The following is a 121,896-nucleotide window of genomic DNA, read 5'->3' on the forward strand; positions in this document are numbered from 1 at the left end:
ATTGCAATCATATATCCTTTTGCTTGCTGATACATTAGGTATGTAGGGATTGCTTCCACTCAAGCTTTACAGAGTGTCCAATGCACAGACATCACAGGGCTGGAAAGTTAAAAAAGTCTGGACAATATGTTTTGAAGAGCACAGAGATTTCTATATGGGAGATTTCTAAATCCATTCAAGAAATTCAGGCTCTCTGCTTTCAGAAAATATTTTGGAAATACCTGCCATTTAGTGCATTCTAAAGGCAAAGCAATCACTCTTTATGAGCTAAGAATAAAAGTCAGCTCTGTCAGGGTTGGTTTAGCAATTTACTGAGAGGGGTATAAACACCGGAGGCAATAATATCTTTACCACTCCATTCCCCCCCCCCCCCCTTCAAACTGAACATTGGTATAGAAATCTAAATAGTAATACAGTCTTGAGACTGCATGCTTTTCTGGCAGGAACTTGTTTTGTTTTGTTTTGTTTTGTTTTGGCATAATTTGCAATAATTATTGTGAAGTCTGTATACACTTTTTGTAGTGCTATATCTATTTATTTGTTATAAGTCAGTCATATTAATGTTATTGTAATATTTTGACACTCAGCTTTCTAGTAAATTATTTTTTGTAAATGTAATTTACTGTGTCTCCTTTGATTTTGTTTGTCTTTCTTCATCTCCTTAACTGTACTTATTATCTGGAGTTATTATACTTCGGTCATCTGAAGAAGTGGGTTTTGCCCATGAAAGTTCATGATACTATCTACATGTTTTTGTTAGTCTTTAACATGCTACTAGACTGTTGTTTTTTAAGTTTCTCCTGTTACAGACTAATTCGGCTACCCCTCTGAAGCTTAACTGTACTGTTTCTGTATATCTTGAGCATCTTTTCATTTTTTTTTGGTTTTCAGTGTTTTTCTTTCATTTCTTGCATCTTATTATCAAGCTTTTCTTCCCTGTTCCCTTTTTCATTCCTTGCGCCATGTCCGCTCCTCGCTTTTTAGTGTTTTCAGTCTCTTTTCCAATGTTTCTCATTCCTATTCCCTCTTACTTCAATAATCTTATTTTCCTTCCTAAACACTTTACACTTCCTGCTCCTGCTGCTCATACTGCTCATTTCTAGAATATTCCCTCATTCTTTCCCTCCTTTGTTACATCAAACCTATTAATTCCCCACTCCTTCATCTATCCAGTCCGATCACTCACTCACAGTCACTCTTAATCACCCTTTCCAATGCCTCCCCTCATAAACTTACCCTTTATATTGTCACACTGTCCCATGGTCTTGCTGAGTCAATATAACCTATTTGTTCTTCTATTCATTCATCTGCTCACCAACATTCATTGACCCACTGTCATTCACCCCCCTCATTTACGCTCTGGTATACTCAGCACTGAGGGTATGTCTACACTACAAAGTTAGTTCGAACTAACGAACGTTAGTTCGAACTAACTTTCATAGGCGCTACACTAGCACTCCGTTAGTTCGAATTTAATTCGAACTAGCGGAGCGCTTAGTTCCAACTAGGAAAACCTCATTTTACGAGGATTAAGCCTAGTTCAAACTAGCTAGTTCGAATTAAGGGGTGTGTAGCCCCTTAATTCGAACTAGTGGGAGGCTAGCCCTCCCCAGGTTTCCCTGGTGGCCATTCTGGCCAACACCAGGGAAACTCTTCTGCCCCCCTCTTGGCCCCGGACCCCTTAAAGGGGCACGGGCTGGCTATGGTGCCCATGCCAGGTGCAAGCCTGCCAGCACCCAGCCAGCAGACCCTGCACCTGGCACGGATCGAGCCACCCACCCGATGCCCCCCAGCCCTCCCCCTCTTCCCGGGACCAGACTGGCGGCTCCCGGGAGCTTGCCTGGGACCGCAAGAGGTGGGCACCCGCCTGGGCTAGTGCAGACATTGTGGACCTCGTCCACGATCTCCGCACTAGGCACAGGAAAGTGGCCGGCTAGGGCAGGAGAGCTGCCAGCCTGGCCACCCAGGAGCAGGTGTGCAAGAGAATCAAGGGGGTCCACTGAGACCCCCGACCCTGAGCCCTGAGCTTACAATGGCCATCCTGAGTCAGACCAAAGGTCCATCTAGTCCAGTAGCCTGTCTGCCGACAGTGGCCAACCCTAGGGACCCTGGAGGGGATGGACCAAAGACAGTGACCAAGCCATTTGTCTTGTGCCATCCCTCTCCAGCCTTCCACAAACTTTGGGCAAGGACACCACTCCTACCCCCTGGCTAATACCACTCCATGGACCCAACTTCCATCACTTTATCTCACTTCCCTTTAAACTCTGTTCTAGTTCTAGCCTTCACAGCCTCCTGCAGCAAGGAGTTCCACAGGTTGACTCTTTGCTTTGTGAAGAACAACTTTCTGTTACTAGTTTGAAGCCTGCTACCCATTCCTTTCCTTTGGTGTCCTCTAGTCCTTCTTTATGGGAACCAATGAAGAACTTTTCTGTATGCACCCTCTCCACCCCACTCATGCTTTTAGAGACCTCTATCCTGTCCCCCCTCCGTCTCCTCTTTTCTAAGCTGAAAAGTCCCAGTCTCTTTAGCCTCTCTTTAGCCCTGATCATTTTAGTTGCCCTCCCCTCTCCCAGCCTCTCTCTTCCCCTCTCCCACCTCCTTTTCCCAGTCTCCTCCAGTTTTGTTCAATAAAGACAGATTCCATTTTGGAAGACACGTTATCTTTATTTTGTACATCAAGAAGAGGGGCTAGGGAAGGGTAAGTGGAAATAGGTGAGGGAGGAATGGGGCACAAGCCCCCAACATACCCTGAGAGACTTAATAAGCTATCTGTTGGGTACTGGTGTTGTCCTGGGGACTCAAAGGTCTTATTAGTATCGACTGGAGAGGCCTGTTATTGGATAGGTCACATAGACTCAAGTTGCTGCTCTCTTTGTTGGGGATGAAATTACAGGTGTGGCAGCTACCGCAGGCCCCAGGGCAAGCTGGGAGGGCAGAAGAGGCATGACCTAGGGTAGACAACCCTTAATGCTTCCTGGACTGCCACACTGCCCTTCAGCCCTCAAAGCCATGCAAAGAAGTAGAATGGTGCTCCTGTGGCATTTCAAAGGGGCCCTGGGCTCCAGTCACTGTCGCCTACGCCAACGTAGCAATGGTGGCAGCCAGGAGCTCTGGACCCCTCTGAAACATCAGAGGCCCGTGCAGTTGCCCCCTTTGACATCTCCTTTTAGTGGGCTTTGGTGGAGAACACTCTCGTGTGCTGCTTTGATGCCAAGTGGGAGGACTTCCTATCAGCAGTACAGGATAAGAAACCCAAATGGGCCAGCTTGTATTCCATCCTGGTCCCATGGCTATTAGTTGGTGGTTCCTTCATGGAACTGTGAGCAAGGGTATTTATCTATGTGATTCATTCCCCTCACTAACACCTGTCCCATCTGTGATGTGTGGAAGACTCTGGTGCACATCAGTCTTATCCCTTTTCTAGCTCCTTCAGAACATTCTTCTTGAGTTGTGGCTGCACTTTTCTCACACCTGCTGATTAATGCAAACCTTGTCTGTGGCCTGCTTGTCAATTTCCTCCTTGTGGGCATCTGCCAGGAATAGCATATTGGTGCAAGTGCGCTGTGCCTGTGAGGCCTAATTCCTCTCCTCCCTTTGATCATGTATCTGGGCAAAGTTCCTCTGGACCACATATGCTGGCTCCCTAGACACCTTCAAGGAGCAATGGATGCTGTCTTGGGTTCTCTACTTGGTGTCCCCTTGTGAATTCTTGATTTTGGGCCTATGACATCACTCATGTCCCCGATTTTCATTTGTTGTGTCGTCGTCCCCCAACTTAATGAGGCCTAGGCTAGGTAGATGGGGAAGAGGCCATGATATGTGGGTGGGCATCCCTGGAATTCTATAGATTGGAAGGGCGTGCAGAAGTGGGCCCTAAGAAAAGCTATTGCTCCCTGTGCAAACTTCCTGCATCACCAGGGTACTTCTACACAGCAGGTCTAAAGCTGAAATAAGCTACACAACTTGAGCTATATCAATTGTGTAGTGTAAGTCAAAATAGCTTATTTCGGGTTTGGGCGCTGTCTACACAGCAGGAAGTTTGAGGCAGAGCACTCTTTCTCCGACTTCCCTTACTCCTCGTAAAATGAGGGTTACAGGCATTGGAGTAAGAAGTCCTCCAGCTCGACATTATTTTGACATTATGTTGAAATAACTGCTTGTAGTTAGACGTGGACTATGTTATTTCGGAATAACATTAGTTATTCCGAAATAAAACTGCTGTGAGACATAGCCCCAGATTTGAGATAACAGATGGCACTGCTGTACAACAGAACAGCTTATGCCTAGTAGCACCCAAATCCCATGAGAGTTGCAGATTGAGAGGAGAAATGTTCAACTTTCAAGTCTAGGTGTTCACAAAGCTGAATGAGGGTTTGTACTTGAGTGTTGAATTTTCTCCCACATGCTTATTTTCAAAATATGATTAACTATGTATTTTCTATTGTAACTCTAAGATCTTTTTTTCACATTATGAACAATTAAAACATTATGAGGCACATTTTTCTCAGCCTATCTTGTGAAGCCCTAACGATTTCCTGGGAAGGAGCGATTCTGAAAAAGATTTGTGATCACGATGGATAATCTGCTGAACATGAGCTTTTTAGCCATGGTATAAAAAGACTAATGCAGTCCTGAGATCTGCAAAGGAATCTTGAGTAAATGTAGAGAGGTTATTTTATTTCTGTATTTGGCACTGGTGCAAGTGCTGCTGCCATACCGTGGTTAGTGAAGAAGGAAATTGACACATGGAAGAGGATTCAGGAGAAAAGTCATGAAATAAAGGTTGAAAAGCACTGTTCTAAAATATATTTTGTAGAAATTATGGGGGGGGAGGAGTTATAGGTACTGTTTAATACAGGAGGTGAGACTAGTGGTTCGTCTACACAGCAGTGTTATTTTGGAATAACTAATGTAATTCTGAAAAAACATAGTCTGCGTCTACACTACAAACAGTTATTTCCACCTAATACCAAAATAATGTTGGGCTGGAGGACTTTTTACTCTGACTCCTGTAACCCTCATTTTATGAGGAGTAGGGGAAGTTGGAGGGAGAGTGTTCTTTCTCAGATTTCCTGCTGCGTAGACAGCACCAAAAGCTGAAATAAGTTATTTCGAAGTAAGCTACGCAATTGATGTAGCTCAAATTGCGTAGCTTATTTCAGCTTTAGCCCTGCTGCGTACACACGCCCTAGATATCCACAATAGTCCTTTCTGGCCAAATTCTGCCCTGATAGGCACCAGTAGGCCAAATTATATGGAAGCCCTGTGCAAGGCTGTCTGTGTCACAGAAGTCACACTGAACTCTTGAATAGTTCACAAAGCAAGATTTCTGAGCTTCATATGCAAAGAGGTGCTCTTCAGACTGCTTTTCATGTGAACATGCATGGAGGGATAGTTCTTCCATGTTATGTGGAACCAGTGTCCAGAATACCTAGCATATGGGGGAGTGGTGGGAAAGCAGCTCATAATCTGAAATAGAAACCCCTGAGGGACTGGTATATTCTGTCTTCACCAACCTCCATTCGATTTCCACTACTATTTATCTGGGTTTTCTGCTAAGAGATCAGTGATTTTCATCCTGTTACATGTGTGCAATTGTATTCTTTGGTGTTCATAATAACAGTGAAATATTTTGCACCTTTATATGGGTTAGCTAGCTAAACGTGTTATATAAGTGCATGAAAAATGCTCCTTTGCTATTTTATGGAGGCTGGTATATTTTCAGACATGACCACCTACATTTATGTTAAATCAAATCTGCTGACTGTATGTAGGCTAACGAAAATGACTAATATAGCTGTAGGCACTGTAGTGACCTGTTAACCTGAATTTCATTTCTAAATCTTTCAGCACTTAAAATTTAATTTAGTCACCCAGGTGTGTTTTGGCAATTAATTCTCATTTTATTTATTCATTTTTCTATTTATTTTTGCAAGCTTCTACCCAGAATAAAAATAAATTACACATTTTAATGAAAGAGATTATCACTGCTGTGTGTAAATTCCACAAGTGAAAATGTATAATTCAGAAAGATTTCTTACATAAGGAGACTACTAATGTGTGTACATTTTTGCAGATTTGGGCCCTAGGAATGAATGAGACTACTTTCATGGGTAGAGTTACTGATGTAAGTATTTGTTTGAAGGACTGGGCCCAGATACAGTATAGCAGTTTGCAGACATATTGCTTCAGGATGAATGCAGGTATTTTCAAAAAAGTCATTTTGCTCACTAGTATTCATTAAATGTATGTCATAATTACATACTGTATGTTTCAACTATCAATATAAATATTTTAAACAAACTTTAGACATTGTATTTTTGGAATAAACATCATTCACACAAACTTCAGTTATTCAGAACAAAAGGAAGCAGTGCTAACTTGCAACCATTATGCATGTGAAAGCACTATTGACTTCAGTTAAGACTACTCATGTGATTAAAATTTCTTATGTTCTTAAGAATTTGTAAATTGTATTTTAATAATGTCATCTCTCTATTACAAAAAAAAAATCCTGGCTTTCTCAAAAAAGATAAAGATTATGAAAAGGTGATAAATGATGTCATCACTCACCAAGATTGTGCTAAAATGCCAATTTATGTGAATCTGCAAAATTGTTAATGAGCGGACACATGAGTATGTTAGAAAAACAAACACTCATGCTAATTCAGTGCTCTTCTTTTAGGGCTAGAGCAGGAGTTTCAAACTCCCCATCCTTGGGCCATCTACAGGCCAGAGCGTATTTGCAATCTAGCCCAGGAGACCTGGTATCCCAGGGCAGACGTGTGTGTCCAAACCTGTCACCCAAACTCCACCCCTTCTTGCCACCACCTTGCCTTCTTTCCCCCATGCCACCTCCCAGACTTGGGGATTGCTGAGTGAGGGGGGAAGGGAGAAGAGAGCTTACTACAGGGCGGCAGCTGTGCTTGGGCCCCTCTACACAAACCGTGGTGGTGGGAGCTATGGGAAAGTGGAGTGAATGCACCCAGGCTCCCCCAGTAATCAATGTTCCCTCTAATCTTTTCCATCCATTAGTGGAATAAAATTTGTTATGTGCATGGAGGCATTTGTGAATGTGCACCACCAGTAGAAACAAAACCTAGCTGTGGGCCCTTTGCTAATCAACTGGGCAGCATTTGAATCTCTTCTGAATGGCCACATAAGTGCACAGCTTACAGGGAACATTGCTGGTAATCCCCAAGGCCAGATCCCTCAGGGGACAAGGTCTCATGGGGGAAGAGGGCAGGACAGTGGCAGAAAAAGGTAAAGCTTGGGTGCCAAGATTGAACATGCACCCCCAGCCTGCCAGGACTCCTGGGCTGCATTGCAAATATACTCCAGCCCGTAGAAGATCTACAGATTAGGAGTTTGAAACACCTGGGCCAGATAGTGTTTATATAACCAGCTCTGACAGTAGGGATGTCACTATGTAAGTCTATACTATGGGGAAAAGCCAACCTAAGTTATGCCACTACATAGCTCCAGGTACATGGGATCAATGTAACTTAAGTCCACCTATTGCGGTGTCTACACTACATTGGGTTGATAGGAGAAACTCTCCCATTGACTTACCTTACGCCTCTTGTGCTGGTGGAGTACCAGCGCCAACGGGACCATTTTCGGTGGTTGATTTAGCCCCTGGTGGATTGATTGCTGTAGCATCGATTCCCCCAGTAATGGAGACATACCCTATGTCTTCTTTTTCTTCCTATGTGCAGTAATCTCCATCTTCTCTGTCAAAAGGGACTACCCCCTGCCACAGCTCAGCTGTGAGTTGTGGGCATAGCGACAAGACTCTGTTCATTCTCCAGAACTTTCTGCCCACTTCATGTCCAACATGCAAATATTAAAGATATTGGACCAGATAGTCCATTAACAAACAAACAAACAAACAAACAAACAAACAAACAAACAAACAACACCTTTGGGAGAGGAAAACTCAGTGGAAATGCCATAGGGTTCTTCTCATAGTTTCATATGAATTCTCCAGTTCAAGAGAAGGAATCTGCAGCCTAGTGGAATAGGGATGAAATGAGACTTTGAAACTTAACAGATCCCAAAGGGAACTATGAAGGCAAGAAGTAAATGCAAGAACATAGGAAATCTCAGGCTCGCAGTAGGGCTCTCTACACGAGTGGCAGTCTGATGCCTTTAACCAGGCTGTTATTGGTAAAACCTCAACTGAATGTGCACTACTCCATTTGGAAAAAGATGAAGAAGCAATGAAAGAGCATCAGTGCTGATGGAAGGAAATTTCCCAGCTGCAACTACCAAAGGAAGCATGCCATAATCTGCTCATTAGCTTTGAACCATTTCTGCTTCCATTTTGCAGAGCCAGTTGATACAGATTTATGGCAAAGAGATTCCTCAGGTATTCCTTTCTCCTTTATAAAGCTTTTCTTTCCCTGGTTTTGATCCTCCTTACATAAAGGGAAGGGAGCATCAGGCTGATTTCTCTTACCTGATGCTTTTAGAGACTTTTGCAGATTGTTGGGTTTTATATTTTGGTCTTTTTTGTGACTAAGATATTTTGTCCTCTAGACCTCTCTGAAGTTTACAGTTGTTTACAGCAAAACTTCTAGCTAATGTGTTATAAATAGAAAAACAAAACAAAAAACCTTACACCTTCCCCAAAGATTTTTACCAATGAGTAAAAGCTTTTACCAAACATGGTCTCCTAAAAAGAGAAGATGTTTCAGTATTTGGTTCCTCAATCAAAAAACACCAAAAATATGTAAATTTTTGAAAAATATAAAAAATAGTTGAAATCTCCATCAAAAAATAATGGGCATTTATCAACCATTTCAAAATATTCATCTCTTCCTCTTTCTCTAACAAGTGGTGCTAGAATAACTTGTGTAGTGGGACTAAGTTATGAAAGCTATTGTACCAGACTGTAAACCCTGTATATGATGGAAGTCAATTCAAGCCTAGGGGAGCAGCAGTACTCTCATGATCCCTACTTCCAGCACCCTTGTGTCTAACTGCTAACACTTCCTGTTTTCTACTTGGAAGTAATTTTTGCCCACTGGGTCCTTTTCCCTCCTCTTTTCTCTGGTTCTAATGGTACTATGGCCCAGTGGGACTTGAGTTTTTCTCTATACCCTTCGGATCTGGTCCCAATTAAAGTTCCTCAACTAACCCTTTGTCTGTGGAAGATGGTTATGATCTACGATGGATGTCAAACCATATTCTTCTGTCCCACCTTTCTCAACATAACCTGGCCTCGCTTTCTCACAATCCCATGCAGGGAGTTGGGACTAGGCTACAGTCACGATAAACCACCATTAGTAAAATGAATTAAATAAATATACCCGGCCTGCTTGATTTACTTTAAATTACAGTGACACAAGCATGCTGCTTGTCTGGCCAGCTGGCTTGGCTGAATCTACCGGCTGCTTTCCCTCCCCCCCAAAAACCCCCCACAAACATGTGGCACTCTGTAACCAGGAAATATTCTTTTCTGACATCAAGTTGGCATACAACTAAGATTCAATGCAAACCAGGGATGCCAGTACATTAAACCTACTCTCCCCTCCCCAGTTAAATGTAATGCTGCCATGTCATTCACATAAACATAACCAAATGAGGAGAGTGGTGAAGATCAGGAGCAGAATGACCCTTGCGTAATCAGAACACTTGCATCCCTTTTGCCCTAGAGGGAAAGTGAGGACTAGAGCCAGTGAGGAACCAGTGGCATACAAATGCACTGGCTGTCATGGGGGTGGGAGAGTATCTTCCAAACTCATTTCTTCTCTGAAGACCTCCTGTTAAATGTAGAGCGAATGTTGGGGTTTGGAGTTTGGGAATTAGCCCAATAGTCTCCTCTGACAACTGTGCCAAAGTCTTTCCGGCACATCGAAATTCCTATTGTTCCTGAATTTCAACATATAGCATTTCAGCCCTCTTCTGTGTACACCTGGATGAAAGTCTGCTACCAATCGATGGTCCTTCTTTCTTGATTCTTCACTGCATGTGACAGCGTACATGTTCTGTGTGATCAGTCTCCTTGGGTTGCTGTAACCTTGCTCAGCTCGAGCATTAGCAAAGGGATTCCATTACTTGCATGTATTAATGATGCTTTGCCACAAAAGGCTTTGTAGTGCTCTGCTGCACATTGAGCCTATCTTAATAATAACACACATTAATGCTAAAGGCATATTTAATCTACAAAACGTAACCTTTAGGAGAATTTTTGTTTTTCATTAAAGAGACACTGCATTCCAAATTCAAATTAATCTTCCCTACTGTATGTTAAATAATCACATGTTATTTATAGCAATAAAAAGTACATGGTACATTCAAATAAAGAAAAACATTGCTTCATAACAACGTGGCTTGTGCCTTCTTTGGCTGCATATGCTTATATGAAGTATTTGATCAGTGGTGACTGGCTTTGTTTTGCTCTGTACTTTGTTTTGTAAATGCCAATGCAAGCCTGATTAGAATGCTGAACATATCGTTAGCACCATCACTAATAAGTGAACGTTCCCTGATGCTTATTAGCGGGCTCTAGCCATGTGGTGAAATTGTCAGTTAAATGCTTGTAGTCTGAACAGAGGAAATGACAAGCAATGCTGAAGGTCCAGCTGCAGTGAATGTCTCCACTGTAGCTGAAATCACTGGAATGGTGAAACCAGTTTAGGTTCAAGGTCGCTGCTGACATTCAGCTGTCATGGCCTTATTGTCTGCATGCCTTCTCTCCATTGACACATTCAAGGGTACTTTATAGCAACCACAAAGAACCAGTCAATTGATACCATTACACTTCATGCACACACAAACCACAAGCTTGTTCAGGACTGTTGATACAGTTGAACATTTATTCATTAATGGAGCCATTGAAATTGCAACATGCCCAACCCCACTTCTAACAACGTACACTTAGTTGTTTAGTCCAAACATTTAGCTATGTCTTTTTCAAGTTTTGCACAGCACTCTCTAATTGAGGTAACATTATCTGCATTTTAATGCTAGGTCATTTGTGTCCAATGAAAGATTACCTGAAGAACACTGCCATTTACAACACCAGTTTAAATACAAGCAGTTGCAAAGAAAAAAATATACACAAGAGAGTAAAAGGGAAAGGGAGATATTTATTTGTTCTCAAAGTGCCATGGAAATCCAATTGCTCAGAAATGAAATAAGAGTTGATTGTGAAAAAGGGGAAAACATAAGGTTGGATCAGGGAAGAGATGATTGGATCTATTGTTCAGGACTCTTTGAGCTTCAATAGTTCTGCAGAAAAACTTACTAATGAATTTACTGAAGCTTACCAGAACTTTGTGTGGAAGATAATTTAAGTTATGGTGATTATTTAAGGCCTGGTAATAAAACAAAGGGTTATAGAAAGAGCACATATGTGTCTTTATTAACTACATACCTATAAATGCCAATACATGTTTTAAATATGTTTATTTCACAAATATACTTCTAAATGCTGTTTTTTTATTTAACATGTAAATGTTTTGAGAAATAATCAGATTAAAGTCATGTACAATGGAGCAAAAAAAGATGTAAATACAAGCTAAATCCAAAAATGCAGGCCTACTGGTAGGTATTAAAAGGGAAATACTCTGAAATTCCTGAGTACTGCTATTGATATTTGCAGAAACAGGGCATTACTGAATGAAAGTTTGGGTTTATTTCCTTTACCTTCTTTACACTATATTAAATTTAGTTTATTTAAAAGTTTGGCTTGGTAGCTGATCAAAGCCTTGAACTATATGTAGAACTCTTAACTTTGCAACCACACTTACTTTTGCATACACCACTCAGTTTTTCATTTGAAAAAATAACACACACACTCATATATAATTCCTTAAAATGTTTTTGTATGGTTTTATTGCTTATGAAACATACTGGCTGGACAGCTCTGGAAATTGACATCCTTTTATTTTTATCAGACAGATAGAAACAAATAAACTTTCTTTTCATTGCAAAGCCACTGGGCCTTGACTCTGATCTGTTGAGACCACCTCTAGAGTTGCCTAGTTGCTGAGACAGCAACAAGGATACCATTGTTGTGGTAGATTTTGTGATAGGGACACCAATCCACTGGGAACCAGGCTGAGACCACCAGACTAATTTCACAGATGCCAATGAACACAGACATTGATAGTAACTACCTCTAGTCACATAGCAGCCCAAATACATTTGTGGATCTGGGCCTAACTTCCATTGATTTCAGTGAATTCAATTAAATCAATGGAAGTTAGGAGCCTAAATACCTTTGTGGATCTAGGCCATGGTGACTATTTAAACTAGCCATCTTGGTACAAGTCGACACAGGAAATGAAGACATGAATGCAGCACTGGTAGACCAGTGACCCAGGTATGTACTCAGGTTCCTAGTATATGCTGAAGACTGTGCTACCACATCTTCACTACTATTGTTACAAGTATTAGCTAGATTAAAGCTAGAGTAGGTATCCATGCCTGTTCTACAGTCACATCTTAATTTTCTGTGTAGATCAGCAATAGGCAATAACTGGCCCACAGGGTGCATGCAGTTCTCCAGGGTTAGCCCCTGGCAGGCTGCAACTGCTGTATTTACCTATGCCTCCACAGGTACGTCACATGTAGCCCCCATGGCCACAGATTGGGAGCTGCAGGAAGAAACTTGGACTGGGACACTGCTTCCCACAGCTCCCATTGACTGGGCATAAATGGCGAGCCACAGCCAATGGGAGTGGCAAATACCTGTACCTGTAGAGGCACAAGTAAATAAAATGGTGGCAGCCTACCAGGATTTAACCTTAGTGAACTGCCTCTTTCTTATTATCCACCCTTGCTGTAGATGAAATGGAAGAGAGAAAAGGATATGCCCCATTGCCAATACCGTCTCCAGCGACAGAAAAATATATATTGTAATGTTAAACACAGTATGTAAAAAATGTAATAGTTTTCATTACCATTTCATCAAAGGCCACAAAATCCACATCACCTTTTCACAGTTACAAAAGTCCTTGTCCATGCAGAAAGTTACACTAGTTTAAATAAAAAAAATCCACTTATTTAATCCAGTGAAACTTTATATGTAGACAAGGCCATAGATTCCATTTAGCTTGAAAAGAATTTAAAGTTTGAAAATGAATATTTCCATTCCATTTCTTTTGCTGCTGTTTCCTGAACAGAGTTTGGGCAATACTCTGTAAGGAAGCTTGTGCATCCATTCCCCATTCTTTATTGTCTTTGTGAGTAAAAGAAGAAAAATCAAAAGAGAAAAGTGCAACACCTTTATGCTACAAGATTATCTGCATAACAGATTTTTACTTTGTATACAGATGTAAATATGAAGAAAATTCTCTCTACATGCATCTGACGAAGTGGGTCTTTGCCCACGAAAGCTTATACTCCAATAAATCTGTTAGTCTATAAGGTGCCACAGGACTTCTCGTTGTTTATGCAGATTCAGACTAATACGGTTACCCCTCTGATACTTCTCTCTTTTGTGTGTGTTTATAGCATGGTCATGTTAGATTTATAGATGAATCCCTGGGTCAGGATTTTCAAGAAGCAAGAACATAAATTTAGGTCCCCAAATTAAATATATAAACTCCTGCCTGATTTTCCAAAGTACTTGTTAACCAGCATCTATTAGTGTTAATAGGAATTGCTGAGCTCAGTGCTTTGGAAAATCAGGTTACTTACTAAGTCATAAAACTTGAAAAAGTACCTGAGTGACTCAGGTGCCTAAATCACCTAGCACATGTAAAAACTGTATGCATAATGACCTAATTTTAGGCTTCTGTTCTTGATGCTCTTGACCCTGGTCTGTTTCTTTCTTATGACATTCGTGATTTACATAACAAGTGAACTGCCTCTGAAAATGTTATGGAGTTTAGACGGGTGTGGTTTGTCATTGCCACCTTATTCTCCTGACCTCTCTATTTTTTTTACCCTTCTTATTTTTCCCTCTATCCTGGATCACTTTTGATTTTAATTGATTTTTCCCCTTTGTAGACCTAGTTCTATCTGCTCTGAAATCATTTAGAGCTGAGTCACTGACTTCAGAGGGAACAAGATAAAGTCCCTATCTTTGAAAAAGTGTTCCCAGAGAAGTCCTTCATGGGACCTATTTTTAAGGTCTGTTTAAATTTGCTTTTTTTTCCCATGTAAACTTGGCTTCTGACAGATATTGTGAATGGTGAGGCAAAGCTCATCTGCATGCCTCAACTTTTCAAAGAAAGAGCAAGCTCCCGTTGTCCAGCTCTATTGAAATGATGACAGGAGACACTTTATATGGATTTTAATCAATCCACAATTTGATTATATAGCTATCTGAGACTATCCAGCAGATAAAGTGTACAGTGCAGGCCACTTCATGTTGATGTCAGTCATTACCCAGAGCTTCCACCAGCCTCCCTTCCTTTTCCAGCCAGGTCCCCCAGCCTACCTATGGCTTGGACCTTACTATGAACCCCTTCCTCATAGAAGGGTTAAGGTAGGTTATAAGAATGGGGAGGGGTTGTCTCCCTGCCATACCAATCATAGACCCCCACAACTCCCATCCCACATTCTCTCCCTTTTAAGTTCTTTACCAGGCCATTTATCTGGTCCCTGGAACCCTTCTATACGGAGTACCTGCACTGGACACCCACCCCACACTTATATAATAAATTGCAACATATGGCCTACTCTTTTTCTTCTTAACAGAAAATGTCCTCCCTGAGATTTGCTGAGGGGAAGGCAAACAAACCTCACACTGCCTAAGCCAGTCTGGGGGGAAGGAAACATTCCTTCCTGGACCCCCTTAAAAAAGGGCAGCTAGCACAATGTCCACAGCAGGTCCTAACCCATCTTGATACTTGCCTCTCCCCCCCAGGAATGAGGCTATGTGATGCCTTACTGTGTGGAAAAAAGATTTCCAGTGTGCAAGGCTTGCACCTTTATAGCATTCCAATGTCATGTTCCCAGAGGGTGAGTCAGCACTTTTGCAGCAGTTTCTGGCCTCTTCCCCAAATATCATAAAGTACTGCAGCCTTCCTGTGATAATCCCACCAAACATTCTCTCCACATTAGGTGCAGCATGGTCATTATCTCTACCACACCTCTTTCCTGCGCAGGTAAAGCAATTATCAATAAAGTGACTGTTTAAATGTTTCAGTATCACCTTAAAAATGTGATCACCATTGTGTGCATGGAGTTTTTTCCCTTTGCAAGTCTGAAGGCAGAATTGTAAGTAGGCTTGGTAGGATTCATTTTATTTTATTGTTTCATCTGATCATATTGAATATTTTAAGCCTTTTTCCCAATTTTTGTCTATTTACATGTTCATATTTGTGGAAAATTATGGAGCTAGAGTGAGGGCAGATAATAATTATTTAATGACTGTAGATGTTGAGACCCCAAAAGATAAAGCTGTTATATTACAAACTGTCAACATATGCCAACGTATGAAAAAGTAAATATCCTTAAATCAAACTGTAATAAGTTCTCAAGCAACATTTTTCTTTCTTTGCCTATCAATAAATTTCAGTTATTATCAATGGAAACATTTTTAATTTGTTTGTATGTATATGGTAAAATCGATATTTAGCAACATTTACTGATAACAATCAAATCCTTCCAAACCTACAGTGCTTAAGAATCAGAATAGCTGTGTTGGGCTTGTCAAACTGACCTAAATTATACTATAACCAAGCACTCAAACTCCCTTTTTTCTAAGGGGTCTTTATATTTTAAATGGATTACTGAATATTTTTCTTTCTCCTATGGCCTACTAATATACCAAGTCTTACTCAGAATTGTTGGGGGGAGGTTAATTAACAGTGGTAAAACCCAACCTTTAGAAACTCAAACTGCAATTAGATCAGATTGTAACAGAATTTCAATTGTAATAATAGCATTTTGTGTTGATCAAACCTAGACATTTTAATTACATTATCTGGTTCTTTAGAAAAATAGAAATCATTTAAAAAAAGATAAAAGACTCACTGGTGTAATTTGCTTTTACCTCTCAAAAACACACAACCAAACCAAGCAATTTACAAAGCAGGCCTTCAGATGATATTTCTCTTTTCCAGATTGCCCTTCTCTCCCCCCTACCCTCACCCAACCACCCCTAGCTCCCAGGAGAAAATTGTGAGGGGAGGGGGGGAAAGGATTGTCATGATATAAACTATTTTATGGAGGGATTGTTGGGAAAATCTTTGATTTAGTTTTTAATTCTAAAGGAGACTTATTTGGTAGGCTTACATGGTCAATAGCAAGATTTGTAATCAAGGCAACTTTATTTTATTGAGAGATCTAAGAGACTGAATACATGAGTCACAGGATAGATTCAAAGTAGTTCACAGCTTGCATTGTTATATGAATACTAGTAGTGATTGGTAGAAATAAAGAAAACTAGCACTATCTTAGTATCTAACGTAAAAATAAAATCATATTTACCCTTTAGGAATAATCTGTCTGGTCCTATTGAATACATGGAGCCAGACTGTGCTAGCAATAAATTATAGACTATTCTGTTCTATTGGTAGTGTATTTAATTGGTTTATACTCTCTTAAACAGTTTAAAAATTAATTTTTATGTGTAAATGTAGCCAATTTTAGGTTAAAATAGGGTTTACATAATTTTTTTTACTTTGCTGACAATGTTAGTGTTATGGGGTTGTTTGTTATTTGGCTTGTTGGTGATGCTTAGCAAAGGAGACACTTCCTTTCAGATTCTGTTCTAAAAACCTCAGGGCTCTCTTTTAGGCAGTTCAGCCTAATGGAATTAAGCCTGACATGTTTCAAGTCTATTTCTTTATAAAATAAACATAAAACAATGGTTTAGATTTCTAATAAAACTCTTGAACCATGCGAGACTCAAACTTTCCCTGTCCTTTACACATCTGTAAATAAAGACCATAAAAGAGGAATACAACAGGATAAACCAACATGAATCTGAAATCCACTGCAGCATATTAAATGGCGCAGGCTCACTGAAAGAGAGGGTGACCCCACGGCTTCTTGCAGTTTGAAGCTAATTGTCTTTGTCAGGATGGGAACGTCTGGAAGTCCACTGCAGTGTCCCACCAGCAAGGCTTCAGTAACTGAGCTGGCCTGCAGAGAATGAACCCACTTTGTAGCGACACAGCGGGCTCAGACACCACCTATTCTGCTCTCCAAACTGTCATGCATAACAACTTTATTGTGCTAAATTGAACTTGAAAGCAACCAAAGGCTATGAGAAGGAGAGGCTATGAGAAAAGCGTGCTGTCAGCGCTGGCAAAGTCTGACCTGGAAAGTAGGCTCAGAGACAGGAGAATAAAAGACCAGGGCCCATGAACACAGCATATTGTTTCATTTTAAAGTATGATTCCCATACTAGAGAAAGTACCAAATGTGATGTAAATTTATTTAAATAGATTCCACTGCTTAAAAGTTTGCCAGCCGCTCATATCCAACTTTCCCAGCTCTCTGATTCGTTACTTACAGTGGGAATATAATGACATATAGTCATCATTGTAACAGCTTCTTTGCAGGGACACAATGATGATTAATAGCTAGCAGCAAATTTTCACATGGGCTCTGAAGCACTATAGCATTAAGCAGCCAAACACTCCCAAATCCCCCTTTTCTGTTCCACTGAAAAGTCCTCTCCTTGTACCTTGCAGATATGAACAAAGCCTATCTTAATTCCAATCAGCTTTTCCTTATTCAAAGAGACCTTCTCTTTTTCATAATTGATTCATGTGCATTTTTTAGTCTTTCACTGAGCCTGAGCCATTTTTTCCTTTTCTTCTTCTTCTTTTTTTTTCCCTGGGGAGATTCATTTAGGCAATAATTTGTTTTGGGTTTTTTTCTTCCAAAATATCTGTTAAATAGATTTCTCAATTAGTTCCATTTTTTAAAGAGAAAATAAACTCTTAACTTTGTATGTCTTTTGCAATTGTCAACCAGTAGCACTGATGTATGTGCTCACAGAAACACAGAAAAAATTCTGGCAAACATAAGTCAAAGACTAGAGAGCAACAACAATAAGCTGGTTCTATTTATTGTATCAGCTCTCATTCCCATGAGAGACATGCTGCTGAAACTGTAGACTAGATCCATTTTTCTTGACAGAATTATTTTTATAGACAGATTGTATTAAAACTATTTCCAACATTTTCATTTTTTAAAACTATTCATGAATGTTTCAGGATCATTGGCTTTTCTGCAAATATTCTGTTCACATGTTAAAGGAAAAATATATATACAGTTAAGGCATGCTGCCACTCTTGCTTTCATCTGTTTATTACTGGTAAAAATTCGTTCAATTGAGTTATTTCTGATTTACACCAGGATGAGATCAAAATTAGGCCCTCAGGATTTAAATTTTTATTTGTATTTGGAAAAAACAACATCATCTTCAAAACAAGGTGAAAATTGTATAAATTAGTCTTTAAATTATACATTTGCATTGGTTTTCTTCTTATGCACAACTGTCTACTGCATTCTCTCTTTCCAATCCAGGATGATATTCCCTAGCTATTTCTTTATTGCATATAATGAAGGCCAAAATAGTTTCTGAAATTAGCATAATATTAAGGAACATACAATCTCTGCTGAAGTCACAGCTTCCAAACGTTCAACATGTGTGACAATGAAACTATATAATACTCTCTGTCATTATTTCTTAAATTCTATTGGTTGTGCTTCAGTCAAATATTAATATATAAGTTCATTGAGACTTTTTGCTAAAGCTGACTGATTTTTTTTCATCCAAATACTTTTCTACTAAACATGTCTTTTTGTCCAAAATTGTCATGGACAATTTTCATTTTGGTCAAAAAATTCAGTAAAAAGATATGGTAATTCATTTTTAAATCCAAAACTTTGTACTGGACAATAAATATTTTGAAGGGTTTCGTTCCAGTTTTTCATCAAAAGTCCCGCAAAATGATATTTTTTTAATTCCCAAAATAAAACATTTTAAAACCAATTCTGCTCTCAATTTCAACATGCTTTGCAACATTTTGAAGTTATGTTTTTAATGCTGAATTTGTTTCTCACACAGATTTTGCACTGATTTCAGAGGAGTAACTCCTAATTAACACTGATGTATCCAAAATTAGAATGAGGTCCATAGAATTTTTGTCAGGTGGTATAACTCTTGGTGCAATAACATTTTTATTACAAGTCTAGCTTTTTGACACCAGTATGCCCCGTGAAAAACTGGAGTGTGACATGCCTTTCACTTCACTGAAAGACATGTTATGCCCTATCATGTTTTCTACAAGCAATTTCTGTTCTATATGTTATTTGTAGTATGGGATGGGGGGAGGTACCCCCAGCCAGTTCCTTTCACCAGTCTGGTGAGTCTGTCTCTTTTCTGTATGATTTTCTGAGAAGCAATCCCATTCCAGTCACATCATTCTATTTCCTGGCACAGCCAAACCCTGACCTTGGTTTAAGTTATAATAAAAGGAAGCTGTGTACCAAATTTAGTGGTTCTAGCTTTTACCGTTTAGGAGGAGTTCTTGAACAAACAGACACATAGACAGACAAATGCTCAAATATATAGTAAATATGGTAACTTGTATTGAATAATGCCTGCATTAGTTATTAAACGTGGATTTTCACTCATAGTATATCTGGTAGAAGTGGAAACCTAAAAATACAAATAGATTAGGTCATCCATTCATTGGTTTATGGATCCACAAGTTTTTCAAATAGTGTCAGAAATCTAAATGATATCCCTTAGTGCTGATTATATAATTTGGAATGCTAAGTTAACTGCTAACTATATAAAATCTATATAAAAACTATATAAGATCTCTATTGACTACACAGCTGAGAAGGCTTGTGTGTGTTGTTAATTGGACTACAGGAACTCTTGATACTGTTAGATAGCAGTATGCAAATAATTGGCATGAGGGGCTAAAAACCCACCACATATCCTTTTCAGGGTACATCAGCACCAACACATTCAGCATGTTTTGGCATCCTAATGTACCTTTAGAGGACAACAGAATGCCAGCACAATTAAAATTTTGGGTAGAGACTGCTATTATCACTGTCAATGCATACTTCATTCCACTTTCTGCTGCTATGTATGATGAGTACATCAGAGAGCAGCCCTCTGTATTTGAAATGAAAGATGTGAACACCACCTGAAACCCCTTTCACCAATTGTCTCATGTGATTTCCGGTGTTTGATCATATTGCATCATTTATTGTAAAAACATTAGATGGTTCTGAACCAAAAGCATAGTCCAACATTCCTGATCCTTAGAAAAGTCTGTCTTGGCATCTACATCTGAATACTTCAAGTCAAGCTCATTCTGCCAGTCTATATTGTCCTGTCTCTTGTGATATTGTGAAGGGGCTCACCGTCTTGTAGCTCCCCTTTCTGGCTGAGAGCATGTCTGCAACTTCCCTGCCTGGCTGTTCTCTGGGAGTAGAGGGTGTCCCAGAAGGTTTTCTGGTCAGATGCCTGGCACCAGACTCCTTTTTAACCCCTTGTTGTGGCTGCTGGAGGTTCGTGCAGGTACTCAGACCACTCACTCCCCTTTAGTCTATTGGTCTTGTTCCTGGGCCACTTTCCGAGGAAGCTGTTCTGTCCAGACCTTTCTCTCAGTGCTTGCAGTCAAGTTCTCCCTGCACCTTGTTCAGGGTTCTGCAAGGTGTTATAGTCTGTTAGTGGCTAGTCTTCAGCCCCTGGACATGGGTTCTGACCAGGTATGAAGTCCAGCTCCCACTCAGAACTGTCCAAAGTGCTGCTGTTCTCCCCCTTTAAGATTGGTAGGTTACATGAGATATTTTGTCCAAAGCATCTACGAATTATGCATATTTGTGCCCCATAAGTCCATTTCATAAAGCATGGAGGGGATCCCTCACACCATGTCAGAACTGGCCTAAGCTATGGGCTGACCAGGCTACCACCTGGGGCACCCCATTGTAGCGGGCACCGCGCAGGGTTGCCAGACCGGGCAGGGGCGAGGCCGCACATGCACCGGGTTCCCGGGGCAGGGCCGCGCATGTACTGGACGGCCGGGGGCAGGGTTGTGCATGAGCCACACTCCCGGGGGCGGCACTGCGCTCCTGGGGCCTGGGGCGCACGAATGGCTTGGGTCGGCCCTGCACCATGTATCTTAAGTGCCTTCTGTTCCATTATCTACTTCCTGCCTTTCTGTATAAGTGTCTCTACTACCTTGTCTTGTCTCCCTACAAATGTCTCTGTGCTGTTCAGTACCTTTCTTTTCTTCTCCCTTTTATGTTCTTCCCAGTCACCTTGTTTCCTTCTGTCTCACTCCCTGCACAATGCTGTCTGGAGGCCAGGTTCCTTTGTTTAATGCTTCTTGGGACTTTTCTCTCACACTGGTGGGTCCCATTCCCAGCCCTTTGGTGGCTGAGGGCTCTGATCCTTTGGATTCCTTTGGTTCTTGAGAGAGGCTCCCAATTAATGTCCTTCTGTGTAGCTGTGTTTCTGGTGGAGGAAAATAGGTTGGCTCCTCCTCATTTCTATTTCTAGCAATTTTTACCATCCTTGTAAAGGACATGACATGGTGCAGCTGTAGTATACTTTTTATGGCATACTCTTTGAGCTCTGACCTAGTGCTCCTGCTTGAGGCATGAGTTCTGCACTACGGCCAGTGAAGGTTAATACTTATAAGGCACAATTGTGAATTTAATTAAGTGAAGTAAGAACTGGGGCATTACGACATTTCAGAAAAGTTGTGGTTCATACTATTTCATATTTCTGAAGTAATCTATCTCTCTACATAACAAAGTTTTTCCTGCCACCCGATGTCAGCCGACGGTCAGGGCAGAGAGTCCCTTATGACCAGCTGAAGTTCTTTTAAATTGTGCTTGGTTCTGTTACAGCAACTGAAGGAGTCAGGTTAAAGCTTAAACAGTTACTATTTTATTGTTACAGGGTAAACTTAGTTGTTAAATGCTACTACTGTGTTACAGATAACAGACACTACAAAGGACAGGACAGAAATTACACTAAGAAGTCACTTACAGGTACCATGAAACCTTTTTGGTTCTCTGAGCTCTTATTAAATGCATGCAAAATAGACACATAGCAGGTATATATTCTCACCCCTGCGTTCCAGACTTGGCGTGGCCAGCGTCTTTCTCTCAATCCCTCGGGAAGAAGTAGGGCGAGGTTGGGCGTCCCACAGACCTCGGGAGACAATCAATACCTGCCAGCAGGTATAGATGATTGGAGCTCAAATGGGGTGGGCTGCTGAACCTCTTTTTATACCCCTTGGGTCATGTAGGCTTCTTCCTGGTTTCAAGTGGCCAATTAGGAAAAATGGATTTGAATGCCAAGTTTCCCACCAAGGGTGCAAAGCATAATTTACACCTGGGAAAATGCAGACAATGGGCACCTCTGGTATGTGATGGGCGAAGATTCCTCTCCTGGGACAGTGCAGGCATGTCAATTACTGGTACTAGCCATCAGGGCGACGGGAGGCCCCGGGTCATCAGCTAGCCCATTTACTGTCTGGTTTCTGTTTATGGTAGAGTCAGGGACAGGCAGCAAACCTGTGTTCCCAGGGCATCAAAGGCTGACTGCCTTTCTCTTGCTCTCGGGGGGGGGGGGGGGGGGAAACAAGATGGGGCTCGTGGAAAAACAAGATGGGGTTTTGTGTCTGGCTACACCCGACAGAATGACATCATCAGGCTCTCTGACTGCAACAGTGGCCAGAGAGAGGGTGTTCGGAGAGCATAGCAAGCAGGGTTTTTTTGCGCCTCAGAGTGGGGGGTTGGCAAGTGTAGCAAGCAGGGCACAACCCCCTAGTCTCTTTTATCCTCCAGTTCCAGAAAAGTGCTTATTTACTTTGTTGTCCTTCATCTTTGTGATGAACTTAGATAAAGAATGTGGGTTTAAATTGTGCAATAAACTGATGGAGAAACACACTTTGTTGCCTCAGAAAAGGTCAGTCCCTGAAGTTTGCATTGGCATTGCCCTCTGTGCCTTACTTCCTCAGCAAGAGCAGCTTAATAACTTGTGGAGCGAAGAAGTGCAAAATGCTCAGTAAGTTTACAAAAAATATCTAAGAAACAGACTCTTAGTTCTGAAGCTCTGTTAGATTAAAGATGTTTGATAGACATAAATGATCTCCTGAGACCATTTTGTAAGAAGTCCTCAGGTTTGCCCTTCTTTGAACTAAGGAACTGCCTGAGCATTCACCCTAAATCAACGGTTGGTCCTAAATACTATTAAGCTCATGGAACTAGCTGCCCGTGACAGCTGACTGATCCTAGGCTCAAGAGGTGTCAAAACCAAGACAAGAGTTTCACTGCTGACAACCTTTCCCAGTTGTTCTGGAGGCATTCACAGTCTTTCCCCTTGACTTTCTATATTGTGTTCATGTTCTTTTATTGTGATACCTTTGAAACTTTACTCTTAGGCTACGTTTGGCATGATCTTGCACAAATACTCTTTAATGCAAGAGTTCTTGTGTAATAGTATTTGCGCAAGAGAGCATCTACACTGGCATGTGCCTTTGTGTAAGAGATGTACTTTTGCGCAAGAGCATCCGTGCCAGTGTAGAAGCTCTCTTGCGCAAGAAATTCATGTTTCCTGTCTACACTGGCCTCTTGTGCAAGAACAGTTGTACAAGAGGGCTTATTCCTGAGCGGGAGCATCATAGTTCTTGTGCAAGAAACACTGATTTTACACATTAGAATGTCAGTGTTCTTGTGCAAAAATTCCCCGCCAGTGTAGACAGGCAGCATGTTTTTGCGCAAAAGCGGCTGCTTTGGCGCAAGATCGCGCCAATGTAGACACAGCCTTATTTTTTGGGAATGATGTAACTATGGAGCACCAGCCATCATATGCCTCTCCAATAAGGCTATTATACAAAGAGGTTTCTACATAAATATAAAATGCCTCTTTCTTCTTCTCTGGAATCTTTGGGGATAACAGTTATTCAGAAAAAAGAGGAGAAATTTGAGGAAGTGAAACACTCTCAGATCAATACGCAGGCCTAATTTTCTTTCATTGTGGCAATCTATTTCATTTTGTGACTAAATTTCCAGATTGTTATGAACTGTTTCAATAGCTATATTTGCTCATCTGAAGAAGATCTTGTCATTCCAGAACTACCAACTGGAGAGAAACCTGACAGGATATTTAAAATGCTGGTAATGAAGGAGAACGGACAGTTAGTTTTCCATTAATAATTGAAAACTAAACAAAGCAGCTATAGATTATATCAGATTGAATAACTGACACAGCAAAAGATTTGATTATATCAAATGACATAGCAGAAATACTCCATAAGCTACCTCCCACTCAGGTCCCTGTTCATCTCAGTTCCCTCAGAGAGGGATTCATCAGGTCTCTGGATCTCTCCAGGTTTTCCTTCAGAAAAAAGGATTGATCCTTTTGATTCCAAAGCTAGTTTTCATCAGAACAGGCTTCTAAGAAATTGCATTTTTTTAGGTATTTCCTTCATAAGGAACTCTTAAGACATGCTGTTGCTTCATTTATCACACGAGATGCAATAATAGAAAGAATTTAAGAAAGAATATTTAAGAAAGAATTTCTGTGTTTTGTACTTCATACTTCCAAAGGAGGATTATGAAACAAAGTCTTCATTGCATATAAGGTTCAAATCTAACTGGAGATTTTAGCATAAACCTAATTTTTTAGTAAGAGTTTATACATGTAAATTTTTAAATCAAAGTTTTGAAAAAGTGATATATTTTCAAATTGTATGCATTGTATCACACTGAGACATATGAGCAATAGGACACCCACTGAAAGAGAGCTGTATTAGTGGTCTGAGCATAGATCTAGAAGCTACAAACTTTTGAACTGCAATCTAAACACTTTCACTAAATATCTCTGTGGTAAGGTCATTTAACTTATCTGTTTTATTTTCTTATCTGTTGAGCAGGAACAATAATACTTCAAAGAGGTTTTCTGAGGATTAGTTAATGTTTGTAAAAGGCTTTGAAGATAACTACTTCTACAATTACACATCTAGGCAAATGTGTGAGGTGAAATATTTAAAGCTAATTATACAGATGTATAGGGTTTGACAATATTTATAGTAATAGCTAAGCTATCAGTGCAATATGCTTATGGCATTTGCATTTTAGTTTATAGCATTCTATATCAAAAATCGTTATTTCGAAATAGTGGCACTGGAGTGTCCACACTACTCTTATTTCGAAATAACTATTTTGAAATTAGCATTAATCCGTGGGAAAGCAGGAGTGGAGATTTCAAAAGAAGCAGCCCATTATTTCAAAATAACAGGCGTGGTAGTGTGGATGCTCTGTTTATTAATTCGACCTAAACGGGATTAGTTCAAAATACAGCCCTAGTTTAGACTAGGGCTAAGGTGCCACAGGACCAGTCTCTTTTTAAGTTACCAACTAACAAAGCTGCACCTCTGACATTCAATGAAGAAGGAAAGGCCTCAATAATTAAAAAGGGCCACATGCTCAGTGGCTGTTGGCTTACTTTCTTTTTCCCTTCTTGCATCAGCTTTATTAGCCTCCCACTCCCATTCTTCCATTTTACCATATGCCGGACCAGATGAGGCACAATGGACACCTTCCTCCATGGTCCACTTTGGAACCACATCTCCTATTTTAACTTTCCCTTTGAAAGAAATATTCAAGGCAGGCCTGGCCAAAGAGTTTGCAGAGCACTAGCAGCACACTGAAAGAGGGGCCCAGCCAGTGGATGGTCTAGTTTAAGTCAAACTCAGTCGAGGGGTTACAGAGTCCAACCTGGGCAGCACAAGTTGCTCGCTGAATATATTCCACAACACCTCTATTTTTAAGAAAAATGTAAACTGTCATCTATCTCAGTGTCACCTGCCATGCTTTTACTGTTCATTATGACATCTAGTAGAAGCCCCCACCATCTATTCTTACAAACTGGCTGAGACTCCCCGACTTGTATTAGAGATCCGGCATTTATTTGACAGACCTGGCATCTATTAAAACATCTGGTCAGTACTCCTGGCAACTAACAGAGTAAAAGACTCATATGGAAGGTAAATGTTTTCGTATTGGAGGTTATTGTACAATTTTATGCTACTTAAGACCATTTTCAATACAGTTGAAGATGATTGCATCAACTCCATGTTTCAGTAAGCTGGTGTAACAATGTGTTGCTGACATCCAGGGCTTTATAGAAACATAGAATTATAGAACAGTAGAACTGAAAGGGACCTTGAGAGGTCATCAAGTCTAGTCTCCTGCCCTCATGGCAGGACCAAGCACCATCTAGATTATCCCCGAGAGATGTCTATCTAACCTGCTCTTAAATATCTCCAGTGATGGAGATTCCACAACCTTCTTAAGCAATTTATTCCAGTGTTTAATCACCCTGTCAGGAAGCTTTTCCAAATGTCCAAGATAAACTTCCCTTACTGCAATTTAAGCCAACTGCTTCTTGTCCTATCATCAGAGGCCTAGGAGAACAACTTTTCTCCCTCTTCCTTGTGACACCCTTTTAGATACTTGTTAAGTGCTACTATGTCCCCTTTCAGTCTTCTCTTTCTAAACTAAACAAGTCCAATTCTTTCTTTCTTCCCCATAGGTCATGTTTTCTAGACCTTTAATCATTTTTATTGCTCTTCTCTGGACCTTCTCCAACTTCTTCATATCTTTCTTTAAATGTGGTACCCAGAACTGGACACAATACTCCAACTGAAGCCCAATCAGTGGAGGGTAATGTGGAAGAATGACTTTTCCTGTCTTGCTCACAACACTCTTGTTAATGCATCCCGGAATCATGTTTGCTTGTTTTTGTGACAATGTCACACTGTTGACTCATATTTAGCTAGTGGTCCACTATGATCCCTAGATTCATTTCTGCAGTACTCTTTCGTAGACTGTCGCTTCCCATTCTGTTTGTGTGAAACTGATTGTTGCTTCCTAAATGGAGTACTTCGCATTTCTCCTTATTAAACTTCATCCTATTTACCTCAGACCATTTCTCCAGTTTGTCCAGATCATTTTGAATTATGACCCTATCCTCCAAAGCACTTACAACCCCTTCCAGGTTGGTATCACCTGCAAGCTTAGTAAGCGTACTCTCTATGCCAATATTTAAATTGTTGATGAAGATATTGAACAGAACCTGTCCCAAAACAGACCCTTGCAGAACCTCACTTGTTATGTCCTTCCAGCATGATTGTGAACAATTAATAACTACTCTCTGAGAGTGGTTATCCAGCCAGTAAAGCACCCACCTTATAGTTGACCCATCTAGGTTGTATTTCCCTAGTTTTATTGATAAAAAGCTTATGAGAAACCATATCAAATACTTTACTAAAGTCTAGGTAGACCACATCCACAGCTTCCCCCTTATCCACAAGGCTTGTTATCCTATCAAAGAAAGCTATCAAACTCGTTTGACATGATTTGCTCATTACAATTCCATGCTGGCTGTTACCTGTCACCCTATTATCTTCCAGATGTTTGCAGATTAATTCCTTAATTAATAGCTCCATTATCTTTCCTAGCAGAGAAGTTAAGTTTCCTGGGTTGATCATATTTCCCTTTTGATAGATGGGCACTATATTTCTATTTTCCAGAGAGATCTGGCTTGTATTAGGGACCCAGCACCTATTAGTACAAACCACTTGAGGCTCCTGGCTTGTATTAGAGATCCGGCATTTATTTAAGACCTGACTAATGGACATTTTACAGTATATAGAGTCAGGTGGTGGCAAAATAAAATATCCAAATAACCGAAAAAATTAAGTTTTCATATCTGTGCTAAATTATGGAGTTTGTGAAGTAGGAAATAATAAGAAATAATCTCATCAAGCCTTTTTTATACAATGAAGATACTTGTAGCTATATAGTTTAACCACTGAACAACTCTAAAACAACTGTTAGTACAACTCGAGACCTGCACAGCACAAGTGCAGTTAGTACCCCAATTATTTTGTCAATTGCAGGGTGGGACCCTGAAAGCGCAGGGTCCAAGGCAACTGCCTTACACAAAGGCTGGGCCTGGTTCAAGATCTGGTTCTCATCTGCACCAAATATAAACTTAACACAGCTAATGAGAGCTGAGGGATAGAGGGCTCGAAGCAGCGTTTCCGCTGGGCCATCTGGGAACCAAAACAGCAGTTGGAAGCTAATCAGAATGATGCTGATTGCACTGGTCTCAGAGGGTACATCTACACAGTAGCATAATGGCCATTATTCCGAAATAATAACGCGCGCATCTACACAGCAATTCCGTCATTTCAAAATAATTTTGAAATAATGGGCACCTTATTCTGACTCCTGTAAACCTCATTCCATGAGGAATAATACCTGTTCCAATATAGCTATTTCAGAATATTAGTAGTGTGGATGCTACACTTCAGCTATTTTGAAATAGTTCCTCCTCAGGACCATTCAAACTAATTACTCCCCAGTACCTCCTGGAGCTCTAAATAGAGGTGGCACAAACACATTAGGGAAGACTGCCTTGGATTAATTTTGAGGCTTCCTTGTAGTATAGACGTGCTATTTTGCAATAAGCTATTTCTGAGTATTTCTTCTGAAATAGCTTATTTTTAAATAAGCATGCATTATAGACATACCCAGAGAGACCATTGGACTGCCTGAGTATCAGGCAGAACAGTATATGTTATGTCCCACACTGAGAACCTTTTCCTATCCTTGACATGAGTCATATGTGCAGGAAAAAGCTAGCAAGTTGAGTACAACAGCAAAGCCGCTGAAGTTAGGGCTCTCAATTTAACACTTTTTTTAACATTCTTCTAGGACAAGAACATCATAACACTCCACAAAAGTAAAGACTACTAATGAAAGTAGTATTTCTTTCTACCATGGCGTTTCATGCACACAAATGTAGGCATGGAACTACGTATACATCTTTGGTTTTGCATGTTGGTCTCAAGTTTTTAAAAGTTTTCATTAGTGTCTCTCTACCCATCTGGGTCTTGAGAAGTGACTGTGTCAGCAAGGTGTCAGATTCCACCTTGGGAAGGCAAGGATTAACCATTAGGGTCAAGAAGCATTTTGAATCTGTTAGCATTTATAAGGCAACTGCCATGAGTGGTTGCCCAGCTGATGTGCTGGACTAACAGCTGATCTGCATTATAGACAAAGTCAATAAAACGTGCATTGCTCAGTGGTGTGAAAAAGCACCCCTCTGAACATCACAATTTTTGCACTGTGCACATCTCCTGCCAGATTAGCTTCTGTTTCTCACTGAGGTGGTGTAATTATGCTAATGGCAGAGTGCTTTCCCATCAGCATAGAGTGTCTTCACCAGATGTACAACAGTGTTGCTGCTGCATTGGTGCAGCTGCCTCTGATGTAGTGCTGTAGTGTAAACACTGTTGAACTGTTGGTAAGCATTCTGTGAATTTCACTTTTTTTTTTTTTTCAGCCTGGCTACAGACTGGGTTGTGCTTTCCTTCTTTTATGGGGCTGTCAGGAAAAAAGAGCAAAAATGTGTTAACTGCTGTTCAGACTGTAGTTTACCACATTTTAGCTTTGAAAAGGGAAAATGAAGTAGTCTCAGGAAGGCATGAAAGTTTGGGTGAACAAATTGTAATAGCTGTCCAGCCATCAAGATCCACAATCAAGACTTCAGAGAGCTGATGGGAGTAGTGTATTCCCTTCATCCTACATTTCTCCCTTAGCACCTGTAGATCTCAGTCACAAAAATGAAACATATGTATAAATGTTCCCTTATAAAATTCAGGGACAGTTGTGAGGCTAAATGTAAAATACAGGTATGCTGGTTCCCAGAGTTCTTACAGAAAATAATAAATATAGTAAGTCACTGTGTGCCAGATTCCAAACTAATACAATAGGGTAATTTCACAAGTTGCACCAAAGATGGATCAGGCCTAGGGGCTAGAAATAGAAGGAAATTCATTTTTCTGGATTTTCTATGGATTGTTTAGTGTTAGAAATGTATTCAATGCCATATTGCACACAAAAATAAAGACAGTCCTTTTTCCAAATTGCTTACAATTATATAAATATAGCAGATGTCATTGTTAAGCTAAAAGACACAGAAAATATTCCAAAGATGAGAACTTGGTTTGGAAAAAAGGAATTGTTTTTCTCTCTTCTTGTGACTATTGCAAAAGGTTTGTGTAAAGATGGACTTGAATGAAAGGAGATTTTTTTTTTATAGGGGGGACAGAAAATTCTCTCTCTGTCTCACTCTCAGAAAGCAACTGATGGATAGGTTCTATCGAGCCAACCTGGCTCACCCAGTCAGAGAGACAACAGTAATACCACATGATTTCTATCATGTGATTCGCTCTATGTGATTTGTCTCAATGTACCCACAATGAACTTGAACTTACTGTGAACAGCAGGAGGAGGGGGGAATACTCAAAGAGCTCAAAAAGCATTTAAAGACAGTTTGTGATGACTAAGAAAACTTGAGCAAGTATGTTCGCTGCAACTTCATGGATGCAGTTCAGGAAACACAATTTACACAGCATCTGTTTTAAAGCCTTCATCTGATGTAAGATGAGGCAGATTTAATTGGGCTGTGATCTGGCAAAGAGCTGTGAGGGTGGGTGGTTGTTTAAAAAGGCTGTTTACATATTATTTCTCATTTTCCACTTTAGACTTATAAATAAAACTTGAAATCATATTTGACCCACTCTAGTTTTGCATAATGAAAACCTGTGCTCCCTGTTGCAAAGATAATAGTTGTTCTATTTTGGCATCTATAGGAGACAACAACTTTTATGAAACACCTGAAATAATATAAAATGTAATATCATTGTCAAGCTGTCAAAACAGAAATCAAAGAACTTGCAGAATACTATAATCTGCAAAGGTGTCTTAATATATTATACCAAAGATTTAAAAAACAATTAATGGTCCTACAGCCCCTTAGGGTATGTCTACACTACAGTGTTATTTCGAAATATTTTATTTCAAAATAACTATTTTGGAATAGCTTATTTTGAAATAACGCACCTGCATACAAAATGCATTTTGAAATAGCATTTTGCTATTTTGAAATAGTGCATCCACACTGAGTAGACTCTGAATCGCATTTAAGGCTGGCCAGAACCAGTTCCAGCAGGACACCAGGTCAGAACTTACTGTGTGGGGCAGCTGCCTGAAGCTATCTGAGTTCTGAGCTTAAAGGGACCCCCCGCCCCTGGACAGCCAGTTCTCAGGTTTCCCTGCTTGATTGTCTACCTCGATGATTGACAGCAAAGAATTTTGTCCCTGTATGCTCTGGTTGCCCTCACTTGGGACACCACAGCACTCTGAAACATGGAGCCAGAGCTGCCCCTAGGCACTCTGGTGCTTCTTTTGGACGCGTTGCTGTGAATCTGGCTGCACTTTCTGCAGGCTGCCATCTGGGAGGTCCATCGGGGGGCTGGCAGTATCCAGGAGGCCCTGCGGGAGAGCTTCCACCCTGAGGAGCACTAAGCGCCTCCCTGGTCTGCCCCACTGGGGGCTTGTGTCTCATTCCTCATTCAAATCCTTCCACTTACCCTTCCCTAACCCCCCTTCCTGATGTCAAATAAAATACACGTATTTTATGAACACAAACTCTCTTTATTTAACAAAACCGGGGGAGGGGGGGAGGAGGAAGAGAATGAAACTGTGGTGAGACTAGGGAAAGGAGGCAGTAGAGGGGAGGGGGAAACCTAGGAGGAGGGAGCTGGAAGGGGGAAGCAAGGGGAAGAAGGGGGAAGGGAAGCTCAGGGTTGTGGGGGGGGGGGGTCTCTCTGGACCAACTTGATTTTTCAAGTGAACCTACTCCTCGGTTCACATGTGACCTTTGGTGGCCAGGCTGGCAGCTATCCTGTCATAGACGGCCACATTCCTCAATCTAGTGCAGAGATCATGGATGTTGGGGGCATCCCCCCAAATATGAAAAAGGTCCATGATCTCCACCCTGGTCCAGGAAGGTGCCCGACTTCTCCAGGCCCTAGCAGGCTCCTGGGAGCTGGCAGACTGCTTCTGGGGAGCGGTGGAGGGTTGTCTGCCAGTGGCTTGCTGGCTCATGTTGGGGCCACTGGGTCAGGGACAGTGACTACTGGCTCTGGGCTGGTAGGCTTGGAGCTGGCACAGGCACTGTGGCCAGAGTCTACCCCTTTAAGGGCTCCGGGGAAGGGGGGGGAGGGAAAGGAGTGATCTTGGTTGAGGCTGGAGTGGCCACCAGGGTACCCTGGGAAGGCTGGAGGCCCCCATTTCGAAATAAGTGTCTACACAGCACTTATTTTGAAATAGCTATTTCGAATTTGGCATTATTCCTCGTAGAATGAGGTTTACCAAATTCGAAATAAACGCTCCACTATTTCAAATTTATTTCAAAAGAGCGGTTTGGCTGTGTAGACGCTAGGAAAGCTATTTTGAAATAACGACTGTTATTTCAAAATAACTTTGCTGTATAGACATACCCTAAGAGACTAACAAAACATGTAGATAGCTAAGAGTACGTCTACACTGCAACCCAAGTTCAGACTAGGGATGCAAATGGAGACGACCGAAGTAGTTAATGAAGCAGGGATTTAAATATCCCACGCTTCATTAACATGATCTCGCCGGTGCGCTAGTTCAAATCACAGCTTATTTGAACCAGGAAGTGCGCGCCGGGACACATTAGTTTGGACTAAAGCCCTTAGTCCGAACTAACGTTACTCCTTATTTTTTGAGGAGTAATGTTAGTTCGGATTAAGGGCTTTAGTTCGAACTAACGCATCCCGGCACGCACTTCCTGGTTCAAATCAGCTGTGATTCGAACAAGCGCGCCGGCGAGATCGTGTTAATGAAGCGTGGGATATTTAAATCCCTGCTTCATTAACTACTTCGCTCGTCTCCATTTGCATCACTAGTCCAAACTAGGGATGCAGGGTAGATGTACCCTAAGATTGTACGTTATAAACCCACTATTTTATCTGAACAAAATAATCTTTTAAAAATACCTTTCAACAGAAGTGTTAGTAAACTTATACCAATGAACTTAGTAAAATTGGAATAAACTCTATTCTTAAATCATAAAATTTCCTACATTTTTATGTTTCCTGTACTGGTTCATGTTTCCCTATGGAAATATATCAAAGACAGAATTAGAAAAGAATTAAAACCTTTTCTATGCTTTTGATAAGATACTTTCTTCAAATAAAATTTAACTTGAAATAACTCTCCAAGCCATGTAGAACAGTTCCAGAGCATTTCTTAACTTTTTTCTTCCTTCCCCTCCCCCGCTATCCCAACAGTTGTTAAAAGAAACAGAAAACAACTGAAATTTCACCTAGATGGTAGACAATTCAATTTGTGTTTTGCTGCAAGATAATCTACACTTGTCAGGGCATGCACTGGGGTCTCTTGCGCTTGTTATGATAACTGAATTACTTCAATTAAGTTTTTAATTGCAGAATTTAAAGTTTCATTTCCTTTTGGATGGATTATTATAATTTCTTTAATAAAATTAAATGTTAATTTTTGTTGAAATGATAAAGACATTTCTCTATTCTGTAAAATCCATAGAAGTGAGTATTGACTTTTCTGTTCTAACCTGTGATTCAAGTAAAGTTCATGTGAATACGCTGTTGAGTTATCTTGTAAATTCTATCACTGTATTTTCTATTTATGACATTTATAGTTGCAAAAAGTATTTAATATAGAAATATTTCTACTAATGATATGCACCAGAAAGTAACTTTTAAAACATTGGATAATATTTCCAATCTGCCGAGACTGACCGAGACTTTTTATTAGACAGAAAGAGAAGACCTATACCCTGAAAAATAAAATTACATTACTTATTTGAGAGAGAAGCATTTAATCCTCAGGTAAGAAAAAATACTATAAATACTACCTGTCCCCACAGAAGGAAAACCATAAAAACCAGATTACTTTCATTGTTGTCTTCTTTTTCCCTAGTTTTTGTCTGTTATTTTTTATATTCAAAACATTAATTTTTCTTTAGATTTTTTTTACAAAGAAGAAAAAAAAAGGGCTAGGCCACGTCTATGCTGAGAATTAGCTTCAATTCTTTATTGTTCAGGATGTAACCAGATGCTTAAGTAAAATGTTTGATCTGTCTTTCAGTGGAAAGCTTCTTTTTAAATCACAGATCAACTTAGTCAGAGGAAAGGCATTCTATTGCTTTATGAACAGAGGAAGTAATCTGGGTGCATTTTTAGAGATATTTTACTCCCCATGGAGGAATAAAGCTACATTTAGAGCTGGTTTCTGGTTTAATATCTCTTATTGAAAGCTGGACCTTCTGAAATCCAATGCAAGGTAGAACTCACAAGTGGAGGATTTTATTTTATGAGGGGTTAATTTCATTAGTCAGTTTAACGCTAGATCCATATTCCTTCCCCACTTTGCTTACATTTGTATAATTGCTATAATGCAGTGATAGAGTTTTATGAACACTTCTTATATACCTTTTACATAGTTTAAATCTGATATAAATTAACTTTATTGCACTTAATGTGATTTAAACCAGTCAAGAAAGGAACTAGAGAATCCTTTCTTTGGTGAACAACCATGGAAAAATTTGACATGAACAAAATTGTTACTGCACCATTGATATTATTTAAAGTACTGCTGTTAGGGTACAATGGTTATTTTGTTGTACATGTTTGCTTTTATTTTAATCTCTGTTATAGTAATTAGTTACCACTTTTTTCTTATTGAATATTTTATTTGACATATATTTAAATGAAAATAAGGGTTACTGTTGGTAAACTTTTATATACTAACTATTAGCAACTATTTGATGCACCCTTCATGCTATGAGAACATCAGGCAAACACACCCATTGCTCATGTATTGTATTTTTGGCTCTGATCCAAAGCCCGAAATTTCCACTGACTTCAATGTTTTATTGGATCACTCCTTAGGATATCCACCCCATAAGCAGAATATACTTTTTCGGCATCAACATGTAACATCAACAGACTCCGGTTGTTGGCAGGCAGGATCAAACCTGGAAGTTCTGGAGTTAAATACATGACCCTCTACCACGTGAGTTAAAAGCCTCATGGCTTTCAGTTAAAGCTATAGCCCTAAGGTTATACATTTAGGGCAAAAGTCTACACAGCAGGGCAAAAGTCAAATTAAGATATGCAACTTTAGCTACATTAATTGCATAGCTGAAGTAGAAATGCTTTAATTCGGCTTCTGTACAGCAGGAAGATGAAGGAAGAACACTCTTCCTTCAACTTCCCTTACTCCTTGTGAAATGAAGGTTACAAAAGTTGGAGCAAGAAATCCTCCACCTTGACATTATTTTGAAATAACAAAATGTGGCATCTACACTGTATTATTATTTCAAAATAATGTCAGTTATTCCGAAATAATGCTGCTGTGTAGATGGATCCAGAGAGAGACACCACGGGCAATCTTCTATTAGACCTACTTCTGCTGGTGAAAAAGACAAACTTTCAAGCTTACTCAGAGGTCTTCTTGAGGGCTGGAAAAACTAGCATGCCAGAGCTATATACAAATTGGAATAGATAGTTTAGAATGGTTATTTAACAAATATTCTCAAGGGATCATACAAGGTGAAGTGACATCTTAATGTTTCTGTAGTCATAGGACAAAAAAAGGGTGTTAGTGAGTTATTGGGTTACAGTTTATTATAATAAGCCAGGAATCCAGACACCCTACGCCAGTGGTCTCCAACCTTTCTACACCAATGATTACTTTTTTTTAAATGTCAGGGCAAGCCAAGATCAACCCCATCTCTTCCTCAAGACCCTACCCCTTCCTTGAGGCCCTGCCCTCTCCATTCCCCTCCTCTCCATCATTTGCTGCCCCCAGCCCTTACTCACTCTCACTGGGTTGAGATAGGAGGGGTGGGCTCTGGGGTGGGAGGAGCAAGCTCTGGGAGGGAATTTGGGTGCAGGTGGAGGCAGAGAAGGGGATGCTGGCTCAGGGAGGGGACTCCAGGCCGGGGAGTCTTGGGCTCAGATGGAGAGTTGGGGTGCTGGAGCAAGCCGCAGGCTTGTGGATATGAAGGTGCAAGAGTTTGGGCTGGGGTGTATGAGGGGCTCAGGACAGGGGGGTTGGGAGTATGATGGGCTCAGTACACAGATCTGCAGTGTGTGGATGGTGCAGGAGTGTTGTGGCAGAAGTCTGGGGATGTGGGGGTGCAGGAGTTTGGGAACGTAAGGGGCTCAGGACAGGGGATTCAGGTGTATGATGGGCTCAGGGTTGAGGTGTGTGGGGAAGTGCAGGAGTGTTATGATGCTGCAGCCAGATGGGGCCTTGGCCCCAACTGGGGGCTTGCCAGGCTTCATTTTTAATTATAATATTATGTCCAACACAAAACATTTCAGCATTGTCTTTATTTATGAGATGGGCGGGAACCTGTTTTGGGTCGGGCCACTGACCCACAGAAAAATCAGTCAGGGACCCCACACAAGCCAGATGGAAAAAAACAACCCTTCCAAAAACTCCCCAAACCTCACTGATGTGGCCCCACTGACACCCCTCACTCCCCTGGCATTTGTGTTTTATTTCCCCTCTCCTCAACTCAAGGGTGTAAGGACATGTTTTCCTTATAAAGAAAAGCAAATGTGTACTTTTAGCTTCAAGCTCATTTAGACTTAAAGAACAAATAAGAAAGAACAAAAGTAAAATCTCCATGGAAAGGGCATACAGTGTGTATCAACTCTGGACTGTGCCACTCGGTCCTTACACTTCCTAAAACGGGAAGCACATATTGGGCCCCTCTCATCTTGTCCAGGCACCTGCATCAGTGCAGGGATGAATCTGGCCTAGAGAGTCTGATCAGCTGATTTATGCTCAAGATACATGAAGGGCAAGAAGAGGCTGAGGAATTCCCTTTTCACCTCAAGAGACCTTCAGATATTGCAAAGGCACTTGAAGATGTGCGCAAAATAAATACTTCCACCTTTCCCCCAACTGTGAAGGCAGTATCCTTGGTTTACACTAGCACAAACTGAGCCATTTGCATGAGGAAGAGAAAAGTATCTACAAGGTGAAGAGGCTCAGTCAGAGTCCAGCACAATCCCCCAAAACCTTTGCTGCAAATCACATTTTAATTTTCTGTGATCGACAAGTGGGAATTTTGGAACTGATAGCTCCCCATCCTTGATGGCTGACCAGCTCTGTCACAGTGGGGATATGGCAGAGCAGCCACTTGTCTGCTACTGAAGAGTATCATGTCTCTACATCTGATTTGCATAGATTATACCCAAGCTTATAAAATGACCTAGGTTCATTCAAATATTGGCCCAGTCTTACTCAATATTCAGCCCAACTTCACTGAAGTCCACAATCATTGGCAAAATTTGGACAACTCTGCCCCCAATTTCATGTTTCTAATGACACCTAATAAGTTTCACTTGATCTGCAATTTCATTACTAAAGTTTTGCACAGTTTTGTGTATCTGATTGTTGTGTGGGCTGCTTCCAGTCCCTCAAAATTCTCAGCTGCAGCACTGACCAGGTGGGCAGCCTCCAGCCAGCAGCCCTGGCACCCTTATTCCAGGAGCTGCTGGCCAGCTGGCTGGAAGCTCTGGGCAGTGCAGCCCCAGCTCTCCCCTCCCCCACCAATTGAGGGAGCCAGACAGCCTAGTCCCAGCCTTTCCTCTCATAAAGGAGTGTTGTGAGCAAGACACGAGAAGTCTTTCTTCCGCTCTACTCTGTGCTGGTTAGGCCTCAGTTGGAGTATTGTGTTCAGTTCTGGGCACCGCATTTCAGGAAAGATGTGGAGAAATTGGAGAGGGTCCAGAGAAGAGCAACAAGAATGATTTAAGGTCTAGAGAACATGACCTATGAGGGAAGGCTGAAGGAATTAAGTTTGTTTAGTTTAGAAAAGAGAAGATTGAGGGGGAACATGATAGCAGTTTTCAGATATCTAAAAGGGTGTCATAAGGAGGAGGGAGAAAACTTGTTCATCTTGGCCTCTGGGGATAGAACAAGAAGCAATGGGCTTAAACTGCAGCAAGGGAGGTTTAGGTTGGACATTAGGAAAAAGTTCCTAACTGTCAGGGTGGTCAAACACTGGAAGAAATTGCCCAGGGAGGTTGTGGAATCTCCATCTGTGGAGATATTTAAGAATAAGTTAGATAACTGTCTATCAGGGATGGTCTAGACCCGTGGTCCCCAACACGGTGAGCGCTGGCCCCAGGGGCGCCACGGATTCACCCCCCGCGGCGCGCGGCGCTTGGGGAGAGAGCGCTAGCGCCGGCCCCGGGCGCGCGGTGCTTGGGGAGAGAGCGCTAGCGCCGGCCCCGGGCGCGCGGCGCTTGGGGAGAGAGCGCTAGCGCCGGCCCCGGGCGCGCGGCGCTTGGGGAGAGAGCGCCAGCGCTGGAATGTGGCTATGGGGGGCCCCGCCGCCCCGGGCGCCCGGCGGGCGAACGGCCACGCCCCCTGGCTCCCGGCAACCCCAAATGGTTGGGGACCACTGGTCTAGACAGTATTTGGTCCTGCCATGAGGGCACGGGACTGGACTCGATGACCTCTTGAGGTTCCTTCCAGTCCTAGTATTCTATGATTCTGTGAAAGAGCTGTGGGCTGGATAGGTGTCAGGCAGCCCAGCTCTGTTTCCCCCACAGTGAGCAGCTTCCTGGGGGGTCAGGCAGCCCAGTCCTGGGCCCACCTCCTGCAAGGAACCGCTGGAGGAATGGGCAGCCCAACTCCAGCCTCGCCCCAGTGAGAAGCTTCCACCTCCCCGACCTCTCAGCCCCCCTTTGTGTGCTCCCCTCTGTCCTGAATCGTGCACCCCCTTACCTTCCACCCTCTGCCCTCATTCCTGTACCACAGGGCTATGCACCTTGTTAATTATCCCTTGGTTTATATTGTTTCGTGTGTGTGTGTGTGTGTGTGTGTGTGTGTGTGTGTGTGTGTGTGTGTGCGCGCGTGTGTGTGTATATATAATTTTGTTAGTAACTGGTGGGTGCCCCGGTGGTGCACAACTGAGCAAGCACACATGACATAAGTGTTGGTACACAGGACAAAACTCACTCCAGTCATGGATGGAAAATCTTAGAAGGAACGCTGTATAACACATTCACAAACTACATTATATTTACCAGTAGCACTTCTAATCCTTATGGAATATGTTCAAAGTTCGGTGTGTTGTTGTATAGTATAAGTCAGATAATTCTCAGCTGGTGAGCACCTAATATCCTGACAGTGGAGGCTGTACACAGACCAGTAGCTTAGTTTAGAATGCCTTAGGGTATGTCTACACTGTAAGCTTATTTCAGAAAAAAAGCTATTCTGGAAGTTATCTTCCAGAATTGCTTATTTCGAAATAGAGCAGCCACACTACAGGGAAGCCTCAAAATTCGTCCAAGGTAGGCTCCCCTAATGTAGACATGCTATCTTGATTTAGAGCCCCAGGAGGCACTGGGGAGGAATAATTTAGAATGGACCTGGTAAGGAGCTATTTTGACATAGAAGCAGTGGAGTGTCCACACGCCCCCTATTCCGAAAGAGCTTTTTCGGAAAAGGCATTATTCCTCATGGAATGAGGTTTACCAATGTTGGAAAAAGCCCTCCGTTTTTTAAATTTTCTTAAAAATTTAAATTTTCTTTAAATTTTAAATTTGGACGCTAGTATTGGTTTTCTGGAATAATGTCCGTTATTCTGGGAAAATGGTGCAGTGTAGACGCACCCTTTAGATTTCACACTTTTTTCCTGCTTATCTGGAGTTATCTTCTATTATCTCTAGCTTAGACAATTAAATGATTGGGTTCTGTAATAGATAAATGACATAGTGTTTAGTTCACACTGCAGTTTACTATAAGCCCCCAAATGTAATTATGGATAACTATTGACAAAATCAATGTGTTAATGTTGTATGACACAGTCCTTAAGCCCCATGTGAACAAGGATTTCAGGATTATGCTGTTATCATTTAATAAACATAAACACAAGAAATTTAGGTATAAAAAAAATCCATGCAATCCTATAAAATTAGGATCCTATAAGAGGTTTTGCTGTAGTCACCACCAGAAGTTAACTTTTTTATTTGAAAAGAAAAATGAAGTTTTTGTTCTTCTGTTTGAAAAGTTAACCTTCACAGTGTAAACTGATACAGTGCCATCTTATTGACTCAACTGTCTATATTGAGGCTATAACACCACAAAGAGAGGTGTGAACTTTCACATTCATTTTAACGGAATGTTAACTTTGAGGCTTAATAATGGCCTTCTAAATGTCAGCACTATTAATTACATTTTGAAAATCCTATCTCCAGGATTAGAACCTCAACTCAGTGATAGCTAAGCTGAAAAGATCATTACTATTTTACGTTAGGGAGAGTTACCGGAGGTTCTGTTATCTTAGAATTAGTTACCAAATATATATTATGAACAATACATGAATGTTGCATATCTTGTACAGAAATAATATATGTATGTTGAGTAAATAAAAATAAACAAACACTTTGCTGGGGGATGACAAGGGAGATACATCCAGTGCAATTAGCTCTATACTTTCTATGTTTCATTTACCTCACACTGATCTAACATATTACCTGTATTTTCCAGCAAGAGCAGTGGTGTAGGAAGCTCCACTAGAATTTGGAGGATGTCATTTCCTTTTTGTGTGTGTGTGTGTGTGTGTGTGTGTGTGTGTGTGTGTGTGTGTGTGTGTGTGTGTGTGTGTGGAAAACCAAACAAACTAAAAAGCTATAAAAGTCACCAGTCAATTAAATTTAAGAAAATGGAATAAAATGTTTAATATTTAATATTTTATCCTTGTTTTACAGACAAACTATCTAAAGTAATACAGAATTTCTTAATTCCACCATCTGAAGGAGCTACATATAATTATTATTATCACATCACAAATTAAAAGACTGTAACTATTGGTTGGAAAACAAGGCCACCATTATACATAGTAATAACAGTAATCAGATTGGGAGAGGAAAGGCAGGATGTAGCTGTCACGTTCTAATCTCACTATTTTCCATGCAACTTTGTGAGACCCATTTAAACCATACCAGGTTGGCAAGCTCACACTGCAGACCCCAACCATCACCTCAGTGACAGCAATGTTACTTAGAGTATGTTTACACTGCAATTAAAAATCCACAAATAGCACATATCAGTCAACTGAGGCTCACAGGGCCCAGGCTGTGGGCCTGTGTAATCACACTGTAGGCATCAGCTCAGGCTGAAGCTTAGGCTCTTGGACACTGAAAAGTGGGAAGGTCCCAGACCTCATGCTGCAGTCTGAGCCCAAACACAATTAAATATCCCTACTGCCTGAGCTCTGTGAGCCCAAGTCAGCTGGCACGGGCCAGCCATGGCTATCTAATTGTAGCGTAGACATACCACATGTCTCAGTACAACTACATGCTACACTCCCTTGTCATGGAACAACCAAGCCCAGACTGTGGCCACAGTAAGAGCTAAAACAGACATGCATTCAATATCAAGCCAAGCAATTAACTGAGTTTTATTTTAGTCACATTATTGTTGCCTGATTATGGAAACTCAGAGGTGGTTTATATCCTATTATGGAACAATTGTAGCTGGCCAGATGAAGTGCTTCAAACTGTAACATGTTGCCATACTCATCCATCAGATCATTGGTCTGGAAGGCTGAAGAAACGGGGCTTCCATGCAAGCCATGTGGAATGTGTAGTTCTTGAAAACTGACACAAAAAATTAATCTTGTACTTATATTATGTGCTTCTAGAGAAGCAACTGCAATAACTTAGACATCTTAGAATGATCTGTTCTATCTGACTCCATTCTCTGACTATCTTCTATCATCATATACTTGGGGAGACTCTCTGCACTTACAGGGAAATCTCTGCCAAGTGGAAAGGGAGGCCTTGGGCACCAGAATCCTCAAACTTGTCCTGGTCGTACTGGCTGAGCACACCTGTTTTATCTCTGAAACAGACAAATAATTGTATTTCATTTTTGGGTTCCAAGCATGTTACTACTGCCTGGGAAAATAATATTTTCTGTCCTACTTAAAGTTGTTCATGGTCAAGTGTTAAAGTGGCGTCAAGCAATATTACTATTTTACGTTAGGGAGAGTTACCTGAGGTTCTGTTATCTTAGAATTAGTTACCAAATATATATTATGAACAATACATGAATGTTGCATATCTTGTACAGAAATAATATATGTATGTTGAGTAAAAAAAATAAACAAACACTACTCTTCAATGAAAATGCTCTAAATTGTCTACCTACATACAAAATAACATGTCAAAAATACAGTTGTTAATTGCAAGGATCTATACAATGCCCAATATAATAGGAATCTGGTCCAGACCGAAGCCTCTGATTGCTACTAAAACATACATAAAGAGAAATAATAAAACATACTTTACAGTAAATAAGATTACTGTAAATTATAGGCATTACCTGTTTGGTTGATTGGTGCTTGTTGATTATCTTTGCAAGGTTTGGTTGTTTATCCTAAGCTCCATTTGTTTTTTTAGTAATGCAACTTGCCTAGACCAATATAAGAATTATCAGAAATATTGAGAAAACTAAGAAGTTGACCAATCTGTGTACGATTGTTAGGCCCTCTACAAATGTACAAAGTATTCACTGGCATCCAAACCTCTCCTCTCCAATGCTGAGTTTATCTTGTCATGTTTGTCTGTTCCAGATATGGGCTGGTCACGGAGTTTGCTTATCCACACAGATGTGTTCATTGTAAATTCCTTTAATGGGTCATTGTAAGACCTTTCTCGGATGATTCTGATGTCAGCTTTTGAGTCAATTTTAAAATCAATAGTCTTGCCATGAATATTTAGTTTTACTCTCCAGGCAAGTTCTATGTCTTCCCAAGTGATAAATCCTAGAAACAATGGCTCTTGATTGTCTGTAATATGAGTCAACTTCCTGACTACTTTGGTAGGGAAAAGTGTCCATATTTCATTCATTTATATCACCATGTGTCTTTGGCTGGACATGTAAAATCTCTTGGGATATGCTTTTTTCATACCTGATGCATGTAGGATGAAATTTGTCCTTCTTAGCCTCAGCGTTCTTTCTCCTTGCTTCAGAGGTTTTATGGTGACTATAACACTCAAATATCTGTTTTTAGTTTTTATGTTAGTTTCGGGTTTTTCAAGTTGCTCATGGCTTTTGTTGTATTGCTTGACTAATTCTATCTGGTTTGCTATTTTTAGCTGTGGTGAGAGTTAAATCTCATTCATTTGTAGCTGCTGTAAAAGATCTTTATCTTTTAATCCAGTAACTAGCCAGTCTCTGATATTTTCACATTTTGCATTCCCCAAATCATAGTTTTCAGCCAAAGTATGTGGAGCTCTTATAAAACATTCAGTATTTTCCTCTGGTTCCAACATACTCTTTCATAAATCACATTTCTCTGGGGTATAGAGTGTGAATCAAACAGAACCCTTTCAGAGTCATCTGTGTGACAGAGTTCAGTAAAGTCTAAGGATGTAAAGATATCCTCTGCTTGCTTCCCCATAGCATAAATTAATTAAGATTTCTGTATATCTCCTGTTTCTTTGTAGTGTTTGTTTGCAATGCAAAAATCTTGCAAAATATTGCTTCCAGACTGTGCATACTGAAAATTTGTCAATGTTGAAGTTCTCTGGGGGCATTGAGAAGTGGCATGGTGATGAGGTTCTGCAATCTTTGTTGCTGTTTTCATTGTATTTCTATTCTTAGTTTACTCCTGACACCATGTCATAATCTTTTGTACCAGATATGGATTGCTCATCATAAGCTCCTTTAATGATCTGTCAGATATTGCAGAGGTTTCTTTATACAAGGTATTTTACGTAAAGTGTCTTCAGGTAGCTAAATGGTATTACACATTTTTGTGTCCCATTACACATCTGTTCTTAATTCATGGTAAGTTAATGAGAAGGGCCTCAATATCTTGCTTCTATGAAAAAGCTCCAGGAATGCCCAATATTATGTCTCCACGTAGTCCAGTTGTTGGACTAGAGCAGTGGAGTGGACAAATGCAAATGTATCGGAGACTTCCAGATTGTGCTTTTTGCTGCACATCCACAGCAACATTCTGAAGATGAAGACATTGGTACTTGTCTTTCATGTAGGTTTCTCCTATCTAATACTAATAGTTTAAGAGGGAGAAATCACATTTTGACTGCATAATCAACTAAGGGAACTTAGGATCTTCTTTCTGGGATCCAGGCTGCATCTTGTGAACAAGGACTGTCTCCGCAGTATACCCATTTAGCTTATTGACTCACAAGCCCAGACAGACTACAATAAGGGCTTGGCATACTTCCTGAAAAGGGTTGCTGGTCATTTGGGTGCCACAGAAGCTGCAATGTTCTCGATGGCCTTTGTGGGAGGAGGTACACTGTGTGACACTGGCAAGCCAGGTGCCAGCTCATGAAAATACCCCTAGGGCTAAACTGAATTCTAACAAATACTAGCTGCCAAGAGCACTGACAGAATTGCTGGCCCCCTGAACCAGGTGCGGGGCGGGGGATGGGAGTGGGTCTGGCTCTACACTTACAGAAGGGGCGGGGCCTTGCATGGAAGGATCAGAGCTGGGGGCTAGTCTTTCCCTGCCAGCCCTTCAGCACCATCCGGAGTGTGCCACCTGGAGCTCTGGTGGTGACTTAAAGGGCCCAGGGCTTCAACTATCTCCACTACCACAGTTATGGGGCCTTTTTTGATCACCAGGCACTGAGCCGGCTCTCCCCTTCACCCATCCCTACCTCCCATCAGCAGGCCTACTAGCTGCCACCAGTCTGGCTCACTTGTGTGCAGTGCTTGTTTAAATAGGTATTAGAGTAATCAAAATGTATTCAAACTTTATTAAATGTTTGTAAGTTGTCGCATGCCTTAATCTCACTTATAATATCGATGTTCTATATTATAAGGTATTATTGAAGTGTTTGCTCAATGAGGCCTGGTCTACACTAGCCCCCTAATGTCGATTTTCTAAGTGATGTGTCCACACTACCAAGCCCGTTATTCCAGAATAAGAGGCTATGGAATTTGAACTCTGTAATCCTGCTTTTCACAAGGAGTAATGCATTCCCGAACTTCTAAGTCCAACATAATGTTAGTGTAGATGCTCCAGTGTCACTAATTCAAACTAATTTGCCTCCAGGAGGTCTCCCACAGCTCCCCAGAGTGCTTCTGAGGGCTCTGAGTACTAGTCAGGCTCCATTAATGTGGATATCCTACCTCAGACTTCATTTGATTCCTACCCGTAGTGAGGACACAGAACTTCGAATTTATAAAATAGGGTACCCAGAAGTCAAATTCAGTAAATTTGAAATAATCACCGGACAGAAAAAAAAGCATTAATAAGCCTGAAATACTAGTTTCCAATAGGAGGTGTTATCTCCTGTCCAACAAAGAAGGCCCATTAACCCAGATGAAAAATTGTGGAACATCACAGGACAAGACTTTGTTGATTGCTCACTGCCTCCTCCCTAACCCCTCCTGAAGAGGAGACTTGCATGTGAATTCCTCTTAACAGATGAAATTGTGACTGGAAGCAGAAATGCAGGGGGCAGGGGAGGCAAGGGAGGAATAAAAGTCTTCAAGCCTATGAATCGATGGAATTGTAAAAAGTTAGATTTTTTTTAAAGTATAGTAAATAATTTTATTTGCTTTCTGGTTTCTGAGCCTTAGGGTTAACTCAGTACATCAGGCATGTTGTGCATATTTTCATAGTTTCAGGATTTTTGTCAACACTGAGGACTAGAAACTTTTTCTTTAAAATGTAAGCTGAGACTCTCCCTGAACACTTTTCTCCAAGAACTGTAGTTTTGAGAGAACCCCCAAATATTGCAAGACTTTTGAAAAAATCACCAGGGGTAGCAACACTGGTCACTGACATCCTAATTTCAGTAGTATCTAAACTTTACACAAATTATTTCATATTCTGCTAGTGATATCTTTAGAGAGGCATATAGCAAAATGAAGAGAATAGTATTGAGAAATGTAAGAATCTAGAAGCAGAGGTTTGGGTTGAGGATTGGGTTTCATGACTTTGACCTTCCTCAGACAATCCCATATAATTTTTTTTCATTCAAAGGTCTCACAAAGAGTTCATATCTACCTTTGAGAGATTTATGAACTTCCCAGTGTATAAAATTAAAGGCAAATATGAGTATTCTATGTAGGTTTAGACATTATATTCGGGTAGCCTCCATATGGGGCAGTAGAATAGATGACACAATCAGAGGTGCTGGAACAATTTTTATAATGGCATGCTGATGATGGAAACCGTGTATTTTTGTTTGTTATTTAAGCCAGGGAATGTATCAGCACCCTTACCACCACTGGGCACAGTGGTCAAGTTTCAAAAGGAGGACGTCTCATAGGAAAACTGAGAGGTTCAATACTTCTTATTTGTCACTTTAGAGTTGTTTCTTTCGTTTCACCCTCACATGGAGAATTCACAATAAGTAGGCTGAAAACTTTGTTTTTTCACAAAGTGTCTAGGAGTTATAAAACCTGTATTCAGCTTCATGAATCTCTAGGGTCATAAACACCTATATCCTTCATTCTTTTCTTTTTTTTTTTTCTTTTTGTAGTTTTCAGTAAATTGGAAATCTTACCTCCAAGTCACTCACTATAAGTTTCTGCTGTTTTGTAATTAACACCTAGAACCTGCACTTTTTGAGGCAAGGAGACAAAAGTCTTGCTTTCTGCAGTCCGTTAACAGTCTCTCAGTTTATTATGCTCTCCCTCCTATTTGTTTTTAATTGAGACCTTACTTATAATGTAGCCATTTTGCTAAATGTAGAATATTGCTACATTACCACACATGAGTTTGCCTGGTTTTTATGTACATTAGCAAATTATGAAAGATCAAATATCTGAGGAAGCTGACATACTAAATTAATCCTGAAGTAACCTTGTATTAACCGTTTCAAGTTCACAGTAGTATGTTAAACCACCACATTTAAAAGGCAGTCCCAAAAGCAAACTAAAATGGTGCTTGAGAATAAAGTGATAGATGAGCTATAAGGTAGGTGATAGAGATAAACTCGTGGTTGACTCATCTATTTTTTATTAAGGTACTAATTGCACTAAAGACTAGGAATTTGAAAACCCAGAATATTGTAATGCAGAATCCTGAATGAGGTGTAATTATATTTACATAGATAATGAGACATTAAATGAAAAGGGAACAATAGATACAAAAACTTATTCATTTCATCTTACATAATTATCTGAAAAAGATATAAATTAATAGAATTCATCTGAGAAAGGTGATAGCTGTAACAGATGCTATATTTTGAATTAAAAATGTAACATGCTTGTAATTTCCTTATGTTCTACTTCGTTTCATTTTACAATTAATTTAAGTTCACTTCTGATGTGTGTCCCAGAAAACAAAAGAGTACGCTCTTTCCCTTTCCATCCACCATAAACTAATTCTTTTACTCTAATGTTCAAGTCATGATAAACTAAGACCAACATTTTAGATGTCTATTTGTAACTTAGCCGTTTATAGATATGTAAAACCAAAAAAACACCAGAGAATAAGAAAATTGTATATATTTGATGATGTGGTTTTTGGAAGACCTATTAGGAGGCTCATACAGCTAGTGCTCCTCTTCTTAGAATATGCGCATTGTGCCTCAGGTGCCACATGACCAGGATTCATTACCAAATTTGGTACACTGGTGGATCATTAGCTTCCCAGACTTGAGCTGAGTACTGATAGGGAATGTGATGTGAACACTGATCCAACTCCCACAGCCAGTAGTAAAACAAATTCTATAGCTTATAGATGATAATTTTCTAACACAAAAGGCTTTGAACCTAACACAAGGTAAACTGTTTTGGGTACATCATTATTATGGATAAAAGATTAACTAGTCATTGGACTGGCAGTTGGTAGTTGCTTACGGACCAATTATTAAACTTGATTTCGATAAATATAGACACACAGTGAGCAATCCCAAACAGTAATAGATCTCTACATTTGGTGCTTCAAAAGGACTAATTCCACAAATCTGAGGAAAATTATGTGCAAACTTGATTTTTGGTTTTTAACTAAAATGTAAAGGACCAGATTCTGATCATTGGGCATTGCCAAAGTAAATGGACTATGTTTTCAAGTAAATAGAATTTAGAGGCCAATGGAATCCTCTCCTGCCATAATGCTCAGCTAAATCCTTTAATGGTCCTTACTTCAGCCTCAGGGCAGTCCTCTTCAGATGGACTGGGGAGATGTTTAACTGGATTCATCGCTTGTAGTCAGGGTTCTGCACTTCCTTTGAGCTGGTCACTCCTAGTCTCTCCTCTGTAAAAGGGCTTCACAGGGACATCTGCACCTGTGTGGGCTCCCCATATATTGCCAGTCTTGGGTAGTGTTACCACATAAGTCTGTTGCAAATGGAACCTTGCATACTTGCAAGGGTGTGCAGGCAACAGGTAACTTAGCCAGCAGTGTGAATTAATCATTTTCTGTAATTTGTATAAAATATAATTGACTATGACATTTCATCTTAAAAACAGGTGGTCACTGAACATCTACAATAAGTCTTTCAAATGAAAATTGCACAACAATTTAGCATTTGTTGATTTAACCATAGACACATTATGTCCTCACTGACCCACCACATCTCCTTTTGAGTCAGTAACATCTACTGTCTGTCACTTTAAAAAGTCTTGGTGTGGCAGATCTTAAAAAAAAAAACCTCCAAAGAAACTCATTTTTAAAATGCCATAATTATGGACCCGATTGCCCCTGATTCAAGTAAACCCAAGGGAAGGGACTAAAGGAGATGAAATCATGAACCACAAGGTTCTCTTTGCAGAAATGTCACACCAACTGTTCTGTCAGAGGTCACAGTGGAATGGGCCATAGTCTGGCCCTAAACCCAATGGAGTGTGTGCCATGTGGCCTGGGAGAAAGGAGTGATTTTGTGATGTAGGCTACCTTTTATAATGAGGAGCGGGAGGACCACACACACACACACACGCACACACACACACACACAACATCCCTCCATGCTCAGATTTAGGGTGTACTATCATACCCTATTTATTTACTGGATCCAGTTAATAGTACATATTTCACATGCTTTTTAGCTATGTGTTTCCTTGATAGCCTGTGGTATTTCTAAAAGCAGTAACATAGTTACCCAATAATCCACAATGTCATGCTGTAAATTATGTAGTTTTCAAATGCATGCTGTTGATACTTTTCTTTAATATACTGCCTAAGGGTCTGATCAAACTCCCACTGAAGTCAGTGTAATTTAGATCAGACTCTAAAAGAAATTAACTATCAAAAAACTAAATGATAGTGTTTGCTTCTGTGGACACTATATTTAAGGTTGCAAAATGGTTTCAATAATAGCCTCATGTTTTCACTTCCTCATAATTTACAGAAGAATTCTCCTTTTGAGATGCATTTTTTGTGCTTCGTCTCTGTGCAAAGATTTATTTTTATTTTTAACATGTTTGAGAAAAAATCACTTCAAGCTGTTTTTCAGTTCTGAGTGCCTGAAAAAATACCACATTCATGCTGAAAGTTGCTTACTTTTTTCCTCTACATTTGTGTTGTCTCCCCCCGTAGTTAACTCAGGAGCACTACACTTTGAAACTTGAAATGTGGCATGTAAATAGTCCTTATTCAATAAAACTTCCATGACCAACTACAAAAAATAACATGATTGGTATTAGTTTTTCCAAGTGCATCTTCATCATACTAGAACCTTGATACTAGTTCTTAATGTTAGGCTTGACATATTGGCAAGACACCACTGTCATGGTTAAAGTTAAGGATATGTGGAAATGTTTGAAGGGTCAGAGCTTGTGTAAACAGGCCATCTGCTCATCTGCAAGTGCATAGGATTAACAGTGAATCAGTAGTCTTCAGAAACTCAGGTAGAACTTCTCCATTGCTGTAATGCTGAGACATGAGCAGGTGAAGGGGCTGCAAACCATAACTACACCCAGATAAAATGTGAGTTTCTCATCCCAACCCTCTCACCATGGAATCATAGCAATTCTGCTGAGTGATGGTGCTTCCCAAGCAAAAGAAATTGAGAAGCAGCTCTGAGTGCTCAATATTTACCTGAGCAGGACTGAATGCTAAATATAGTTAATTCTAATTCCATCTTGAGATCCTGATTTAGCACCATATTAACGTGGGAGGACACACATAAAAAAGATGGCTCAACTTTTAGGAAACATTGGCAAGCAATTAACAAAGTTACGAACTTTTCCATATTGTGCAGTGCTAGCCCAGTACAGTTAAAAAATGTCACTGAATCTGAGAGTTCTCTCTTTTGGATTGCTACACTATGCAAATGCATCTTTTGGAGAATGTAAACTTTTTTTCAATGATACAGAATAGCTGCTGACTGTTAACCAAGCCAATGTTCACTTTTCTAAGGAACTGAGCAGGTACAAGTTGACCAGCCAACTGGTCAGTGAATATTTTTGCCTTCTTCTCCTTCCTTTTGCTGTGGTGGTTTTCATTTCTTTAAAAACATTTCTCATGCCTTAAATATTCAATGCATCTTAAAAAATACACACTTAAAATAAGAAAGATCAGGAATTTCTAAACTTAAACAACATAACCTCCAACACTCAGAAAATTGACTTAATATACATAGTATTTTCTGTTCCTTTTTTCTAATTTAATATGTAGTTGTAATACTGTTTATGTAGCTAAAAATATACTATAAACACTTAGGACAATGTCTTATGGCTGAACTTAATTTTGCTGTAGGAACATTATACTTTGTATTACCTAACTTTAAGTGATTGAAACAGTGCAAATTTAACATTGATTAACACAGCTTTTTGCATTCAGTTTAGTTGGCATTCAAGTTTAAAACCTGCAAAGGCAAACAAATGTTCTCCTAAAAGAATTCCCCTAGATATGGTATAGTACATAACCAACCTCAGCTCCCTCACTATACCTAGGCACAATGCAAGGATTTAAAGAATAAGAACACAGGATTTGAGTATAGTGGCTACACATACCCGTGGCTAATTTAATTAACAGTGTCTGACAATCTGTACTCCTAGTCTTTACTCTGAATTTCCTAGCATTTATAGATTGAATAAACAAACATATGTTTATGTAAATACATTTTTATGTCTGAACTGAGGGCCCAAATATGATCCATGACTGTGATGTTTCACTCCACCTTTTTTTAATCAATAGCAATGCATGCTCATATTTGTTAATAAAAACAAGTTCCTCTTGATATAAAGCAGGTTTATTTTGTCAGTGCCATATAACTGTTCATATTATTTAGTTCAGCATTATGACTTTCTCTTTTACTTTTGCATCTAAAAACTATATTTTGTTAAAATGTTTGTATTTTAATTTAGAAAAAAATTAAACTTTCTTTTTTACATACCTTTTAGTTGTTGACTAAACGTCTACATTCCAGCAAAACAGAAGCTTTTAGATTTTGTTCTGGCTTCTTCCTTAAATTACATTTAGGAAACTCTTTACTAATGGCATTTTTTAAACAATTTGATGTGGAATATGCTATGGCATTTTTGTAAAAATGACAGGTGAGAGTCTACTCTTAAAAACCTGCATGTTACCGTTTTTTTTTAATGTGAATGTTCTATGTGGGAGAACAATGTCCATTCTAATCACAAACTTTCATCGCCTATAAAAACTGAGTAAAAAATGAAGTTCATGTCATGAAACCACAAAGCAAATTAATGAAATCGTGTCATTTGTATCAACTCGAGCTATATCTGCTAAATATTTTCTAACTACTCTAAGGGGGGAAAAAACAGAAGGCAAACTAGCAATGAAAGGAAACAATAATGGTCAGCAGCATGTGTTGCATGTTATTTGAATGGAAAGTAATTTGTCACTTCTGAAATAAAGGCTGTTTATTCTTGTGTTTCACTGTCTGTAACAATCTTTACAATTTATCTGTGAAAAAGTGAGAAACTGTACCATTATTAGCATATGAATACTTGACACATCAAATTGGCTGTACAATAACAGAAGGACATTTGCTATTGGTGTATGCACACAGACAAAGCAGCCATTTTGAAAAAAAATGAAATGGTGTGGATGTTTAACCGTTTGTCTGTCTGTCTGGTTTCACACTACTGCTTTGATTAGTGCAGCTTGGAAGCATGAGTTGAAATACCTAAAATATAAGCACACACATTAAGTACTGGACCACCGATTATTTCTTTTATATTTTTATTCAGATATGAGCCATAGGAAAAAAAGGGTGTGTGTGTGTGTGTGTGTGTGAGTGTGTGTGCGCATTCGCACAAGATACGGGGGAGGGGATATGCCTGCCTATGTGAAGAGTGTACAGAAATGAAACATTGCCTACATACAGTTTTATTTCATGGCAACAACATAGTGGGCCTTGGGTCAGATGTGTGAAACTATTTCTCAAAGAAGCTGCATACATAATTGAGGCCCTATGAAGGGTTCTCAGTTGAAGTTGCCAGGCTACATTCATTTCAAAAGCAGAGCCATTTGTTATCAAATTTAAATTAACTCCCTCAGCACTGAACTCCTCGTTTAAAGCACAGCTTTTCAAACAGTACTCAAAGTATCGACAGAAAAGAGAAATTGTGGCCACTAAATGACAATAACATCATTCCCACAAAGAACAGAACTATTACCCACATTTAGGCCTGCCATGCTATAGTCTAAACAGATTAATTTCTAAATGAGCTATTTTGATGCCTTATTGTCTGTTAGGAAGCACAAACGTATTCTTTTAAACAAAATCCCCACTGTAGCTTTAAGTTGGGTGGAAAATCTGTATTTAAGATTTTTTCCTTTTATAATCTGTAGGTACTAAGGCAGCTAATATTAAAAGTCTCTTTTCTACAAAGCAACAATGCTTATATACAGAAATTAGTGATACAGAAGCATAGATACGTTTCAGCTACTCAGGCCTTAGGTCTATTGGATCTGATCTCCTAACCTTTATTGACATATAATTCTTGCACATGTGAATAGATCCTTTGACTACAGTGCAACTACCTGTATGTGTAAGAATTATTCACATGAATAAACATTGTAGATTTTAATTATTATCATTATTTATTAATTGTCAGCAATGTCCCCAGTGTGCAAACAAATCACAAATATTCATTCCTATTATTTCATAAATCCACTTTGGTTGTATTCATGACCCTTTTGTGTTCACTTTTGATAAACATTTTCACAACTGAATTTTACTGGCAAAATATTTGAGGAAAGCAATTTTTATATTCCATGCAGAAGAATTTTCAGTGTGTGCTCACCCAAGGCTCAATCCTGCAGTGTGCTGGACATTCTGGGTTCAATGAGAATGCTCATGTGCTTAAAATTAAGTACTTTATGCCATATTTTAATGATATTTAGGCCTCAAGTGGGAATTTCAAAAGTATCTACTGTCCACTGAGATCAATAGAAGTTAGGCACCTAAATGCTTTAAAAATGTACCCTTTGTGCTTACCTGGACTGTGGGAAGAGAGCACAGCACTTTACAGGATTGAACCCCCAATAAGGGAACATAAAAAGATACTATATGGCTTATCTGGCCAATCAAAACTAAACAACACAGCTCAGATTTTGAATATTTCTAATCATTTCATAGATCTAATATTTCTAATCATTTCATAGATCATTTCTATACATACACCTACAAAGCCTAGCTTGCAATCTACTTGCAGACATGACAAGAATTGAAAAAATGCTAAATTTAAAAAATCAATTATTCATTGTGAATTATTCGCTCTGTCTAGTCTTAAATTAGGTTTTCTCAGTCCAATCAGCAAAGTTATGCCAACAATTAAACCCAACAGAACATTCTGGCCATATACGCACAGTATGCACCTGAATGCATCATTATACATTGCAGGCTTTCTGGATAGCAAAGGAAAGATGTACATAGTTCCATGAATTTTACATAAAACACAATTATGTTATTTTCTTCAGTGAATTTTATTTAACATATTGAGGTTTTATATTTCTAAAGCTGTAAAACCTGAGATTTTTACCTGATTTAATTAGATATTTCTGTGTTCATTTCTGTGAGAACTTGAAGTCTCTAGATACAAGTCAAACCTTTGCTATTGCTAAGTTTAATACACAGAACTAAATATAGCATTCTCAACAATCTGTGTTTTTCTTTCTTGAAACATAAGCTTAAGGCATCTAATCTTCATCAACATAAGATACTGATTTGTTAGAAGCAACTCAAGTCTGTTGTAGCTGTTGACATATATGCTAGAAAGCCTGATTGAATTTATCTTTGTAGTCTGTGAATGGAAAGATGACTTTGTTTTAGAACAGACACAATTTTAATATCATCCAATAGTGTTTTTAAATTATAAATATCATTATCTGCTATAAGAATTATCAATATGTCCTTTAGAAGTTGCATGTGCAAACATGTTGTGCGTCTATTTAAGCAGTTATTAGATGACTGCCACAAATTGTACAGAATATTAGAAAATGGTCCCATATATGTGCAAATACTTTATGAAAAATATGAGATAAAGGCAAATTAAAATTAATTAAAAAGTGGGGACAGCAAAGTTACACAATGTAGCATGTGTCTTATGATTTTTAAAGAAATATATATGGCACATGTGTGCTTCCCCTCAACACTGAATATTATTCAAAAACGACAAACCATTTGCTTATTTAAAGCTCTGTGCAGCTAACAATACTACAGGGCTAGTAAATCCTACCAAACACTCTTTGAGAATCTTGTTTATTTACTGGTGGAAGTAATACACCATACTTGTGTATCCATGACAACACTGTAACATGTCAGAGCAGTACTAGGTCTTTTCTTGCAATTGCAATATGAGATTAAAAGTAAGAGGCTAAATCTTATTAAATAGCAGAAGCTTTTCAAAAAATGAAACATAAAGTTTATGGCAGCATATGATAGTTGTTCATGGTAATATATTTGTGCTATTTCAATTCTTCAGTTAGGTCCATCCATTGATTGCAAATAGTACTGAATGGAGAACATACAGTACTAGGAAAGATAAAACTTTGCATTTCCTGCTGGAGTTTACCACAATATAGAAAAGTGATTGAACAGTGTCAGGAATGACTCATTAACAATTTCAGTTTTATAGAGTGGTAAATTGGATTATACTTTACCTTTTGTTAACCTAGGATGTTTCAGATTCCTTATTTTTTTCATTCTCATACCTAATATTTTTTTTCATTCTCATGCCAGTGGATTAATGATGCAATTGTCTAGTTATATTTATAAATTCATGCATTCTCTATGTGCATTTGTGTTTTCTATGTCAATGCTATCAAGCCTGAGATTAGATGCAAAAAGTGGAGGGGAAAAATTAACACATAACAAGGAAATTTAATTTTCTGTTATCCATTATTTTGTCTACTGTCCTTCTTGATTATCTTACTGTTTTCTTGACAAAATGTGTGCAAATCCTTAAAAATTCTTTAAAAACTGAAATATTTCCTCCACCTGTCATAAATTCAAATGAATTAAAAAATAACTGACACTTGTGTAGCTGCAGGATGCTTATAATCCGTGCTAATATTGTAATAAAATATTCTGCTGGCCAAATTTTTACCTATTATTTTTATTAGCATAGCACCAATGAGTCCTAGGATCAGGACCCTATTGTGTGAAGGTGTGTATTCCTAAATTACTGATGTTTCATTAGTTTGTCTTAATATGTTGTATTTTGTCTTTGGAAATATTTGAAATATACTACATTACCTAGAAATGTCAGTATTTAAACATATATCTGAATTTTTTTTTATCCATTATTATTGTTATTTTATCCATTTCCTGATCCTGGTAATAAAAAACTGTTTCTTACTATTCTTACCATTAACTCAGGATCCTGAATCTAGCATATGGACAGGTACCTAAAACACCCAAAAAAACCTTTGTTGATACCCAACCTGCTTTGTACACTTAATAAAAAAAAAAAAGGTTTGGGCATATAGTGAAAAATATCTGAAAATGACTATTCGGGATTGTTTTCTCATTAGGATTTAAAATGGAGAATAAGAAAAGACACAAAAGGGAGCTATTGAGAAGAAATAAATACTTTCTGTGGATTTATTCTCTCACTACTTTATCCTCCATCCAATATATTTTAAGTAAGTCAACTTACTTATAATATGTTCTGGTTGAGCAATGGTATACATACAGCCACAAATATTTGATAAACCAATGTTTTCACAAGCATTTGCTCTATAGCCAGCAATGAGAAATTTGCGTGGTTTTGTCTTGGGGGGAGAGAGGAGTTAGTTTTGTTAATATACTTTTGGTGTAGGGTGGCTACCTTACAGGTGTTTTGTGCATGTTCATGCAGACAGACTGATGTTGATGTATAATGAAATAATGTAATTGTTCTTGTTGATTACCTGGTTAGCTGCATGTATGTTCAGTGGCATAATTTAGAGAAGTGAATTTATAATTTGAAAAATTTTCTGATTTTATTAAATAACAAATTCCCATTCCATTAAAAGTTTTCACCTTTTTTTTCTTAGAAATATTTCCCAGATTTACAATAGTTTGCCTGTGTTGTTCTGCCTGTTCTGTAGAAATGTCAAGAGAAGCAAACCCAATTTATCAATCTGCTGCAAAACAGAAAGATGTTGGAATGGGCTTTACTGGGTTTAGATGCTGTTGTTCATCCAAGTCCCACTGATATATATAAGGAAGTAATAACTTTAATACTGTGAAATTAAGTTTCACTGATCTCTACCTGTAGTGATCATTCATCTCTATGATTTAGATCTTACTTTGCAAAAGATGTATGTTATGATGCGTTTGTTATATTGCCTCATTTCCACTGATTGATTGGCATTCAGTTGGGAGAAACAAATTGGAAATGATTCCTTTGATTTTTCACATAGGAAAGAATGTTTTACCTTTTTGAGCTCCAGGGGAGAATGTTATACTTGTTGCCAGTCAAAGACAGATAAGGAATATTGCAGCTTGTGGGTGTGCAAAGTAGAGCCAATAATAATTTATCTTAACTGCCATGGCAGTAAGATCCCCAATTAGAATTTGCTCGGTCCTTGTAAAGAGTAGATTTTTCTTCTGACCACAAAACCTGATCTGGAAAACTCAATATGTCCTGGATATGAATGTTGTGATCATGAAAACATACAGAAATGGTCAAAGGTGGATTGACCATGTTATTCATAGTGTCAGTATAATACAATAATTTCTTTTTTCCTCTCCTGCGAAAATGTATATCTAGGATCAGATTCATTTCAGGATTACGGTGATTAAATAAGAGCACAACACTCATATTAAACACTAGAGCTACGTCTAGACTGGCATGATTTTGCGGAAATACTTTTAACGGAAAGGTTTTTCTGTTAAAAGTATTTCCGCAAAAGAGCGTCTAGATTGGCAAGGATGCTTTTGCGCAAAAAGTGCTTTTGCACAAAAGCATCCGTGGCCAGTCTAGATGCGATTTTGCGTAAGAAAGCCCCGATCGCCATTTTAGCCATCAGGGCTTTTTTGCGCAAAACAATTCTTCCCTGTCTACACTGGCTCTCTTGCGCAAGTATTCTTGCGCAAGAGGGCTTTTTCCCGAGCGGGAGCGGGAAAGTATTTGCGCAAGAAGCACTGATTTTGTACATTACAAACTCAGTGCTCTTGCGCAAATTCAAGCGGCCAGTGTAGACAGCTGGCAAGATTTTGCGCAAAAGCGGACACTTAAGTGCAAAATCTTGTCAGTCTAGATGCACCCTATCAACTTCTTGAGAGGACAGTTGAAATAGGCACCAGTATTCTAGAGTCTATCGTTGAAGATGATAGTTGATCCCCTCCTAAGAAAACCATTCCCCTCCACCCCCAACAGAGAAACTGATACACTATTTGCTGCTATCACATTGCTCTGTTGTGTGTTCCACCCCTTTCCCCAACCCAAAGTCCATCTTCTCAATGTGAACAATATTATCATGTTGTTTCCTTGTTGTCTCTTAAATTCTACTTGGATTATGAGCTTTTGTGGGGAACAAGGATTGTGTTTTTGTTCTGTCTCTGTGCAGCAACTAGCACAGTGGGGGGCTGGGCCATGACTGGGGCTCTTGGGCAGTGTGATAACAACAATATTATTTTACAAATCTATATAGTGGGGACACATAATATTACATTTGCTATCATTCACTGCATCAATTGCTGACACCATCTATAAGATACAATACATTTTTATTTGTCTTTTCATTAGCCTTCAATGGCTTTATTTTCATTTTCCAAATCTGATGGACTGAGCTCTTTTTACACTTCTCACTTTTCTCCACAACAATACAGACGTACACTTTTAGCAATGATATCTATATCAGAAAAACTTTGTAACTGTCATTAGGTTGGACATTAGGAAAAACTTCCCAACACTTTAATAAGTTGCCTAGGGAGATTGTAGAATCTCCATCTCTGGAGACATTTAAGAGCAGGTTAGATAGACATTTATCAGGGATGGTCTAGATGGTACTGGGTCCTGCCATGAGGACAGAGGAGTGGACTCGATGACCTCTTGAGGTCCCTGCCAGTTCTAGTATTCTATGATACTATTCTATGTACTGAAATTAGATGTCCTCAGGCTCTTTAACTCTTCATTATGACTTTGTGCCATGCCTACAAGTTCTTTACTGCTACTTAAGCTGACCAAAGTTCTTTCCAAGTTTCACTTCTGACTGACTTTAAAAGAAGAAAAGGAGAGCAAGCTTTACATGTAACTAAGAATATAACTATCAGCAGCTGATGTGTACTTCTAATTATAACTCAGTGATGCTGCGTGTAACAGCAGTTGCAGAAGGACTGATGATGCTTGCTCAGATTTGTATGATTGGCCTTTAAAGGGAGGTGGGACCATCCCCACTGTGCCATAATTAATTAGCTGCTTCAGCACCTGGGAGGAAGAGGATTGTCTCATACCTGTATGGATAACTGAGTCTTATAAAAGGGCTGAAAGTGGTCACTCTGGGAGTAAAGGGGGAGGTAGGCAATGAAGGGCCTGGCTAGGAGCTGCAGGAGAATGATAGTCCAGGAGAGCCAGTCTAGGGGCTGAGTGATCTAGGCCAGATCAGGAGAAAGACATAAATATAGCTCACAAAGAGGCTGACAACAGGGCCCAGAGAATGGCTTGAAAAGAAGCCTATGCAGGATTGAAGAAGCTTTTTATTTGGGCTCTTTGTTACTCCTGGAAGGAGTTAACTTTGTGACTTGACTGAAAAGCTTAGTTCAGCACTAACCTGGGGAGCTCTGAAGAGGAAAACTGTTTCAAGGTGCCACAGAACCATCTCCAGCCCTGAGGAGGGTGTTTGGGAGGTGGCTACATCATTGCACTGATGATCAAGATGAGTATTTCTAGGGTCCATGTTGTTTCCTCCTTCAAGGAGTTTAAAGTCAATAAGAATTCCAAATAAGGACTGAATGTGGTATCACCCTAGATTAAGACTCTCAGCTGTAGTCATAGAAAACTGAGTATGATTAAACATGTTATTGCTCTTGATGTTTTGTTCTCTCTGGTAGAGGAGGCAATATTTTAAGTGATATAGATAGATCTGTACAGAGTATCTGATATTATGCTAAGAAATGCAAAAACACTTAAAAAGCCCATAGGACAGGGATTGCACCGAGTATTGTTGAAATACCTAAATTAACTTGTAAAAGGAGATGTGGCAAGTAATAGACTCTTTACTTTCACTACCAGCTTAACTTTATGGCAATTTATTGTTTTTCAGTGATCTAGCCAAAGGACCTTATGCACAACATTGCTACTGATGGGGCTGAATTTGCTATGCTAGTACAGAATGTGACCCATACTGTTTAAAAGTGTTAAAAAGATGTGGCTATACTAGCTAAAGAGCTAGTGTTACTGAAGTACTAAGGAGTTAGTATGACTTTGTACTGTAATGAATCTGTAACTCCTACCTGGACAGAGATGTACAAAAAGGAAAACATATTTATTTTTAAACTCTTTCAAAGATGTGTCATGTCTTTGCTGTCTGTTTACATTGTTACTGATAGCAATTAAATCTGTCCTTGATGTGCCTAACCTGAGCATTCAAATACCTAAAAGCAAGAAGGAAGAAATATATATAGTTTGTTGTGGTTCTGTGACTATTCGCTGTCTGTACCGTTTGTGATGTTCTGTGCCTTATACCTGAACTGTCAGTACTGATAGGGCTCAATCTTGCAAGGATTTATACATGTGAATGACTTCAGTCATCAGAGCGCACACATTTTCTACCGGCCCAGACAGGCACAATGTTACTGGGCTTCTTGAATATCCAGACTGGTGAACTGTGCTATATTGTAAAGCAAATTCTTTCTTTGCAGATCACAACAGCTATATTCTACTTTAAACAAGCCAGCTGTGAGGTAAATATAATCTTAATTATCATGCTATATGTATTTTTCCTACTAAATAGAAAGGGAATTTTAAGGATTTCTTTAAAGGATAGAAAACAAAGTTCGCTACATGTTCCAGTTGTCTGGAGTCCATCATGGAGGGTAGAGGAAAAGTGGCGAGGAAGAGGAAAACATGCAGTATCCCAAATACTCCCATTTTGTCCTAGGCTGTTGTAACAATCTCCAGGATGAGAGGCTGAAAGGCTTGGGATCTCTATCAACAGTAGTAGGACACTGGAGCCATCTGAGGCAGTGACTTTAGTTGAGCTGTCTGGAGTCATCATTAGCAAGTTAGAAGGCTGCAAAGATACCCATATTGTTTTCTTAGGGTGTGTCTAGACTACATGCCTCCTTCGACGGAGGCATGTAGATTAGCCAGATCGGAAGAGGGAAATGAAGCCGCGATTAAAATAATCGCGGCTTCATTTAAATTTAAATGGCTGCCCCGATCTGCCGATCAGCTGTTTGTCGGCAGATCGGGGGAGTCTGGACGCGATGCCCCGACAAAGAAGCCTTTCTTCATCGACACAGGTAAGCCTCGTGAAACCAGGCTTACCTGTGTCGATGAAGAAAGGCTTCTTTGTCGGGGCATCGCGTCCAGACTCCCCCGATCTGCCGACAAACAGCTGATCGGCAGATCGGGGCAGCCATTTAAATTTAAATGAACCCGCGATTATTTTAATCGCGGCTTCATTTCCCTCTTCCGATCTGGCTAATCTACATGCCTCCGTCAAAGGAGGCATGTAGTCTAGACACACCCTTAGAGCTAACTGTAACAGACTTTCATCTCACATTTAGACACTACCAATTGTTTTAGGACCTCCTTATTTTTGGTTCCTATGAAGCACTGACCCTCTTGCTCTGAGCAAGCTCATTCCAGTAGGAGTTGACCAAGTGTCTGCTAGGTCCTGTCTCCAAACAGGAATGAAACCAGTTATATTTGAATACAGTGCTGTATCTAACTGACTCTGTTTACCCAAGGTGCTTCAACATGGTATGAAGGCATATATGGGGGATAGGCAGCTTCCTATCAGATATATGAGTGCTATACAGTATAATATATGGGAATCTAGTGTATCGCTTCCAACATATGTTTGTGTGCTGGTGAGGTATTCATGACACCTTCAGAACAACTGAGCTCAGGCCCTGTATGTCCATCAGAAGTTCACCACTGTGTGGTATTGAAATTAAATGTAACTAGCAAAAACAGACACCAGACTGGAGTTGGAGAGAGAAAAGTGAAATGTGTAGAACTTTAAAACATATTTTAAGATGTTTATCATTTTTGCCAATTAAGAAACATTAAATAAAATCATATCCTGGTGTGTTGTGCCTGTGACATTTAGAGGCCTGGGTGCAAACAGAAAGACTGACTTCTACTTACAAAACTAAATAACCCTTGCAAAAATCCCCAAAATGTTATCTTTCCATTCTGGATATGCAGCATTTCACTTTTAAAAGCTCTAAACTTTGAATATTCATTAAAATGCACATGGTAGAGAAGCATATTAATTTCTTTTATAAGAAAGGGGATCAACAAAATTTGGGAAAAGATTAGCTATGGCGTAAAAGAGGTTATAAGTGCATACATAGTACAAATTATAAGTGCATATTGGACAAAATTCATTTGGATTGCATTGTCAAACTGTCGGCAGTCACTCATGAACACAGGTGCCAATCTCATGGCAGATTGACACAAATCAGGGCACAAACCCCAAATCAGTTGTGAGTTCTGTAGCTAGATTTCACTAAAAATGTGTCCAGTGTGAACACGTAAAGCTCTATATCAGCCTTAGTCCTGCTAGGCACTACATTACATTACAAATCACAGTGATATTCAGGTTACTCCCAGTCCCAAAGGACAAGTCACTTACCCCAGGTCAGTTACACCTCAGATATCAAATCAAAAACAATGCTTTTGGCCAATTCTAAGTAAAGATGTATAAAGTAGGAAAAGGAAAGAAGAGGGATATTTACACTTAAAGATGGTAAACTTGTGCCCTCAAAACAGATACACTCTTAAGATCCAAAAGCTGCCATATACAAGGTGTGTATGTTCTTTAAGGTCCAGGGGACCCCTTCCTTATGCTTCTCAGAGTTCAAGCAGCTTAGGGATAACTATTTCTCCTTAACAGGGATTTTTATTCTTTCCCCTCAATGTTCAAGTTGTGATAGGATGTGGGCTTGTGCACATAGTCTCTTTGGGAATGCAAAGGAAGCAACTGACAGAGCTTTTTGTCTGCTCATGTTCCACAATGACTTTGCACTTGTATGTTTTACTCAGTGGCTACGTCTAGACTGGCATGATTTTCCGCAAATGCTTTTAATGGAAAAGATTTCCATTAAAAGCATTTGCGGAAAAGAGCATCTAGATTGACACGGACGCTTTTCCGCAAAAGCACTTTTTGCGGAAAAGCTTCCTTGCCAATCTAGACGCGATTTTGCACAAGAAAGTCCCGATCACCATTTTTTGCCATCGGGGCTTTTTTGTGCAAACGGTTTTTAGCTGTCTACACTGGCCCTCTTGTGCAAGAACATTTCCGGAAAAGGGCTTTTGCCTGAACAGGAACGTCAAAGCATTTGCGCAAGAAGCACTGATTTCGGACAGTAGAACGTCAGTGCTTTTGCGCAAAATCAAGCGGCCAGTGTAGACAGCTGGCAAGTTTTTGTGAAAAAGCGGTTGTTTTGCGGAAAAACTTGCCAGTCTAGACGCAGCCAGTATGTACTACCAACAGCTTATTAATGTGGACACTGAATATTTTCTTACAGTTGCCTCTTCTATACCCTTGTTAGAGCAACTCCACTGGAGAAAGCATCATAGAAGTACTATTGGGCTATGTCTATGCAGCAGGCTTCTTGTGCAAGAACTGTTTTGCGCAAGAGTTCTTGTAGCAAAGTACTTGGGCAAAAGTGCATCCACACTGCCATGTGCTTTTGTGCAAGAGCATCCATGGTGGTATGGATGCTGTCTTGTGCAAGAAAGCTCTGAAGGCCATTTTAGCCATAGGGGTTTCTTGTGCAAGAAACCCCTGTTGCCTGTCCACACTGCCTTCTTGCGCAAGAGCTCTTGCGCATGAGGGGTTATTCGTCGTGGGGAGAGGAATAATTCTTGCGCAAGAAGCCCTCTGTTCCGAAGCTTTACTGTAAATTTACTTATGCAAGAACACGCGTGCAGTGTAGATGCGCAAGAACAATTGTTCTTGCACAAAAAGCCTGCAGTGTAGACGTAGCTTTGGAGATTTATTAGCTAGCAGTTATTTGATTTTATTATTATTTAATAGAGGGAGAGGCAATGATTTTCCTCTATCTACTGCTTGCTCTCTATTTTCAGTGGACTGTCTGCATTTCATTATAGCTAGCAGTTATTGCTATCAGTTTTTAGCACTTTTTCTACTGACCAGTCATGTCATCTAGATTTGCTCTGAGCTGGGTCAGGTATTTTTAGTATCATATGATCTATGTCCATATTCACATTAGCCCAATAACAGTTGCTACTATCAATGGAGTTGCACTGCTGGTAGAGGAATGGTAGAAAATTTTAAGGAAAATGCCTCTGTAAGCAAGTTCTTGAGTGCTTCAAAATAGTGTTTCTCCATAGCTGGTCCATGAACTGTTCCTGTCCCTGAGATTCCACTGACACAGTTTAAGAAGGTAGCAAGCTGGTTCTCGGTATCAAAAAGATTAACAAATACTGCTTGAAAATTTAGCTATGCTGACTCTTAATAAGTAGCTTTAGGGATGTTCTCTCTATTTCTTCAGAAGCCTTTCACTGTGCAATATGACCTATGACTTCCTACTGCTTATGTCAATAATTTTTTCTTTCCAACACAGACAATAATGTTATGGCCTTGCTGGTGAGTGGAGGGGAAAAGGATATATTTATACACTATTTGTCATAACTCCAACACAATGCGGTACTACAATGAAATGCAGGCAGTCCACTGAAAATAGAGAGCAGGCAATAGATAGAGAAAAATTATTGCCTCTCCCTCTATTAAATAATAATAAAATCAAATAGTAAATTTAAAGACAGAGAGAAAGCCCTGGAATATGTGAGATTCTAAAATAGATAATCGACTCCATACCCGGCAGTGAAAGAGATCTGTTGAGCCTTGTTGTTGCCTCATCAGCTTAAGGAGTTCCAAAGACAGTGACACAGTAGTTTTGAGGAAGAGTGTTCGAAGGTTATGAAAGCCTGGTGGGAAGCTGCAGAAGAAAAGAAACCCTGTTAGAGGGATATAGGAGGAAGAGGTTGCTTATTCATACAAATCCACCTCTTTAAAAACACTGGGGTTCACTTGAAAGATTTTTTTTTTCTGCTAAGCCAGTATACACCAAAACTTGGTAGCCACCTCTTCAGAATTCCTACCAGTCTCCTACTCATCTTTGGTTATACTGTTCTTTCTGGCTCATCTGTATTGATCAAAATAGATTTTAAACTAGATCCTTGTCTGGTGTACAGCAGCACTGATCCATTATTTTCAATGGAGCTACATCAATTTACACTAAGGATCAAACACCTATTCTACAGTCATTCAATTCACTTTAATTTCAATAAAACAACAAAAGAAAAAATCTTTGTTGAAATAAATGAGTTTACGTTAGATATCAATTAAATAGTGATTAAAAGATAAATAATTTGAGGTCATCTATTTGTCACATAATTGCAAATAAAGAAATGAAAGAAATTCTAGGGATTAAAATCCAGATGTAAGCAAAGGGTTTTATAAGTAAGATGTTTGTCATTTATGTTTGTATTGTCTGAAAGAAAGGAGAGAAAGACAGCTTGGTTGAAATGAAGAAGGCCAGGTCCACACTACAGCCAAAGGCCAGCTTAAAGTATGCAATACCAGCTACGTAAAAAACATAGCTGGAGTCGACGTACCTTAAGCCGAGCTTCGGCACCATCCTCACAACAGGAGGCCCATGGGAGAAACACTCCCGTCGACTCCCTTACTCCTTGCAAGAAGTAGAAGTTCTGGCATCAATGGAGGTGACCTCGGCGTTCAATTTAGCGGGTTTTTACTAGACCTACTAAATCAAACTCTGGAAGATTGACCGCCACAGCATTGATCTTCTGGGAAGCGAAAACATGGCTTCAGTTGACGGACTTAGAGTGGACTCAACATTTGTTGTTCCAGAACATGGTATTTGACAATTTAACTGAGCAAGTGATGTGGATGGAGCATAGAAGTGATGGAGATACATGGAATTTTAATTTCCTCCTTATTTTTTCCCATGATCACAGTAGCTTTTATACTGTATGTCACCTTTGCACATCACTCATGGGTGTGTTCAAACAATGGTGTTTTCCAGACAGTGGGATTTCCCACTGTCACGTTAATTAAATTAGAGCAAATTAGACACTTCTTAAACAAAACTATCTTCCTGACAATGGTTCAAAGTTTGGAAAGTAATTCTCCCTTTGCTGGGTTAAACTATATTTAATAAACTGTTAACTACTGTTAAATGCAGATATTATTCTACTTTTGATTACATCCCATTAGATACTTTGTTTTAAAAAAATCAGCTAAGGTTTTTATTTGATTAAAGGAAAGTGAACCTCCTAAGGCTGTCAGAGAATCCAAATGTTAATTAAATGACTGTTTGTCCAGGAGTTGTACTTGTATGTGGTGCCAAAAGAATTGTAAAACTTAGTATATTAGTTGCAATTATAGTGTAGGTCTGAATTAATTAAACAACTAATTTTACAAACACACAGGAGAAACCATGATTTTCAACTAATGTTTTGGCTGTGGGATGAGGTAGCTGAATCTTCTAGACAGAGTGAATAATCTCATACAGCAGGCAAACTGATGAGGATTTGCTGAAATTGGCTACTTGTGCTAACATCATTGACTAAAACCATAAGTCACAAGGTGATACCATAAATTGAGTTGTCATTATCAGCTCTGGGCAGCAAACTAGATGGATAGCAATAATAAATTGTAAAAGAAGTGTAGAATCTAGTTAGTGCAGATAAGCATCCAAAAACATTTAAAATAGATGTTGAAATGAACTTGTGGGTAAAAGCCAATGCACTTTAATTAATACCCAGATGCTACAAGTGTAGGTCCTTATAGGACCTGACAGGATCCCAGAGTCTTAAAAATGTATATGGTTGATTCAAGTGGCCATTTGAAGTAATGCTGACTCTTACTCACTCTGCCAAGATAGGTTCTGATATATCAATTGCTATGCAATACTCAGGTGTTGATACAATGGTATGTTAGATGTGATTTGCACAGTGTTAATCTAGTAACTAAAGGGTTAATTGTTACAGAGTTCACACGAGTTAAGAGGGAATGCAATGAGCTATGGTGTCCCCGTTGACTAGACATACCTTGAACAAGTGAAAGGTGATTGTTGTAGGCAGTGTTCCAGCCAGCCCCTAGTGTAAGTAATGGAGATAGCACAGGGCAAAAGAACAGGTTGAGAAGTGTAGTTTCTTCTGTATGAGAATAAGACTGCTGTTTTAGTTTCTTAAGTTCCAGTCTTATGAGGTTTTCTGTACCCTGAACTTACATGTAGTCAGCAGATGTGATCAAGACCTCACAAGAGCAGTGCTTATACACTTTGCTATATCCCTTTCATATTTAGATGTGAGTTAAGGTATTTTGCTAAAGAATTTCTTGTGTTTCAATGTCTCAGAGGGGTAGCTGTATTAGTCTGTAACTTAAAAACAAGTGGTCCTAAGACACCTTAGAGACTAACTAAAATATATATATATAGTATCATGAGTTTTTGTGGGTAAGACCTCATTTCATCAGATAAAATGTTTTATTGTTCCTGTAAACAAAAGAGTAACCACAGATGCAAATCTCAAATACCTCATGTTGTCATGAAAATCTCAAAATGTATGTAATCAAATTTACAGCTTTATTACATAAAGTAAATAGCACCCTACAAATGGTCGGTAACACAGGATAACCATGCAAGTAACATGACATTTGAAGCCAAGGGCAATTGTTTTCAGTCTACCAAGATATTCAGCAAGGAATCTATATATAACCATACTGAATTTCTCTATTGCTGTTAATAAAATGCTTGCTGTTCTATTTTTGAGTGGATGATAGTCCTGTCCTCTCCTGTGTAGTTATACTTTCACAATAGCAACCTTTTTCATTTACACACATTCTTCTTTCCAAAATGACCATTCTGGTAATGTTATATATGTGATTATATAATAGGATTACAGTAAGAATTTTAACTGAAATTCATAGACAAATTGTTCCTTTTTCCACTTGTTAATTTACTATTTCAAAGTTATACGAATAGAGATTTATTCTTACTGGGAACCATTTCTAAAATGGTTTTTATACTTGCAGTTATGTTTCACATTATTATCGGAGAGTTCATTGCAAGAGTGAAGGAGAGATTCAGCCAATAAGAATACAGCTTACTTCAATTAATATGTGTACATTAGTCATATTTCTTAAAAAGCCAAAATATTTTAACTTAGGTTCCTAAAACAGCAACAAATCTATAGCAGACAATTTATAACTGGCCTGATTTTAAAGTTAGTGAATTTCCCAAACTCATATTGGATACTTTAAATGCATATATCTCTTAAGTACCTTGTGCTTAACTGCCTAATTATTTATTCCTACTTTGAATAAGAGCCTCCGGAAAAAGGCGGAGGATCGGGGCCAGTGTAGACGCTCTTTTCCGGCTTTTTTAAAAGCCAGAAAAAAGCGGCGGACATTTTTATTTAAATGCCGCGGGGGATATTTAAATCCCCCGCGGATTTCCCTACGACGACTCATGAAATTTACATGCCCCTTCCGGAAAAGGGGCCAGTGTAGACGAGCCCCAAGAGAGGAGAAACTGCTTTTGTAGTTGGCTAGCCATTCACAGTCTTTGTTTTGATGGTGTCAAATTTGCAGATGAACTGAAGCTCATCAGTTTCTCTTTGAAGTCTAGTCTTGAAATTTTTTTTACTGCACGATGGCTACCTTTAAATCTGCGTAGCAGATCCAGACTAAGATGGCTACCCCTCTGATACTAGTACTAGTATGAGGAACATGCAAAATATTAAACTTAGTCTGTAAAAATTTAGTTCTCTCAGGGTACATCTACACAGCAACATTATTTCGAAATAACTTAGTCCATGTTTACACAGCAGGCAGTTATTTCAAAAACTGTTGAAATACTGTCAAGCTAGAGGACTTCTTACTCCAACTCCTATAAGCCTCATTGTATGAGGAGTAAGGGAAGTCAGAGGAATGGTGCTCTATTTCGAAATAAGTACTATGTAGATGCTCCCTATTTTGAAATAAAATGCAATTGACATAGTTCAATTTGCATAGCTTATTTCAAGTTAAGCCCTGCTGTGTAGACACACCCTCAGATTCCAGCCATGGAGGTGCTGGATAGCATGTAATTGACTTCAATGGGAGCAGAAGGAACCCATCACCGCATATGTGGTACTCTGTACTTTTCAGTATCAGGCTCTAAATGCTTCATTGTAGGAAGCTACTTACTCCAATAACGTTCATATTCAGGGGCTGATTCCATGTATTGTACATCAGTATAGTGCTGTGTATATATTGCCCATTCTGGCAGCTCACATGGCATGTCTATTTAAAGCTATTGTTTTCCTCTATACTTATCCAAAAGGAGGTAAATTATGGGTATTTTATACACTTCTCTTAAATATAATTATATCTCTTCATTGTTATAGGAAAAATGAAGTTTAGAACTGACTCTTGACACGTGATGCACATTTGGCAGGAGGCCAAGGCAAATCAGAATAAACAACCAGAAGAAAATGCCAAATACAGGAAAATAACAGTAACTTACTATGATTTAATGCCAATAACGTGGTTAAGGTTAGTGGAAACAATCTTTGCTTTTCTTTTTCCCATTGATTGAAAAAGATTTTATAACATATTATGGCTAGTGTAGCATGCTCTAAGTCTATCTGTTATGACAAATTATAAGCTCTACCTTGTCCAAATCATAGCTGTCAAGCTCTTGGGCAAGACTAGGCAAAGAACAGATGTTGAACTGATGCCATACAGCCTCTGTTAACACCAGATTCAAGGTTCTGGCCTTGGGTTTGTTTTTATTTTTTAATACTTCCTAAACAGGGCTCATTCTACCTCAGGAACTGTCTTTGCATTCATGAGGATGACTTCACTCACCAAGCACATGAAACCTAGACCTGCTTAGGGTGAGTCTGGGAACGCACCAGACCTTACCTGCATCTTACTGTGGAATCCTGTTCTGTGGCTGCTTGTATTATACTTCTTGGTTAAGCTAGAATCTTTCATACATCTTACCTTCACTTCAAGATATTTAAAAAATCCTCTCCCCTACCCTTCAGCTGGTTCCTTCAGTTTCATAAGAACTATCTACTCCACAAAGTTCTGTATCTTGGATTTAATTGACTGATCATCTTAACACAGTGGATCTCAATCTACAGCTTGTGGAATGCTCGTGCTCTGTGAAGCACTTGCTAGTGGTACACAAAGAGTGAATTAATTATCAGGGAATTAGATATCCTGTTGGGCACTTGAGGCATCTAAATCCAAAATTTATATTCTATAAACCTTCATGCAGCTGCTTCCTAACAATGGAGCGTCTACCTATCCTAGGTACCTGTTTCCATAGGTGAAGTTCCCTAGGAACCTAGAAGTCTGTCAATGAGGCTATGTCTAGATTGCAGGCTTCTTTTGGAAGAAGCTTTTCCAGAAGACATCTTTGGAAAAAACTTCTTCCTAAAAGAGAGCGTCCACACTGCCAAAGCACATCAAAAAAGCAATCTACTTTTTCGCATTTAAGCTGTGATTACTATGAATGGAGTGGCCACCAGGGCACCTGTGCTTTTTCCTCTTTCCTCTTCTTTCGAAATAACTCCCTCTTCCCCGTCCATACACACCTTTTTGTGAAAGAGCTCTTTCAGAAAAAAGGCTTCTTCCTCATAGAAAGAGGTTTACCAATGTCGGAAAAAAACCTCTGGTTTTTTTTTTTTTTTTTTTTTTTTTAATTTCAAAAGAACGCGATTGCAGTGTGGAAAAACTGCTGTTTTTCCCAAAAAAATTTGTAGTGTAGACATAGGTGACTTTGCACATGCTCAGGCTAAGTCATGGTGCACAGTGCCTAGTTTATGCCTAGCCTCTGGCTAGCCATACCCCCACATGTCTCACCTGTGGGTCCTCACCAAATAGGAGCACTAGGAGAGAACCTTAGAATATGTCTACTGAATCAGACACTGTCCAAAAAGTAGGTAGAGATGTACCATTACAGCAGTGGTCACTACTTTCTGATGAAACTGTTCCATTTGGTATAACTGAATAAGCATTCATTTGGTCAAAGAGAGAGAGAGGCTGACTATAGCCTTTGGTTAGAGAAATCCCCTGCTATGTGCAAGCACACCTGTTCCAGTCCATGTCAGGCAGAGTCATGAACAACCTGGGTCAGTGTTCTAACCACTTTGGTAGAAGGAGAAGCTCTGCTTCATCTTCATCATCTTTTTTTTTTTTTAAATGGGAAAGGACTGACTTGGCTTAGGTGCCTAAGTCTAAGGGTGCGTCTACACGGCAAGGCTTAGCTTCAAATAAGCTATGCAAATTGAGCTACGTCAATTGCATAGCTTATTTTGAAATAGTTTATTTCAAGTTTTGGTGCTGTCTACACAGCACCTATTTCAAAATAGAGTACTCTTCCTCCGACTTCCCTTACTCCTCATACAACTAGGGTTACAGAAGTTGGAGTAAGAAGTCCTCCAGCTTGACAGTATTTCGACATAATGTTGAAATAACTGCCGGATGTGTAGCCCCTGTGCATAGCTTATTATTTCAAAATAGCCATGCAGTATAGATGTACCCTTTGACGATATAGCCTCAGGATATGGCTACACTTCATTCCTCTCTCGAGAGAGGAATGCAAATGCAGACACCTGAAATCGCAAATGAAGCGGGGATTTAAATATCCCGCGCTTCACTTACATAAGTGCGATATGGCACTATTTCAAAATACCACTATTTTGAGAGGAAAAAATGGGGTATTTTGAGAGAAAACCTTTCCCTTGAAGTAACCCTTACTCATATTTCGAGGGAAGGGTTTATCTCTAAATAACCCCGTTTTTTCTCTCGAAATACCACTATTTCAAAATGGTGCCATAATGTGATTATGCAAATGAAGCGCAGGGAATTTAAATCCCCGCTTCATTTGCAATTTCAGGTGTCTGCATTTGCATTCCTCTCGAGAGAGAGAAAGAGGAATGAAGTGTAGACATACCCTAAGATGCTAAATATTTTCATCTTACTAAATTTAAAATGATAAAAATATAGTAGATGCTTTACTAACATTGCAGCAATTGCTAACAAGGAAAAACAATTTCTCTCAGGAATTATATGTGACGATGAATGGGCGGGGATAGAGGGAGTTAGTTGTGCAATAACAAATGGATAAAGATATATCCATGAGATGATCTTTCTAGCCCATGCTAAGTAAAGGTTTGAGAACGCCTATAAACCAGAACATTTGATGAGGAGTCACACTTAATATTCCAAAAATACCTGATATCCCTTAAAAATACCAGCAGCCAGGAAAGAGCAATAATTTGATAACAATAAAGAACAGCTTCTAAGATCAACTATCCCACATTCTTGGATATTTTTGTAATATAATAAACCTTATATACAGCAGATTTGGAGATTAACATGACTACTAGATGATGAAGTCAATGCTGCTACAATATCAACATTATGAAAAAATCCGAGATAATTTACTCTCCATTTTAAGATATGGCATTTTTAAAAAAAAAAAATTCTTCACATTTAGTTAACAAAATAGACCTCCAAAATCTAGTTCAGTTTCCATTTAGCTCATCTGATGTTTAAGAACAGATGACAGGCATCTGATTTCAAAAGTCTACTCCTTGTTCTTATTATCATCATTTCACATGAACATAACTGCTTTTATGTAATGTATAATTTTAAATACAAAAACTGTAATGGCATTTCAATAACTTTGAAAGCAGACAGTTACTTTCCCTGAATTGTGTTAAAATCTGTTACAAGTGAGAGGATATAGCCAAGAAGTAAGGGTGGAGATTGTTGCTGCGTAGCATGCATGAGTTGAAGGAAAAAGGGAAAGAAAAGAGAATTGTTGGCAGCACTCTGTAAAACTTTCAGAACTAAACTTAAAGACAGACAAAACTTTCCTGGCTTATGTTTCATTATAGCCTTGAAATCTGGACCAGCATAATTGATGCTTATGCACTTGAGCCTATTTCAGCCCAATATGATCCAATTTATAGTTTCAGATGCAAAGCTTATTCTCCTTGACATACAGCTAAACTTAGCAGTTTGGATTGAGTTCTGTTCTGAAGTTCTAGGGTGAAGTTATGAAAATTTCAGAATGAAACTCAGGCTGTTGGAACCAAAACCAAGAAAAAAGGTTTGGATGAACTCCTACAAGCCATTTTTGAGATTCACGTGAGGCTGATAATTATCTATTATGATATAATATGAGAAGTAAAAGAAGCACACACTAAGGAATGGAGTTTCCGTAAGACAGGCCTTTCCAAGTGCAAGCTAATACAACCCACTATCAGTTTTAACATGCCAATAAAAGGAGGTTTTTCATAGCATGCAGCAAGTTTTAAATCAATAAAAAATGTAGCTCTGTGTTATACTTACTTTTTAAGATGCACTTAACCTCTACGACAATGGCCTTACTGAAAGGGTAGGTGGACCTTATTCTGCACAGGGTAACTACAGAGTTTCAAACTCTGCCTGCATACAAGACCACAAAGTGCTGGATTTGCCTCTGGCCAAAATCTGCAGAAGGAGTACCAGGCCACAGTCTATCCAAGACCAAGCCCCCAAAATCAAAACAAATGCCATATAATCCATTCCTTGCTGTATGAGCATTGTGAAACGTTCCTGTAAATGTAACCTGCTTCCTATAGGCTACATTTCCTTTTACTTGATCAGTCTGTCTCCCCTTGCTGTGACTGTGCTGCCTATGGGAGGATGGGATAGAGTGGAGAGACAGACCAATTTTCTGTTACAGAATCTCCTACCATTGTAGAAAGGGAGTGTTGGGAAAATGAGGGTTTGAAAGGATTAAAGAGACACTGAACCAAATTGCAGGCAGATGATGATGGGAGACTCGGAGAAAAAGGACTTCCAACAACCTCCTCTCTAATTTTTGTTCCCTTGTCTGGATGAAAAGCACCCTCAACTTGCTGTGGCCCTCTCTTTTTCCTAGATAATTGATAGGAGTGAAGTGGAACAACAGTCAGCCAGGGAGAACCTGCCTCCATATTTAAAAGTGAGAAGACACACTAATAATATTTAGTTCATTTCCTAATGAGCCCAATTGCAATTGGATTTGGTGGTGTAACTTCCCTATTGAGAAAGGGACAGTCTTGAATGGAGAACATCTGACATAGCATTATGAAGCTGCCACAAATAAGGAAGTATCCTCTCAGAACAGAGAGCAGTATACAAGTCTCAGTAGCCACAGAGGTTCACAGAGCATCTGTTGGACACAAATTACTTAGTTTCTATCCAGTAGAAAAGTAACTTAAGAAAAATACAATTATTTTATCTGTACTGATAATTATATGAAATTGATCATATGTGGAAGAAGTTGTTAGTTCTACAACAGCTGTTATATTCCAACACTGAGACATTTCCTATTGCAGCAACATATTTGTATTAGATTATTTTTGGAATAAAGAATTAATTGGAGAAGATTTTGATATACAACTTTTTAATCCATCAGAAATATTAACATTCTGAAATCTCCTCTTTTCTTCTTCAAATAATAAAAAAGTATAGTGTAATTCATTTTCTATCTTTTTGGTTGTTTTTGTAAATATTTATATACGTTTCATAGTCTTAGCAGCAGCATTAGTAAAGGTTTTCTACACCTTTCTATAAAAAAAAATCAAGATGTTGGGGGTTTTTTTCTTTCCTAAATATATGAAATAGAAAGCAAAAAGAGAAATAACACCTTAGCCCATAGATCAGTTCTTTCACTTGTGTGGAAAAAAGTAATTTACTTTACAGTATTTGTCTTTTGTTTACAAGGGTAAAATGCTAACTTTTTCTCTATTATTTTACAGATGAAATTTCTTAAATCCTGTTATGAAGTCTGGTTAACAATGACATGGAGTTTTGAGGAACAAGGTCACAGCTTTGACTGTTTTTGAATGAAATATACTGAAAGAAAAAGAAAAGCTTGGTCTTGATTACCTATAGTACAGATTAGTTTGAAGGAAGTAATTATTACCAATCTGTACCGTAACAGTTGGATTTAACTGCAGTGTAACATTTAAGTTCCATAGAGCAGAGACTATCTTACTGTTCTTAGCCTGTACAACATATATCACAATGAGACTGTTGTCCATAACTGAGGATCCTAGATGCCCCCTTAAAATAAGCAATATAATATTTCTCTTATTCAGTGTGGATTGTTTCTTTAGTTACTTTAATTTTATTTTTGAATATTTATAATTTATCTTTAGCTCTTAGAGCAAAATTACCAAAGGTTCTTACATCAGATGTGCCACTCCCAGGCTGTGTCTAGACTGGCAAGTTTTTCCGCAAAATCAGATGATTTTGCGGAAAAACTTGCCAGCTGTCTATACTGGCCGCTTGAATTTCCGCAAAAGCACTGACGATCTCATGTAAGATCGTCAGTGCTTTTCCGGAAATACTATGCTGCTCCCGTTTGGGCAAAAGTCTTTTTCCGAAAGACTTTTGCGCAAAAGGGCCAGTGTAGTCAGCACAGTACTGTTTTCCGCAAAAACGCCCCGAGCGCGAAAATGGCGATCGGGGCTTTTTTGCAGAAAACCACGTCTAGATTGGCCACGGACGCTTTTCCGCAAAAAGTGCTTTTGCGGAAAAGCATCCTGCCAATCTAGACATGCTACTCCGAAAATGCTTTTAACGGAAAACTTTTCCATTAAAAGCATTTTCGGAAAATCGTGCCAGTGTAGACGTAGCCCCAATGTATATATTGTCATATGCCCTGATTCTCATCTTGTAGAAATATAAGACCGCAGCCTAGTAATCAGATCTGCATGAACAGTACCTTGGGACTGTGCAGAGCCCATTGACTTCAGTGCAAATTCAGTCAATCCACACAGAGCTAATTGCAGGTTAGCAACCTTCAAACAGAAGTGAATCTGCTGTTATCAGATGCAGTTAGACGTAGGTAAAGCAGTGATGTAAGCAAAAAGGAGAACAGGACCCATAACAGATTTGCATATGCAAGTTCAACCAAAGAAATAAAATACCTGCACACACATGCAGATGAGGGTTTTGCAGGTGCACTGGGCTTTGAAAATATGGTCATTTTAGATAGTCCATTTGTTTACAGCCCTCTTCTAAGTGTAATGAACAAGTAGTTCTGAAGGAAATTGAAGTTGGTTCATTAGATACTTTTTCATATCTCATAATGTCAAAATGAAAACAAAGAGAACAATATGTACCAGATTAATTGATAGTACAGGAAATGTGACTTTTCAGTTCTGAAATATTTTAAGATTGTACTTTATTAGGTCAAGAAGAACATATTTATAGGAAATATTAAATTTTTGCAGAATTTTCTGTCTTCTCTGTTTCTTTCACATTTTATTTTGCCTTTTTATATTTATGCGGTTTGTTTCACATGATCAGAAATCACAATATATCTCTTATAAACCTACTTTTCAGTCAAAATGTATTAAAATTGTATTTAAAGTACCTTTAAATGCCATCAACAGATTTTTATTTTTGTTGATATTTCTGGCTTCACTGCATGTCAAAATGTAATTTTTTAAATCAAGCCTACAAGCCTAATTCAAGATAAAATGTGCATAGAAATTAGGGATGTTAAAACTGTTAGCTGATTAAAAACTATCATTTAACCAGTTAGCTGTTTTTAAAAAAGGTCCCATCACCCAGCCCCACTGTGGCCAGGGTCCTGCTGCCTAGCCCACAGGCCCCCAGTAGCCAAAATCGCTCCAGCACAGCATGTCTGGCCACTGCCAGAGTTAACTAGCAAGGGCCAGTTAAACAGTGAGCATGCAGTAAGCCTCATGCTTACCAGTATGCTTACCAGTTAACCAGCTAACATCCCAAACTGAAAACAGGAAATCAATTGTCTTCCTGTAGCTTAGTTTTATGAGAGTAACAGAACTTTAAATAATTTTTCTTATTATTGTCTGGCAGACATCTCTTTTACCAGTTTAGTTTAACTAGTAAGTTGTATAATTCAAATTTTGTCATAAAATAAACTGCATAAATTGTCTCTCGATTCAGACTTTTCATTAACTGAAGTCCTGGAGTCCTCAGGCTTTTAGCCCAGCTCTGTTCTTTTGCAGGAAGCCAGCTTGGTAATGAAGTGGGAGGGGCGTTTAGTATATGTGGTCCTGATTTTGAGAAAATGAGTATTTTGAACTTGATCACTTAAATGGAAATTGCATCAAGATATTATGGTGATGAGTTCAGTATATAAGCCTATATAGAATGGACTAGATACTAGTGATGGAGGTATTCAATATGGGTATAATAGACTAGATTGGCTAAACTTACTCATCCTCTGAGCTTCATATGACAATCTTCAGAAGCTTGTGAGCTGGGAACCAGCAGGTGGGGCTCAGGGCTTCACCCCCGCAGGCAGCTTCTGAGAGGACTTGGGGCATGAGCCCTGCTCTTGCTGAAGCCTTGAGCACTACAGTGGCTTTCCACAGAGCTGTAGCCCCAAGATCCTCCTCCCTAGTGGATAGAACCCCTATCCCTCCACCGTGGTGCACGACAGAGGTTCTGAGCTCCCCCTGCCAGTCTGATAGATAGAAAATGAGAAGGTGTGGGAGACTCCATGAGGTGCACTTGGTAAAAGAGCCACATATGACTCACAACCTGCAGTTTGGCCATCCCTGTAATATATTTTATTTCAGTAAAGTATTTGCAAGATATACAATGCACAAGATAACCAGTTTGACATAATCATGTTTATTGATTCAGGCAATATAGATACAATGTAAAGAACATATTGCAGTTCTGCCTTGATATCAAAGCTTGCATTACATTCCAGTGTATCTTTCACATATGTTCAGTCCAGAAAAATTGTGTACAAACTTGTTACATCAGGAGCACACAATGGAAAAATGTCTGTCTCCATTCTGGCTCTCCTGCAAATAAATGGAGAACACACCCACAGGGCATGTCCAACAAGGGTACAATTAAGGGATAAGGAAGAATGGTCCATATGTGTAGGTATGGTCATGTACATGGACCATGCAGGGTGTGTCTATATGGATGAGACAGTGGTGTTCAGCAGCCATTAAATTTATTAGACACTGGGCAACCTTTGTGAATGGAGAAACCTATACAGGAAGGATGGGATCCTCCTAAACCATTCTGTGGTCATGTAAAATTATAGAGCAGTTTTAATCTAAAGATTGGGGAAAAGCCAACAAAGGAACACATGGTTTGAACAGCGCCATCTCCTAGGGAAGAATTTATTAAAGGGGATGCTCTACATCCTAGTAAAGAGGAGAGATAAGTGAAGAAAAACAGTCAACATAAAAAGAGAGAGTCCCATTCAATTACATCACTTGAAAACAGACACCAAAATATTGACAAGATTTATAAGTGCTGATATACAAATGTTAGAAGTTTAAATACTATGATGGGTGAACTTGAGTGCCTGGTATTAAATGCTAATATTGATATAATAGGCATTACAGAAACTTGGTGCAATTGTAATAATCAATAGGACATGGTAATAACAGGGTACTAATATATAGGAATGACAGAATAGGTTGTGCTGATGGGGGAGTGGCATAAATATGAAACTGTATCATAGAATCTCTATAGATAAAAATTTCATGCTTGAATAATAAGAGTACCGCAGTAGGAATATACTAATGATCACTTCAGTAGGATGGTGACGGTGATTGTAAAATACTCAGAGAGATTAGAGAGGCTACAAAGACAGAAAATGAAATAATAGTGAGGGACTTCAACTATCCTGATATTGTCTGGGTAAATATTACCTCAGGAAGGGATGCAGAGACAACATTTTAAACACCATGAATTACAGCTTCATGGAATAGTTAGTCCTGGAACACATAAGGGGAGGGCAGTCTTTGATTTATTCCTAAATGGAGCACAGGATCTGGTCCAAGAGATGAAAACAGCTGAGCTGCTCAGTAGAAGTAATCAAATGCAATTAAATTTGACATCCTTCTATGGGGGAAAGTACCAAAGAAACCTACTATGGCATATTTAACTTAAAAAAGGGGAGCTATATAAAAACAAGCAAACTAGTTAACCAGAAATTAAAAATGAACAGTTACAACCATGAAATGCCTACAAGCTGCATGAAAACTTTTTACAGTGTAACAACAGAGACTCAGACCAAATGCATACCCCAAATTAAAAACAACAACAGGATGAGGACTGAAAAAAAAACAAGTTCCACCATAGCTAAACAACAGATTAAAAGGGCAGGTAGGGTGCATCTACACGGCAGGGCTTACCTTGAAATAAGATACACAAATTGAGTTACGTCAGTTGTGTAGCTCATTTCTAAATAGAGAGCGTCTCATAGCACTTATTTCGAAATAGAGCACTCCTCCTCCGACTTCCCTTATTCCTCATACAATGAGGGTTACAGGAGTTTCAGTGAGAAGTCTTCCACCTTGACAGTATTTTTACACTATTTTAACATAACTGCTTGCTGTATAGATGCGGACTAAGTTATTTCAGAATAGTGCTAGTTATTTTGAAATAGTGTTGCATTAACTAGAATTATTTTGAAATAACTTAGTCTGCGCCTACACAGCAAGCAATTATTTCAAAATATTGTCAAATACTATCAAGCTGGAGGACTTCTTACTCCGACTCCTGTAACCCTCACTGTACGAGGAGTAAGGAAAGTCAGAGAAAGAGTGCTCTATTTCTAAATAAGTGCTGTGTAGACGCTCCCTATTTCGAAATAAGCTACGCAATTGAAGTAGCTCAATTTGCGCAGCTCATTTCCAGGTAAGCCCTGCTGTATAGAGGGAGATAAAAAGACATCCTTTAAAAACTGGAAGTCAAATATTACAGAAGAAAATGGAAAGGAACATAAACTCTGGCAAGTCAAGTGTAAAAGTATAATTAGGCAGGCCAAAAAAGAATTTGAAGACCAACTCCAGATTAAGGAGTCAGTAAAGAAAGTTTTACAACAGAGTGATAAATTAAGCAGCAATAAGTTGTCAGGGTTAGATGTCACCCATGAGTTCTGAAGGAACTAAAATATTAATTCAAATATGAAATTGCAAAACATGTGGTATGAAACCTATCACTTAAGAGATCAACTGTATCAGATGATTGCACAATTGCAATTCTGACTATTACAGGTGATTTAAACTTCAGTACCAGTCAAATGGTTGAAACTATAGTAAAAAACAGAATTATCAGACACTAAGATGAACCCTGGACATTGGGAAAGATTGAACAGGGCTTTTCTAAAATGAAATCATGTCTCACCAATCTGTTAGAATTCTTTGAAGGAATCAGCAAGCCTGATCCAGTGGATATAGTGTACTTGAACTTTTAAAAACCTTTCACAAGCTCCCACGCCAAAGGCTCATAAACAAAATAAGCAGTCATGGAACAAGAGGTAAGACCCTCTCATAAATCATGAATTAGTTAAAAGACAGGAAACAAAGAGTAGGGGAAAATGGTTAGTTTTTACAGTGGAGAGAGGTAAAAAGCTGAGTCCCCCAAGAATCTCTAATGGTAGCAGTGCAACTCAACATATTAAAAAATGATCTGGAAAAGGAGATAAACAGTGAGGTGGAAATGTTTGCAGAAGATGCTAAATTACTCATGATAGCTAAGTCCAAAGCTTTTTGGAAGAGTTACAATTGGGTGACTGAACAACAAAATGGCAGATAAAATTCAGTGTTGATAAATGCAAAGTAAGGCACACTGGAAAACATCCCAATTATACAAACAAAATGATGGGGTAAAAATTAGCTCTTACCACTAATGAAAGAAAGCTTGGAGTTAGTTATAATGGCTAATTGTATGGAAATATCTGCTCAGGGTGCAATAGCAATCAAAAAACCTAACAGAATGCTGGGGAGGAAAGGGATAGATAATACAGAAAGGCTGCGCCTGCTTTTGCAGAAAAACTTGCCAGCTGTCTACACTGGCTGCTTTAATTTCCGCAAGAACACTGACGATCTCATGTAAGATTGTCAGTGTTCTTGCGGAAATGCTATGCTGCTCCCGTTCGGGCAAAAGCTCTCTTGTGCAAATGCTTTTGTGCAAGAGGGCCAGTGTAGACAACGCAGTATTGTTTTGCGCAAAAAAGCCCCGATCGCGAAAATGGCGATCGGGGCTTTTTTGCGCAAAACCGCGTCTAGATTGGCACAGACGCTTTTCTGCAAAAAGTGCTTTTGTGCAAAAGCATCCATGCCAATCTAGACACTCTTTTCCACAAATGCTTTTAATGGAAAAACTTTTCCGTTAAAAGCATTTGCGGAAAATCATGCCAGTCCAGACGTAGCCAAAATGTCATAAAGCCATTATATAAATGGTACTGCCACACCTTAAATAATACATGCAGTTTTGGTCATCCCATCATAAAAAAATTAGACCTGGAAAAAATACTGAGAAAACACTGACTAGTTGTCCTTTTCTGTTTGTTCTCTCTGGAGAATCTGGAATTTGCTATTATTGGAAGACAGGATACTGGGCTAGATGAACCATTACTCTGACTCAGCATGGCAAATCTAATGTTTTTTAATGCCCATACCAAGGACATTAGGGGGGGCATCAGGGAAATTGCAGATCACAATATGAGAACCACTAATGGACCACTACTTCCTATTCCAAGTAGACAATTTTTTAATATTCTCCACCATGATTTTAAATACTTTGTCCTATTCTGAATCTGCGCAGATGGGGAAAAAACCCATGGGATTAAATTTATGTTTGTACAGCTCCTAGCACAATTGAAGCCTGGTATATGACTAGGGCTCCTAGGTACTAACTACAGTAAAATAAAATAAATATGAATACATTCCAGGAAATGGGCTGGTGAATCTTACTTCTCCCGTGGAGTAATGGGGAAGAAGAGATTGAACTGTGACACTGAACACATGCCGCTCCTTACTCAATATGCCCATTTAACCTGATGCAACTGTGTAAGGAATTTTCACATGATAAATGATTCTAGGATCTGGTCCTATACTTGTATTTCTCTTTGTGCTATTATTGGGTGAAAAATATCATGGCCCCCTTTGTAGGTAAGAGTCTTAAGAGTGGATCAGAGAGCAAAATTTGCCTTATTTATTTATCATAAAGCCATAAAACAAACAGATATTGGTATACAACATTGATCATGCTAAGTGGATAAGGGGAATGACAAACAATATCCAATCTGTTTAATGAGCTATCTTATTTCATTTTCATTTTCTTTTCCGGTGTAAGGCAACCTACACAGCATGCATTTTTGTTTTTCCCTTCTCACTGTTATTTTTGTCTAGGTGCCAGTAGATCAAAGAGTTAATGAAATCTCACTGCTATAAAAGGTCATTTCCAAACTAAATGCAGCAATTCAAAGTGGAAAATAGAATGAGTTCCAAGGAGATGTTTAATGAAGTAACATTTTAGATGTACTCTTTGAAGAACATTTGCAGAATTGTTTGATTGCTTTAGAGCACACAGGAAACAATAAACCCTACACAGCATTAACACTGACTCTCTTGGTTACATTCTGCTGAAATGTTGCCAGACCATTTGGAATCACGAGTATATTTGATATAGAATTACCTAATATGATGGAAATATTTGTGTGTTGTTTGCATAACAAAATGTTTGCAGAAACTGACCTTCCTGTCAGGCTGTACAGGCATGAGTTCCCTCAGCTGAGCCTGGGGCTAGTTGGCTCAGCCCTCAGGCCAGTTAATAAGCCCAGCTAGGTAGTGGCAGAATTGTCTGATTGTCTGGCTTGCTGATTGGCTAGAAGGGGCCGAAGAGTCTGTATTTAAGCTCAGCAGCAGTGATCATCACTGATTGCTAAATGCTTATGCCTGCAGCTGTGATCTATTTGGTGTCTGCTTTATTCCCAGCCTTGCTCCCCTCCAGATCTGCTCCAGCCCTGCTCTTGTCCTGCTTCAGCCTTGTGCCTTTGTTCATCTTCTGACTGAAGCTCTGAGAAGTGGTTTGTCTTCTGGCTCCTGACCCTTTGTTCCTGTTCCCAGCTCTAATCACTAGGCCAAGTTCTGGCTTTAATCACTGGGTTGAATTATCCACATCCCAGTCTCTGCTACTTTTTGTCCTAAATATTCAAAGCATAAGAAATGAATAGCTAGTTTACATTAAAAATAATTGAGAGCACCACCAGAAAAATATTTCTAAGAGTAAAAAGTATGGGGCTACAGTTTAACCAAATTTTCCTTTAATTTGATAGAAACAATAAAGTTCTATCTCAGTGCTCTTATAACAAGAGCATCTATAGAACTGTATGCTTGGAAATGGTCAATATTGCACATATTGATTTTATTCAAAAGAGACAAGCTGGTGTACTGCACTTGCATTTCAATGTGTAGATTCCAGTGTCTGCTATTCAAGGACAAGGTTCATTTCAGCCTCTAAATTGCAGCATGCTAAAGATGGCATTCCTTTCTTTGGTCCATTTTTTCAGAGAAGAAAAAAAAATCAGAGCTACTGAGCCACAATGGAATTGGCTATAAAGCTGGAGGAAATGTGCTTGTATGTCACTGTGGACATTAGCCTAAACAGAAAGGGAAATAGAAAGATAGAAGATTAAAAAACAGATTGTTACTTAGTTTTACAGAAAACCAGCTTCAGTTGAAACAAGTAAACCCAACCCTTTCATTGTTTTCTGCCACTATAGGCTATAGAATAAGTTTCCAAGAGCTGGCATGCAAATAGTCATACTATGTGGGCATTTATAATGCATCTAATATGGTAGCACATTGGTAATATCCTGAATACCCTACTTTGCATCTGGGATCCCCATAGGGATCCTTTTCATGGGGAAAGACTAACTTTAAAAAAAAAAAGACTATTTATACAAAAAGCAGTTTATATGACTAATCATTTCTGGATTTCCCTTTGCTAGTAACTCAATTATTTGTATTTGAAAAATAATCTCCATTAGCCCAACCCCTCCTCCTCCTCCATCTGCAGTGAGTCAGAATGCTGGGCTTTGACACATCTCAGCCCATGCAGTAGCATTTTACACTCATTTTCCATTGGTGTAAATGACTGTACAAGGAGCAAGGCACAGCGCCTATTGACTCCAGTGAGAGTCGCATGTGTGAATAAGAACATTTCACAATTCCCAAGATTCCCTTCAGTATCAGGCTGGGAAAAAATGATGCAAGTAATTTGCAGTGCCCTAAGATGACTGATTTTAAATTCAGATAGGCCAATAAGAAAAACACAAATCCAAAACCAATATTTCATTATTTCCTTCACTGATGTAAGATGAATACTTTGTACATAGATTACCTCTTACTTTAAGATTATGCACTGAATTTAGACATAATGAAGGTAAATGGAGTTTTTCTTGTTTAGGAGATCTGCGTCTCATCAATTATCAATACAGTAAGGCATTCAGTGTGAAATTTCATAGACGTAATTGCTATATTCAGACTGCGAAATTGTATTCCGTCTTCTATATGTCACTAATTTCCATAAAATGAAAACAAACATTTTATCATCACACACACTAACAAAAGATGTATTTCACAAACATTTACATTTCAGAAAAGCCTGATATTTATTTGTGCCTCAACGCGTCCCTTCTTTTGTACCCACAGTTTTGTAGACCCAACTATAGCATTTAGACAATTGTACCTGATATTTCTAATTTTTAAAGCTGTTTGGCCTCTAAATGATAACATCTGCTTATGCAAACGACTATGGAAGTAAATTAAGCTAGCTATCGTCCACAGAATGAAGGAGGAGGCACAACAATAAAGAATTCTAAGTAACATGATTAAAATGATTTATATTGAGGGCTGGATTTAAAGTCTCCACCAATGTGTGTACAAAATTTTACATACAAATACATATACACATGTACATTTTGCCTCTGTTAATACCTGCTCACACAGTTGCCCCATTGTACCACCTTCAAGCACTTTCAAGTTGTAGACAGATGGATTTTGAAGATCATGTTGTTATGTTTTTGTGAATGTACATTCTAATGCTTGTGTGCGCACAGATGTTAGAATTATTCAAGAGTACACAGAAGTGGTTTTATTTGTAAAGTGGGGTACATGTTGCAAATACTTAGATGCAAAATCTAGCCATTAAATTCTTATAAAATTATTTGCTAAGAAAATCCCCCCCCCCCCCCGGAGTACTTTAAATATGCAATATTAAAATCAATGTACAGGCAGTCCTTATGTCGGATCCGCAGTTACGAACGGGCGCTCTGGGCGCTACTGGACCAACCCGGCAGCACCCCAGCTGCTCTGCCCCAGGCGTCCCCAAGTCAGCCGCTGCTGAAACTGACCAGCGCTGACTATAGGAAGCCCGAGGCAGAGTTGCTCTTCCTAGAATCAGCCGCTGATCAGTTTCAGCAGCAGCTGACTTAGGGACGCCTGGGGTTCTTAAGTTGAATCTGTATGTAAGTCGGAACTGGCATCCAGATTCAGCCTGTTGAAACTGATCAGCGGCTGATTCCAGGAAGCCCAGGGCAGAGCAACTCTGCCTCGGGCTTCCAGTAGTCAGCCGCTGGTCAGTTTCAGCAGCGGCTGAAACTGGACGCCAGTTCCGACTTACATACAGATTCAACTTAAGAACAAACCTACAGTCCCTATCTTGTACATAACCCGGGGACTGCCTGTAATTATTTGAAATAAGCAACATTTTAGCACTTTCACACACATAAGCCTCCACCAGTCCATTGTATGCACAAATAAGTTGGATTTGCAGCCTAATGAGAAAAAAAACCTCTTTCAACACAAACTGCTCATTCATTATTTGTGGATGTCCCAAAACACAGAGAGTCAATATCTATTGTGTTTGAAGCACTGATACTTTCAGATGATGGGGTCAAGGAAACATGCCAGGTCTTCCTCTACCAAAGGGAGACAACCAAATGTTAACCTGCTATGAAAGAGCTAGTCCTGCAAAGCAGCAGTATGATTATTTCCTATATAAACTAAGAGGACTTTAATTTTCAAGGATGTTGATCTGGCTCCTTTCATAAGCACTATAAACAAAAACGGACGGACCCTTTACTCAGGGATCCTTTAAGAGAGCGATTATTTTAAAGAGCTCACACATGGAAGAGGGTTCTGCATTTCATTTGTCTATATTGTCATGTATAAACCAATAAAAATCTGTGTCTCTCTCTAGATATTTATACAATACTTATCCCCATGGTGTAACTACCAAAGGCCCAATCTGGTGTGAGAGGGTAGCCTCAAACAGAAGGAAAGGGTAGAATTTGGTTTGTATTAACCATAATAAACATGGATACCAAGCAATTTTAAAAAATTAATTGTGATTAATTGCATGATTAATTTCAGCTAAATAATAATAGAATACCATTTAAATATTTTTGATGTTTGCTACATTTCCAGATTTATTTATTTCAATTACAACACAGGACACAAAGTATACAGTGGTAATTTTATATTTCTTTTTATTACAAATATTTGCACTGTAAAAAACAAAAGAAATCATATTTTCCAACTCACTTAACACAAGTACCATACTGCAATCTCTATCAGGAAAGTTCAACTTACACATGTAGACTTATGTACAAAAAATTACTGTGTTCAAAAATAAATTGAGAAATTTTAGAGCCTACAGGTTTGCTCGGTCTTATTTCTTATTCAGCCAATTGCTCAAACAAGTTTGTTTACATTTGTAAGATATAATGCTGCCCATTTTTTGTTCACAATGTCACCTGAAACTAAGAACAGGTCTTTGTAGGGCACTGGTATAGCCGACATTGCAAGATATTTACATGCCTGATGTGCTAAAGAGTCACATGGCCCTTAATGCTTCAACCACCATTCCACCAGAGTACAGATGTCCATGCTGATGATGTGTTCTGTTTGATAGCAATCCACAGAAGAGTGGACTGATGCATGTTCATTTTCATCATCTGAGTCAGATGTTACCAGCGGAAGGTTGATTTTCTTTTTTCGTGGTTCAGGTTCTGTAATTACCACATTGGAGTGGTCTCTTTTAAGACTTCTGAAAGCACACCTCATCCCTCTCAGATTTTGGAAAAAACCTTCAGTTTCTTAAATCTTTGGTTCAGTATGGTAGCTGTCTTTAGAAATCTCACATTGGTTCCTTATCTGTGTTTTGTCAAATCTGCAATGAAAGTGTTCTTAATATGAACAACATGTGCTGGGTTATCATCTAAAACTGTTATAACATGAAATATATGGCAGAATGAGGGTAAAATACAGAGCTGAAGACATACAATTCTCCCCCAAAGAGTTCAGGCACAAATGTAATTAACATGCTATATTTAGTGAGTGTCATCAGCATGGAAGCATGTCCTCTGGAATGGTGGCAAGAGCATGAAGGGACATAGGAATGTTTAGCATATCTGGCAGATAAATACTTGCAATGCCAGCTACAAATGTCTCATGTGAACACACCTGTTGTCACTTTCTTGTGATATTGTAAATGAAAAGTGGTCAGCATTATCTCCTGTAAATATAAATTAACTTGTTTTACTTAATTATTGGCTGAACAAAATAGGATTGGGTGGACTTGTAAGTTCTAAAGTTTAGCATTGGTTTGATTCTGGGTAGTTATGTAAAAAAAATCTACATTTGTAGGTTTCACTTTCATAATAAAGACATTGCACTATAGTACTTGTATGAGATGAACTGAAAAAATCCTCTTATTTTTACAGTGCAAATATTTTAATAAAAGTAATATAAAGTGATCAGTGTATACTTTGTATTTGGTGTTGTAATGAAATGAATATATTTGAAAATGTAGAAGAACATCCAAAACATTTAGTAAATTTCAATTGGCATTCTATTGTTTAACAGTACAATTAAAACAGCAATTAATTTTGTAATTGTGATTAATTTGAGTTAATCATGTGAGTTAAATGTGATTAATCAACATCTCAAATATCCATTAATTTATAATAATTAGGAGAAAATGATGTGCATATCTGATATGTGCATAACAGCAGTGGGAATATTGTTCAGTTCATCTCTAAAAATTATTGCCCAGCTGAGGCTGTGCATGTCAGTGTAACCAAAGCTGCTTGCCATGCACATTCCAGATGCAGGACATAAAAGATAGTAGGAGCATTGCCTTTTGTGCACATTTTTAGAAATATATATTGGCATTTGTGGCTATTTTTAAACAACTTTTGTCCTTACCTGCCATATCTTCTACTTTGCTGTGTAACTTCTGAGGAGCGATCATGCTGCCTGGTATTGTGACTATTTTTGTCACGCTGTGTAAGGTCATTCAGGGAGGACTTTGCTAAGAGTGTATTTAAAAAATATATTCCTGGGCTAGCAATACATGATGACAGCATGAATACAGAGATGGAATTTAGACAAATCCTTATGGGCTAAATGTGTGGCTTTGCCATGAGTCCTGTGAACTCAGCAACACCACGTGCATCCCACCAGCAGCAGCCTATGAAACAGATGGTGACTGAGAGAGTCACAATCTTCCCCCAGATTTCCCCCTGCTCCAACTGAGACACATCTTTCATCAGCCCCTATGCCTAATGCAGTGTATGTCCCCAAATGTGCTGGTATAGTTGCTCTGTATGATGCGTTTCCACTTCCTACTCCCCTGTGTTGCATAAGGAATAGGAGTTCTACTATGGCCATTCCTTCCTTTCCTCTCAGCCCCCTGCTGCAATCCATAGTGGCTATGAAGAGGAATGGATTACATGCTATATATGTTTTCTCATTCTTCCAAGACTACAGTTTACATTGCAAGAAAAATGCCTCTTCTATCTCTACATAATGACTACCTAAGATGACAACGTGCCCACTTTTTGTACTTCTCTTCACTCAGAACAGGGTTTGATAGTCCTTTGACAGGAAAAGATGCTGTCATCAGCATAAAAATATAAAGAATGTCACCATTTTGTGTGCAACTATTTTTCTGCACATGGAACATATATGGAAGTCTATATTGTTTGTTCCTGCAGACAATTATGCAATTGTAATTTGGAAATTTGCATTATACAGTCTTTTATGCACAGAGTCAGCTTCAATATTCAGTTATGCCTGCACCTATTATATACCTAACTATAGTGGCAAACAGGACAAGTAGATGTCTAAAGTGATGCCACCATGCCTACAGCATTAGAGTTAACTTATGTGATTATCTCAAAAAAAATTAATTGTGATTTAAAAAATTAATATTGATTAATAACAGTTGTAATCATACTGTTAAAGAATAGAATACAAATTGAAATGTATTCAATATTTTGGATGTTTTTCTACATTTCCAAATATATTTAAATTACAAACTGTATAGTACTCACTTTATATTATTTTATTACAAATATTTGAATTGTTAAAAATGAAAAAATAGTATTTTGCAGTTCAGCTCATACAAGAATTATAGTGCACTCTTCTTATCATGAAAATGTAAATTACAAATTTTTGTTTTATTTATTCTGTAACTGCACTAAAAACAAAACAATATAAAACTTTAGAGCCTACAAGTCCATTCAGTCCTACTTCTTATTCATCCAGTCGCTCAGATAAATAAGTTTGCTTACATTTGCAGGGGGAGGGAGTGGGGGGCAATGCTCCTCACTTCTTATTTACAATGCCACCTAAAAGTGAAAACAGGTACTCTCATGACACTGTTGTAGCCAGCATTCTGAGATATATACATGCAGATGTGCTAAAGAGTCATATGCCCCTTCATGCTACAACCACCATTTCAGTGGACATGTGGCCATTCTGATCACATTTTCTGCTTGGCAGTGGTCCAAAGCAGTATGGACCAACACATGTTCATTTTCAACATCACAGTCAAATGTCATGAGCAGAAGGTTGGTTTTCTTTTTTTGTGGTTCAGGGTCTGTGGCTTCTGCATCAGAATTTTGTTCATTTAAGATTTCTGAATGCATGCTCCACACCTTGTCCCTCAGATTTTGAAAGGCACCTTGGATACTTAAACCTTAGTTTGAGTGCTACACCTTCCTTTAGAAATCTTCCATTGGTACCTTCTTTGAGTTTTGTTAAATATGCAGTGAAAGTGTTCTTAAAATAAATATGTGCCGGGTCATCATCTAAAACTGCTATAACATGAAATACATGGCAGAATGTTGGTTAAACACAGAGACTGAGACACATGATTCTGCCCATTATTTTTTAAATGAGTGTCATCAGCATGTTCTCTGGAATAGTGATTGAAGCATGAAGGGGCATAGGAATGTTTAGTATATCTTTCAGATAAATACCTTGCAATTCCAGCTACAAAAGGATTGTATGAATGCCTGTTCTCACTTTCAGATGACATATGAACAAGAAGTGGGCGGCATTATCTCCTATAAATGTAAACAAAATTTTTGTCTGAGCAATTGACTGAGCAAGAAGTAGGACTGAGTGGACTTGTAGGCTTTAAAGAATTACATTGTTTTATTTTTGAATGAAACTATTTTTTTCATAAGTCTACATTTCTAATTTCTAATTTTTCATGGTAAAGAGAGTACACTATGGTACTTGTATTACATTAATTGAAAAATTCAGTTTCTTTTGTTTTTTAGAGTGAAAATATTTGTAAGTAAAAATAAATACAACGTTAGCACTGTACACTTTATAATCAGATTGGTAATTGAAATCTACATATTTTAAAATGTAGAAAACATCCAGTGGCATTCTATTACTGTTTAAAAATGCAGATAATTATGACTAATAATTTAATTGTGTGACTAATTGTGATTATTTTTTAATTGCTCTACAGCCCCATCTAACATTCTAGATATATTTTGTAACTGTTCAAGCAGTTGATCTAGCTCAGTTAAGACAGTGCCTGTCTCAGATTTATAAGGACTGAACCAGGGATTTTCTCTTAATCACCATGAAGCTATTCAAATCATGGTGATGGAGGAACTTGGAAAATTAACAGAAGTTGGTCAAAAGAGCCATTAACCTCTATATACCTCATTTAGATCAAGCCCAAACTTTTAGGAACAGACTGTTGTCTCATTGTTATGTGCCCTATGCAAATCATTCATGAGCAAAGCAAAGCCATACATATCCAACTACACTGAATTTTGTGTGCACTAGATTTGATAAGCTATGTAGTATCCATGTGCCTGCTCAAGTTCTAAGTCTGGGGGAGTTTAACAACTGACTTCAGAGGAAGCAGGATTGGGATCCAAATTTGATTTTGTGTTTTTCAAAGGGTATGTTCTTGGGCTTTAGAACAGAAAACAGGAAATGCATTTATTAAAAACACACATTTTATAGGGAAAATTTCCTTTTGCTTTCAGATGTGCTCATATTTGGTTGATAATCTCATGTGTCTATAAATTTAAAATGCTTTTCTACTATCCTAAAAATACTTCAAAATTTAAAATAATAATTTTCTGTAAGATTTGCTATGTTTCCATATAATGCCCATCAGTTCACATTATTTTTATAAAAAATGTGCAAATATTAGGAAGAATCCAGAAAATGATTGAATTGTAAGCTTGTTCGAAAGCTAATTTGAAATTAATGGGACCTTTCTTTGGTTCATCTGTATCACTGATAATAAGAGACTACTATTTCTCCCATCTTCTGGCAAAACAGGAAATGCTGTTTGTATAAATGAAAATGCTAGCTCAGTCAATGGCATTTCATGCAAGGCTGTAGAAATTATATGCGGGAAATGTACATAAACAATGTAAAGAGACAATGAAGAACTAAACCGTATTTATACAAGCATTTGAATTAATGACTCACAAGTCTCACCTAATGTTTTATTTCTATTAACTCAATAGCACACAATACCCTATCAGTTCACCACTCGGTACCTTATTTGTCCTAAAAGTCATCCAACTACATATGAAATCTAGTTGCTTTCACCATCATTTTCCACATCAAGCACACATCTCCTGCTGCTATGCTGGGAGGAAGTAAAATCTAAGGATTTTTTAAAACACTTCATTATTTTTTAATTCTATACTACAGTGCATTAAAATTAAAATGAAAAGCCCTTCCACCTTATATTAATTGATGAGCTTTTCAGAAATTGTCATAATTGTGTGTGGGGTGTTTAATGATTGCTTCGTGTAAAATATCTTTGGTAGCATGAGATCAAAGCAAAGCAGAGATGTCTGCTACAAGATGATAATTCAGGTAAACACACTCAATGGTAAAAATGCAAATGTTCAAATGTGATTGATTTTGCTTCTATTTATTTTCCCCGCCAAGGCAACGACAAGTTCAAACTAATTCCATACTTGCTATAAAATAAAATATTTTTTTTAAATATCGAAACAACTATAAGACAACCCATTTCAATTTTGTTAACTTAACCTAGATCTCTAATGATGAAACACTCGTCAAAGGTTTCCTTTTAGTCAGCTTTCTATTGTGCTCCAGGAACATAAGAAGGAAACCAAAAGAAATTAATCCAACTAAAAGTATTTTCAAATAATTCAATAGTTAATTAAAACTGTAACAGATCATAGCATCCCTGCTCCCTACCCAGGCTGACAGCTGCAGTTCTTTCTATGCATACTGTACACCTCATCACATTAATTGGTTTCTACTAGCTAGCCTTATCAATATATTCCAGAATCAAAGTGAACTTTAAGGCATTAACATCCCTATTCTGATTTCACTTGTGCCATGAACAATCTTGATTTTCACCTTATATAAACACCGCTGTGGGGGGTTAGAGCTCTCTTAGCTACTTGCAGAAGTGCATCATCATTATTAGTATTTCAGTATGTTCAGAGGTCTCTCACAGGATTGGGTCCTTTTTCTATTAGATGCAGCATAAACCCAGAAGCAGACACAGTCCCTGCCCCAAACAGGCCACAATCTAAATTGAAACAACTTGCAATGAGAGTGGTAAACAGTATTAGATAGGGGAAGGGGAGGATAACAGTTCTAAGATCAAATGGTCCATATTCCAATAATGCAAGCCCTCTCAATGCACCTTGGTGCTACTGGCAGTGGCTGCTGCTGCTGCTAAAATTCTCACAGAGCTCTTCTTCAGCTCAGCTCTTCTTCCTACGTGGTCTGTAACACATGGCGACAACCTATGGCAATCAAGAAATAAGAGATAATAATAGTATAACTAATAACCATTAATCACGATCATCACCCCATTCACACGTCAAGCCATTCTAGCACCATAGTCAGAATTACAGTTTACCTTTCAGCTGTTTACAACATTCACCCTTCTGTTACACCCATTGCATTCTTGTAGTTCATGAAAATATTAATATTTTCCCTGATCCAGCATTTGCTCTATACAAGAGTACGTTAGCACAAGGAAGTGTCAAATACTCTAATTCAACTGCTTTTAAAAAACAGACATAAAATTGAGACTGTAATAGTGTAAACAGAGAGATGAAATTACACTCCAGCAGAGAGAGAAACACATAGACACCACGACTGAGTTACAGACAGACATCTGTTACAAGTCTGTACTGAAACACAGTTATTCACCATAAGAGACACACATTTATCCACATAGTCACATGTAACATTATACTACTTTTTCATTGTGGAAGCACAGAAATGTCAGGGACTCTCATTCTTACCTTGCCACCCTATACAAACCCTTTCCAGACAAAGGACAAAATGTTTCCAAAGGGTATCTGAGGATGTCACACCTGAGATTTGACAAGGTGCTCACTTGATACCTAGACACCATGCTAACATACTCCAAGAGAAACCACCTGAAATATGAGAGAGGCATCTGTATCATGGATGTTTTTCCCAGCATCCTGGAGCTACACATATGAAGTTCTCTCATTGCATCCACAGACATTTCACACAAAAGCATACAGGCTATCAGTGAGACCACACCAAAATTTATGGCAATAATGTTCTTGCCACTGACCTTAGTTTGTTACAAGGGACCAAAATGTTGGCAATCCATGTGTGTGTAGGCTCAAGGAGCCTCATTCATGTTGCACTCTGAATGTTCAAAAGCTAAAGATTCAGTTCTTGCATTCTCCTGCTCCATCCTAGATTATTATAATATTTTTCAAGGCCAGCTACAGAGTGGTCTGCTATCCAGAGAATATTCTCCATCCAAAATATCTGCAAATGTACCAAGGGCATTCATTAACCTCCAGAGTGAAACATCAAACAGCTCCCGGTTTCCCTAAAGAAAAAGTACAACCTGACCAGAAAGCAATAGGCATGACAATGGTATACACCCACCAATCCCAGCTCAAAATATAAGACATTGAGCATGGTCAGTTACAGAAGTAGAGAAGTCAACTGCAATACTCCCAGACAGTGCTTTTTTTGTAAAACAAAACAACAACAACAACAAAGGTGCTGATACTCCGGGGAAAAGTTGTTGAGCTCTGACTGGAGGTGCCGGTACTGCATCTGGAGGTGCCAGTACTGTGTACCGTCACAAAAAAAGTACTGTTGTCAAACAAGCCAAAGAACTTGGGCTAAACCAGAAAAATCTCATCTACCTGGACACTGACTTCTCTAGACAATAAGCCAAGCAACTAGTTCCTAAATCACAGAAGGACCCATCTGAGCTGCATGGTGATCTGCACAAAATCACTAGTCCCAGTTTAACCCCACTCTGAGATTTATATACAAGAGATGGACACACTTAACCATTCTAGTTTTAATGTGTGAGATTTCTTTCATTGGAAGCAGTATGCAAATACCACCTAACTGATCCTCCCTCACTTCAAGCTGAAATTTTGCCTCTAGCAAGCTGCAGACATCTGTGTCAACACAAGCCTTGCAGTCTCATCCAACGAAGTTTAAGTTCAAAAAACAGAAGCTGTTCCAATAAAAGATATTACCTCACCCACCACATATTTCTAAGGGCAAATCTACACAGCAGCATTATTTCAAAATATCAAAGTGAGCGTCTACCCAGCAAGCCCGCTATTTCAAAATAATTTCAAAATAATGGGTTTCTTATTTTGAATTCTGTAACCCTCATTTTACAAGGAATAATTCCTATTCCCAAATAGCTATTTTGAAATAGGGTGTGTGTAGACAGGAGATCTGGGGAAAGGAGGCAAACCCCCAAGATTTCCACACCCGGCAAAAAAATGCAGATGTCTATGGATGGATGGCTGACAGCATGGGGCCACCTCAGGAGCAGGTGTGTATGAAGATCAAGGAGCACAGAGCCTATGCCAAGCGCCTGCTTCAGGGTGGTACCACAGACCTGCCCTTACTTTGACCAGCTCTACTGCATCCTGGGTTGCACCCTGACTCCCACCATTGTGGACTCTGGGCTGGAGACACCCATTGTTGCCCTCCAAGGGGGCAGAGTCAGTGTGGAAGAGGAGCTGGAGGAGGAGGCACTAGGTGAGGCCAGCACCATCTTCATGCTTCCCAGCCAGGAGATCATGCTCGTACTGGAATGGGTACCTCCCTCCCAGGATGTCTCCCAGGCTTCATCCGAAGCCAGGGAAGGTCCATCAGGTGGGTGCCATTACTTTCCCTAGACACACATGGGTGGAGGCGGCAGGCAGCAAGGGGCTACTGTGTGCTCTTTGCTTAGCCTTTTCAGCCTGGGCATCATGCAGCAACCTGTGCATGTGGGTGCACGTAGAGTGCCGGTCCAGGGCACACAGCCCCAAGAGGCTGCAACAGAGGACCCTTGTGCTCTTGCTCACAGGGTGTCTGGAGAGGCCTGCCTTACTGCTGACACCAGGGTGGGACACACCTTCCCACCACAAGGCACAATTATAAGGAGTCTGGGGACATGGAGATGCCCCCATGCGTGCACGCGCGTACACACACCGGTGCCGCACATGGCCACGCCCACACTCTCAGGGCAGCATCCGCTCCCAGGGACAATGTGACAAGGTGGAAGACACTGAGCCTCAGTCAGGGGAGCCTGATGGGAGGGGAAGGATGTAGAAGGGACCCCAGGAGCTCTCTCCCTGGCAAGCAACATCTGCTGCTCACACGCATCTGCCTCCAACACTCTGTCCCTCTCTTCTCCAGCGAGCAGTGATACAAGTCCTCTCTGTGTGGGATGCCACCATTGCTGGACCTGGTGTGTGTGCAGCACAGAGGGAAGCCAAGATGCCCCCCTTCTCCTGCCCCATGTAGGCTCCTGGCCTACCCAGCATGTTCCCATGCTTCCTTGTCTCCGGGGCATGAGGGTAGTGAGGCTCCCCACTGGGACATCTGTATCCCTACAGGAAAGGTCCTGCTGTCCAGGCCTCAGGTGGCCTTGCTGGAAACACCCCCCCCCTTCATCTGACCTGAGACCTTTTGGTGTCAGCTCAGAGATGAGGGCGAGGCTCCATGCACAGTAACTCCTTGGATGACTGCCCTTCTCTTTGTTCTGCACAGCTGGACCACCTGTGAGTGGAGCCACATCCCCCAGTCCATCCTCCTGACCCTAAGGTGAAGGCAAGCCCAGGAAGACCTGCATCGGGAGCACTTCGCCTCCCTGCATGCCCTTCAGTGCTCCCTGGACCCCCAGGACCACAGACTGGAGGCAGACCTGGAGCTGTACTGAAACACCAGGTAGGAGCTGCTGCATCAAGGCCTGACTATTTGTGTGGTTTTCACCACCGCCATTGACTGCCTGGTGGCCACTCCTGCTGCCGCTCCTGCTCCCCTCCTTTTTCCCCCTAGCCCCACCTGTGGCCACTGAGGGACACACATGAGGTGGTGGGAGCACCCAAGGCAGATGCCTGGCCCAGCCCCATGCCTGAGCCTCTCCTCCTCCTCCTTCCCTCCCTCCCCGCTTCCAGGTTCTTTCCCCAGTCCCTCCCCAGTTACAATAAACCACACTTTTTGTTTTGAAAGAATAAACTGGTTTTGTTTAATTGGGATTAATGTATCTGCAGGGGGGGAAGAGGGGAAGGGGAGACAGGAGAGGTGGGAGAGGAAAGGCACACTGGGCTGCTGCAGAGGTCCCTTGTGAGGAGGCCCAGGGGAGAGTCTTGCAGATGGCCCTGGCTGAAACTCTCCCTCAGGGCCTCCCAGATGCACACAGCCCCATGATGGACTTCCCGGATGGCAGCTGTGCGCAGCTGCTCAAAGGCCCTGGTGAGCTGCTCAGCTTCTGCCCCCCACCCTGGCAGGAACGTCTGTCTCCCTCTTAGGTTCACAAAGGGAGTGGAGGACACTGTATATAGCCATCACTTGGGGCATGTTCCAGTCGTCAAGGTCCAGCCATGTGAGGAGGCAATGGAAACTCTCTTTCAGACAACCAAAGGCACCCTCCACTGCAATGCTGGCACTGCTCAGCCTGCCATTGAAACGCTCCTTGCTGTGGTCAAGGTGTCCAAGGTAGGGCTTCATTAGCCAGGAGAACATCGGGTAGGCTGCATCCCCAGCAATGCACATCAGCACGTCCATATCCCTGACACTGATGGTGCAGTTGGGGAAAAAAGTGCTGGCATGCAGCTTTTGGAACAAGCTCGAGTTGCAGAAGATGCAGGTGTCGTGCACCTTCCCCAACCACCAGACGTTGATGTCCATGAACTGGCCCATGGTGGTCCATAACGACCTGCAGGACCATCGAAAAGTACTGCTTATAGTTGATGAATTCAGATGCCTGGTGGTTGGGGGCCCAGATGGGGATATGGGTGCCCACATCTATAGCTGGGGAAGCCCATGGCAGCAAAGCTGGTGATGATTGGGTCCACTTCACCCAGGTTGATGACCCTGCACAACAGGATGGTGTTGATGGCCATAACCAGGAGACAAACAGAATCACAGGTGTGCCAGAGCCCTCAGGAGGTCCCAGAGTCCAACCCCTCTCCTCCCTCCCACACAGCAGGAGCAATCCCTACTTACTCCATCCCCTGGTAGGGCTTTGTGATGGTGGGACTGAAAAACCTCGTGGGGAGGGACTCCCATCCCACCACCCACCCATTCCCTAAGATACCTCAATCCAGCAGTTCACTGACCCCTGGGACAATAGCCCCAGAGTGCCATAACTGCATGAGCACAGCCCCGATGGTCAAGCTCCCCATGCTGAACTGGTTCCCCACATAGCGGTAGCTATCAATCATGGCGAGCTTCCAGATAGCAATGGTAACCTGCTTCTGCAAGGGGATGGTGGGTCTTTTATGAGTGCCCTGTTGCATGAGGGCCGGTGAGAGCCACTCACACAGCTCCATGAAGGTGTCCTTCTATATGCAGAAGTTCTGGAATCACTGCTCCACGATGATCTGGTCCCACCAGTCGGAACTGGTGTCCAGTTGCCAGAAGTGGGGGTGCATGGTGTGCAGGGGAGGGCAGGTGGGGCTGAGCTGCATGAGCAATGCCTCAAGAGAGGAGAGGAGGTACACTACAATGATCTGAGGGTCCTCCTCTTGCAGAGCCATGAGAACAGCCTGCAGAAACTGCACCAGGAAGCGCAACGTAAGACGTAAGAGCCGTTGACTGCTTGGAGGCAGGTCCATCTCCATGGCAGGAGTGCTGTGGTGTCCACAAGGGCAACAAGAGCACACAGAGAAAAGACTTTGCTGTCACTTAAGGAGGAAGGCAAAAAAGAAGAGCCTGAGACACAACTGTACAAGAGGGTCCCTTTAAACACGAGCCTCATATAGCCTCAAGCAGCAGCTACAGGAAGTGACTGCTGTCTTGATGCCCTGCCTGAAGTGCTTCCATGTGGCCTTAAATGCGATTCAGTGTCCAATGAGTATGGATACTCTATTTTGAAATACCTCCGCGCTATTTCAATGGGCATTTGCTGTGTAGATGCGCTATTTTGAAATAAATTATTCTGTAATGAGTGTGCAGTATAGACTTACCCTAAGGTTTTAACAAAAAACAGGACTATGTAGCACTTTAAAGACTAACAAGATGGTTTATTAGGTGATGAGCTTTCGTGGGCCAGACCCACTTCCTCAGATGAAATAGTGGAAGAAAATTGGCACAACCATATAGTCCAAAGGATACAATCAAAAAAATGAACACATATGAAAAGGACAAATCAAATTTCAGAACAGAAGAGAGATGGGGGGGAGGTAAATGTCTGTGAGCTGGTGATATTAGAGGTGATAATTGGGGAGGCTATCTTTGTAATGGGTAAGATAATTAATGTCTTTGTTTAGACCGAAGCATAAAGTGTCGAATTTAAGCATGAATGACAGTTCAGAGGATTCTCTTTCAAGTCTGGTATTAAAAGGTCTTTGAAGCAGGATGCAGGTAATCAAGTTGTTGAGACAATGCCCTTTCTGGTTGAAATGGCAAGAAACTGTTTTTGATTTGTGATCCTGTCTAATATCTGTTTTGTGGGCATTGATTCTTTGGTGAAGTGTCTGAGACATTTGGCCAATATACATAGAAGATGGACACTTTCGGCACATGATAGCATAAATTATATTTCTGGATGCGCAGGAATATGCATTCTTGATCTTATAACTCAGTTGGTTAGGTCTAATAATGGTATCAGCAGAGAGAATATGTGGACAAAGCTGGCAATGGGGTTTGTTGCAAGGGAAGGTTCCAGGGTTGGTATTAGTGTGGTATGTCCTGTGGTTGTTGGTAAGAATCATCTTGAGGTTAGGTGGTTGTCTATAGGAGACTATGGGTCTGTCTCATGATGGCAAATTTTATAATCAGTGACTATGCATTAATAAGTATAATCTTAAAAGAATTCATGCTGAAACCAGGCACTATCAAGACAAAACACATCACAAAGCCAGCTGGACTGAAAATAAACACCTAATAAAAGTTTAAATCTAACTTTTTACTCAATCTTTTCCATTTATTAAACTATTGCCTTCCAGAGGATAAAACATATTGATGTAAGAGAAGGAAAAACAGGGAAGAAATTGGGAAAATATAGTCAGTTATATTAAATGGTCACATTTAAATTACCCTTTGTCTGCTCTTGTTAACTCAACTGGGCGGGGCAAGTCAATTTGAATTTAAATCAAATGAATAAATCAATTAATAATAATGGAGAAGGAGATCCAACTCTTACGGACTTCAGATAGGATCAAATTTAATAATAATGGAGTCAACAATTTTCACAATTATATTATGACTTCTATGTTATTTGTCTTATATCTGCAGGTCTGGAATCATGTTTTTATCTTAGCTTAAAGTAAGCGTCTAGCTCACATAGTGGCAGAAAAGGCTGGAAACATGATGCAAGTAGATTTTAAAGGATCAGGAAACAAAAGACTAATACAATTAACCCAAAATGTTTATCTTAAAATTCATGAGATTTGTAAAAACCCCAACAATCTCATTTTTGAGGCCTGAGTTGTGACTTTTGAATACTTGAGATTGGCAATGCTGCAACTAGTTTTTTTCTAAACCTGCTTGGAACTGGCATTGCTATTATGCTGATCAGTCTCCATAATTTTTAGATTGGCCAAATCATTATGTATTAAATCCCCTTTCCTGTTAATATTTTATTTATTGTATTGTGGATATTACTAAAATAGGTGAATCACTGGTTAAAAGACCATACTCAAGAATTGTTATCAATGGGTTGTTGTCAAACTCAGAAGGTATATTTAAGTGGGGTCCCAGAGAGGTCTGTCGTGGGTCTGGTACTGTTCAACATTTTAATTAATTAACTTGGAGAATGGAGTAGAAATTATACCTATAAAATTTGTAGGTGACCTCATAATGGATGGGGTTTCAAACACTTTGAAGGACAGTAGTAGAATGCAAAATGACCTTGGCAAATTGGTGAATTGATCTGAAATGAACAAAATGAAATTCAATAATTACAAGCACAAAATACTATACATAGAAAAAAATCTTCACAAATACAAAATGGACAATTACTAACAAGACAATAGTGCAGCTGAAAAAGATTTGCAGGTTATTGTAGATCACAAATTAAATGTGAGCAAATGTGATGCACTTGTGAAAAAAACTATTATAATTCTCGAGTGTATTAAAGAAGTGTCATATGTAAGATTTTTTAGGTAATGGCTTCAGGTGGAATACTGTGTCCAGTTTAGAATGCCACACTCTAAAGTGGAAAAACTGAAGAGTCCAGAGATGAGCAACAAAAATGATAAAAAGTTTTAGAAAACAGGACCAATGCCAAAAAATGAAAAAAACTGATCAAGTTTAGTCTTGAGGGGAAAAAAAATCCGAAGTGAGGATAACAGGGGTGAACTTGGTTAGTCTTTAAATATAAGGGCTTTCATAAGAAGGGCAGTGATCAATTATTCTCCATGTCTGCTAAAGGAAGGACAAGAAGTAATTGGCTTAACGTGTAGCAAGGGAAATTTAGGTTAAATATTTTCTAACCATAAGGATAATTAAACACTGGAATAAGCTTCCCAGGATGTGAAGCCCTATCATTGAAGGTTTTTAAGAACAGATTCTGCCAGCATGATAGCTCCTCTGCAAATTGAGGTTTTGGTCTCAGACTGTCAATCTGATATCTTTCAAGAACACTAAAAATAAATAAAATAAAGAATTTAAAGAAAAAGAACATTAGCAATGCAATGGGAGTCCTAGATGGAGCACGAGTTAAAAACAATGAGCCTAGAGGCCTGCAGCCTTTACAATAATGTAGCTTAACATGGGTAAGCAGTTAACCAGGAATAACCCTAGATCACAAGTTATCACAGGATAGACTATAGTAACTAAACAATTGATGGGTAACCACATATTCTAGTTTACATCAGCTTTAGATATATTTAAGTTCGGAACATAAGCAGGTGTATGATGTAAAAAATAACCCTGGTAACTCAGAGTGCATCTATACATCATCCTTACCTCGAAATAAGCTACGCAATTCGCGCTTCACAAATAGCAAAGCTTATTTCAATGTTATTTCGACATAGCTTATTTTGAAATTAGGCACTATTCCAAAATGTCCCTTATCTCTCATGCAATGAGGTTTACGGGGATGTCAGAATAGTGAGCTCATTATATTTCGATATAACAGGCTTGCTCTTAAGATGCAGAATAGCTATTTTGGGATACTAGAGGTAGCTCTGCTGTGTACACATAGCCTAACAGACTATATGCTAATGACTTTGAGGTAAATTGACAAGTTATCAATAAGAGAAGGGCACCCTAACATTAGAAAGTGAGAAAATACAAATAAGGAAAAGGAGATGAAACCCCTGTTAGATATGCATTAGATATAGTGAGTATCAGTGGAACACATTATAAAAGTTGTATCCCAGCCTTTGTGCATTGTTAGCTGTAACTGTTGGAAGGACCAGGATGACAACCATTGGTGAAGGTGGTGAGGAAGATGATGAGCAAGAGGAAGATAATGAGAACACTTCTGGATGTTCAGGGAATAGTTTGAATATATATGCTCAAATACTCATTCTGTGTTTTCTCTATCTACCTTGCTGGATTGTAACCCTGCTAACTGGTTAACAAAACTGTCACGAATACAGAGGGATTTCCTAAGTTTAAATATTTAAATCCCGGGCTTCATTTTCAAGTTTGAATGACTACATTAGCCACCCTACTTCAAACTAGGGGAGCTAGTGTAGCCATACCCTAAGATACTGATTAATTATTGTTACTTTATTATCCAATGTCTATCATTTTATGTCCCTAATCTGGAAAGAGATTGGGGTTTAATATCCATTAAATTCAGTGAGAGTACTCAGCTCCCCACCACGCCCATGAAGTATTCAACACCCAGCAGAGTTGGACCCTAAAAAGTTAGAAATCACTTAATACATTCTATGTATCTGGTTAGTCCCAATAACCTCTCAAAGGGTATGTCTACACTACCCCGCTAGTTCGAACTAGCGGGGTAATGTATGCATACCGCACTTGCTAATGAAGCCCGGGATTTGAATTTCCCGGGCTTCATTAGCATAAGCGGGGAGCCGCCATTTTTAAATCCCCGCTGCTTCGAACCCCGTGTAGCGCGGCTACACGGGGCTCGAACTAGGTAGTTCGGACTAGGGTCCTATTCCGAACTACCGTTACTCCTCGTGAAACGAGGTGTACCGGTAGTTCGGAATAGGCACCCTAGTCCGAACTACCTTGTTCGAGCCCCGTGTAGCCGCGCTACACGGGGTTCGAAGCAGCGGGGATTTAAAAATGGCGGCTCCCCGCTTATGCTAATGAAGCCCGGGAAATTCAAATCCCGGGCTTCATTAGCAAGTGCGGTATGCATACATTACCCTCCTAGTTCGAACTAGGAGGGTAGTGTAGACATACCCACAGGGAGTTAAACACGTGGTTAAAGTTAAGCATGTTCTTAGGTACCCTTTTTGAATAAAGATGCTTTTCTGAACTGAAGACTTAGATACTATTTAAAGCATGTTATCTTCAAATAGACAGTATGCCATTGGGCATATAGGAGGACATGTATTATGTGTTTTAAAGTCGTTACTGTTTTTATTAAGCATCGCATATTAATGGGTTGCTTCATTTTCTCAAATCAGATAGGCCAAACCACAGCATCATTATTTCACAGGATATAGTTGTGCACGTCTTCTTGAATTATGAAGGTGTGTCCAAGAAAAATGTGCAAGGAACATACATTAGAGAAAAGGTATGTCTGCACTACACAGATTTTAACAACAAGGCTATGTCAACACAGCCTTGTCCTTAAAAGTCAGGCAGGGATTGTTTGTTGGCACTTTTGTGGAAAAAAAAAACTTTCACTACTTATGAGCAGTGTTTTCTTTGTTGACAGGAGAACACTGCTTTTTTCATGAGGGAAGGGGGTTTCAAGCACCTGTGAATGACAAAAGTTTTGTCACTCTGGGTACGTCTACACTGCATAGTTATTTCGGAATAAGCTATTCCGGAATAGTTATTCCAAAATAACTTATTTCAAAATAGTATATCTACACTGCAGGAAAGCCTCAAAATTAGTCTGAGGCAGACTTCCCTAATGTAGATGTGCTATTTCGATTTACCGCCCCAGGAGGAATAACTTAGAATGGCCCTGGTGAGGGGCTATTTTGAAATAGCAGAAGTAGAGCGTCTACATATGCCTTATTTTGAAATAGCAGTTTCAGAATAGGCATTATTCTTTGTAGAATGAAGTTTACAGAGGTTGGAATAAGCCATCCATTATTTCAAAATTATTTTGAAATAGCAGAATTTACTGTGTAGAATATGCTCGCATAGTTATTTCAGAATAACAGCTGAGAACGGTGATCTGTGGCCAGTTGGAGCTGCAATTGCTTTTATTATCATTTGTTGGACCAACTTATGTTGGTGAAAGAGACAAACTTTTGAGCCACACAGAACTCTTCTTCAGGTCTGGAAAAGATACTCCCAGACTCGCAGCAAAATGCAAGGTAGAACAGATTGTTCAGCATAAGTTGTTAAAACATATTGTAAGGGATCATCCAAAGTAGAGTGGGTTGTTCCAAATCATGGAGAAATCATGGGTAATAGGATGGCTCCCCAATATACCAATCTCTTAATGGCCCACCTTTAAGAAAAATTTCTAGACAAATGTACCAAGAAATCAATAAGATACCTGAGATATCAATGACATTTTCATTCTCTGAACATTTACCTTAAATTCCTTCATAGGTTTCTAGCACAACTTCAACAACCATCAGCCATGCATTAAGCTCTCTCAGGACCATTTCTATCTTAGCATCAACTTCCTCAACACCAAGTCATTTTCAATGATAGAATCCTTCAGACACCCACATGAAAACAATCCACAGATTACTAGAACCCTGCACAGACACAAAATTTGTATCTGCATCCGTATCTGCAAAAAATGAGCCATTCGTATCAGACTCCATATCTGCGGATGCAGATATTTGTGGACATAAAGTGAATATACATGGATTTGTAGGGCTCTACAGACTACCACTACTGCTTTCGTAGATTTAGTAACTCTCTCAAACACACCAAGAAATCTGTTATCAGACAAAACCCTCACATACCATAAAATATGCTCTGAGGAGAAAGTCCAGGATATACACTTTAACACACTTAAAACTGCCTTTACCAAACAAGGAAATTCTAATTGATATAGCACTGTCAACCCCCTTGGGGTTTAGGTCAATATAGCTACATTGCCCTGGGTGAGGTAGTTATACCAACATAAGTTACTAGCATAGATCAAGCCTTCTCTGAATAAGAGAAGCAGAAGGGGGTAATGTATATTGGAGGCAGCCACTTGAAATGAAGTGGGCAATTGGGTGTTAAATTGTTATGCATAAAGGGGTTTGAAGTGCACAGATAAGGATACTAGGCAGTCTGCTATATTACAAATTGTTGTCACTGGCCATAAAACCAGCTTCTCTGTTAAGTCTATGGTTTTTGGTGTCCTTAGGAATTTAAGTTCCCAGGATTACCTTTTAAAGGGTGTTGTATAAATATTGAAGTTACCTCAGTAACATAGGTTTACCTTTTGTTTGTAACTAACATCTCCAAATTGAGCACCTACAGGCAACCTAGTTCAGGGATTCTAACTTACCCCAGCCACAGTTCATTCCCTTTGTCCATTTTGTTTGCACCCATTCAGACAGCCCTCCTCTTTGCAGGCTGCTTTCAAGTGCCCACTTTTTCATGGCTACCACTGAATCCTCCCCAGCAACAGTGTGCTTCGTGGCCTGGCTTTCAGCCTTTCAGAGTATGTCTTTCCTGTACCTGGAAGTGAGCCTTCCAGACACACACACACAAGTAGGGCACAAGGTAGAGAATAAAGTAATGTGGACATTGTGACACTGGTTGAGATTCAGGTTATCTACCTAAGCTCAGACCCAGGGGGGCTGGGTGGGTCCAACCCGAAACTCTGACAGTGCCTCAACATCCACATTGTAATACCCTAGCTGGGAGTCTTGTTCTTAACTGCAGTATAGACATGCACTCAGTCCTGCCTACCTCTACACTACTGCCTGGATAAATACATTGAGATCAATCCACTGGCGGTTGATTTAACAAATCTAGTTAAGAGCCACCAAATCAACATCAGATTGCTCTCCAGTCACCTTGTTACTCTACCCTGAATGGAGAAGAGTAAGAGAAATAAGAGTTTCTCCTGTTGACCCCCTGCAGTGTAGAGCCAGTGGTAACTTGATGTAGAGCAGTGTAGAGCCAGTGGTAACTTGACACCAGCTGTGTTATTCCCTTAGCTGGAGTTGTGTAGCGTAAATAGACTTTTTAGTGTAATGTAGAGGTAGCCTCAGCTCTTCAGCTGACCTGCCTTCCATCAATGTAGCTACCACCTCTCCGGTAGGTAGATTACATCTGCATGGATGGAAGAACCCTTTCTATCAATGTAGGTAATGTCTACTGAAGCACTACTCAGTACATTTTGATCTTAGGTGGTATTTCCTTTCCTAAACTCTAGAGGTTATGGAGTTCTTTCTGCTGACAGGCAGTTGCGCTATGGAAGTGGTGCCCAACGCGGTGCCCGTGGGCACCATGGCGTCCGCCGGGGCATTTATGTGCACCCACCTAGTGACCAGGGCTGGCCTGAGCCATTCTTGCGTCTCAGACTCCAGGTGCCCAGCGCATACACAACCCCCGTCCTGCATGCACAGCATATGCATGGCCCCACTCTTGGGCACCCGGCAGCCCCAAAAGGTTGGGGACCACTGCTCTATGGGTTAACATTTCACTCAGTAATAAGGCAGAAATTCATTACAATCTTCTTATTGTTTAGAGTCTTCATAGTCTTTTGTCTCTTCATTTATCACTTTTCAAAAGATTTCCTTGGCTATCAGCTATTTAGAGGCACAATTCTTGATTACAGAAGATATGCCCCAGAGCTGTTCTTATGTTTTCCAGTGTAAATGCCCACATAGATGTGTGCAATACCTATTTTCAATTAGATCAAATTAAGACAGAGGACCATATTCTTATCTGATAATTTGCTAGCACAGGTAGCTTGTGTTAAGAACAGAAGAACGGCCATACTGGGTCAGACCAAAGGTCCATCTAGCCCAGTATACTGTCTGCCAACAGTGGCCAATACCAGATGCCCCAGAGAAAGGAAACACAACAGGTAATCGTCACATGATCCCACTCCTTTCACCTATTTCCAGACAAACAGATACTAGGGACACCATTCCTACCCATCGTGGCTAAAGCCATTGATGGATCTAACCTCCATGAGTCTATCTAGCTCTTTTTTGAATCCTGTTAAAGTTCTAGCCTTTACCACATCCTCCGGCAAGGAATTCCACAGGTTGATTGTGCGCTGAGTGAAGAAAAACTTCCTTTTGTTTATTTTAAACCTGCTGTCTATTCATTTCATTTGGTGACCCCTAGTTCTTATATTGTGACAATAAGTAAATAACTTTTACTTATTCACTTTTCCCATACCAGTCATGGTTTTATAGACTTCTATCATATCCCCTCTTAGTCTCCTCTTTTCTAAGATGAAAAGTTTAAGTATTTTTAATCTCTCTTCATATGGGACCCATTCAATCCCCTAATCATTTTTGTTGCCCTTTTCTGAACCTTTTCTAATGCCAAATATATCTTTTTTTGAGATGAGGTGACCACATCAGTATGCAGTATTCAAGATGTGGGCATGCCATGGTTTTATGTAGTGGCAATAAGATATTCTCTGTCTTATTCTCTATCCCTTTTTTTAAATGATGCCTAACATTCTATTTGCTTTTTTGACTGCAGCTGCACACTGAGTCGATGTTTTCAGAGAACTATCCACAATGACTCCTAGATCACTCTCTTGAGTAGTTGTAGCTAAATTAGTCCCCATCATCTTGTAGGTATAGTTGGGATTATTTTTTCTAATGTGCATTACTTTACATTTATTAACATTAAATTTTGTTGCTCAGTCACTTAGTTTTGTGAGATCTTTTTGAAGCGCTTCACAATCTGTTTTGGTCTTACCTATCTTGAGCAGTTTGGTATCATCTGCAAATTTTGCCACCTCGCTGTTTACCCCTTTCTCTAGATCATTTATAAATAGGTTTAATAGGATTGGTCCCAGGACAGACCCTTGGGGGACCCCACTAGTTACCACTCTCCACTCTGAAAACTTACCATTTATTCCTACCCTTTGTTTCCTGTTTTTTAACCAGTGTGGCAACCATTTTACTTAGAGTGTCTTTGAATACCAATTTGATATTGTAATATGTGTGCCTGATTTTGATTTCACATGGTTTTATTAACCTGTGTAACTCTGTTGACCTCCTTGACTTCATCCTGGTTTATGACAGTGTCATATCAGAATCCTGCCCAGAGCGTGAAGATTTGGTGCTAGGAGAATACCAAAATTCTCATATAAAGATCTTCTGGGTGTCTTATGCCATAAGAGGAAAAGTTCCTGAGCACGTCTCCACCCCTTCTTTCTCTGCATGTGTGTGTGTGTAGGCCTGTCAATGGGGAGAGCAAAGGGGGCAGTTCTCTCAAGTCCCAGTGATTTGAAAGGGCCTGGGGTGTCTGGCTGTCATCACCACTACTGCAGCAGTGGCAGCTTACAGAGCCCAGGGCCCTTTAAATAGCCACCAGAATGCCGCACAATGTGTGCCAGATAGCTCTCGGGGCTGCTGGGGTAGGGGAGGAGGACAGTGCACCCCAGACAACACTGAGGGCTGGCTACTCCTAGTCCTGCCTCTTCTGTCCAAGACCGCACCCCTTCCAGGAGCTGTCCCTCCACCTTGCCCCGCAACTCAGCAACTTTGTTAACCTGTGTGTGTGTGAGAGATTTTTTTTTTAGCTCCATATACCAAGTCCAATCCTAGCTCAAACAAAGCTATTTGATAAAGTATATTATGCTATTTAAAACATGTAGCCAAAAGTTGCGTTTTATCTCAAGGAGAAAGAAAGAAAGAAAGAAAGAAAGAAAGAAAGAAAGAAAGAAAGAAAGAAAGAAAGAAAGAAAGAAAGAAAGAAAGAAAGAAAGAAAGAAAGAAAGAAAGAAAGAAAGAAAGAAAGAAAGAAAGAAAGAAAGAATGAATGAATGAATGAATAAATTATTTCCTTTAGGAGATCACAACATGATGTAGAAAATGAGAAAATAAACTTAAGCAGTGTTGTAATCTCCAAAGAAAAATCTGCAGTAATACTGTACTCACAGCAGATAGCTCACAAACATGTAAATCATTTTATTTACAAAACCCTCCAAATTACAAAAAACTGTTCTCAACCTGATTTCAATGGGTTTATGTTAACTTAAATTAACAGGGCCATTGGAAAGCAGGCTTATGACAGGGTAGGAGTCCACCTCCATAAAAGCTCTATTAGCTGTGTCGATTTGAAAGGATTCTTTTGGAAAGGAGAAGAAGGACAAAGAAAAAGAAAAGAAGACCACTGTTCTGTCTGGGAGTGGAGAAACAAAGATGGAGAGAGTGGCTGTGCATCATGCCTGCTCTTGTAACTTCAGCCTCGTTATAGTTAAACATTACTATATGAAAAGGATGCATATTATACACATTCCTCATCTCAACTCAGATTGATTCTCTGGAAGACTTCTGAGCGTTTTCTTAAAACAATGTTTAATAATATAGTTTATCTTGCTTACTATGATCATTGCCAGGATATCTGAGAGCTTGGTATCCCTGTTATATTTTCCCAATTATTGCCTCGAGTGAATACCTGATTATATAACAGCAAAGACCATTACTGGTAAAAAGCTGTACTTCCTGTAGCTACTCTGTTGGAATGTGTTGAGTGTAAAGCTCATTGCATTCAGTAACAGCTACCTCTGCACCTCTCACAGCAGAAAATGCACCACAAGAGCAAGTGCTTTGGATCATGTGAGGTGGCAAGTGGGAAGGCCTGAATGGAAAGTATACATATCCTAGTTCCCCATTCCCTAACATATGTTTGTGAAGCAAGTGATCTGACTGTATGGTATTTGCTTCTTATCTGGACCATCGCATGGACCACCACATACTTGCTTTACAGCCTGCGTAGTTTTATGCTCCTAACAAAGGTATGTATTACACACACGTTATGCAATCAAAGGGAATTACTGTTCCCGTATTACCAGAGTTGCTGCCTACAGTGACTTGCACAGAGGAAAAGCTTGTCCATGACACTAGCTTAATGCAACTTATACTGGGAACCATAACACTGATTGTATGTCAACAACTTGATACTATACTTGTAATGGGACCTGATAGCATCTTACAGCTGTATTTACATATAAAAAATGGGCAACTAAGGGAACAATGAGTTTATTAATTTACCCACATTTCCTGTCAATGCAGTTCTGAAACACCATCAAATTGTGCCTCTAGCCATGCACCATGTTTCACTGTAGCTGGTAATGATTTACACAAAAAGAGGTGGGAGGGAGTTGCTGACCTGTGAACATTTACTCTCCAACAGGTGTTTTTATTCCTCATATGCCAAAGGAGTTGGTCACTACCCGTCAGCTGCTGGACTCTTCCACTGATGGCCCCAAACTCCCATCATGTGTTAAAAAGCTATATAAGCAACCAGGACTTCCCTATGATTTATGAAATCTGAATTACCCTGATATTCTGCATGGCATGAGCACTGTGGAGCAGCTTTTTCCCAGAATTTCCTCAATACCTAACTGGCCCTGTGTCAGTAGTACTCAATCCTTCCTTGTACCAGTGCACACAACAAAGCTGTCATTATGGACCGTACCACTTTTGTATTTTGTTTTTGATTTTCAGTCACCAAATCTTATAATCACAATCATCATTCTACAACCTGACATAACAGAATATACAGTAAATCACTGAACAGGTTTGTGTATCTTTCCCTGTTCACTGAAATCAGGAAACAAACATTCTTTCCCAATCTTCCCTTCAAAAATGGGTCAGGCCTTAATTGTCCACAGTAGGAGATTCTTTGCTAGACTGTGAGGGAGCAGGCAGGCTGAAGAATCATGACTTTGAAATATTGAGTCCTGTATTTATCCACAGGTGAAGCATAGCGCATACAGTCACATGCAAGTTTCTTTATACTGAGGAGTTTCCTTTTCCACTACTCCTTTCTGCTGCAACCTACAAGAGAGATTTTCTTTAGACTGAAAAAAGTAAATACCTAAAAGAACAGCTGATAGTTTATTATGCTTTAATACAGCAAGTAGAACTATTGTTAGATTAAATGTGGAGTTAGGTGAAGGTGGTCATAAACTAATGATGATTAGAACATGGTTTGTGGCTCACTAGGAACTAATTCGAAGCTACTGTGTTCATTTTGGTTAACTTCCTATTTTAAACTAAGGGTGCTCAACACTGGCAGCTAACCTTTACTCCTGATTTTATCCATTTAGAATAACAAACATGCAAGAAGCAGTAACTATTTCTGCATAGATATCTACCTGTGTAGCATGGAGCTGCCCTAATTCTGTTTCTGTATTGTTTGACATGTCCCCCAAAACCCTGTGTAGCCCAGTCACATCACAGAAGGCTTTTGCAAGCACAGGAAAAGGGAGAAACATGTTGCAGAGTTACCACTCCTTAGTTCTATGAATTAGGCATTCTCTTGGCAAGAATTTTTGCTTTTTGGCTTGCCTTGCTACCATGCAGTGTAATGGGGAATGTACCTGGTACAAAAATACTGAAGCCATAGAATTTGTATACCCAAAAAGCTAGAATTTGTATACCCAAAAAATCAAATAGTCTCCTGGCTGGCATACTGGATAGTCTAGCGGATATAATACGTGACTCCATAGTCCATTTCATAAATTGCATTGTCATACCTGTAAAAAACTGGTAAAATAAAAAGGGTGTGGTAAAAAAGGCTCAATGAGGCAGAAAATAAGCCCAGGTCCCAAGGCCACTGTCCTTAATAAACAAAGGAGATTATTATAGAAACCAGACACTACATTAATACTTTTATTAACTTGCTATAAGAAAAATGTGGCATCTCAGTGACCAAAGAAAACAGTTTCAGGGTGTACCTGAGCATATAGGACAATTTGCAAAGAGTAAATGCAAGGGGTTGGAAAGTTTTCTGCACATTTCCATATGCTGGGGGCCTACTACAATGTATTTTTCCAGACTCTGGGTAGTAGAGTCCCATGACTTGCTCACACTATCTAGGACAGTGGCGGGCAATCATTTTTAGAGGGGGCCATTTAATGAATTTTAGTATGTGGTCATGGGCCAGCCCCACCTCTGGAAGAGGTAGAGCCTGGGGTGGAAGAGGTGAGGCTGGGGACTAACCTCTCCCAGAGTTGTCTGGGTCCAGATGCTTTGAATTAAAAAACAGTAAAAGGCTAGCAGCTCCTGACCCTGCCGATACTATGGAGCTTGGGAGCCACATAGGGTTGTTGTGGCTATTGAAAGGGCTCCGGCTCTGGCCCTTGCGGGGTAGTTCTGTGACTGGGAACTGTGAGCCATTTAAATAGAATCCCAACTGCGCATGCCACCATCTGGAAATTTGGTGGCTCAGGCTGCAGGATATCAATGGAAAGCAGCCAGATGCAGTCCGCAGGCCAGATCAAAGTGTTAGGTGGGTCGGATCTGGACCTCGGACTGCATCTTGCCCAGCCTTGATCTAGGAGGTTTAAAAAAAAAAAAGAATCTCTTCAATGGATGTTTCTAGCCATGATGACTTCAGATTATTAGATAGGGTTTCCCTGTCATGATTGGGTGGCATGATGCATATTAACTACTTACACTGTTCAGTTTTGTCATCTCTTCCCTGCAGATATTAGCCTATCTGCACATTTATTCTTAACAAAAAAAAATCAAGTAAGAGGCCCCCCCAAATCCTCAGAGTTATTAGAACAGACCTACTTCTATATTAGGTTTAGTAAGTGAAAAACTGAGCAGTCTGTGCTGTTAATTACAGTGTAAACATTTAATAAATATTCCTGCTTTTTATCCTTTGCCCTTTTCAAAAATGAAAGGTTGTAATTTACATGTAAGATAGTTCCTAATTGCCTCTTCACAAAACCTGCTTGTTTTATTTATTTCCTATCTTCTTTTGGGAAGAGAGGTGGAGTATATGAAAAGAAAGCAACATTTCTACCCTAATCTAAATTTCTTTAATAAGAAAGACATAGACCAGAACCACAACCACCTCACAGGGTTCTTATTCATCAGCCTTATGACCTTAACTGATAATTCTACCAAACTGCATTTTAATTATAGAATGTATAATATGTATAAGATAGGGTTATAGATATTAATGCAATAATTGTGCATGTTTATTATACTGTTTATTAGTATGAGTGCATTTTGGATATGCACTTGCACAAATAAATAGTATAATTGTGTATACATATATACTACTATTATTTGTACAGTTATGAGCGTGCGTGTATGTTGTATGCACAAAGCACTTGATTATTATCCTGATGCTTATAGGAGGTTTTTATAGCAAAGTAGTGTTGCAGGAATGGTTGTGTTTGGAATCCATATGCAGGTTCAAGTCATACATTCAGAGAGGACAATAAAGCAAGGAAAAAACAGCTGATACACAAAAGGGACGTCTAGACAGTGCCCCATCAGTCTGGCTAAATTTGGTGCTGGCATTCCCAATGGGATTGTAATGTAATTGTTCTGGTGTCTGCGTTCATTCCCCCTGTCAAACACCATCCCAAATATACATCCTTTATTTTCAAATACAACAGGCCCAAACTGTACCACTATATGGAAGCAGCTTTGAAACAAGCAAAAGAAAATGTAGCCTGATGTGCAACAAAATAGTTCTTTAATTTCTGGAAGGAAACTCACATTATTCCTTAATCCCAAATAAACTTTATTTCCAACTCAATTTATAAACTATTTTGATTAAGACAATAGAGATAACTTGAAATCAAAATTAAAAACACTCTTAATACAGCCTACTTTCGCATGCTATAGAGCAAGGACATCCTTTCTCCTCCCTTTATGTTTATTAACCTCTCAAAGAAAATTCAACAGAAACTCAGAAATGTGAAAGTGTAATGATGGCTATGGATCATAAATTCTAATGAAGGAAAAAAGCTAATGAAAAAAGAAAAGTGATAACAAGCAAAAGCATGGAAAAATGTAAATGATGTCATTTCACCATCTCACAGTTAAAAGAAACAAGAGTCCCCCCCTCCACGAATTTCTATAAAAAGACACAGTCTTATTTATTTCATTTTAAAATGTTCAATATATATTTTATGGAAAGTAAGAGTTATGTCTATTTATTGGAAACATCTATGCACATATTTTGCCACAATGTGGAAATTAGTGAAAGTAGTATTACATCACAGGAACTGTACTTTTAAAATAAATACATTCAAATTAAGAACATTGTATTATTACAATGATGCAAAAGCATTTAAAATCTTTAAAAAAAAAAGCTTTGAAAAGTAAAATACTGAAAAATATTTTTGATATTTCAACATTATATTCATGGCTGTGTTATCTTTGTTCTTTTCTCAAAGCCACCTTTATTTGTTAGATATTAATGGGACTGGGACATGATTTTAGGAGATTTAAATAAATATTAGACTGAATTATTGTGTAGAATGTTAAAAACAAAGATATTCACTAATATTGCATATATTAGTCCTGAACATCCTGCCATTCAAGTCAGTAGTAAATTTCCTATTAACTTCAATAAAACCTGTGTCCCCCTGATCATTTCATGAATGTTGTAAGCAAATAATCTAGCACTGTACCCCACATCTTTCAGTAGTTCTGATCAGTGTAGTCAGCAATTGGTGTATATCAGAAAATCAAAGGATTGGGGATCAATGCCTCTGACACTCTATAAAGTTTGAACCAAGGAAACTTTGGGCTCCATGACCTTTTTCAGCATGAGTTATGAAAGTAACTGGAGTTGGGGTGTAAGAAAGGGAGAAAGATTTGCCCCATGTATATCAGTATATTACAGGCAATATACTGATCCAACTCCAACAATTCAAGAGAAGAACAAAAATTATGCATAAATAACCACACAGACTAAAAAGAGATATCTGAAAGGACAAAAATTAAGTGTAGATTTTACTTTTGACATCACTAGCCCAGCTGGAAGCCATGGATTAGCGTGTTTAAATTTTGCAGAAGGAGATGGGAGAAATACAAAAAGCAATTTCAGTATTTTTTTTCTCTGAACCAGCTCCTCTAATTTAACTTTATGTGAAATGAACACCTAATTTGCAATAAGAGTCCTATATTAATAGGTCTGTGTGTGGCTATGTTTGTTCCTTCAGAACTGCAGTGGTGAAAACAGAAGAAAAGTATTGCTTGTCTCCTTTGAGATCAATCAGTATTGGGGAATCTGAATTTCATACATGTTGTTCATACTATTGAATAAAGTCCTAAGAGGACTCTTAGGTTTTAATTTCAATTGGATTCAAATGAACGTGTTTGTGATAGGTCTCGTTCCAACAAATTTACTTTCAAAGAGAGAGTAGATAGATAGAGGCAAATAGTAAGGTGGCTATATATGACTGTTACTGTGTGTGAGGGGTTTTCCTTGTGTGGGGAAGAGGGGAGGTGTGGCATATGGGAACTCACAGCGTTGTAATTGCTTCAGCTCTGGCTGGACCCGAGTTTTTTGTTGTGTCTGTTTGGGAGGAACAGTCGGAATTTCAGGTTCAGGTTGGAGTCCAGGGAAAGGGATTGCTGCTGTTTGTGAATTTCCTTTTCTGAGCTCCACCGTGGTGGCTACACTGCAGTTCAAGGAGCACTGGAAAGGAGTTGGGGGTGGGTTCTCCCTGCAGCTGCCCCTCTCACACTTGAATGAAAGAGAACTTTTTTCGGGCGGGGGAAAATCTGTGAATACCTTGCCTCATAAGAGATGAGGCATATTGAAAACTATATTAAATTACCCTGATTAACAATTTAGCCACGAACCGGGGAGCTTTGGGAGATCTCTATAGGCAGGGCTGGGGGCTATTCATGTCAGTAGCTAAGAGGTCGAAAGGTTTCTGAAGTTCACAGGCTCAGAGCCTTTGTTATGCTAACAGACAATCTCAAATCAGCTGCCTAGTGGAGTGTGAAATATAAATGATTCCTTGAGAACTTCCAATAAGTTGTCACTCTTGCTCTCCAAATACCAGGACAGGCTGCTAATTTCTAGCAGGCCCTTTTGCAGCATCGCGAGCCCTAACTGAATGCCTTTGTAGTTCAAATAATCTTTTCATGGGAGCTGTCCTATCATAATAGCCCAAATGCATCATGGTTTTGACTATTTAAATGAAAATCAGGACTTTTCCGTGCTTGACTTTTCCCGAGCTGCGCGGTGTTTTGGAAGGGTGGCAGCAACTCGCATACACAACAAGGTAGCACCCACTGCAGGGGGCCCCGGACATAAATAACAAGCTATACACTAGAGTTACTGAGAATCAACCCCTGCCCTGAGCCCAAACAAAGCCCGGGACTAGATTTACGTGTCTCGCCAGACTCTAGCTACGTTCCTGTCTCTCAGCCGGAAAAATTATTTAGGTCTGATTTAGGAGACTTTATATCAAAGGCTTTTTACAGCTTTCCAAAGTTCAGTGAGATCATCTTACAAGCTTGTTTTGTTAGTTCTCTGCATTGCAGTTGGGGCTTTTTGCTGGGGAAGGTGCATCACCTGAAAAGAATGGTGTCTTTTTTATAGTGATGAGACAATCAGATAAGCGATTTGAACTTAGTTGAGACTGGCTTCGGCGTGGAGTCGGACTCTGAACAGATTCAGAGAAATATGCACATCCCTTCTACAGAGCATTAATACTAACAACATTAAAGGGAAGAGAATGAGTTAATTATCCTTATACATACAAGGAAATTAATCCGTTGTAGGGTGTGAGCAGTTCATATTCAAGAAAGAAAGGAGGAGAGCCTGCCTCATGAATTAGTACCATAGTTGATGAATAAAAAGCAAGCGCCTAAGGTACTGCAAAGTTTGACACATTTACAAGAACACTGAACAACAATCTCTAGAGCAACAATAAGTTTAGTGTTTGGAGACAAAAAGAGTTGAAGGATTTCTTTTTGTGTATTCATCCTATGTTAGGGATGTAATAGAACACAGCAAGTGTAACTAAAGAGTTCGGTCTAGATTCCCCACTGCCTCAGTTTTTGGTACTGTTGGAAGTAGAATCACTTTTTAGGGGATTAAAAATAAGATGAAATATATCTGTCTCATATGTATTCCATTCACCAGAAATCAAACGAACCATTTTCCATGGTTAAGTGTCATTACAATATTATCCATAATCAAAGCAGATTCATAGACTATTTGGTAAGTAAAAGTGTAAAAAAGTCACTCTTGTCTGTTACACTATTAACACACACTAGACACAGTGGTTTCGGGGCGGGCGGGGGGAGACTATCATTATTTCCATCCTAATCCGCATTTATTTTTCTTCCTGGAAATAGATCTCTGTAATTACAGTCTGCAAAACCTTTTTGAAATTCTCCCCGAAAAAGAAGGAGCAAAAGTTTGGTTTTTGTTCCCCGGAGGGTAGATAGTAGACTCTGTGTGTATATATTATTTTTCTGAAAACACCAGAGTCACGAACTATCTGTGTCCTGAGAGTTATTAATAACACTTAGCACTTTGACAAGAGCTTTACATTTACAAAGGGCTGAACAAACAAACACTAATTAGTACTGCTATTTTGATTTGCATTTTAAACCTAGTTTTTAGAAAGACGAATTAAATATTCATCTCCAATGTATTTTTGCGGGTTTCCAAACAACCCCCCGATACTTTTCAAGCTACTTCTCACAGTTTATTTGTAAACTGCCAATAACTACATCAATCAGTAAGCTCTAGATTGATTTATACTGAACCAAAGTATTTGCATGTGAAAGGACAGTAGCACTGATTACATTTTTTCCCATTGATGAATATCTATTTCCACGTGGTATTTCATTTACAGGTATAAATTTAAGCTAATAGTTCTGGTTTTCTTCTACCAGAAAAACGTAACAGTGAATGCAGAATTTTTGTTTATGAACTAAGAAGGTAGCACTTGATCATGTCTTAACGTACATAGCAACCCAGTATTCTTGTCGAATATTTTTCTTTTTGCAGATTATATCTTTAAACTACATCCACAATTTTAAAATAGCTGAACTATAAAGTTGGAATTGGTAGTAAGGTACTTTTTATTAAAATATTATCTCAATGAAATCTACACCGAGAGCACTGACGCTGATCAGTACCAACTGTAGGTCGTATTAACAATGAAAATAATAAATAAATAATCCAGCAATAGATACATAAAATCAGAAACTCCAAAGTTAATTTGTAAATGGGAGCATCCAGCAGATTTCCTATTTCTTGAATGGTAATTAGTTTTCAGACAAATTAATTTTGTTCCTAAGAATACAATTTTGCTTACATATTTGCTTTTTGTAAATACGTTTCAACACAGATTCTTACAATGCAAAAATGATGTTTCATTCATATGTATGAGTAAATATCAAGGCAGACGTAGTTTTCTTGTAACCACTAGACAGTGATTGCTTGAAGTGCCAAAGGGGAATGCATCCTTTCCTCTAGCATAAGGAATGATGTAAATATATTGTATATATCATGTATTATCTTCAAGACTAATTAAGGTGAAAGGCAATATCACAGCCGAAGAAAGGCTGAGTGGAAAAGAATTAAGGATAAAAAGTGCAAGATGACACCCACAAGATGGCTGCCTTTTCATTCCTTCCCTGTGATTTTCCTGTAGAAATTGGGTTATAATCAATCTAAGCTATTCTTTAGCAATACATTATTCTTTTGCAAATCAGATAGAGAAACTCGAGCGACTTCATCCCTCCCCCCAAAAGTCCCCTGTAAATAAAGATAATAAAAATATTAAATACATTTAGGTCTATAGAAATACCGGTGTACATTACATATGTGGATGACAGTAGCAATGCCTACTGTACATTTCAGTCACCATACCGAGCTATATACACGTTTGTACATGTGACACACGCAGTACAACAGAAAAACACGCCACGATAGAGAGCCTGACTTCTATGATGCAATGCACTACGAAAGACGTAGCAATATTACACCATTATTTGCTTTTAAAGGATTAGAAAATAGTGTTTAAAATAATATAACTGAACATTTAAAAATAATGGCTCTTTCATTAAGGCAGCTCAGATTTGGGTAGACAAGATTTCTACTCATCTCATCTTGACCAAACCTGCAATTATTTTAATTTGTCTAGAAAAATCTCTAATATTCAGAACTTAGTTGTAGATATGATCTAAATGTAAGATTAATAAAAATAAAACACCATGGCAATATGATATCAATAAGGCTCAGTATAAACTGTAAACAGTTTGGGCTTCAGCCCATTCAAAAAAACTCTTAGGTTACAGGGTTACTATGTGGGCTGAAACTACAGGCTAAGAACAAAGCAAATGGATCAGTTTCAATAGGAAATATAATAAAACCCCCTTTATCTAAAAGCCATCAGGGACAAGCACTCAATACAAGCTAACAAGCAGGAACTGATAAGATAACATTTATATGAGGTCAGAAGTCAAATGCCAGTGAAAGGCTTTTAACCTCTTGGGTCATAAACAGGAATGGTTAAAACACATAAGATAGTTATTTATCGGATTTTAAGGGTACCTGATCATGGTTAGCGGAAAACGCGATGATTAAGCTAATTGGGATTTATAGAAGAAGAACTTTGTAGTTGTTAACATAAAATGGAAAGCCCCTCTGTCTATAACTCTTTTTTTAAAATTCCCCTTTGTCTCTCAAATCTGTAGACCAAAGCAAACAGATGACCAAAAGGATAAACATTGTTTCGAAGCAGGAACACAGTCAATACATGAAATGATCTATGCAAGCCACGACTTGTCTAAAGATTCAATAGACTAAATATTTACAGTCAACAGACATAAGAGAACAATAAACAGCCTCTCTATTGTGGTGTTAATGCCACGGTTTCTCCCCTTTCCCCAGATCACTAAAAGACGACGACGTATAATTGAAATATAAAAATGGGGTTTCCTTCAGAATAATCTTTTAAAAAATATTTTATAGTTATTTATTTTATAAATTCAGGTAGATTTAAAATTGCTTATACTTTTTCTTCTGATCTAGCCAGGGAATAGTCATTCTGTCTTTAGTGTCCTAGTAATTTTTGTTTGATATTGCAGGTTCACTTCTGCAAAATCTATAATTTACATACATGTATATTTCAACTTACATTTTAAAAAATAGCAAATGAAATATAAAATCTATCTATATATCTACAGAAAGAAATGGAATCTGTCCTGAGGCCTTTCTAGGCCCACTGTTTCTTTAAACAGAGTTCACAGTACACTAGGCGAACATTGTGGATTTAAAATGCTTTTAAATATTTATCAGAAGTATTTTATCACCATATTCAAATGACACCTGGAGTGCACTCACCTTTATTGACAATCTCTGTTCTGAAAGTCCATTTGCTTCACCAAAGCCCCCCAAGCAGAACAACAAGGACTAACCGTTTTCATTCAGTTAATGTTTAGTAAAAAACCAAGCAACCTTAATCAGCATGCTGATTGCATCGTCAACTAACAAATAATTTACTACTCTGAGCATTGCATTCCATTAAAAGCTCATTAAATTTTCTGTTCTCCAATGGGAGCTTTAGCTTTTGAACTGCAAGCTTTTGCTCCAAATTATCAGTTATTCAATTTTTTGCAAAATGTTTTTTTTTCAAAGCATAGGTGAGAGGTTTCACTATCTACCTACAGTAAATTCATGGGGAAACATATCTCAGGTTTGTCTTTTATATTACACACACAACAATTTTATGGGGAGAAGAAAACCCTACTTTGTTATAATCTAACATATCCAGTTTAACTTTGATGAAAGATCCTCCTGTTATGAAGAAGAGTAGTGAGTGATTTAGGTGTGTAGATTTTGAACACAGGAGGAAAATTGTACAGAAGGATTCTTTATCTTATACATCTGAAATGATCCTTTAAAAAGGCTGCTCTTTATTTATTATTACAAGCAAATAACAGAGAAGAGTCTTTGTATTGCAGAAAACAAATAGAGTGCCTTCCCAAATATAAAGAGGAATCCTAACAGTTCACATGTTTATTAGGGTACGGGGAGGGGTGAAAGCTTAATATCCTTTCTCAGCCTTGCATACTAAACTGTATATAATCGTTATATTTAATAAGTAAAACGCAAGAAAATGTCAGCCCCTAAATTAACATGCATTTTTGGATTGCTAATTGTGTTCATTGCAAATTTGGGTCATTTTGCATGAGTGACTCTAATGTAGGGCTGAGATTGCCATATAGCGTAGTGGATTCCTGATTCCCTGTGCTAATCCTGAACTCAGTGATTGTGTCAGGTGCAGTTCTGTATGCTCCAGCAGCTGGCTCATCCTCATCAATGCAAATAAGGCAACTCCTACAATCAAAGCCTCGTGAGTCTAAAGCCTGATTGCTGAGGGCAGGCTAAAGCACTACATAGACTCACTTTCAAATCATACTAACTGACAAGACCACTATAATGTCCCGTTCAAAATCAGCCTTCGCCAAACAAAACAAGAGAGAGAGCCACCAATTTGTGTATGTACAAAATGCAGCTAGATTTTCTATGAATGTTAACTGAGATGGGTTAAAAAAACAACTAAACTTTAATGAAGTCCATATTGTTACAAGCATTAGCAATAATTAATATAATATGTCGATGCCTAGCAAGAGGACAGACACCAAAACGTTAGCAACAAACTGCCTATTTTTCCAGGGAACTTTCTTAGGGACTGGTTCAAAGTATGCACCCATAGCTATCTACGTGTAGGGGTAACCACACTCTCAGAGTGACACTGTGGATAGCGACTGCCCTATAAGGGGCTCGTTCTCTTTGGTCTAGAATCCGAATGCACCATTCTAAAAGTGGTAAAATCACCACTCACAGCAGAGAAAATGCCACTCAGAGCTAAAGAGGATAAACAAATAACACCCCAAACGACCCGCCCTGCTCCCTTTCTCCTTTTCTCTATTTGCCTCCACCTCATAAAAGAGCTATAGCTTCCCTGAGGTAACCTCTCGAGTAGCTTTTCCGGATTGTGCACTGCTTCGTAGTGGGGTCTACAGACTCCCTCTTGGCCTGGATTTTTTTTTTCAAATGTAGAGTTTTCACAAGACATCCCATATTTAAATGCCAGACTAGGGACATGTATTTGCGCGCTCTTTAAACACGGAGTCGAAATCAGAACGTTTAATACGAAATCTCCGGCTGCTTTTAATTCTTTTATTATTTCGTCCAATTCAGGTAGTTGAAAACACAACTTTGAGGAGTCGCCGTAACCACCTCCCGACAAATCCTCAAAGACAAACAGCAACTTAGCTATCGCATTAAGGGTGCAGGAGACACGGGAAACCCTAAAGACCGCACTGCTGGCTCCCAATCAGCACACGTAAGTATCAACTGGAGTAAGGCAAGGGGAATATTAGCTTCCCCAGTAAGATCTTAGAAATCATCAGACACAGGACAAAGCTCCAGCCTGCAACCCCAGTAGTGCTGACTCACGTTGAAAAGTCTGATGTAGTAGATAAGGCCAGTTTTCAGCGGTAAGTGGAGCAAAAATACCTCCCACTTGTAAATTAGAATGAACGCGTCCCCACCCCGGGCCATAACAAGGGCTAATTCAGTCCTGGCCGGTGGAACGGCCAAACACTAGGGAAGGCGAGTTAACACAAACATTTCCCAAGCGGAGACAAACCAGCTTTCCTTCTCCCTCCTCCCTGCTGAGGACGGGAGCAGTGGAGGAAAGTTTCCCCTTCAGCTACAGTGGACATTCCCTGAGTAAGTGGCTGGGTGCATACAACTCCC

The 121,896-nt window shown here is 39.3% G+C and overlaps 2 long non-coding RNA genes across 3 annotated transcripts; one reads left to right on the forward strand and one right to left on the reverse strand.

Moving 5' to 3' along the window:
* Nucleotides 1-33,639: 33,639 nt before the first annotated feature.
* Nucleotides 33,640-76,434, forward strand: LOC102461971 (uncharacterized). The gene is made up of 5 exons (XR_012904820.1): nt 33,640-33,719; nt 34,782-34,905; nt 60,129-60,170; nt 68,884-69,031; nt 74,287-76,434. It is a non-coding gene; the product is annotated as an uncharacterized LOC102461971 (long non-coding RNA).
* LOC112547357 (uncharacterized) lies at nt 40,588-119,592 on the reverse strand. Of its 2 annotated transcripts, none has more exons than XR_012904818.1 (4): nt 119,473-119,592; nt 92,312-92,414; nt 64,286-64,406; nt 40,588-41,766 (listed from the first exon to the last, which is right to left on the reverse strand). It is a non-coding gene; the product is annotated as an uncharacterized LOC112547357 (long non-coding RNA). The 2 variants fall into 2 exon arrangements; XR_012904819.1 differs by lacking the exon at nt 119,473-119,592 and adding an exon at nt 93,224-93,398.
* Nucleotides 119,593-121,896: the final 2,304 nt, after the last annotated feature.

The sequence above is a fragment of the Pelodiscus sinensis genome, chromosome 6, assembly GCF_049634645.1.
Source record: "Pelodiscus sinensis isolate JC-2024 chromosome 6, ASM4963464v1, whole genome shotgun sequence".
NCBI lineage: Eukaryota > Metazoa > Chordata > Testudines > Trionychidae > Pelodiscus > Pelodiscus sinensis.